At 41.5% G+C, this 144,179-nt stretch overlaps 4 protein-coding genes and 2 long non-coding RNA genes across 19 annotated transcripts; 2 read left to right on the top strand and 4 right to left on the bottom strand.

Moving 5' to 3' along the window:
• Window positions 1-38,975: 38,975 nt before the first annotated feature.
• Window positions 38,976-44,591, top strand: LOC104594292 (small ribosomal subunit protein mS81 (rPPR8)-like). 5 transcript variants are annotated; one of them, XM_088896496.1, is made up of 3 exons: window positions 38,977-41,018; window positions 42,039-42,060; window positions 43,721-43,737. In XM_088896496.1, coding segments are annotated over exons 1-3 (1,941 nt in total). In that variant the 5' UTR covers window positions 38,977-39,101; the 3' UTR covers window positions 43,723-43,737. The 5 variants fall into 5 exon arrangements, with proteins under 5 accessions (XP_088752615.1, XP_088752612.1, XP_088752622.1 ...); XM_088896489.1 differs by lacking the exons at window positions 42,039-42,060; window positions 43,721-43,737 and adding an exon at window positions 42,873-43,700 and having other exon boundaries at window positions 38,976-41,018; XM_088896486.1 differs by lacking the exon at window positions 43,721-43,737 and having other exon boundaries at window positions 38,976-41,018; window positions 42,039-42,849.
• A 21,254-nt stretch (window positions 44,592-65,845) lies between these two features.
• On the bottom strand, window positions 65,846-67,238 carry LOC104594293 (uncharacterized). The gene is made up of 2 exons (XR_734709.3): window positions 66,392-67,238; window positions 65,846-66,298 (listed from the first exon to the last, which is right to left on the bottom strand). It is a non-coding gene; the product is annotated as an uncharacterized LOC104594293 (long non-coding RNA).
• A 4,736-nt stretch (window positions 67,239-71,974) lies between these two features.
• On the top strand, window positions 71,975-75,785 carry XERICO (RING/U-box superfamily protein). 3 transcript variants are annotated; one of them, XR_016081236.1, is made up of 3 exons: window positions 71,975-72,185; window positions 73,295-74,789; window positions 75,404-75,785. XR_016081236.1 is itself a non-coding variant. In XM_010254533.3 (3 exons), exon 3 carries the CDS (start codon window positions 73,613-73,615, stop codon window positions 74,096-74,098), a length of 486 nt encoding a protein of 161 aa, XP_010252835.1. In that variant the 5' UTR covers window positions 72,017-72,185; window positions 72,776-73,036; window positions 73,295-73,612; the 3' UTR covers window positions 74,099-74,491. The 3 variants fall into 3 exon arrangements, 2 of the variants coding, with proteins under 2 accessions (XP_010252835.1, XP_010252834.1); XM_010254533.3 differs by lacking the exon at window positions 75,404-75,785 and adding an exon at window positions 72,776-73,036 and having other exon boundaries at window positions 72,017-72,185; window positions 73,295-74,491; XM_010254532.3 differs by lacking the exon at window positions 75,404-75,785 and having other exon boundaries at window positions 72,018-72,185; window positions 73,295-74,491.
• Window positions 74,877-81,817, bottom strand: LOC104594296 (BTB/POZ domain-containing protein At5g47800-like). Of its 8 annotated transcripts, none has more exons than XM_088896359.1 (7): window positions 81,643-81,817; window positions 81,392-81,511; window positions 78,363-78,502; window positions 78,178-78,247; window positions 76,875-77,276; window positions 76,012-76,746; window positions 74,877-75,642 (listed from the first exon to the last, which is right to left on the bottom strand). In XM_088896359.1, exons 3-7 carry the CDS (start codon window positions 78,419-78,421, stop codon window positions 75,211-75,213), a joined length of 1,698 nt encoding a protein of 565 aa, XP_088752485.1. In that variant the 5' UTR covers window positions 78,422-78,502; window positions 81,392-81,511; window positions 81,643-81,817; the 3' UTR covers window positions 74,877-75,210. The 8 variants fall into 8 exon arrangements, with proteins under 8 accessions (XP_088752485.1, XP_088752479.1, XP_088752489.1 ...); XM_088896353.1 differs by having other exon boundaries at window positions 78,363-78,530; window positions 81,643-81,793; XM_088896363.1 differs by having other exon boundaries at window positions 78,363-78,460; window positions 81,643-81,793.
• Window positions 81,818-114,675: 32,858 nt separating this feature from the next.
• On the bottom strand, window positions 114,676-119,495 carry LOC148803343 (uncharacterized). The gene is made up of 3 exons (XR_016076295.1): window positions 116,130-119,495; window positions 115,535-116,055; window positions 114,676-115,461 (listed from the first exon to the last, which is right to left on the bottom strand). It is a non-coding gene; the product is annotated as an uncharacterized LOC148803343 (long non-coding RNA).
• Window positions 119,496-131,204: 11,709 nt separating this feature from the next.
• On the bottom strand, window positions 131,205-134,228 carry LOC104594298 (protein phosphatase 1 regulatory inhibitor subunit PPP1R8 homolog). Its single transcript, XM_010254537.3, has 3 exons — window positions 134,088-134,228; window positions 132,965-133,675; window positions 131,205-132,320 (listed from the first exon to the last, which is right to left on the bottom strand). The coding sequence occupies exons 2-3, from the start codon at window positions 133,438-133,440 to the stop codon at window positions 131,483-131,485; spliced, it is 1,314 nt and encodes a 437-aa protein (XP_010252839.1). The 5' UTR covers window positions 133,441-133,675; window positions 134,088-134,228; the 3' UTR covers window positions 131,205-131,482.
• Between the last annotated feature and the right edge of the window lie 9,951 nt (window positions 134,229-144,179).

Raw genomic sequence — 144,179 nt, 5'->3', positions numbered from 1 at the left:
ATGAGATCCAAGTCAAGAGGAAACAAGAAAGGACTCAAGTGTTGGAATTGTGGTAAGAAGGGGCACCTTCGAAAAGATTGTTGGCAACCCAAAGTAGAGCAAAATCGGCCCAACTCTGACAAAGATCCGACTTCAAATAATTCCCAAGGAAACATTGCAGAAGGAAGTGATTCATCAGAAGATGGTGAGGTACTGTCTATTCATTCTTGTGAAAATTTAAAGCATAACTGGATATTAGATTCCGGTGCTTCTTTCCATATGACGCCATGCAGAGATTGGTTCTACACATACCAATCGTGCAATGGTGGGACTATTTACATGGGCGATAATAGCACATGCAAAATAGTGGGAATTGGAGACGTTAGAATTACTATGTTTGGCGGCATCACTCGCACAATCTCTGGTGTACGGTATGTTCCTAAACTGCGAAAGAGTCTCCTGTCACTGGGAAAGTTTGATAAAGACGGTTACAAGTTTTTTAGAGAAAAGGGTCAATTGAAGATCAATAAAGGAGCTATGGTAATTGCAAAAGGCAAATTACAAGGGAAGCTATACCACTTGATCGGGGATACCATGGTCGACGATGCCATCGTTGCAAATGTTGTGATCGATTCTGTTATGATTTGGCACAGACGTCTAGGTCATATGAGCAAGCAAGGACTTAAGGTACTTCTTGATCAAAATCTACTTCTTGGTTTAAAATCTATTGATTTGAATTTCTGTGAAGATTGTTTATTTGGGAAACACCATAGAGCTAGTTTTCACAAGTCCAAAGCTTGGAGTAGAGAGGTATTAGATCTAATACTCTGATGCGTGGGAAGCTACTACGGAATCTCTTGGAGGTTCATTATACTTTGTCTCTTTTATTGATGATTTCTCCAGAAACGTATGGGTATATTTACTCCAACGGAAGAGTGATACTTTTTCCTATTTCAAGAAGTTCAAAGCTCTAGTTGAAAATCAAAAGGGGAAAAGAATTAAGTGTCTGAGAACCGACAATGGGAAAGAATATACCTCAAAAGAATTTGAAGGATTTTGCAATGAGGACGGCATTTTGAGACAATATACGGTTCCACGAACTCCACAACAAAACGGAGTTGCTGAACGGATGAATCATACACTTATGGATCGAGGTAGAAGCATGTTGAGTATAGCTGGGCTGGAGCAGTATTTTTGGGCAGAAGCAGTCAATACGACATGTTACCTAGTAAATCACTCTCCCACTGCGGCACTTGATTGCAAAATTCTAGAAGAGGTATGGTCAGGAAACCCTGTTGATTATTCTTTCCTACGTACATTTGGTTGTGATGCTTATGTTTGGATTCCTAAGGAACAAAGGACCAAGCTAGAGGCAAGGTCCAAAAAGTATATTTTTCTTGGCTATGCAGAAGGTACAAAGGGATACAGATTATGGGATCCTACTGCTCACAAGACAGTTATTAGCCGAGATATTGTCTTCAATATAGATTCGGTGCAGAAAGAATCAAGCTCTAAGACAACAGAGAAAATTGAAGTGGAATCTTTTCAAAAGATTCAAGAGCAACAAATTAATACAATTGTTGATGTACCTGAAGAGCACATTGACAATTTTGAAGGAGAGACTCACGGTGATCATGGTCGATCGAGGAGAGCTACAAGACCTCCTGTCTGACTTCAGGATTATGTAACAGCTTATACTTGCATTACAGAAGAACATAAGCCTTGTTCATACCAGGAAGCATGCAAATGTCCAAATGCTCGTAATTGGCAAATGGCAATGGAGGAAGAAATGGAAGCTCTGAAGAAAAATAAAACTTGGGACTTAGTCAAACTACCTAAGAATCGAAAGGCCATTGGTTGTAGATGGGTGTACAAACCCAAAAAGGATACTAGCAGGAATATCGAAAGATATAAAGCTCGACTAGTTGTAAAAGGATATGCTCAGAGATCAGGTATCGACTTCAACGAAATATTTTCTCCTGTTGTTCGATTAAGTACTATTCGTATTCTATTGAGTATGGCTGCAGTACTTGACTTGGAGCTGGAGCAGTTAGATGTTAAAACTGTATTCTTGCATGGTAATCTTGAAGAAGAGACTTATATGACTCAACTTGAAGGTTTTGTCGAGAACGACAAAAAGGATCTATTTTGTCAGCTGACCAAATCACTTTACGGTCTAAAACAGACGCCAAGGTGTTGGTATAAGCGATTTGATTCCTTCATTGTGAGCTTGGGCTTTAGCAAATGCGAAGCAGATCATTGTGCTTACACATACTTTGGTAATGATCACTTCATCATTTTGTTGTTATATGTTGATGACATGCTAATTGCAGGTACTGCTAAATGAAGTATCTCAACACTGAAAGCTCGTTTAGCTAGGGAGTTTGACATGAAGGATCTGGGGGTGGTTAATCAGATTCTTGGGATGACGGTATATAGGGACAGAAAGAACAGGAAAGTTTGGATAACTCAAAAGAGTTATGTTCAAAGGGTCTTGCAGCGTTTCAACATGCAAGATTCCAAACCAGTTAATATCCCATTAGCACTGAAGCTGAGAAGACAGAGATGTCCCACATACCATATTCATCAGCAGTAGGGAGCTTTATGTTTGCCATGGTGTGCACCAAACCAGACATTGCACAAGCAGTGGGAGCAGTCAGTAAGTTTATGGCAAATCCAAGAAGAGATCATTGGACCGCGGTGAAGAGAGTCCTTCGATATTTGAAGGGTACTTCTAAAATCTCTATTTGTTATAGTGGCCAAAGCTTAAAACTAGTTGGTTATGTGGATGCAGACTATGCAGGAGATCGCGATAATAGAAAATCAACTACTGGTTATGTGTTTTCTTTAGCTAATGGTGTAGTAAGCTAGGCATCAAATGTGCAATCTGTAGTAGCTTTATCTATAACAGAAGCAGAATATATGTCAGCTACACAAGCATGCAAAGAAAGTATTTGGCTAAAGAGGTTGTTTGAAGAATTCCACATCAAGAAAGAAGTGGTGACTATTCATTGTGACAATCAAAGCGCATTACACTTAGCAAGAAATCCTGTCTTTCATGCACGGACTAAACACATTGATGTACAGTACCACTTTGTTCGTGAGGTAGTTGAAGATGGGCAGATCTCATTACAAAAAATCCACACTTACAACAATGTTGCTAATATATTGACATAGCCGGTGATGAGAGAGAAGTTCATCTGGTGTAGAACTTTTCTAGGACTTGAAGCCACATAGCAAGAGATGATCGGTAGCTATTCTCGAACAAGTTTTTTCACTATGACAATTGTCTTCAAGTGGGAGAATGTTGAAAAGTAAAAAAAAGAAAAGGTGGGCCAGTCGGTGGCTCACCGAATTTACAATCAGTGGCCCACCAAGCTGAGCCCACCATATTGAACGATGGCACACCATTTTGTTGTTTACTTAACATTGAAGAAATTTTTTTAAAAACCCCATTATACCCTTCAACTCAAGTATAAATAGGGGTCCCCCTATGTTATTTAATACATACTCCATTTCATTTTGTATACAATGTGTTGAGAGGGGTATTGTGTTTGAGTGTATTGAGTGTCGGGTATGGGTGTGATTCTGGTAAGGCCATGTTTGTATTTTCTCTTGTTTATAGTAAGAAAGAAGTTCGGAATTACTGCCGGTAGACGTAGGCATTTTGGCCGAACCACGAAAATCTGATGTTCTCTCTTCTTTCTTTCTTTATTGTTATGTGCTGTTATTTTGTTTGGCTAGGTTTGGTTTATACCGAGGTATTATTATTTCTCTTGGAATCCCCTTGCATGGAGGATTACTACGATGCTTCCGTTTGCGAGCTGGGGCTTGTTTTTCCAACAATCGAAGAACAGAATAGCGAGTAGTGAAGATCATTTATTGTAATTCTCGGGAGGTAACAGCTTCTTTACCTCTGATAATTAATTATGGGACTTTCTTTCATAATGTTAATTAATACCTAAGCTTAGTATCAAAATCTTACCATTTCATTTCCTGTTTATTCGTTCCTACTTGAGAGAGTAAATGGGCAAATGGTCGGAGACAAAGAATAAAAAGGAAAAGTGTCCTTGTCGGTTCATCTAAAATAACTAGTTATGATAAGGTGGCGTTTGGAAGCGTTTTCATCTCGTGAATGGATCTATGCCATGGGATAAATACAGAGTTCGGTTTGGTGTGAACCGAATTGGTTCACTATATATCATGGATTGGCCTCATCATTTTTTACCCTACAGCATTTCACTCGCATTTTACCGTTGAGCACCGGAGCTCTCCTTGCTGCTGTGCTCCGCCGCAAAAGGAGGAAGACGATCTTCCCCAGCTGCAGCTTGAACTATCACTTCTCTGTTGAATCTCTCCTCTCGGAATTGTGCTTTTTTTTTATTTTTTTTCATTTGAATGTGTTCTGTTTCGTTCTAACCTTCGTTCTTCCCTTAAACGTCCACTGCTGCAAGAGCTAAAACCCACGAACAGAACACTTTTCAGTGATTACTGTTTGAATGTGTTTTCTCCTCGACCATTTGCATCCATTGCTTGAACCTGCGTGTTAAGAAAATGTTAATCTCATCAGAACAAATAAAGAACCAAAAGATATAACAACACAAAATGAGTGTAAAGAAATTGAGCAAGGCAACAGAGGGTACAAATGTGCAGAAGAAGATAGAAAGTCCCCCAATTTTCCCCCAACCTGAGAAGCATAAATGAGCAACTGAGCAACTGAAACAATTTATATTAATGTTTAAAGCACAAGAATAAAATCACCCTGATAAAAGTAAGAAAATATAATAGAATTTTTAACTGGTATGGCTAGGATAAGCCACAACATTTACAGATACCAAGAAGAAATCAACAAATCACTTGTATAAATAGCTCAACTGCACAGATTATATCATGCCTAATTGCCTATTAAGCTTGTGCACTGTGTAAGAAGCTTAAACAGATCACAAAAAATGGTTGTATTCCATAGTTTCACAAAGTACCCATGGCCAGACCGACTAATCCATGCATAAGCTACAAATAAGAATAAGGGAATTAATCCCAAAAGTAAAAGGCACCAGTCAGCTTTTCTCTTGATAGAAGCCATGAAATGATGAAAATACAAGTGAAGACTATCATATGTAAATTTCTTACCAAAATTGTAAATTTCTTATCAAAGCTCTTAACATTTGAACCAGCCATACTATAGGTTAGAAATACTCAAGTGACAGACTAAGAAATGGAATTGGACTTAGAAATGATCAGAAAAGCCTTTGCTTATGGGCACCTAATCCCTCAACCTATTCAAATTGATACTACAGTATAAATCGACAATGGCTAGCCAATTTGAAAACATATAAATGCTGCCAATGGCCATAGACTCCACCAGTCCCATTGTTATTGCAAATGTTAAAGAACTTCAAACATATAAATGAGCAGGGTTTGAAAACATATGACAGCAACAAGAAAATTAAATTTATACCATTTTTATTGGTGTTTTCCTGAATCTGGTGGCTTCCTGAAAATTTATACCATATTATTGAAAACATATGATAGCTACAAGAAAAGTAAAATTTATATCATATTATTGGTGTTTTCCTAAATATTAAAATTTATACCATTTTTTTTGGGTTTGAAAATAGATTCTGTAGCTTCTCATCCAGAATTTGGTGGTGCATACTTAAAGTTTACAACATATTATTGGTGCTTTCCTGAATCTGTTAAAGACTTATAACTGAGTGGCACGTTACTGATTTGAAGAAGAAAATTAAATGCTTCTAGTCAGCTGTGCCTTTGGCAATAGTTTGGAAGAAATTCCAATATTTTTGAGCAAAAAAGGAACCCAAGTTATAGTAAGAATGACTTTTCTCTTTTGTCAGCGCACTTTATGATCCTATCAAAGAGTTCAGGAAACCAGTGGACCAATCTGTTTGTCTTACAATATTTGTTTTTGTTATTTCTATTTAAATACTAGTTGTAATGTAGGTGGTTTTTTCACCAGCTAGTACGGGATCCAATGGATTATTATTTTGCATAAATAGTTTGATGCTATGCTTGTTTTGTAATAGTTTGATATTTCGTTTGTTTAAATATTATTTTTTTAATATTTTTATTAATAAAATAATAATTTATATTTTAAATGATTTTATTATCAATTATGTTTGAAATTAATATTTTTTAAGTTAAAATTCAATTGATAATGCCTTTTTTCAATTTATTTATCATATAAATTCTAAAAATTAAACATTTATGATTGACTGTATAGATTACTTCATAAATTGTATATAAGATATATAGAATAAATAAGTGTAGTGTAGATTGGTCCACACCACGCCTACAGGATGCCGATATGGGTGTAGTTAGAACAATCTACATAGTTTGTCCACAATTCAGAACAACTTTGGACATTAGTATGATGTAGATCGGTCCCTGCTAGTGCAATGTGGATCATTCCACACCCACCAACTTCTCATCCACACTATAAAACATAGCATTGAATCACCCGCCAATTTATACAATTGGACTCACCACTAGCTCCCACAACAACTCATCAAAAATGTCAAAGTAAAACTTGCAACAGTTCTGATATATACAGATGGACCCACATGGGACCCGAAGTGAATATTGGCGTGTTCACTCATAATAGATAGTCCGTTCCCGTGTGTAAAATTGTGACAAACTTCTTTAACTTGGTAGAGAAGATATGAACTCATCAATTTTCTCCTCTCCACCATAGCATAAAGTGTATATGCTTGGCCCACAATTGCTCAATCTCTCAATCGCATTTATGCATGGTTCGGAGCAAAACGATTGATACCATAGCCATTAAAACTATGGTTTTTAAAAACGAACCGGTGACCAAACTGGTCAGGGGTCCGATTACCGGTTCGAATGGCCAGTCCGTTCTGATAAAAAAAATTAAAAAAATTAAAAGATTAGAAAATGGTCAAAACCGTTCGAACGATTAACTGGCCGGTTCAGCGGTTTGCTGACCAAAATCAATGGTTTTGGGGGAAAAAGCGGTTTTGGAGGAAAATGAAACCGATCAGGTGACCGGTTCTCAGTTTTCTGGTCCGACCATCCGGTCTGGTCCGGTTTTGAAAATGGTGATTAAAATAGCTATCAACTTTAGGTAATCCCCTTGATGATTGGCATTGCAATCAAAATCAAGGTTGTGTTTGGTAACATTAATTGTCCCTTCCAGTGGTAATGCTTTAAGTTGGTCAATACTACTTTTTTACAATATAGATGATTTGAGATATCAATACAACATTTGGCATCATTTCCATTTCTATGTTCTCACTATATATGCCCACACCCAATCCAATGCTTATATTTTTTTTGGTGGAAATGGTTATCTTGATGTGATATGACAAGACAATCTCTCAAAATTTTGTATTGATAAAGTTCAAACATTTCTTGTAGAAACATCAATGACACCAAACACAACCTAATTTTCCTAAGTTAGGGATGGCAATGAGACAGGTTCAAGGAGGGTTTTGTAAATTCTAGACCCTATCTACCTCTCTACACCTCCCAACTTATACCCTATCTAGAAATCATTAGCGGGTTGGATTTTTAGAATCCAAACCCTCCTCGACCTTACTTTCCTTGCATTGAAGGGTGGGGTGGTCAAATTGGTGGGTTGGGTCTAAAACCTACATCTTGCTATTATTTCTAATTATATATAAACAATAAACAAGTAAAATTGCACAAACAAATATAAAATTTCTAATAATTTGATTAAAATATGTAAAAACACACATAAAATATCGATTATTCTTCATGTTAAATTCAAAGTATTATTACATTGGATCATTTACTAAAACACCCCTATAATTTGTAACCTATTTACTTAATCAACCTTTCACTAAAGATATTCAAGAGAATGGGCCCATGATTGTTTATTCCAGAATTACCTCTTACACTTTTTGTACAGAAAACAAAATTGACCAAGTGGAGCCAACTAAAGTGGTTACTCGTGTCTTATTAGGGGCAAAAATGATATTTCCATTTTTATTCTCTTTTGATTATTTTTTTTTTCAAATGGACATTAAGGTCAAAGTTATCATTTTCTACTATCATATAATGGAAGGCCGATTAAGTAAATTGATTGTGAACTATTAAGGGCATTTTAGTAAAATATAAACTATATGGTAGATTTTAGTAAATCCAAAGTAAAAGGGGTGTTTTAGTAAATGTGCCTATTACATTCAACACTTTCTACATAATTTCATATGCCTTCTACCAATATGTTAGTTGAGGAGTATTGGGTTTACCATAATATTGCATTCATCTTGTACCTGTACAAGTTATAAAATCCCAAAACCCGTCTTTGATAAAAGATCCATTTTTCAAGCAAAAAGTCAGACATGATGAAGTGAAAGATTGAGTTGTTGTGGGCCATATATATATATACTTGATGGCTATTGTGGGGCATTTTGACCAATTGCACAATCCCTAACACAGCCATCAAGCTCAGCTAATCCTGACTCAATTGATGAAGGGAATGACATTTGGAAAACTGTTGAGCTTGAATCTTGCAACCAAATGATTGTGCAACTAGTAATAATGCCCCCACAATAGCCGTCAATTTTCTTATGGGGTGCTGAGTTATATAACGTTTTTTGATTTACTGTCTATAATAAAAAATTATATTAAGTGAAATACATTATATAGATTTGTAACATACACAACACAAAAATTGTTACAGAAACTCAGAAATGCATAAATGATATGAAGGTTCAGAGGAATGTCATATCTTTGGCTTATAGGCTTTTCGGCAACTCCCAAATCCTACAAATACAACTCAATTCTCAAGAGATGAGAGACGGAGATAACTCATTCGATTACTTTTCCCATTATCTTTCTTCTTGGCAAAAGCAAGAAAATAAGAAAGAAAGTAATGATTAAGGTTTGTGATGTAAATATAAAAGGAAAGGGGAGAATGGAAGCCATCGTTTTTGTGCTTTCTAAACCTGTGGAAAGGTGCAAAAATCACTACAGCGCTTATAGATCTGATGTGTGAAATTGCAAATTGAAGTGTGACAGTGGTGCTAAATCGCTTTTGATGTGAATTGTGAATTGCGAAATGGCAAACCAAACTTTGATCTCTGTACAAATCCGATGGGGAAACCAGATTCCATTAGTGGAGGTGGTGCAGGGGTTGTGGACGATGGGGAGGGCTGTATGGGGGAGGTGGTCTATGGCCTCCTACAGAAAGGCAAAATTGAAACCGAAATCACTTATGGTGAGAAGCAAAGAGGGAGTGACAAGGGATTGAAAAGGGCACGGGGGTGTAGAAAATCAACCCACATGCTTAGATGGGGTTAAGCATGTAATTAGACCTGATAAAAAGTTGACCCAATTCATAAACTCGATCCAATCCAACTCGAAAAAACAGAATTAGGGACTCACATTTAGTTACATGAATTAATTGAGAATGACCTGACCCGACCTGATCCGGAAAAAATTTGGATTGGGTTGGGTCATGGGTCAACCTGCCGACCTGATTGTCAGGTCTAATTGGGACAATTTATGTATTGTTAGAATTTTCCACTCTTTAATTTTTTACTATTCAGTCTTTACTCTTTATTGTTTATTCTTTGAATTGTTAAATGTTTAGGTTTTTATTTTATTTTTGGTATTTTAAGGTTTTTTTTTTTAATTTTAGAATTTTCATGTATTTTTTCTTTATTTTTTTAAACTTCAGTTATCTTTTGGGATGACCTGAATTGACCCATGGGTCAATTGTAAACTGACCATTTAAGATTAGGGTCCAGCATTTAGCAACCTAATCCGAAATCATCCCGAAATGTCTTGACCCAACCTGAACCTGACCCACCCAACCCAATTGCCAGGTCTACATGTAATTCTATTTCCTAATTTCGCACACTTATCTTAGGCTAAATTCATCATTTGAGATTATTTATGTGTGAGAGGCTGTTTCTAGAAATTGATGTTTCTAGCTCTAACGAGTAAAGTCTAATTATTTTAGCTGAAATAATTCCTTATATATGATTTGGCAACATACATCCCAAACATTAGGAAACCAACCGAGGGCTGGCTGGTTGGTGTATTAGCTGATTTGTTTCAGTGTTGACGTTTCCGCAACCAATAAGTTAGAAAAAAAAAGGGGTCGAGGAGAAAAACATTAAGTAGGTATGAATTTCATTTAGGCTAACGTTGCTCTTAAACATTAGGTAGGTAGCAAAAGGTTCACTTCACACTTCCCATGTGCTTACAGTGTTGGCGCTCTCCACTCTGGATGGGTGGATGTTGGATTGAAGACCACAAAATTTTGCACGCAAAAGAAAAAAAAAAAAAAACTGTCTGAAATTCTCTTTCTAATTCACACTCACCGGTCACCCCACAGTTAGGCTAGCTGATTTCATTTAGTCTAAGTTGATTTCAAACGTTAGGTAAGTAGAAAAAGGTTTACTTCAGACTCCCCATGTGTTTACTATATTGGCTCTGTGGATGGGTGAATGAATCGGATTAGAAACCACAAGTTCCTTCTTTTTACTTTCAGAAATTCTAATGGGCTCCTCCAAACCTGAAAATCTTTGTCCCTTTTGGATTAAAACGGGCCCCGCTTTCTATTAAGTTTCACTTTTTTCTCTTCCAGTTATCACATAATTTTGGGAGGTGCTTGACATTTTCTTCATGTAGGCTAGCTGATTTCTTTGTTTGTTAAATGAAGAATGTGGTGGTGGGCAAAATCATATTGTAAAATTGTGATGCTGTGTTTGGACATTTTCCTATTAATGCTGTGGAAACAATGCAAATAAGTGTGAAGCAAATATGTAGAGTGTAAAACGGTTCATATAAATTGTAAAATTGGGTTAATTTTGCACTCACAAATTTACTTTCTTATCAAATAGATTTTTAGCTACAATGGATGCAAACATGAATTCCAATAAACCATATTTTTTTTTTATCAAAAGCCCACTTGAATGTAAATTTATTTATTTATTTTATTGATGTACTCTTATATCTTATTATCAATATAAATATGCATTGGTCTGTCATTTATCAATGCATAAATGTAATGTTGCCAAACACAGGCAAAAGTGAACCAGAGTGCAAATTTACCCTGAACTTAGCACATTTTGAGATTTTACCATTACTTTAACCTTTTCCCCTTTCTAAATTTGTTTGTTTGTTTTTGACTCCACAAGGCTACACAAAGGGTCTCATGGGGGCAAATTTGTAAAAACAAACTGAACGGTGGACTAGGCTTACCGGTCTGGCTTCAAGCTATGAAAATATCTCCAAGTCGAGTACGGATCGAGCTCTTACCGGTCTGGCTTCAAGCTATGAAAATATCTGATGCGGCAGAAGTTTCCCGAACTGAACCTCGGAATTGTTTCTATGTCTGACCTCACTCCCGAGGTGGCAAAGGTGGCCAACGAAGAACCCAACTCCTCCGAAAAGGAAAGCGATGATGAAGTCCCCGAGGCGGGCCCGTCAGGTCGAGAGGACGCGGAGGAGGATCGCATGGAGACTGACCTGCCCGGTAGTTCGGATACATGATTCTTGTCTTTTTTCTTGGGTCTTTATGATGTATACCCTGAGCCTCTGAGCTCGGTTCATAGTGAAAGTTTCTCCTTTTTTTTCTTCTTCTTTCTGTACTCAAAACTTTACTTCAATGAAATACAAGTATTTTGGCTCTCTTTATGCACAAATTTTCTAAGTGTAAATAACTCCCGAATTGGTGAACTAAACCAAGTAGGAGATTTTTTTCTAAGTGTTGGTTACCCCGAACCGTCGAGCTAACGAGCTGGACTACGAGTAGGGATAACTGAAGAAGAATTTTTTCTAAGTGTTGGTTACCCTGAATCGTTGAGTTAACGAGATGGACTCCAGGTAGGGGTAACTTCACATTATTGTACGCCGAGGTGGGCAGACATAGTAGGGTATATACCCGACTTGTTTGCGTGCGGGCTACTCACTTAGGTGTCAATTATCTCTCAATGTCGAGCCATCAGGCTTGAGTTCAAATGGGATTCACCTGTTGTTATATGCCGAGGTGGGTTAGACATAGTAGGGTTTGTACCCGAACTATCTATGCCTTAGGCATGAGAACTGATTTGCTTATGCCGAAGAGGCGAATAAGACTTGTCTGCCTATGCCGAAGAGGAGACTAGGACTTGTCTGCCCATGCCGAAGAGGTGATTGGGACTTATCGTAGTGCCGTGGTCTTATGTCAGCTCAGCATCATAGCCTGTGGGCTTCTGGGAGTGACTCGCAGTCCTCTCTCCAATTCGGTGATCACAAGCAATATCCTTTTAGGTTGCCGATGTTCCATGCTCGAGGTACTTGCTTCCCTTCTAGAGTCTCGAGCTCGTACGTACCTTCCCCATATACTCGTCTTACTAGGTATGAACCTTTCCAATTCAGTCCGAGTTTACCGACACCGGGCTCAGGTACCATAACCTTCCGAAGAACCAGGTCGCCGACACGGAAGTGCCACTTCTTGACCCGAGCATTATAGTACCGAGCTACTCTTTGTTTGTAAGCTACAGTCCGGATGTATGCCAGGTCTCGTACTTCTTCCACCAGGTCTAGGTTGGTATGAAGCTCGTCATCATTTGTCTCTTCATCGTAGGCCTCCAAGCGTAGTGTAGGCACATCGATTTCTGCTGGGATCACCGCTTCTGTGCCGTAAGTGAGGTTAAAAGGATTCTCACCTGTGGCAGTCTTGATGGTAGTCCGGTAGCCCCACTATGCGAAGGGCCACAGGTTAGTGAGGTATTTCAGATCGACATCAGGTCGGTGGTGGATGTTAGCATGCCTCTGACACTTACCGCACTTCTTGACGAGCTCGAGTGCGTTTGCCTTCATTGTGGGCCAATAATAGCCCTACCATAATGCCTTCTATGCGAGAGCCCTGCCCCCCAAGTGTTCGCCGCACAAGCCTTCATGGGTGTCACAGAGTACGTACTCGGCCTCTAAGGGTCGCAAGCAGTGCAAGTAGGGGAGCATGAAGGACCTTCCATACAACTGTCCGTCTATAATGGCGTACTTAGCTGACTAGCGCTCTACCCTCGGGCCGCATTGCGTTCTGCAGGGAGGGTCCTGTAAAGCAGGTAACTCGCGAGTGGGTCAATCCAGCTTGGTTCTGCTTGTGCTACAGGAGCGACCTCTTCTGCCCCCCCCCCCCTTGAGAATGCTAGGCCGAGGTAAGTTCTCTGTATACACGGTCCGCATGGTGTTGTTGCTTGTGCTGGCTAATCGGGACAAGGCGTCGGCCTCAGCGTTCTCGGACCTCGGATCTGCTTTATGAAGTAAGAAATGAAGCCGCACAGGATCTCCCTAGCTTTGGCCAAGTAAGCAGCCATGATGGGGTCGCGGGCTTCATACTCGCCACCTATAACTTTGTGTCCTTGGGAGAAGCTTAGAGGTTAAGCTTGCCCATAACTGAGTTCCAACAAACCCAAAGACGTCAATGAGTTCCTCAAGCTCGGTGCCGCAGAATCAATAGCATTTCCCTCCGTGACGCGCTTGTCCTCCACCATGTTGGGGTCCAGCAATTTTAGTTGTACCAGCTGCAAGTCCTCCACCATGTTTATCAGCAGTAGTACCAGCAGCAGTTCCCTCCGTTGCCGCAGAATCAACAACCGGTTCCACCTCGGCATCTGACTATACAACAAGTTAAGCCTCACCGCCATTGTGAGTGCTCCTCGCCGGGGAGAGACCTCCCAAGCCCAGAACCCTCTCGGGAGCCAGGCCTCGTCCCGCGGCAGGAAGGAGAGGCAGGTCACTCTGCCCACCTCCCAACAGGTGAACAGATCGAGAGATACCCAGCCTGCCAGGGCCGTCTCACCTCGGCCCTCCTAGTTCAAAGTTTCGCTTGCGGAGAACCGATTCGGGGTTCGGGCCACGGATTCCAGACCAGGCCCATCAGTTCGCAGTAGCCGCCACCAACATTCTGAGCAGTTCCCCGCGAGGACCGTGCCTGATAACACCGAGGCCAATAGCACTAACGCAGAGCTAGCGAAGAAGCAGCAGAAGCGGCGTCGCAAGGCTCGCCGATCTGCAGTCCAAAGCCAACCCGACTAGCCTAAAGGAAAAGAAGAGGCGAGCTCAGGAACAATAAAGACTGCTCCACTCCTCTCTGTACCATCTCCCTTATCTCCCGAGCTCCTGGCAGTTCCGATGCCCAAAGATTTCATGGTACCTCCCTTGGACAAGTATGACGAGTTGTTCGATCTGAATGACCACGTCGATTCATTCCAATCTCAGATGCACCTGGACGGAGCAGATGAATCTTGCATGTGTGTTGCTTTCTCCACAACTTTCAAGGGGGTAGCTCGCACATGGTATAGAAACCTTGCGCCCAGGACAATCAAGAGTTGGGCGCAGTTCGTGCAGATCGTCACCTCGCACTTCATCACTAGTAAGAGGTGCCTGAGGTCATAGGAGAGCCTACTCGGAATAGTCCAGAGGGAGGGAGGATCTTTCCGTCGCTACATCAAGAGATTCAATGATGCATGCTTGTAGATTCTCGATCTAGATCCCGCTGTAAGGCTTACAGCTGTAAAGAGAGGAATCACCCACAAGGAATTCAAGTGCCACATGGTTGCCAACAAAGCCAAAGACGTCACTGAGTTCCTCAAGCTCGTCGACTAGTTAATCGGAACAGAGGAAGAGATGAACTAGAAGAGCATGAATTCACCAGAGAAGAGGAAAAGAGAAGGAGAGGCCTCAACTAACGGGGACAACAAGAGAAAGAAGGACAAGCCAGTTTGAGGAGGAAAACCGGATTAGCCTTTCCGAGTTCCTCAAGATGAAAGAAAAATTACACTCCCTTGAACTCGAAGCGAGCAGAAATCCTCATGGCGATCAAGAACGCTTCTTACGTGAAGTGGCCACCTCGAATGAGAGGAGACCCAAACACAAGGAACAGAAATGTATACTACCACTTTCATAGAGATCACGGTCATAGCACTGAAAATTGTAAGAACCTCTGCGATGAGATAGAATAACTCATTCGTCATGGATATTTGAAAAACTTTGTATTAAATGATAATAAAAATCAAACAGCTCGACAGGGGGAGCAAAGTAGAGATGCTCCCAAATCCAGCAACAGACAGAATGAGCGACCACAGAGACAACTGCCTGAAGAAAGACCAATTCGAAGAGTAATACACATGATCAACGGCGGATCGATTGTCGCAGGTTGCACTTCAGCCGCGGCGAAGACATCAGCTCGTGAAGACCACAAAATTTTGCACCCAAAAGAAGAAAAAAAGAAAAAAAAAAAACTGTCTGAAATTCTCTTTCTAATTCACACTCACCGCTCACCCCACAGTTAGGCCAGCTGATTTCATTTAGTCTAAGTTGATTTCAAACGTTAGGTAAGTAGAAAAAGGTTTACTTCAGACTCCCCATGTGCTTACTATATTGGCTCTGTGGATGGGTGAATGAATCGGATTAGAAACCACAAGTTCTCTCTTTCTACTTTCAGAAATTCTAATGGGCTCCTCCAAACCTGAAAATCTTTGTCCCTTTTGGATTAAAACGGGTCCCGCTTTCTATTAAGTTTAACTTTTTTCTCTTCCAGTTATCACATAATTTTGGGAGGTGCTTGACATTTTCTTCATGTAGGCTAGCTGATTTCTTTGTTTGTTAAATGAAGAATGTGGTGGTGGGCAAAATCATATTGTTTTGTTCGTAGGTTTTGGATGGGAGGTTTTCCTTTTAATGCTGTGTTTGGAAACAATGCAAATAAGTAGAGTGTAAAACAGTTCATATAAATTGTAAAATTGGGTTAATTTTTATTGATGTACTCTTACATCTTATTTTCAATGTAAATATGCATTGGTTTGTCATTTGTCAAGCATAAATGTAATGTTGCCAAACATAGGCAAAAATGAACCAGAGTGCAAATTTACCCTGAACTTAGCACATTTTAAGATTTTACCATTCCTTTAACCTTTTCCCATTTCTGGATTTGTTTGTTTGTTTTTGGCTCCACAAGGCTGCACAAAGGGTCTCATGGGGGCAAATTTGTAAAAACAAACTGAAAGGTGGACTAGGCTTTAGAGACCCACAAACTTTCAACCTAGCTCTACTAGCTAAACGGGCTTAGAGACCGTGTCATGACTCACAGAGCTATGGGCTAAGGTAATGAAAGCCAAATATTTTCCAAATTCCCATTTCCTTGACTCAAAAGAGAGGAGCAATCAGTCTTGGGGATGGACAGATATTATTGAAAGGGAAAAAAAGTTCTGAAAAAAGGTTTGTTGTGGAAGGTTGGATATGGAGATCAAATAAAAATATGGGATGACCCTTGAATCCCAGGCATTGATACCTTAAAACCTTTTGGCCCTAACACAAGAACAGCTCAAAACCAAAAAATCTCTTCTCTAATAAACTCTGATACTTGATCTTGGAACCTCCGAGCAATCAAGGAGCTTTTCCTTGATATCAAATTAGTCTTCCTTTGGTAATTCCCATCATAAACCATGGACCATTTTTCAATATGTAATCATAGCCTTCTTTAGCCAAGAAGGTTAAGAGGAAGAAACCATTACCAAGGACTTGATGGAGAGCCTACTAGTGATGTTCCAAGATAACTTTGCTCTATGAGTGATAACATTGATCAATACTATTTCACCCATGACTATTGCATGAAGGCAAAGCGCCCACTTGCTGAAGTTATTTGTAGTCTTTCTAGCATCCAAATCGACTTTATCAATGCTCATTTCATTAGCATTCATGTTGTTGATGAACGTCTCTTCTTGTTTTCTAGAATGAAAATATTCATAGGAGATTCCTAGAAGCTTCCACCAAAGGAGGTAAAATGTGTGGTTGTAATAAGGAGGTGGAAATATGTGGTTGTGGTGAGGAGGTGCTACCCAACGGTCCAAGAAGAGGGACAAGTTGAGGTACCTTCTTTCAGCCTTGGAGGCTAGGCTTGCCAAGATGGAGCTAGTTGTGGTTGACATGAGAGACAAAGTTGATGAGGTTAGCTCAAGCATGGAAGGTATTGCAGACGACTTCAGAGACCTCAAGAGTAGTGTTCTTGCCACTCTCAATGAGTTGGTGTATGAGGAGACTCTGAAGCAAGACGCCTTGGAAGTTAAGGTCATGGACGAGATGGAAACACTCAAGGTGTAGCTGGAGGTGATGAAGGGTGACTTAGCCTTGTGCAAGAAGGCCATGGCAACGGGGGAGTATTCAGCTCCTAAGGAGGTAGTACGGGTGAAGGAACCTAAGCCACCACAGTTCAATGGAGCTAGAGACGCCAAGGCCTTGGAGAAGGGGCAATGCTCCATCAGCATCTGGGCAGACTTCATGGCCAAGATTAAGTGCCAATTCTATCCTGAGAATGTGGAATATCTAGCCTAGAAGAACCTTAAGAGGATCAAGCACACAATCTCCATTCGAGACTATGTGAAGGACTTCTCATCCTTGATGATGGAGATTCTTGACATGGCTAATAAGGAGTTCTTCTTCAACTTCATGGATGGCCTACAACCATAGGCAAAATAGGAGCTACATAGGCGGAATGTACAAGATCATGCTACAGCCATGACCATGGCCAAGCAACTGGTGGAGTTCAAGAAGTCTAACCAGCCTAAGCAGAAGTCTTCTAAGCCTATACAGGGTAAAGGTGGGGGAGAAAGGTCATCCACCCATAAGGAAGACAAAGGAAAGGCTACTGCCTATAAGGAGGGGAACAAGCCACCAAGCTATAAGGGTGAACCGACCTCTACTTCACTAATGTCCCAAGGGTCTAAGGATCAAGCTTCGGTGTACGAAGGTGTTAGGCACCCCATACACACATGGTTAAACTGACCTCTACTTCTCCAATGTTCCAAGGAAGATATAATAATTTTTGGATATTAAAAGAAAGAAATTTCTAAGGAGCAGTAATTCAAACTAACGAACACATCACAAGTAAGAGCAAAAGATCTAGACTAACATCAAAAAGATTTATGAATAAACAAATAAGGAAAAGAAACTATAATAATGAAAAATTAGGAGATTGGAAATATTGTGAATCAAATATTTGCAAAAAAAGAAAACTCAAAATGGAAAGATGTTATTGGTTGGAAAACTGGATGACTAACAAACTAGAAGCACAAACCTAGCTACCAAAATATCCTACTCGTAACAAGATGATTATGCAAATTTTCTAAATGCAACCATAAGAATGTGATCTATCAAATCCTAATGCAAATTTCTTAAAGAGATTTCCTACTTTGTGTGTTGAAAATAACACGGGAGAAAAGGAGGTTGTCTATAGCTCCAATCATATTGGTGTACAAATACATTTATTGTAAATGAATAAAAGTACATTATTGTTTCATGTTAATATTGGTATATTTCTGTGAAATTACTCCTTAAACTGAACACTTATGAGACACGTGTTAGTTTAGAATATTCTCAGTCATTTAATAGACTTGGGGAGTTAATCCTGCCAAGGCTGATATTGATGTGCTACCAAAGAAGTTGGGGCAACTTGTCTCAACTTCTAGGGTTAGACCTGAAGCACATGTAGTGTGTGTTTGGATGAAACACTGAAATCGGACTATTTTCTAGTTATGCCCTGGACCTTTGAGATTAATGAGCAAAATTGGAAAGTTACACATGACCCATAGACTTGATTATGGTGTTGCACTAGGTGTTGGATTGGGCTATCTTTGATATACCAATCAGTGAAGTCCATCAAGGGTCAAAACCTAGGTATGTTGGGGCAGTTTGAGAATTCACTTGAGTTGGTGACCATGGTGATAGGATCGGCCCCTTTGTCGGACAAAGTGAATGATAGGGCTTACATTCTCTTTGATGGAAACCTTAACTGTCGGTAATGGATTTCAATTGTGTTTGAGATTTGGTTTTGCAAAATATATTTATATGACATATATATATGTATATATTAATATTTTATAAAAAAATTGCAAAATGTTTTAATTCCTGGGATCCATCTAAGTAGAGATTGTGACACTGCACCTTGTAGCCAGGGAAGAGGTCCTTCCCTGTCGGGCAGTGTTTGATCATTATGGGCCAAGATGTTAAGTGTAAGAGACCATTACAGGGCTGATTACCTGATGACCTTTACCTTATTTAAGTCCATTATCCTTGGATCTTCATAGGATGGTTGAATTCAATGGTCATTTAGGTGTTAATGATGGGTTCATATTGAGCCCATAGTGATGTGCTCAAGGGTTCATTATGTTTAGCAGTGAATTTGGCCAAGCCTTTTCATAGAGGTTGGGCTGAACCCATGTTGACTTATTTGAGGTCATTGTGGGGTCCTACACCATACAAATCAGACCTAAGTTGGCCATGCAAGATCCTGGGGTCGTGAGCCTTATAGATGATGGGCCATAGGCCTATAATTAATATGATTAATTAAGTTGTCGCATGACAACTTAAGTTATCACATAACATGGGGTGAATTTGGGTTTGGATCTGGGTATGGAGCACTTGGCTTTATAAGATGATAAGGTATATCTCTAATTAGAGCCCAATTTGACATCAGCTATCTAGTACTGATATAGATCAATTTTTTCTTTGATTTTTCCAAGAAAAATTTAGGGGATATCAGGGTCACCTTCCCCAATTCGATCCAAGCCGTTGGGTTGTAGTTTTGTTGAAAACTTTGTTGCTAAATCAACTTCACCTATACTCTATGCCATATTCAGTGATGACTGGTTTTAGGACTGATTTGGGTGTGAATTTCCACCTTGGGGTTTACATTTGTGGTATCTATATCAGGTACACATCTCCCTCTTCATTTGGTTTCAAAGTCGGTTTGGTTCAATGCAAGACCGATCTTGAAAAATACAATTTTTTAAAACACAAGGAATTCGATCCCTAGAAGGATTAGGAAATTTTTGAAATTTCACCCAACCATCTAGTATGTTTCAGCCATCCATATGATGGATCCTAACCCTTCCAACAGTGGTATCAGAGCATTAGGTTCAGCCCTTGGACTGAACTAAACCATATTTGAACCAAAACTCAAATTTGCAAGAACTAGACTAGACAATTTGGTTTTTCTGATATAAGCAATAGAAATTAGGGTTTTTCTATTTTTTATATCAAATAAATTGTCAGAACTTGAAGAGAAGATAGAGATTGCAGATGGAGATCAATCTACAGATTGCGGTTTCGCAGGGATGCAATTTTCGTCCAAATTGGATTTTGACCATCACACTATCAGCTTTAGCCTTTTGTTCTTAATTATCTTCTATTTATTTTTTGATTTAATTGTAAATCATAATTGAGAATTTCAGATCATTATCTATGTGAATTGATGCATGTTTTGGACACCAAACCCTTGGTCAATCTGACCTAGCTTTGGTCCAATCTTGTTGGGCCGAGCCTATGTTTCTTTGGAGTTTAATCACAACCCCTTAGATCATTGTTTAAGTGACCCAAAATCAATCTAGGCTAGGGGTTTGATGCCTATTGCATGTACCAACTCGGCCCATACTTGAAAACCCTTATATGTTAGATTAAAGCAATATTGACCTATTTTAGCATAGACTATTATACTGCTATATGGGTCGAACTGCTTTTTATAGTTTAGCCCATATACCAAGACAAAATTATTAGATAATTTAGCCTATTGATGGATTGATCATGTGTTAATTTAAATGGATATGGGTTTTACAAGTTTTAAATTGATATAGATCAATTATGTATATGTATGTGAGGTGCTGAATGAATGCGATTCGTTCATGGGCCATAAGTTTTAAGCCCATGTATTGATTTATGTGGCTCTCCACGATCCTCATGGCTGAATGCACATCATTCATTTAGCCATGATGCCCATGGATCATTGCATGATCTCCTTTTCAAATGGACCCCCTCAATAGCTTTCTCACCAAGAGGAACCTCATGGGAACCCTAGCCCATTAACGGCCCATTTAAATTTGACTTTATGAAAGTCAGTGGGACCTATTATGTATGACCTAAACCTGACATATGGACTAATATACATGTTCCCTCATGATCAATATAAGTGCAATGGGATAGGTAATATCATAAGATGATACCTCTAAAAGCCTTCCATCATTAACATGAAAATGGGTTGAATTGGTGGATGGAGATGTACCATAAAATTGGCTATCCATTTTATTGAGATAGTCAGTGGGATTACTTTATGAGATGAGAGGGGTGTCATAAACTTGTGGGAGGAGCATATCTTAAAATGGAAGATTCTTCCATAATACCTTGGGGCTCCCGATATGATGGGTCTACACTTACTAGTTAGAAAATTTTAACCTAAAATGGCATTGCACCTTGTTTGATAGAGGCCAAAGGGAAAACTCATTGGATGCGTGGATATGTGATCCTTCAAAGAAAGTGATGGGGTTATGCAGCTAAAACAATTAGCCCCATGCGCCTATGTGATTTTCTACATTTCCAAGGACATGAATTAATATAGATAAAAGTTCATTCTATAAAAGATAACATGAAACAATATTAAGGCCATGGACTAATTAATCATGCCTTTTTGTAGAAATGGCACACAGACAATTCACTAAATTGTTAGACGATAACAAATTGAAAGGACCCAACTATGCAGACTGGTTTCGTAACCTAAACCTAGTGCTCACATCTGCAAAATTGGACAAGGTTGCCAAAAACCTAGCACCAGAATGTCTGAGTGATAGGGCTTCTAAGGAAAGAATGAGAGAATATCAAGAATGTGAAGAGAAAAATTATCTTGCCCGGTGTTATGTTATAGCATCCTTCGATAATTCTATCTATAGATAATTTGTCAAAATTGATATCTACAAAGATATCCTAGATAGTTTAAAAACCATGTATGAGAAGCATAATCGTTCTATAAGACAAAAGATCTTCAAACTGTTGATGACCACGAGGATGACCGAGAGCCAACTAGTTCATGACCATGTCATGCGGACGATAGGTTATATAAATGAATTGGAGGCTCTTGACTCCAAACTTGATGATGGCACCAAGACTTGCCGTCCTGAAATCTCTACCATCTTCCTTCAATCAATTTGTCATGAATTATATCATGAACATGTTAAAAGTTAGCTTGCAAAAGCTCAGTAATATGCTGTAAAGTGTTGAAGAACTGATTAAGAAGGATAAACCGGTGGCTATGCTTGTTGAAAGTGGAAAATCTAGAAAGAAGAAAATGAAGGGTAAGAAGAAGCCTCAGAAAAAGGGAGTCAAACTAAAGAAGTAGAAAAGAGACAAGACATCTGATGAATGTCACTTCTATAGGCGGACTAGGTAGTAGAAGAGGAATTGTCCTCAATATCTAGAATCTCGCAAGAATAAAGAAGGGATTCAAGGAAAGCAGAAGGCTAATTGATGACGAGGTTGTGTTTTACTTGGGGACAACTGCAATTGTTGTAGCTACTGTTATCATAACACATCCACAAGAATAAAAAACATATGATACAATTAATCCCATGTAACTGTGGCATTACCAACTTGGTGATATTAATATAGAACATATCACAAAAGTGGTGAAAGATGGTCCTCTAGATTTTCTCACTATGGAAGATTTACCAACTTGTGAGCCTTACCTCCATGGCAAGATGGCAAGAAGGCCATTTACAGGTAAGTCTAAAAGAATTACAAGCACATTTGACCTTATACATATTGATGTATGTGGTTCTATGAATGTATGGAACCAAAATTGTTATTTTATAACTTTCATCGATGATTATTCTCGGTATGGTTACATGTGCCTAATGGGACATAAGTCCAAATCCTTTGAAAAGTTCAACGAATTTAGACAAGAAGTTGAGAAATAGTTGGAGAAACAAATCAAAACCCTTCAATCATATCAAGGAAGTGAGTATCTCTCCGATGAATTCAAGGACTACTTAAAGGATAATGAGATTATATCACAGTTGTATCCTCATGCTACACCACTAAGGTTAGAAACTTGGGCTAGGTTGGCCCTAACCCAATTGAGTTGATGCTCTGGTTAGGGTTAGGATTAACCCCTCGGGCAACCCGACCCAACCCAAACCCAACTCTATAGTATATATCATATATAAAAATATATGTTATATATATGACATCATACAATAATTTGTTTATATGCATGATAGTTGTATAACCCCTATTACATACTATCATTTATTTCTTTTAAGATAATTGCTTCACTTAATCCTAATTGGAAATACCAAAACCTTAATAACATTTTTTATGTTTTTTGAATATTTTATTCTTTATGTCCTCTTTGTTGTTTGCCACCCATAGCTTACCACCCATAAAAGATCTGTTATAAGCTATAACTCATAATAAACTATAATAATTTCAAACACTTTTTTTTTTGAATTCTGTACTTAAAGAACCAATAAAAACATCAACAAACAAATACTAATAAAGCATAGGATTAATATGTGTAATGAAAGTTGAGTTAAGATCTGAGATTAAGAAGTTCTACAAGATTTTAAGGGATGGAAAGAAGGTTGGGTTGGGCCTAACCTGAGTCCAACCTACTTTGGGTTGGGTTGGGTTGGGTTAGGGTTGATGGAATTTTGTTAGGCTTAGGGTTAGGGTTGGGTTAGGGTCGGGGTTAGGGGTTTAGAACTTAGGGGTGGCCTCAACCCAATCTAACCCGGCCTGATTTGTAGCCCTATACACCATAATTAAATGGTCTATTGGAGAGAAGAAATCAAACTCTATTAGATATTGTCCAATCACTCCCCGTCCATTTAGAGTTACCCATATCCTTTTGGGGCATGTATTGGAGACTGTAATTTACGTACTAAACCAGATCCCAACGAAGTCGGTTCCTAAGACTCCTTACGAGCTACGGATGGACAAGAAAGTAAGTGTAAGACACTTGAAAAATATGGGATTGTCTAGCACACATCAAAAGGACATATGCGAACAAATTGGAATCCATAACCAAATGTTGCCTATTTGTAGGCTACCCCAAGGACTTCGTAGGGTATCTCTTCTATGACCTACAAGAACGAAAGGTGTTTGTTAGTTAAAATGCATACTTCTTGGAGGAGGACTATATCCTGAACAATCACCACCAAAAAGTTGTTCTTGATGAAGAGAGCTCAGGAGTAGTGGGAGATAACCCACAGATTCCAAATAACAATAACCAGCTTAGAACATCTACCTAAGATTTTAGACCTCCAGTTCGTTATGACTATGGTCAAGAAAGTTGATGAAAGTTGCAGCTAGTGAGGAAGATCTCGTGACTTATATAGAAGCTATATTGGACATAGAGTCCTTGAAATTGATGGATGCCATGAAATTCGAGATGGATTCGATGAAAATCAATGGAGTCTGACTCTCGTAGACCCGTCCCCTAGGGTGAAAGTAATCAGTTGCAAATGGATCTACAAGAGAAAGAAGGGCCCTGATGGAAAAGTTGAGACCTGTAAAAGCTTGATTTGTAGTGAAAGGGTACACAGAAAAAAGGCATCAATTATGAGGAGATTTTTTCGCTAGTGGTCATGATTAAATCCAAAAAGATACGACTATGATATTTGGCATATGGATGTCAAAACCTCGTTCTTGAATGTAGATCTAACTGAATATATCTATATGTAGTAGCCGCAAGGCTTTGTTGCTAAGGGTCAAGAACACATGGTGTGTAAGCTGAACAAATTCATTTATGGGTTAAAGCAAGCTTCTAGAAGACGAACCATCCGATTTGACTTAAAAGTCAAATAGTTTAATTTTGAATAGAATCTGAATAAATCTTGTGTTTATAGAAAGACAGTAGGAGATAAAGTTATGCTTTTGGTTTTATATATAGACGACATTCTACTCATTGGGAATGATGTAGGAATGTTGACTATGGTGAAAGTATGGCTTTCATAACAATTCTCCATGAAAGATTTTGGAGAAGTTTCTTATATCTTGGGGCTTTAACTCTATAGAGATAGATCAAAGAGGATAATTAGATTATCCCAATCTACTTATGTTGACATGGTTGTCAATAGATACATGCAAAACTCTAAGAGGGGATTCGTTCCTTTCAGGCATGGAGTCACTCTCTCCAAAGGAATGTCTCCTAAGACCCCTGAGGAGATTGAGGACATGAGAGAGGTTCCCTGTGTAAGGAGCATCATGTATGGTATGTTGTGTACTTGACTAGACATTGCTCAAGCCGTTAGTATTGTAAGTAGATACCAATCTTACCAAGGACAAAAGCATTGGACTGTTGTGAAAATCATACTAAAGTACCTATTAGAGGACTAACGACTATTATCTTATCTTCAATGGTAGTTCAATACAGATGGTTGGTTATATTAATGTCGATTTTCAGCCTAACCCAGACTTTCAGCCTGACCTAGATGATAGAAATTCTATATTTGGATACTTTGGGACCCCGTGTAGTAAAAAAAATAGTCCATGACTGAGGCTAAGCACATTGTTGTAAATGAGGCTGCCTAATAAGTAGTATGGATGAAGAAATTCGTCTTGGAATTTGGAATCCTACCATATCACCTATTCCACTGTTGTGTGACAATATTGGATCTATAGGAGATTGTTAGTAGAGGGGACAACTAGGTTCAAAAGGTAGCATCAACGGAGAATGTGTAAGACCCATTGACTAAGCCACTGTCTTAGAAAGTGTTTGAGAAACACGTGGACAGTATGAGACTGAGGCTTATACTTGATTGGACCTAAGTGCAAGTGGAAGTTGTTAGACAGTGTATGTCTTTATCTCCAATCAGATTGATGTATAAATACATTTATTGTAAATGAATAAAAGTAAATTGTTGTTTCATGTTGATATTGGTATATTTCTATGAAATTACCCCTTAAACTGAACACTTATTAGACTTGTGTTAATTTAGAGTGTTCTCAACCATTGGATAGACTTGGGGAGTTTATCTTACCAAGGCTAACACTGATGTACTACCAAAGAAGTTGGGGCAGCTTGTCTCAGCTGCTAGGGTTAGACCCAAAGCACATGTTGTATGTATTTGGATGAAACACTAAACCCGAACCATTTTTCAATTGTGCTCTAAACCATGGAGATTGATGGACAAAACTGAAAAGTTACACATAACCCCTATACTTGATTATGATGTTGCATTAGGTTTTAGATTGGATTGTCTTTGATATGCCAATCAGTGAGATCCATCAAGGGTCAAAACCTATGTATGTTGGAGCAGTCTGAGAATTCACTTGAGTGAGTGATCATAGTAACAGGATTATCCCCTTTGTCGGACAAAGTGAATGATAGGGCATATATTCTCTCTGATGGAAACCTAAATTGTTGGCAGTGGATTTCAACTATGTTTGAGATTTTGGTTTTGCAAAATTTATTTATATGATATATTATTAATGTTTTATAAAAAAATGTTTGCAAAAGGTTTTAATTCTCGGGATCAATCTGAATAAAGAGTGTGACACTACACCTTGCAACTAGGGGAGAGGTCCTTCTCTGTCAAATAGTTTTTGATTATTATGAGCCAAGAGGTTAAGTGTAAGAGACCATTATAGGGTTGATTACCTGATGGACTTTATCTTACTTAAGTCTAATATCCTTGGATCTTCATAGGAATGCTAAATTCATGGATCATTTAAGTGTAAATAATGGGCCCATAGTGATGTGCTTAGGGGTTCATTATGTTTAGTAGTGAATTCGGCCAAGTTTTTTCATAGAGGCTGGGCCAAACCCATGTGGACTTATGTGAGGTCATTGTGGGGTCCCAAGTTATACAAATCAGACCTAAGTTGGCCATGCAATATCCTTAGATCGTGAGCCTTATAGCTATTGGGTCTAAGCCCCATAATTAATATGATTAATTAAGTTATCACTTGACAGCTTAAGTTGTCATGTGGCATGGGGCAAATCTCAATTTGGATCTAGGTATGGAGTACCTAATCTTATAAGAAGATAAGGTATATCTCTAATTAGAGTCTACATCTGATTTAGATTTGGATTATCTCCTAATTAGATTAGTAGATAGCTCCATAAGAGATTATAAAAGAGGAGGGGGCAGACCAATCCAATACAACTTCATAATTTTGCAGTTTTCTAGTTCTTGCTACACTCTTTTGTCTCCTAGTTTTTTGCCAGCTTGACATTTGCTCTAGGACTGATTTAGATAACTTTTTCCTTTGATTTTTGCAAGAATAATTCAAGGGATATTAGGCTCACCTTCCCCGGTTCAACCAAAACAGTTGGGTTGTTGTTTTGCTAAATCAGTTTCACCTATAAATTGTGCCATTTTCAATGAAGGCTAGTTTTAGGACTGATTTGTGTGTAAACTTCCACTTTGGGATTTTCGTTTGTGGTATCCGTATTAGGTACACATCTCTTTCATTGTTTGGTTTCAAATCTGGTCCAGTTCAATATAAGACCGTTCTTTTAAAATGCAATTTTCAAAACATATGATATTTGATTCATACAAGGATAAGGAAATTTTTGAAATTTCATCCAACCATCTAGCATGGTTCAGCCATCCAAATAATAGATCCTAACCCTTCCAATAGAACTAATTATCTAGGATACTTAAACGAATAATCTTATCTAGAAGACAATGAGTGTTTTAAGCTAAAAGTGCTAAAGGCCATGGATTTTCTTATCATATGTAAACACACGAATAATATAAAAAGGTAATAAATGGAGTGAATGTGCCAAATGTTAACTAAGGCTAACATCTAAGGGAATGTGAACATGTATGTGTCAAACTAACAATTACAAACTCAAATTGTTTGCTAACACCTAGTGACCCTAATCAAGTGGAAGAAACTTACACTAGTGGCTTATTAAAGCATGGAGATGAAATGCTATGAAAATGAGTGGAAGCTGAAAATCTTTTGATGAAATCTAAGTAAGACTTATTAAACAAAATAATGGTTGTATATGAAATCGAACTAGCAATAATCAAAGTACTTGCACTAAATAAACTAATAACTAAGGTGTTGCTGAAAAAAAAAAAAAAAACTAAAATGAGATATAACAACTACTTGTTCAAGACAATAGGTAAAATTCGTCTTTAGTTAGTTGGAAAGCCAATACTACTTGACTACTTCAAAAATAACAAAATGATAGTAAAGAAAATCATGAAAGCATGAATACAAAATTAACTAACGTGGCAAAGGGAAGTAATTAAATGCAAGTCATATGTCCAGGTATGATGAGTCTAAAAGTAAGAAATTTTTAACAAACATGAATGATTTATTATTATGCAAAACAAAATAAAAGAAAATGGTACTCTACTAAAAATCACGAACTTATATGTGCATCTATCGAGAAAGAAGAGATGATCATTAGTACTAAAATAACTAGGTGGTTGTTAGTAAGTAATATTTTCTACCATGGGAATTGAAGAATGCCAATGGGAGTTGATCTTGTCACCTCCTACAACCTGTTCGGTTACACAGGCCGAACCATCCGCCCATAGTCTCTTGCACGTCATCAATAACCATTCATTCATTAAATCCCCTTCCAAGGTTTTCTAGATTACTCTTGAGTCATTTCTGGATGTTGTTTGTAGCCTAAGGTATAGGAAGCCTGTTGGATGCTACTAAAATTTTGTTGCATAAGACACAGGGGAGTTCTTTGGACGTGATGGAGCTTTCCTCATGATCTTGGAAGTGGGTTAGGAAGCTTGGAGATGCTTGGGACGTGAAGGGGGAGTATTTTCTAGGTTAATGGGATAGAGTTCTTGTGTGTGAGTTCCAAGATTGAATCTAGATTTTTGGGCTTTGATGGAAAAGATGCTCTAGTGGCTTTGATGGAATATTTCCATCAAGCTTACAGAAAAAGAGGAGTATTTTCTGTAACCTAACCTAGACTGTGGCTTTGATTTCTATCAAGCTTTGATGGAATATTTCCATCAAACTTTGATGGAATATTACCACAGTTTTATACTGTGGCTTTGATTTCTATAACCTAACCTAGACGTGAAGGGGAGTATTTTCCCTAAGCTTGATGGAATATTTCCTCGACATGATTTTTGTAACCCGTTAGGAAGCTAGAATGTGTGTGTGTGTGAGAAAATGGGGGTATTTATAGATTTTTGGAGAGGATTCTAGAAGGGAATGGAAGGCTGAGATATGAAGAATAAGGAGATCAATGGCTGAGGTTTAAAGGATTTTTAGAGGGAGATTGATTGAGGGAAAGGGCTGTCAAAACAACTCTGGGAGATATTCTCTCAATCAATCAAGACAATAAATGGAAAATTTCACTAATTTACCTAAACTGAAAATTTTAAGTTTAGGTGATTGGCTTGATTGATTGGAGGCTCCTTAGCTGATAAAATTTTAAATGGTTCTAGAGGCTTGGAGAAAGATTTGGTCGTGTGGGTCCCAAGGTTCAAAGTTATAGTAAAGAAAATTCCAAACGGGGGTCTAGATTGAGTCTAGCTTCGAATCTCAAGATGGAGGGGTTAATGGTGTCGGAATTGGATGATCATGGTATTGTTGGACTTGGAATTTTGAGTTATATTCATCTAAAAGGTTAGATTTTTATTTCATGTGACATATTATTCAGGATAAAAAACGATCCCAATCGGACGATTGGAATTAGTTCCAACTTCGGGTCTTAAGATGAAGGGATAAATGGTGTTGGATTGGATTGATCTTGGTATCATCGGATTTGGATTTTTGGACTCTATGTACCTAATGTGTTGAATTCTAGAGTTCAAACTTTTATTAAATTCCAAAAATACCCCTAGATCAGTTGAGAGGTTAGTTAAAGCATGGTTTAAGTTTAAAGTGTTGCAAAAAAGACTAAAGGCCATAAAAATGGGGTGTCTACACCGACAGAGGCTAGGGTGGGTTCTCTCCAACTTCTTAATGCCCTCAAGAAGCAGCCCACACATCCCAAGACCATGAGCAAGGGGCTCATGTATATTGAGGCTTGAATCAATGGGAGGATGACATGGGCCATGGTGGTCACTAGTGCCACCCATAACTTTGTGTCCTTGGGAGAAGCTTAGAGGTTAAGCCTGCCCATAATTGAGGACAAGGGCTAGCTCAAAGCTGTCAACTCTCAAGCCAAGCCTATCCATGGCACTACTAAGGGAGTTAGCATAAAGATTGGCGACTAGCGTGAGACTATTGATCTATCAGTAGTGTCCATGGACGACTTTCAAGTAGTCCTTGGGATAGACTTTCCCTAAGTCAAGTCATGATCGTGCCTATGCCATTTGTGAACACCATGTGCATCCTGGCGGAAATCTCTCTTTGCCTGGTGCCTACAATTTGAGGAGATAAGCCTACAACCAAGATGATTTCAGCCTTGTAGCTACCCAAAGGCTTGATGAAAGGCAATGACACCTACATGGCTTCCCTTGTGGAGAGCAATGATGGAGCCAGGGACAACCTACCATCTGAAGTAGAGCAAGTCTTAAAGGAGTTCTAAGACATCATGCCATTAGAACTGCCCAAGAGACTACCGCCTAAGAGGGAGGTTGATCATAAGATTGAGTTGGATACAGGGGCTAAGCCACTAGCCATGGTCTCTTATCATATGGCCCCACTAGCGCCAAAGGAGCTAAGGAGACAACTCAAATTGCTACTTGATGTTGGATTCATTCGGCCATTAAAGGCCCCATATGGAGCACTTGTCTTATTCTAGAAGAAGCACGATGGGTCTTTATGCCTATGCATAGACTACCGGGCCCTCAGCAAGGTAACTATCAAAACCAAGTATCCCATTTCATTGATTATTAACTTGTTTGATCAGCTAGAGCATGCAAGATTCTTCTCCAAACTTGACTTGCGCTTGGGATACTATCAAGTGAGGATAGTAGAAAGGGATGAGCCAAAGACTATTTGTGTGACTAGGTATGGTTCCTTTGAATCCTAGTCATTCCCTTTGGCCTTGCCAATGCCCCAACAACAAGATCCGAGCCACCCACTAAGCTAAGATCCTTGGCGTAGTTAACTACTATAGGTGTTTCATTAAGGGATACTCTGGACACTGGACGAGCAGCATTGTTCAACCTACAAAGAAGGGTCATGCTTGGGAGTGGATGACTAAGTTCAATAGGCCTTTGAAGATTTGAAGAAGGCCATCATTGAGGAGTTCGTGTTACATCTGCCAGATCACAAAACACCATATGAGGTTCACACTAACACTTCAGACTTTTCCATTGACGGGGTACTTATGCAAGAGGGACACCTCATCACCTTTGAGAGCAGAATGTTGAATGATACAGAGAGGTGGTACACTATTTAAGAGAATGAGGTAATTGCCATTGTGCACTACTTGAGGACTTGGAGGCACTATTTACTTGGGGCCAAATTCACTATGAAGACAAACAACATTGCCACTAGCCACTTTTAGTCTTAAAAGAAGCTTAGTTGTAACCAAGCAAGGTGGTAAGACTTTTTTAGCAGAGTTTGGCATGGCCTTGGAGTATAAACTGGGACGAGACAACCATATGGCTAATGCCTTATGCACAAAGTTTGAACTAGCAACAATGAAGAAAGATTACTTGGCCACTATTACTCAGCTCCAAAGTACCATGCCAACCGAAGCCAAAGAAGGCCTGGACAAGGATTCTATGGCCAAAAACATCTTGCAACTAATCAAAGAAGGTAAGACATGACAACTTTGGCTAAGGGATAGACTTGTATGCACTAAAGGTGACCGTCTATATGTGTCTAAGTGGGGGAACCTCAGGCGCCCCATTGTCTAAGAGTGTCATAATACTCTATGGGCCGAGCATCTAGGCTAACGTAGGACATTGGTCGTAGTTAAATAATCTTACTATTGGCCTTAAATGGAGGATGACATTGAGGCTTATGTGTGGACTTGCTTGGTCTGTCAACAAGACAAGATGGAGCAACATGGGCTAGGGGGCTTACTAGAGCCACTACCCATTCCAAGTAGACCCAAGGAAAGTCTCACATGGGCTTCATATTTGCCTTACCCAAGTCTGAAGGGTATGGCTCTATCATGGTGATCTTGGATCAATTCTCCAAGTATGGCACCTTCATATGTGCCCCTACTGACCGCACTACAGATGAGGTAGTCTGATTGTTCCTAAAACATGTTGTCAAGTATTGGGGGTTGTCATAAACCACCGTTAATGATAGAGACCCTATTCACGAGTCATTTCTATACAAAGTTATTCAAGCTTATGGGGTCAAAGCTCAATCCTTCCACTAGTTTTCATCCCCAAATTAATAGGCAAATAGAATGGGTTAATGCCCTATTAGAGCTATATCTTAAGCACTTTGTTAGTGCCAACCAGCGAGACTGGGCCAAGTTGCTTGATGTGGCTTAGTTCTTTTACAATTTTTAAGGGAGTGTGTCTACTAATCATAGTCCATTCAAGCTGGCAATGGGAAAATAGTCACTCACACCACATACTCTTGTAGCTGGCTACATAAGGTGGAGCCCTAGAAGAAGTGGGTAGATAAGAAGCAACGACCAGTTGAATGCCAAGTAGAGGACTTGGTGATGGTCAAGTTACTGCCCCAACAATTCAAGTCTTTATGAAAGGGACATAAGAGCTTAATGCGACGGTATGAGAGGCCCTTCCCCATAATCAAGAGGATCAATCGAGTAGCCTACAAGGTGTAACTACCATTGCAGTTGAAGATCCATAACGTCTTCCGTGCTAGCATGCTCAAGCCATACCATCAAGATATGGAAGACCCTTCGAGGAGTGTCTTAACAAGGGCACCTATAGCCGTCACCACCTCCTTCGACAAAGAAGCTGAGTATATCTTGGTTGATCGAGTTATACATTGCGAGGAGTCCCATCATATACTAAATACTTGGTAAAGTGGAAGCATTTTCCTGACAATGAGGCTAGATGGGAGCATGCCAATACTTTATGGCAATTCGAGGACCAAATACAACAATACTTGCAAGGGACATTAAGAAGGACGCCGCCACCTTAAGTGGGGGAGAATGTAATGAACTGCCTAGTCTTTTCCCTCCCTAAGGGCCTTTCCAGTGGATTTTGTAATAAGGAGGTGGAAATATGTGATTGTAGTGAGGAGGTTCTATCCAACGGTCCACACAAGGAGGTCATATAATGGAGGGTCATGAATTCATGATTGCACCCCCAAAGGAGGTGGAGAGCCCTATAAATAGGAGTGACCTCCCCCCATTGGTATCATCATAAAGCTTTGAGTTCAATTAGCCTTCACCTTCCTAAAGAGTTCTCTCCTTGCTTTACACCTTTCCTTTCCTTTGTTCCTTTGTTCTCTTATCAGTTATTATCTTTCCTTAGCCAACTTTGGGTCCTAATCACTTAGCTTTCACTTAGCTTGAGGAAGCTAAGTCCACTGGGGTGTTTACCTTACTCTTTCTAGGAGCCAAGAGTGCCACACGACTTGGTCTCTGAAGAGTCAGATTGTGATATAAAGCTTCCATTCGTTCTAGACTTTTTCTTAACATTATAGTTATGATAGGATGGGTTTTTAAATGACTTAGTATCTTTGACCATCTCATCATACTAGGTTAATGCAAGAGTTGTTCCTTAGTTTAAACAACTAGTCATTATTTGCTTTGGAGAGTTGTCAATGATGCCTTTCTCCTAAAGATCTTTATTGTTACCATTTATGCTTTCATTTCTCATTTTTTAATTCAATTCACTGTAGCACTTGGAATTTGAAGCTGAGTTAAGTTAGCCCGAGTTCTCCAATTGTTTGGCTTAACATCCTTCTTCGTACGTGATGATTTTCTTTATTGTGTTTTCTTGTGGATAAGTGATCACCACACAAGTCTACTATCTAGCCTTTTCTTATCATTGCTTCTTTTAGCAAAATAGCCCCTCGTTAATAGATCAATTTTTGCAAATTTTCCAAAGGTTTGGCAGAAGGCTGAATTGCTTTGCTAATGCTTCCTTTCCATTTAGGATTTTGTTCATACTAGGGGTTGTCTTTCTTAGCCTAGACAAGCCTATCATGTTACTATCTTTATACAGACCAGCCCCCGAAGAGGTGGTTATTTCTATAGTCAAAATAATTTGTGACTTTTAGCTTGTTCTTCATTTTAAGTTGGCGTTCGCTTAAGGTGGTTTCCTATTTTTTCCACCCTTGTATTTTGAATATTGTTCATATCTTTTGTGTCCCCAAATCTCTAAGAGTTATTACCCGCTTGGGGCCTTGATCATTTTTGTGGTCACTCTTACACCATCATTTTCCATCATAACCTTTCATCTCTAATTTTTATAACCATTAAAAGAAGGCTCTATCAATCCAAGAAAGCCTTGGTAGTATTAAAGAGAACTACTCAACTTTAATTTCTCTCTCTTCCTTTTAACATTATTTTAATGTATCTAGAGTTGTTGAGAGGGGAGATGTTGTTATACGGAGGAAGAAAAAAAACAACGCTTAAGGATTATCAAGTCATAGTTACTACCACTAAGAAGAATAGACACCACTAAGAGCATATTAAAAGACAACAAAAGAAAGGAAGGGAAAGAAAGAATAAAGCTAAAAAACTATCCAACTTGGAGTTGCGGGGTAGGGAAAACGTGGACACGACCTAACTAATAAGATGACAGCTCAGCTCGATGTGCCAAATCCGCAACAGATTGAGTTCGGATAGTCCAACCACCTCGGGACGAGTTCACCTCAGTGTAAGGTTGCATTAGAACCACCTCGGTCTCAAGGCACTTCGGCGTTCACTTCAGGTCGGATCTAAAGAGCACTAGCTCAGGTAATACTGGCAGACCACTACATGGCAACCCCGAAGATCTTGCCATCCGATTCTGAGCCCCGCGGGATCATGCCTCATAACGGTAAGCCTTATCTCCTCTCCGCCCGGTTTGAGCGGGATTGATAAGCCCTATCTGTTATCCCCCATTAACGCGGAAACGGATCTCATCGTGACAAGGATCCCGGAACCGCTCCGCGAAACCCACGATGACTCTACTATATAAAGGCTCTACACCCGGAGGCCCATGGTATGCGTGATTTTCCTACTCTCAAGCTCTCTACTTTCAAAAGCAATTTCAGCTAGCTACTAGCTTACTAACTTAAGCATTAGAGCGACCTCACCGGGTTAGCATCCCCGGGTTCTCTGATATCCTTGCAGGTTCAGTCCGTCGTCCGTCTGGAAGCTAGATCACCTCCAACTGGGAGCAGCCAGATCGCGCTCCATCAATTGGCGTTGTTTGTGGGAAGCGCTACTTGAAGCCTCTTTCCACCAAGAATCACAAACCTAGAATCCATGGCATCCTCCCGCAACGCCGGACAAAATAATGAGATGAATGTCTTCGGGGGGCAACCTTAGATCTCGACCGTGTGCATTGGTCAGTTCACCATACTGCTCTCTGCGGTTGGGGTCCCGACGTTGATCGTACCTCAAGCAATTATGCTAGTGAATGCCCCACTCCCTCTTGTAGTGGGTGAAACTTTTGTTGAACCATCTGTGATTCCTCCTGGAGTCGGACAGCATCAGCTTGATGACCTGGTACACTGCGTGCGGGCTATTCAAACACAAATGCAACAGGTCCAACAATTTCAGCACTACCAACAACAGGTTTTACACCATTTATACTAGCAGCAATTCCCACCGTTGCAGCAGAATCAACAGTCGATTCCACCTCGGCATCCGACAACACAATAGAGTAAGTCCCATCGTCAGAACACTCACCCTCCTCGCCGGGGAGAGAGTTCCCAGATTCAGCATCCCCTTGGGAGCCAGGTCTTGTCCCGCGGCAGGAGGGAAAGGCAAGTTACTCCTCCCGCTTCGCAGAACGTGAACAGGTCGGAAGACACTTAGCCCGCTAGAGCTACTTCACCTCGGCCCTCGCATCATGAAGGTTCGCTTGCAGGGAACCGGTTCGGGGTTCTGGCCGCGAACTCCAGGCGAGGCCCCTCCGTTCACAGCAGCCAGCATCAGCAGTCCGAAGCACTCCGTGTCAGGACATTACCCGACCACACTGAGGTCAGCAGCACCTCGTAACGATAAGCCTTATCTCCTCCCCGCCCAGTTCGAGTGGGATTGATAAGTCCTATCTGTTATCCCCCATTAACGCGGAAACGGATCTCATCGTGACGAGGATCCTTGAACTGCTCCGCAAAACCCGCGAGGACTCCACTATATAAAGGCTCTACACCCGGAGGCCCATGGTATGTGTGATTTTCCTTCTCTCAAGCTCTCTACTTTCAAAAGTAATTTCAACTCACTACTAGCCTACTAAATTAAGCATCGGAGCGACGTCACCGGATTAGCATCCCCGAGTTTTCTAATATCCTTGCAGGTTCAATCCACCATCCGTCTGGAAGTCAGATCACCTCCCGTTGGGAGCAGCCAAATCATGCTACATCAGAGGGTGTGAGGGATTCTTGAGAACCAAATTCTTGACTTCTGCTAGAAAACATTTTAAACTATGCAATGATTCAATCATAATTTGAGAGAAAAGTGGCAAGAGACAGAATAAAAAGGAAAAATATCCTTATCGGCTTATACTAAGAGCTATGAGCTAAGGTGCACTAAATCACATGCCAAGACATATGACTGGACCCACCACTAGCTCCAACAACAGTTTAGCAAAGATGTCCTGCATTTTAGAAAATGGACTCAAACTTATCCTACGGTTTGAAAAATCACTTATAAAGTACCTCTAATTTTTTTTTGACAATTTACAAAATCCTCCCCTACGGCTAGTGCACTGTTACAATGTGTTCATATGTAATGTCACATTATTTGTATATATTTTCTTAATTCCAAAGTTACCCTTTTTACAATTGATTTTGACCTTCATTGTTCTTCACATTTTCAAAATAAAATCCAATGACAATTCGTCTTTTTTATCTTCCTTGTCTCTCCATTGCTTTAACCAATAGTGGGAAAGCTTTGAGTGCTTAGGAACTAATAATGATAACAAAGAGTGTCTTAAATCCTTTTACAATGGTTTGGCATCAAACATACTCCTAAAGACTTTAAAATCTCTACTCAAACAACATTTTGTTCCTAAATAGAAGTTGGAAAAAATAACCTTGGAAAAAAAAATAATAGAAACAAAAATTGTTGTGTCATCCTATTATAGTCAAACAATTTCTCTAGCACCTGCATTTTCAATATACCGATAGAATACCAATTTCCTTCTTCTTTTGTACTGCATCATCTTAGTAATTGTCATATTCGGTAGCTTCTAGACTTTCAATCCTCAAAAATCTCAAAAGAAAAAACAGAATTTTGTACTTCATAAAGAAATGTATCTTGGACTTCATAAAGAAATGTATCTTGTACTTCATAAAGAAATGTAATTGTCATATCCAAATAAATGCAAATTCAAATCAAATTCCAAAATGTATCTTGGACTTCATAAAGAAAAAACAGAATTTTGTACACACAATTCTGATCCTAATTGAGTGTTAAAAATCACTTGGAAGGTTGTGAACTTCAAAGTTATATTCAGTTGAGGTTATGCTTTTGAATAAATACACTTGGGCCCCGTTCGTTTTTCGGTAAGTTAATTATTTGGGTAAATACAATCATCTGGGTAAGTTTTTTCTAGGAAACACTTAACTAAGTAAGTGCATTTACCCATGTTCTTTTATTTCTCAGATAAATAAGACAATGACCATTTTAGTCATAGAAATCTATTATTAAAATTGGCATTTTTGTCCTATTCAAGTGTTGGCAACTTTCTGGGAAAGTTATTTACCCACCTAGGAGATGGGTATCACTTTCTTGAGTAAGTGATACACAGGAAAATAAACTTTCCCTGATCCCTACAAAAAGCTGAAAAAAGAAAATGAGATTCTTTGTCAATGGGAACCAAAACCCCATTGACCAACTTTCTCCCCTCTCTAAATCCAAAAAAAGAATGACCCCTTAGAGTTTGAGTATATATAGGAATTTGTTACAAATAAGATAAGTGATAAGAAAAACAGATTTGGATGAGAAATGGCATCCATGCATGAATTTGCAGCCTTTGGCCCTCTTTTAACCTCTATTAAAGCTTTCTACAATCATTTCCCTTTTTCTTCCTCATTTTTCTCAAGTCATTCATCACCTATTAGATAGACCCTTACCATTACCTTACTTCCCCATTTACATAAAGAATTCAATGGTGAAATAGTGAAAATAGTAAAAGAAAGGAGAGACTAAGAAGTTTTGGACATTAATAATAAAGTGAAAGAAGGTTTTAAATAAAAATATCGATATTATTTTCTTATCAAAAACAAACTACAATCATTCACCAGTTTCCTTAGGAATTCATCTTGATCTTTATTTATTTATTTTGATAAGTAGGCATTCGGCTTGATTGAGAGCCAAATGGGCGAGTATATGACTACAAATGAACTCATCCACCAACCTTTCTAGACGGAATAGTGTTGAGGTGATATTTGGCATTGATGTGATTTTTTCTTGCCAATTTTTAAAAAATCTATAAATTTTGTTATTTGGCATCATTTTGTGAATCTGTTTGGTGCTAGTTCTCAAGGGTTGATTATTTTGTATTAAAATTATTATTCAATGCCATGTCATCTTCAAAAAAATTCAAATAAGCTAAAAATAAAAAAATCACCAAAAAATAGTGATCTTTAAAAAAAGGCTGATTTCAATAGTTGATTTTTGGTCAATTTCCCAAAAATCATTAACGTGTTCGTTTCATCTTTTCTCTTATGTTTTAAGAGGAATTTTTTAATTTTAAAAGAAAAGAGAAAAATGGTTGTTCATTTCCTCTTACCTCTTATCTCTTAAAGTGCAATCATACAACTTTTTGTTTTCCAATGATACCCCCGAAAAGATAAATAAAAACTCTAATATATGGGGTCAAAATGAATACTTGATAATTTTCAGAATTCATAATAACGTTCTCTACATTTAGAGTTCGAAGGAAAGAAAAGTGTACCAATACCGATATACCTTTTAATATAATTATTACACTTTCAAATGTTAGACTTTAGAGCAAACGAACAGACACAAAATTGGCCCAGCCAAACAGAAATTTAAACACCATTCCTTTGTGCTGTCATAAAATGATTTTTAAGAAATTATCATTCATGCCAAACATCACCCTAATTGTGGGAGCAAACGGCCACGTGGTGGGGCTTAACCCTTGACGCGTGTGATGACTGATAACGGGGCAAAGGTGAGGCTAAACGCCTTAACCCCTTTTAAAACTCCTACCTAAAATGAAAAGAAGGAAAAACCCTTTAAACCCTAATTTATACAAAGCAAGCAATCTTCGCTTCAAAGTTTGAAGTTTAAACACCAAGAAGAAAGGAAGAGCCCTAACTTCTCCCCACAGGCTTTCCCGAGCAAGAGCATGAGAAATCAATCGCGATTGCTCCTCCGTAGTTTCTCTCGTTCCCTAGTCCGTAGCTCGACGATCGAGACTCAGTGTTCCCAGGTTAGGAAGCTCAATCCTCAAATAGCTCGTTATTTCTCTGGATATTCTCATCAAAATGTTTCTCCACTTGCCTTTTATTTGGAATCAAGAAACATTACAAGTCGTAGGCTTTCGTCTCAACCGGCTTTGGAGCAGAAGGATTCTGACCACATTCTGGTCGCCCAGATATTTTCCAAGGACTGCAGTTCTGATAAGATCAAGGATGAACTAGAGTCAAATAATATATCCATAAACCACGATCTGGTCTTGTCGGTCTTGCAGAATCTCGATGGGAGCCCGGAGATTGCTCGAAGGTTTTTTGATTGGGTTTCAGAGACTGAAAATGAGAAGCTCAGTTCGAAGATTTATAATTTGATGTTGCGGATATTGGGTAAGAAAGATTGCGTCAAAGAATTTTGGGCTTTGGTTGAGATTATGAAGAAGAAAGGGTATGGTATTTCTAAGAGCACGTATACTGAGGTTTCGCAGAATTTTGAGAAGGAAGAAATGACAGGAGATCTAGATAAGTTGAAGGAGGTGTTCACATCTAAGTCTGCGCCAGTGGAGAAGGTGTGTTCTCGGGTTTGCAACATTATTATTAGAGAAGAAGCGTGGAATGAAGATGTTGAAAAGAGATTGCGAGATTTGGATGTTAGTTTTTCTAGTGATTTAGTTGCTATGGTACTGAAAAATCTTAGCCCGTATCCGATGAAAGCATTGATGTTCTTTTGGTGGCTAGAAGAAGGTCCATATTTTAAACACAACCAACAGACTTACAATGCTATGATTAAGGTTTTGGGACGGGAAGATTGCATTGATAGATTCTGGGCTGTCCTCGATAAAATGAGGGACTCTGGATATGAACTGGAGATGGAGACGTATTTTAAGGTTTTGGGGCGCTTTTATAAGAGAAAGCTGATTAAGGAAGCTGTTGATTTGTATGAAGTGGCAATGGCTGGCGCATATAAGCCTCCAGTTCATGACTGTACTTTTCTTCTTCATAAAATCTTGGTGAGTAAAGATCTAGATATGGATCTGTTTTCTAGAGTTCTCAAGATTTTTACAGAGGGTGGGAATGTTTTGACTAAGTCTATCTTTGATGGAGTTGTCAAGTCTTTGACCAGTGTTGATAGATTGGGTGAATGCAAGAAAATCTTGAAAATCATGGAGAATAGTGGATTTGTAGTTAGTGATGCTGTGCAAAGTAAAATCATCTACAGGCTTAGTAGTTCTCGGAGATTGGATGAGGCTTATGAAATCATGGATGAGTTTGAAGCATCCGGAAAAAATCCAACTTTTGAAGCGTGGTCATCTTTAATCCATGGGTACTGTGCAGTTGGTGATGTAGACAAGGCATCTTCTTGTTTCCAAAAGATGGTGGAAAAGAAGGGTATTGCAGGTCCTGGTTATGTTTTTGAAGTATTAGTTAAAGGGTTATGTGACAACAGCAGAGCAGAGGATGCATCCAAGTTGCTATCTGAGATGGTTAGTGGAAAGCAGCTACGGCCTTTGCATACTACATACAAAATCTTAATTAAAAATTTATTGGAACGAGGGAGTCTTAAAGAAGCTTCGAGTCTTCTGGGGTTGATGAAGAATGATGGCTTTCCGCCATTCTTGGACCCTTATATCAGCTATATCTCCAAATCAGGGACAGGGGATGATGCCATTACATTTTTAAAAGCAATGACAACGAAGAGGTTCCCATCTACATCTGTGTTTATCCATGTTTTTGAAGCATTTTTCAGGGCTGGAAGGCATAATGAGGCACACAATTTTCTTGCTAAGTGCCCAGGCTACATCCGAAGCCATGCTGATGTTCTTGATCTGTTTTACTCTATGAAGAATGGAGAGGTTGCTGCTTCTACTGCTTTAGTTGTGTAGGCTTCACTCATCTCTTGTAGTATTTTGTGATATTCAAATAGGATGAGTCTTTGGGTTTTGGTATGCAATTCAGCCTCACTCCTTTAAATTTTTTAATCTGGAGCATGGTTAAAATTTTTTATTGCAAATAAAATTCATGCTTTCAAGACTTTCTCCAGTCTCCACCGGTTCAATGGTCCACGTCTCAAATAAGTGGGCAGGTCTGTTCTTCCATTTAATAGTATCTTCTATTCATTTCTTTTGTGTTCTTCAGGTGTTTAAAAAGACTCTGGAATGGAATATGGAATCTTTTTCAATAGCATTAGTATTTGTTTAGTTGGTCTTTGTTCTGTGATCTTATTAACTGAGGTTTCTGATATATAAAAGTACGAGTTTAGGTCACACTCAACTCAGGTTAGATCAAGTTATGATTGGTCATTGAGTTCTTGCTTCTTAAGTTTTGTCTTGGGTTGCTCCTTGGTTCATTCTCCAGTTGCATCCCTATGTGATACCTTCTTTATTCTGTGCATGGCATAAACTTTATGCTAAGACCAAATGTCACTAGACTTTGTGCTGACATTTAGATTCTAGACAAGGTTCGTTAAAGTTCAATGAAGAAAGTGAAGAAAACAAAGAGAGTTGCAAGAAGAGGTAGAGAGGTTCTTATTTAAGATCAGAGAAGATAAGCATTGGTGCCAAGCATCTTTATGGTTCAGTTGATTGGCTGTACTTTTCTCTTAATGGGATTTTTGGTTTCTTTGTGGGGTTTGATTTTTCTGTCTTTGGATGGATTAGTAATGTTTCATTTGAGTTTGTTGGTTGGAAGTGGAAATCTGCATAGGGTATTTTGGTTTTTGAATTTTTGTACGAGTTTGGACGAAATTTAGCAATATCTCTTGGTTTGGAGAGTTTGTGTGTTGTGATTGTTTCTTTTGTTTACATGGGTTTCTTGGTTGGAGTTGTGATTGGGAGTAATGTTATTTATTTTTCTTTGTTTTCTTTTTCTCGCAGGTGACTTTGGGCCACCTTCATTGTAATTTTCTTTTTCCTTTTAATAAATTTTATTTTATCATAAAAAAAGCTTTTAGATGCTAGATGAGTTATTTATAGAGGACATTAAATAACGCAGGACTTAGACAAGTGCAGTAGACAGAGCTTCATGTGTTCTCCCTTGCTCATGCGATCATGCCCCATGGACATTCCCCAACTTCAGATTGAAAATCAAAGCTTTCAAAAATTCTTATAAGTTGTATTAATAAAAAATGCATAATTTGATAAAAAGACAAATATGGAGCTGATGCCGACTGAGGGTTTCACATCTGGACAATCCAGAGAGCCCCTACTTGAAGAAATGTTTTGGTTGACTATATGAGCTCTTGACATGGTTGAAATAGTTGTCAAGAGAAGCCAAATGACCCATTATGTATTACCTGTCTGTGAAATTGAGCGTTGGTATTTGAGAGGGTTTCTAATTTCCTTTTCCCTTGGGCTATGTTTGGTTTGAAGGAAAAAGTAGAGAAAAGAAAGGAAAGGTAGGAAAACCTTTACAAACCTTGTATATATTTCCTTACCTTTCCTTTCCTTTCCTTACCTTTTCCTTCAAACCAAACATGGCCTTATTGTCCCTTTAGTATCAGGGGATATCATAATTCCCTTATTTACTACCAAAAAAATTTATACCTTTTATGCAATTAATGATAGCTGCTATTTTTGCATTTTACTCTGTCCATCTGCTTTTCACTTTGTTCTCTAGGATGGTTTCTTCTCAGGAATTCAATTGTTTATGCAATTCTGGTGTTGTATGCAATTAAAATTTTGATCTTATTAACATTGAAATGATAACAGGTTCGACACTTCAAATTGCTAGCTTTATGGCCTGTTGTTTTGCACTCAAGTCTCAACATCTGAATGCCTTTGAAACTATAATTACGTGTAGATGTAGAGGTGCATTGGTCTTGGGGATTTTTTCTTGGTTTTGAAGTTTGAATGTAGAGATTGTTGCTCTGAAGTGCTGAGTTCTGAAAATGTTTGTAAATGGAATGCTAGGTCGAATTTGCATTGCATGATGGATCGCTTTCATTGATTATGTCTTGTAACTCTGGTATATTGTAATCAATAATGCAGCCACCAGCCAGGGACTACAGAGAAGCCTGTATTCTCCTTTCCAATGATTGAGACCCATGAATATTTCAGTGCACATATGTTTCTTCATTCACTGTAATGAAGTAACCTGATCCTGGTGATCCAAATTATGCTCTTGAAAAGATCCAATAAATAGCCACAAAATTGTCATCCCAAGAACTGTGGGCCACATCATAGATAAGGTTATACATGTAAAGTCAACTTCCACACCATTCGCCCAAAATTTTATCGATGAATTATAGTTGTAGAGGTGTTTAAACTTTAGGGTAAAAGACTTAAACCTCCCCTGATATTCACGCTAAATACTAAGACCTCCCTTTTTAAGTTGCATTAGCTGTCATACATGACGCAGTTAAAACGTCTAATATGCCCTTGTATATATCTCCCTTCTCTCATGTTACCTCAAGATAACCTGTTTTTCTCTTATTGTGCATTAACTGCCCTTTTTATCACAATAATGTTCAATATTGTTCTTCATATGATCCCTTTTCTTATTTATTTATTTATTTCTTTTGGGTTTTGTCTTTTGGTTTCCACTGGATCACCTCAAGAGGATTAATCTTCCTTCAGAAGATCTGTGCGTGAACTTATCCTAGCAATCAAAACACAAACAGACTTGCTCAAGGATAAATGTCATCTTCTCTGGTTTTGCCGGTGCTCCAAATGTTTTCGCAGAAATTTCTTGCATCAAATTACTGAATTAGCAGCCTCGACACTAAATCCCTGTTCTGAATTTTTGAAAGCTTATTGTTCAACCGTACTCTCTCTATTTCTACATGTATCTTCCCAGCAAACGGAATGGGAATCTTACGAACACAGACAAGCTATTTATTTACTGTTCGTTTTGATGTGTTCGCTGTTTCAATATCAGGAGTCTCATCAATATATTGCCGTCACATGTTGACAGAAGAACGATCTGGTCGTTGAGCATTTTACATTGTTGAGCTTGAAAGCAAAGTTCCAGGTTGTAAAAAACGCTTGCTTTGTTCTAGCAACATTTCCATCAACTCTCATCTGTTTCTCCACGTTCAATGAGACCCTATAGAGGTATCGCCATTACCTCTTCCTTCCATTGCTTCAGTCAAATTCAGACCAAAGAAAGTGAGATTTGGAGCTCAACTCGAATGAGCGATTTTAAGCTCCGCTAGAAAGGATTGGGTACCTTGATTATTTATCATTGTTTGCCTTCTTTCTAAAGGTCGATTACTCCAAAAATATATAAAAAAAAATCATGCTTTTGAGCTTTCTTTGTGGATTTTCTACCGAGTTTAGAATGTAAAGAGAATGGTTTTCAAAACCGGATCGGACCAGACGGTTGGACCGGAAAAACCAGGAACTGGTCACCTGATCGATTCTATTTTTCCCAAAAACCGGATTTCCTCCAAAACCATTGATTTTGGTTAGAGAACTGCTGAACCGGCCGGGCAGTTAACTGTTTGAATCATTCGAATGGTTTTGACCGTTTTTTATTTTTCTGTCAGAACGGGCCAAGTGTTCGGTTTAAACGATCGGACTGTTCGACCTCATAACCAGACCCCTGACCAATTCGATCACCGGGTCGGTTTTAAAGGGTTTTGGAGATAGTTACCGAGTTCTAAATCATCTCTGTGCTATCTGAATATTTTTGCTCTCGGGAGAACGAGTGGATGTTGGATTTTATTAGTTTTCCCTTGTTTGTAATGATTGTGTAATATATGAATTTAATGGAGTCTTGATATGTTTACTTTTGGCTTTAACTGAGTTTGTCTATATTCTATTTTTCTTATTTTCTTCATTTGTTTTCCATTGTCTCTTGCATTGGCAATACTACGAGTCTACAAACACCAATTCAGAAGAATGGCAAACGCTAACTAAAACATCATTTGTGAGGGGAGGTCTTTGTCCATTGAAATTAGGGGTAATATTGGATTTTTTATTAAATATTTAACGGCATATGAAGTAACATACAATTAGGGGTGGATTCTAGTCGAGCCGAATAGTACCAAGTTCGAGCTCAGTTCGAGCCAGAACCTTGGGCTCGAGCTTGGCTCGTTTCGAGCTCGATTTTGAAAAAAAATATTTTATAAAAATAAAAAATTATATATAAAAATATTTTTTATTTGATATTTAAAAATTAAGAATTATAATATTTTTATTATATATATATTATTTTATAATTTTATTATATATTACTATATATTATATATATTCAAGCCGGCTTGCGAGCCTCACGAGCCGAGTTCTAGTAGGCTCGAGCTCGGTTGAAACCGAGCCGAGCCGAGCTTTTCACGAGCCAAGCTTGAGCAGCTCGTGAAAAGCTCGGCTTATCGCCACCTCTAATACAACTAGATCTTAATGGATTTCTTATATAGGGGAGGTTTATGTCCAATGACATCACTTATAAGGGAGATCTTAGTCTATTTTGAAAAGAGAGGGGAGGTCTTAGTATTTTGCATGAATCTCAAGAGTGGTTTGAGTCTTTTACCCTAAACTTTAAAGACGGCCATTACTGGTAAGGTGCCAACTAGCTGGTTGGTAAGGTCTCCTGCTGATCGTAGTAGAGACTTGGGATGGAATCCTGCATGCACATGTGAACTAAGAAACATTATTACATTTTTCTGCTTGAAAAGCATTGGTTTTGCCAAAACTGAGGCTGTGTTTGGTTTGAAGGAAAAGGTAGGAAAACCTGTACAAAGTTTACATTAGATTTTCTTGGGATGAGCCATTGAGAAGCGTGGGAAACCTGTACAAACTATATACCTTTTCCTTCAAACCAAACACAGAAAAGACCCACAATTTGAATTTTAAGCCACTCGACAATTTGGTGCAAATGGCATGGTCCATTCATTTGCTGAATCAAAATTTCAAAGTTCAATCATCATCACAATAGCCATCAAATGTAAATGGAATTCCATCAATGATCCATGCCATCTTCCATAGTTGTCTCCTGTAATTGCTTCAAAAATAAACGAAATGAAATACAATGGAGAAAATAAAACATTTGTGGACCTGAGGTTCACATTTCATCCTAATTGAGTTCTTATTTAGCATTCTTAACAGAATCCTCATTACGAATTAAGCTGGTTTGGAGATTTTTGAATGAACACGATTGCTTATGGGCTCAGGTGTTAAAGTAACAAGTACATGAAATGAAATGGGATGATCAGTCCTTTTGGACGGTTAAAAAGAGGGGGAACGTTTCAGCCACTTGGTCAAGTATGTTAGTCTGTAGAGGTGATGCTTTAAACTTTAAAGGGTGCATTGTGGTTGGTAGATTCGGGTTGGAGAGTCAATATCTGTCACGACCCTTGGATTAACGGTTGCAGTCCTGAACTTCTTCAATCCAAGGGGGTCAGCGTGTTCATTGGAGGATTGCCCCAGCTTATTGATCCTTTATCGGGCAGCTGGAGGAGGAATTTAATTTAATTAGTGAATTATTTCCCTATGATATTGCTGGTGCAACATAGTTTTAAAAAACGATCCATAAATGGAACTATTATGGCCACTGGTTTTTGGGTTGATGGTTTGACCGTTTGGTTCAAACAGATGGCCCATTCTGATAAAAAAATTAAAAAAGGGCAAAAATCATTGAACGGGTTGATGGATCGACAATTCGACCACCTGAATTAAAGGATCATTGACTGATTCAATGCTTTTTGGTCAGAGACCGGGTTTAATGTAAAACAGAATCGATTGCTTAAACAATTCCCGGGCTGAACGGTCCGACCATCTGGGTCAATGGTGGCTTGTAAACTCTTACAACGTGATGGTCCTCAATCTTCCGGCCATCAATTGGCATTTGGTAATGTTAGTTAAAGAGCCTTTTGGAGATTCAAACTCATTCCCCCCCACATTCAGATTGACCTTCAAAGGAAACATGCAAGAGTTGACACTTTGTGTGCTTTTATGCAAGGATCATGAAGAAACCTTGGAGCATTTACTCTTTCACTGCCATTATATATGCAGCATTAGTTTGGCCTGTTGGTCTCACATCATGTTATCATCAGGATTGGAATTTGCATCAGTGGCTATCATATTGGGTTGAGATGGACAATCCCTTCCAGCCTCACCATATTTCATTGTTTGCGGTTTGTGCTTTATTTCTTTGGAATATCTGGAAGCCTAGATGCATATTTATCTTCTCTGGAAATCTTTTTGACCCTGTTCATGTTGTTGGCTCCATCAAGCTCAACTCTGAGATCTCTTTCGGCCTCTTAGGCTGCTGCGTTTGGAAACATGCAAATGGAGTGTAAATTCCGGTTCGGGGTAAATTTGTATTTTAGTTTACTTTTGTCTGTATTTGGCAACATTACATTTATGCATTGACAAATGACAGAAAACACATTTTCTAATGCATATTTACATTGATAATAAGATGTAAAAGTATATCAATAAAAAAGAAGTAAATTTGTATTCAAATGGGCTTTTGATAAAAAAATGCATATGCTTTATTAGAATTCGTCTTTGTATATCCATTACAACTAAAAGTCTGTTTGATAAGAAGTAACCCAACTTTATAACTTATACGAACCTTTTTACACTCTACATATTTTTATTCACACTTATTTGCATAGTTTCTAAACACAGCCTTAAGGAGGAAATCTCTTCTACTATCAGGGATCTGCACTACTACTCCTCCCCATTGCCATCGGTTGCTCTTCGTTGGGCTGCACCACCACAGGGTTTTATAAAAATGAATTTTGATGGGGTATTCAATGGCTATGTTGCTGGTGCGTGTTGTGTTCTTTTGAGACCATCATGAGCGAGCTTCCAACATCCATGCAGACTCGCCATTACTAGCTGAGGCTCTTTCTCTTTTTGAAGCTTTAAAATTATCCCTTCACCTTGAGCTCCACCATTTAATTATGGAAGGTGATAAGAAAGTTTTCATTTATTCTTTGTTAGAAGGTGATAAGAAATTATCCCTAGCAGATTCCTCAAGTTATCGTTGACTATAGTCTATAGAAACATCTTTTTTCGCATTCCCCATTGCTCTATTCCAAGGTTTTTAAAAATAAATCGGAAACAGAACTGGTCAGGGGACCAGTTTCCGGTTAAGCGGTTCAATCATCCGGATCGAATGGTTTGGCTCGTGATGTCATAAATAAATTAAAATAAAAATATATTTAGAAATAATAAAAAATAGCATAAAATTAAATAAAAACAGAAATATAGGAAAATATAGAAAAAAATAAAAATAAATAAAATTATCTAAATACAAAAGTAACAAATAGAAAATAATAAAAGTACAAAATTGTCCTCTCTGTTCTAAAGACGGAGAAAGTTAAAAAAACAATAAAATGAATAAATTAATAAAATAAAACCAAGAGTATGAGGGAGAATGGGATTGAGAACAAGAATCAAGTAAAACAGATGGAGAGATTGAAAGGGGAGGAGTAGCGACACTGTTCTCACTGCTCGTGAAGCAGAGTAGATGTGCTCCTTCGAAAACAAAAGCAATAGTTTTGAGAGAACTTATGTAAAAGTGTAGGTCGTCGCTGCAAAATTGTCGACCGCCACTACTCCATATTGCTCCTTGTTGCTATTGATTACAAGAGGAAGGAAATCCGCCACTGCAAAATTGCTGGCTGCCATTGCTCTTGTTGCTGTTGATTACAAGAAGAAGGAAATCCATCGCTACTCCTTGTTGCTCACCACCGTAGATGAAGCCCTTTTGAAGAAGGAAATTCGGACAACAGTCGTTGGTCGTCGTGATTCACCATTGGTCGACGTTGGTTGTGTTGTCGTAGGTCGTTAGTTGACGTCGATCATGGCTATTGCAGGTCGTCGGTCACGCTGTCGGATGAGAAGGAAGGCTGAAACTTGGAAGGGTTAGAAGTTGGAACGAAAATGAACTTTTGTTCTAACCCTAACTCGTAAGGGAGAATCGTGGGATATGAATGGAATTTTTTTTTAAATCGGACAAAAATAAATTTCGCCTACCCGCAAACCGCTGCCCGGGTCGAATAGTTTAGCAGTTCAATCACCCGGGTCAACAACTTTTTGACTTTTTCAACAGTTATTACTAAATAATGATTTACAGTATAACCGAACCCGGGGCTGAATGGTTACCGGTTTTCCGGTCCAACCATCTGGTCCGATCCGGTTTTAAAAACCATGCTCTATTCAGTTTTCCTCTTGATCCTCCAATTCTATCACTCATTTGTTAGCGTCTCCAGCTCTCCTTGTCCCGGCCACTACATGGGACATGGGAGAGGGCTCCTGACTTTCTTCTTGGGCATTTAGATTCTATTGAGATTCTATTGAGCAATGAATGATAAAAAAATAAAAAACATATTGAAATATTATTAACTGGCTCATCAACATGTACAAACATAGAACAAGCCCTTTATTTATTACTTTTATTATTTAGCCTTTCAGGATATAAGCAATATATATATATATATAAGGCAAAGAAACAATTGTTCAAACTGACCACACAACTGTCAAAAAAAATGACATTTGGGCAAAATGGACGTAATTTATGTTTAGACCTTAGCATTCAGATCTCACAATAATTTTTTTTTGAGAAAAGGTAAAATATAATTATATTAATAAAAGGTCCTATGTGTCCAATGATTAGCTTAGCTGTACAAAAAAGAATGACCATATTTGTCTATTTAATCCTCAGGACCCTGGTCTTGGCCAATTGGCCCGAGGTGACCAAGGTGACTTGGCCTGCTGAAATGTTTGGAAATGCTGAGATGTCTCCTAATTGACAGGTCGCTCCACGTGACATGTTAACGGGACATGCCAAATTACCCCTCATCAAAACTATTTTACTATTTGACAAAGATCAATAGTTCAACTTTTGGGTCAAATGTGTTAATATTTAATGTCATAAATAAATAATAAAAATTAATAAAATATAAATATACAAAAATAAAAAAATACATAAATTTGCAAAAAATCATTCATGGAGATGTATAATATTATATAATTATCATATTAAACAACAGGTAAGTGTGACATATCATAATTATTTTTATACATAGAAATACAAAAATTATAGAAAAATTGAACACATTTGTAATTCTATATTTACACTATTATTAAAAATATGAATAAGATTGTGGAACTTTCTTTTAACTAAAATACTCATTTTTTGAGTTTAATTCCTATTTAATTGTGAGGTTTAAATTGTAGATTGAACTACTATTTTTCACTTCATTTAATTTCCTTTTATTTAAATCTTACATTTCTTTAATAAATGAACAAAAAAGATACACCAAAAAGATAAAACATTACAAAAAGAAGAATTTAGCCAAGCAGATAGGTCTATCAATCATACTTGAAGTGTCCCAACTTGACCCGATTATCACATATTTGAGTGAGGTGTTTATATAATCAGATTTGGATTTTACAATCTACAACTGACTAATAATAAAAGAAGTAAAAATAAAAAAAAATACATATTTATAGAAAATTTTGGATACATTATTACTTCGCACATACTTACTAGTTTCATAAAATAATCAATTGCATTCCCACTTTAGAATTTCTTTCAACTGTGGTGCTCAATTTTTTTTTTTGGGGGGTCTTTTAAGCAAACAAAATGTAGAACTAGAAAATTGTAACTACTATCTTGACTATATGGTGGGAGAATTTGGATGGGAGGTATAAATCCTCCTTGAGTCTAGGGTGCCAACATATCGAATTCAAATAGAATTGGAATATCCAAATTTGATTTGATATCCAATAGACATTGAAAATCAATGTTCGAATTCAAATTTGATTAAATATTTGAGTATTCCTTTCAAATTCAATTGATTAATTATTTTAAGTAATTAATAAATATATAAAATACATATTTTTTATATAAAGTATATAAATATATAAATTATTTATATAATTTAATTATTAGGTATATAAATTATATAGAATATATTAACATTATATATATTATATATAAAACTTAAATAAACAGTCAAGTTTGGATATTTATCGAATTGAATCAAGTCATATCAAAATTCGATTCGATTATATCTAATCTAGAATTCAAAATCAGATCTTTTGAATAACATTGACACTCCTATCCTCCACTACCCATATTCACATTGGAAAATTCGTGCAAAATTTTCTTCACAATTTGTAATAAATATCAGTAGTGACCATAAAAATAAGGGGAAATGCTCACCATTTGTTTTGAATCCGTTACAATTGGGAGTGCAACAAGATGATTTCCTATAATGTCATTCATGTCCAAGCATGTTTTAGTTCAGGGTACTCATATCCAATCACTCTTAACTTTTGAGTTATGATGGGATCCGATGCATTAGTGCTAGTATGATTACATCCAATTTCAGCGTTAAGAATAACTCACCAATTGAAGAAATGGTCAAAAATGATTTAGGGGGTGTTCTATAGTGTGGATGAGAAATTGTGGCAGGGACCAATCCATACCACAGTCCATAGCTGTTCTGAATTATGGACAAATTGTGTGGACTAAAGCAGTCCACACCCATAGTGGCATTCTGTAGGCATGGTGTGGTCCACACCACACTTTTTGATTCCATGTATCTCATACATTTGATCTACAACAATATTTTAAAAAACAACCCGGAAATGGAACCGTTCTGGCCACCGGTTTCCGAGTCGACAGTCCAATCGTCCGGCTCGAACGGACAACCATTTCTAACAAACAAATTAAAAACTAAAAAAAATAATTAAAAATAAAAAATGGTAAAAAACTGTTGAACGGGTCGATGGTTTGACCGCTCAGGTCAACGGGTTGTTGACTTTTTCAATGGTTTTTTAAAAAATAAATTTAAAATATAATTTTATTAATAAAACATTAAAATTTAAAAAAATTAAGTAAAATAATTAATATTTTATTGACAAAAATATTAAAATGTGAAACAAACAACAAGGTAGCCTTTCAGGGAAAGTGTGAAGTAGGGGATCAAAAATCAAGTGTGGATAGTCCCTAACCATAAGAGTCTACCGTATATGAGAAATTGGGGTGTGGACGGACTGGTCCGTCCACACCCAGCCGAATGCAACCAAATCCCGTGGGCGTTCCAGTCCACGAGATTTATGCGATTCCAAACACCCCCTTTGGTGGTTTGGGTTATGTAATGTCTAGTATTTTTTTAGAAAAGGCCAATGCATGGGGAGGTATTTGGTTGATTGCCATTTTTTGAAAAACGACACCATGTGGGAGTCATATCAACAATCATACCCAACAACGTTTTGGAAAAGCAAAAAAACGTTACAAATAATGTTTCCCAAAGTGGACCATTTTTCGAGAATTGAGTGATACATTTTTTATTATTTTCGAGAATATCTGATGTAATTTAATGTGGCACCATTTTCATAAAAATGACAATGGAACCAAATACCTCCTTAATAGCTCTATTAATTAGTCGGTAATTCACTTATCCGGGCAATAGTTAACTAGGCAATTGCGTGCCAATATTCGTTCATGTTTCAACTTGAGTAAAGATAGAGGCGAGAGATTTTAATGTTTTTGAGAAGTGGATAACTAACTTACCCACACGAAAAAAACCAGCTATCCAACACTTTAACATAATCAATTAATAATATTTTTTAATTGAGATCTATTCGGAAGACGTGAGGTCAGCGCAGCTGTGGGCCGTTGGATTGGCTTCGATCTGGACCGTCGCTTTTCGGCCGCTGTAGATATAAATAGCGGGGGGGGGGGGGGGGGGGAGGCAGTCCTTTTTACTGTACCTCTTGAGCTCGCGCCTAAGTTTCAGTCCGCGTCCAGGCTCTTCAGCTTGCGTCCCAGGTTCCTTTTGCTTGTTCGAGCTTTCGTGGTCTACTCCAGTCTTCTTCCCGGGTGAGTGCTCTTCCTGGAATCCTGTTCCATTCCCTGATGTCTAGTTCGGAGGTTTCAGACAGTTCAAGCGGGTCTGATGCAGGTTCTACGAACCAATTTGCGTCCCCCGATAGTTCAAGTGAGCCCGATGTAAGTCCTGAGGAAGAGGTTGAACCTACAGGCCGAGGTGCCTCGGGTAGGTCGGCGTCCACCTCCCGTCGTGGCCGGGCTTTAGATCAATTCGGCCCTTCGACTATGACGCCTGAGGGACTTCGATCCCTCATAGACTACTACAACTTGCCCGGGGAGTACGCCTACTTCATCCCTACGGGTAGCTTCCCTTGGGAACACGGTCCTGATGAGATCGTGACTTTCCGGGAGCAGCTCGCTGCGGGGCTGCGACTGCCTTTCCATCCTCTTCTCGTCAAGGTTCTAAACCACTTCGGTGTGACGGTCGGCCAGCTTCACCCGAACTCCATTAGGAATTTAGTGGGGACAATCTCCTTATTCTGTGACGAGAACTTTCCTTTGGATTTGGAGATTTTTTCCTCTATTTTAATGCTGAAAAAGCAAGCGGGTCCCCTTCCTGGGCGTAGGCGGGCATACTACCTGTCTCCTCGCCCAGGCTTCAAGCTCTTACACGAACTCCCTAATAAGGTCCCGACGTGGAAGCGGGACTATTTCGGGGTGCGAAGTGCGCTGGGGTGGCCGTTACAGACCGGCTGGGGGATGGCCGCTCCCGACTCCGGCATCACACTCGATAAAGAGACGGCGAAGGGCCTCCGGCAATGGGTGCGGCTTAGGTTGGAGTGTCAACGGTATCTGACGGAGGCCAAGCTTATTGCTGCTGGCCTGAGTTCGGGTAGGTTCTTCCCCTAGCGATCTTGTCTTGCTCTTCTTTTAATTGTTTTACTGATGCCGAACTCCTTTTCGCAGGTACGATGGACTCTTGAGGGACCCGAGGTGGGCACTTGTACAGGGCATGAAGAGGAGAAAATGGGTGGCTAAGCGAGCTTGCGTCGAGCCACCCCAGGGTGCAGAGCCCGAGGTACGGGACTACCCGACGGAGGATCAGCCTATGGAGCCTGAGATGGTTCCTCCTATGCAGGAGCCGGCGGGGGCTCCTTATGCCGAAACTACTCAAACAGGGGCTCCCGCTTACTCTGAGTCTGCCCATACGCGAGCTGGGCCGTCGGGCTCGGAGGCCCTAGGGGACTTCAGGAGTGTGCTGTCGCCTATTCATGCTCGTCAAAGGAGTAAGGAGGCCATGTTTCCCGAGGAAGTCGCGGCGTGGACCGAGCTCCCTCTGCACCAAGTGGCCTGCCGTGCCGTTACCCATGCCATGGTGGTAAGTGATCTCCCTTCTTTAGAGTTCTTCGGCCTTTATTCTTCTATTCGTTCCTTTGATCCCTTGTTTCCCTTTGGTAGGTGAACTTTTCTACTCACGCCTTGGCGAACCAGGTGGAGAGGTGCTCGAGGCAGGCGCGAGCTGCTGAGGAGGCTGCTCGCCTCGCGCGGTCTAGGCAGGCGAGGTCTCAGAGAGATGTTGAGGCCATGGGAGTGGTGGTGAAGCATATGGCGGAATTGAAGCGGGACTTGCAGCATCAGGTCGAGTATCTTCAGGAGGATATCAGGGAGAGGACTCAGATCTTCTCTCAAGGCATCGAAGACGCGAAGAAAAAAGTTGTCAGTGATTATATTGCTTCGTCGGATTTTGATGATCTGATGGTGGACTCCTACAGAAGGGGTTTCAAGCTAAGCCGGTGGATGATTCGGAATACGTACCCCGAGCTTGATACCAGCGCCATATCCACTTCGTGCATTACTCAAGAGATGGCCAATGCTGCAGATGCCGAATCGGACTCCGAGGGGGAGACAGGTCCTTCGGGTGTTGTCGAAGTGGCTTCTGATAATGATGAAGTACCCCCTGACTTGTAAAAGATGAAGTGAAGTGACTTTTTTTTTTTGAATGTACACCTCTTTATCTGAAATGAAATGGCTTTTTTGTTTAAGTGATGGTTGTCCTGTCTTCGAGCTGTGTTTTTTGCCGAACTGACCATTTCGGTCCTTTAGTTTGTTTTTTACCTCGGCTTCGGGGTACTTGCCTTGGTGGTTTATAGGTAGTATCTTCTTAAGTTGACGACGTTCCATGCTCGGGGTACTTGTTTTCCTTCTAGGGTTTTGAGCTCGTATGCCCCCCCCGAGTGCTTTCTTTACTCTATAGGGTCCTTCCCAATTTGGTCCAAGTTTCCCTACGCCGGGTTCGGGCACCATGACCTTACGGAGAACCAGGCCGCCGACGCGGAAGTTCCTCTTCTTTACTCTGGCGTTATAGTACCGAGCCACCTTTTGCTGGTAGGCCGCAGTTCGGATGTGCGTGAGGTCTCTCACTTCGTCTAGTAGGTCGAGGTTGGTGCATAACTCGCCCTCGTTTGTCTGTTCGTCGTATGCTTCTAGTCGCAGCGTAGGTACTTCAATTTCCGCCGGGATCACCGCCTCGGTGCCGTAGGTGAGGTTAAAGGGTGTCTCTCCTGTGGCGGTTTTTTCCGTGGTTTGGTGAGCCCTAGAACACTTGGTAGTTTGTCTGCCCACAAACCTTTGGCTCGGTTTAATCGTGCTTTCAGTCTGCGGAGGATGGCTCTGTTCATTACTTCTGTTTGGCCATTTGCCTGCGGGTGTGCGACCGACGTGAAGTTCTGACTAATTCCCATACTTTGGCACCATTCTTGGAACTTGATATCCTCGAACTGTTTGCCGTCGTCGGAGATCAGTACCCGAGGTAGCCCGAAGCGAAATACAATGTTCTACCAAAAGAAGTTCTGTATGTTTCGGGCTATAACTATTGCCAGGGGTTCAGCTTCTATCCACTTTGTGAAGTAATCTACTGCCACCACTAGGAATTTTCTCCCGCCTGTCGCTAGTGGGAATGGCCCCAGGAGGTCAATGCCCCATTGGGCGAAGGGCCATGGACTGGTGAGGTATTTGAGGTCGGCAGCGGGCTGATGGTGGATATTGGCATGCTTCTAACACTTGTCGCATTTTCTGACGAGCTCGATTGCCTCTGTCTTCATCATTGGCCAGTAGTATCCTTGTCGAAGTGCTTTTTGGGCGAGGGCTCTGCCCCCCAGGTGTCCGCCGCACAAGCCTTCATGAGTGTTGCGGAATACCAGCCCGGCTTCGGCTGGGCGCAAGCATCGCAGGTAGGGGAGCGTGTAGGATCGTCAGTACAACCGTTCGTCTATCATGACATATTTGGCTGCCTGGCGCTGCACCCTCTTGGCTGCGTTGCGGTCTGTGGGGAGGGTTCCGTCTAGCAGGAAGCTCGCGAGTGGGTCGATCCAGCTCGGCTCTGCTTTAGTGACGGGAGCGACCCCTTCTACCCCACTGAGAATGCTGGGCCGAGGTAAGACCTCTACGTACACGGTTCTCATGGCGTTGTGGCTCGTGCTAGCTAGTCGGGACAGGGCGTCGGCCTCAGCGTTCTCTGACCTCGGGATTTGCTTGATGAAGTGTGACTGAAAGTTGAGCAGAGCCTCCTTTACCTTTGCCAAGTATGCAATCATTGTGAGCTCGTGCGCTTCGTATTCGCCTGTAACTTGGTTTCTCCAACCTTGAGCGCTAGGTTTAGCCCGGCTATTAGTGCCTCGTACTCCGCCTCGTTGTTGGATGCCGCGAACTCAAAGCGTAGTGCGTATTCCAACTTTGTTCCGCTCGAGCCGCATAGCACTATTCCAGTCCCGCTACCTTGCTGGTTCGAGGAGCCATCTACGTGAAGGATCCAGGGCTCCTCATCCCAGTTCACCCTTGGTCTAACCAGGAGGGATGCTACACTGGCTGCTACTTCACGGGGTTCGGACTCGTTTGGCTTGGGAGCTCCGAGCTCGCCCGAACTGGGGATCTCAGGCTCGACCGGCTCAGGGGGCTTCGAGGCTAAACGTGCATTCTGCGATAAAATCTGCCAAGGCTTGGGCCTTAATGGCAGTTCTTGGCTTGTACTGGTGGTCGTACTCGCTGAGTTCGATGGCCCACTTCGTCAGTCGACCAGAAACCTCGGGTTTGAGTAAAACTTGTCTCAGAGGTTTGTCGGTCAGGACGATGACGGTGTGAGCCTGGAAGTACGGGCGGAGTTTCCGTGCTGCTATCACCAGTGCATACGCTAGCTTTTCTATCTGCGGGTACCTTGTCTCTGCTCCCTGCAAGATTTTACTAACATAATATATGGGCCGTTGGACTCGGTCTGCTTCCTTTACTAGTACCGAACTGACCACCTCGTCGCTAGCCGAGAGGTACAGTTCTAAGACTTCGCCTTCCTCGGGCCGAGCTAAGGTTGGCACACTGGCGAGGTAACCTTTTAGTTCGTCAAACACAAGCTGGTAGTCTTGGGTCCACTCGAATCCTTTGCCTTTGATTGCTTTGAAGAAGGGTAGGCAGCGATCTGCTGACTTGGACATGAAGCGGCTTAGAGCGGCTATGCGGCCGTTTAGCCTCTGAACTTCTTTTACTTTCCAAGGCGGTCTCATATCTAGGATGGCTTTTATCTTGTCCGGGTTAGCCTCGATATCGCGCCGATTGACAATGTAGCCTAGGAATTTGCCCGAGGTGACGCCAAAGACACATTTGTTGGGGTTCAATTTCATGCTAAACTGACGCAGGATTTGGAAGACAGAATCCAAGTCTTTTATTAGTTCTTGTGAAAACCGTATCTTGACGACCATGTCGTCTACATAACACTCTATCTTCGTGCCAATCAGGGGCCGAAACAGCCTATTTACAAGTCTTTGGAAGGTCGCCCCGACATTTTTTAATCCGAAGGGCATGACCTTGTAACAATACAGACCGAACTCGGTTATGAAGCTAGTTTTTTCCTCGTCGGACTGGTCCATCTGGATTTGGTTGTAGCCTGAGTAGCCATCCAGGAAGCTTAGCAATTCATGTCCCGAGGTTGCATCCACTAGGCGGTCGATCCTGGGGAGGGGGAAGCAGTCTTTCAGGCAAGCTCGGTTCAGGTCGGTGTAGTCGACGCACATGCGCCACTTGCCGTTCGCCTTTTTCACCAGCACAGGGTTGGCCACCCAGCTCGGGTAATGGACTTCCCTTATGAAGTCTGCCGCGAGGAGCTTCTCAACTTCCTCGTCGACCGCCTTCCAGCGTTCTGGGGCTAAGTTCCGTTTCTTCTGTCTAACGGGTCTGACTAAAGGGTCAGTGTTAAGTTTGTGAGTTATAAGGCCAGGGTCAATACCGGGCATATCGGCCGCGGACCATGCAAAAATATCTAAATTTCAAAGTAAAAAACTCACCAGTTCGGTCCGTAGGGGTTCTTTGATGGAAGCACCGATCTGGAGTGTGCGAGCTGGGTCCGTAGGCGAGGTTGGAATCGCGATTGTTTCCTTTGTGGGCGAGGCTCGTTCCTCGCCTTGTTCCGCGTGCCGCTCCAGATCGAGGTCGTCGGCTGCCTTGGTCTTTCCCTTTAGGGCAGCAACGTAACACTTGCGGGACTCGAGCTGGTCGCCCCGCGCTACCCCCACACCGAAGTCCGTAGGGAACTTCATGGCGAAATAGTAGGTGGAGACCACCGCTCGTAGGATATGCGTGATTGGCCTTCCTATTATGGCATTGTATGGGGAGGGGGTCGCGACCACCAGGAAGTCGTGGTTGAGTCTGACCACACAAGGCCACGTGCCGACTTCCACAGGTACCGTTATTTTTCCGAGGGGCCTGACTTCCTCTCCGCTGAAGCCCACCAGGGGAGTGTTCGCGGGCTTCAGTTCGCTCATCCGCAGCTGTAGCTGATCAAACGCTGATTTGAAGAGGATGTCCGCCGAGCTGCCCGAATCTACGAGTACGCGTCTGACATCGAAGTCGCTGATCCTTAGTTTAATGACAAGCGCGTCATCGTGGGGGTAGCGAACTCCTCGCGCGTCGTCTTCTGTGAAGAGGATTGGTTCTTCGGTCTTTGGCCTTTTCGGAGGGTTCTGCTCCTCGAGGACCGCTTCGCGAACTGAAGTCCGGGCTGCTGCTGAGGTACACCCTGCTACCACCGAACATCCCACAATTACATGGATGGTTCCCTGAATTGGCCTCTCTACTGGAGGCTGTCGCTGCAACGGTTCGGCAGGCCTGCTGCTAGATTCGGGGGCGTCCTTTTCGTGCTCGCCCGACCGATCTGCCTTATTGTTATTATTGTTGTGCTGTACAAAGTTTCTCAAGTATCCGTGACGGATGAGCCCCTCTATTTCGTCTCGGAGATTATTGCACTGCTTGGTACTGTGACCATGGTCCCTATGGAAACTACAATACAAATTCTTGTTTCTTTCGTTCGGATTTCCCTTTAGGCGAGGTGGCCATTTCACGTACGGGGCGTCCTTGATCGTCATTAAGATCTCGGTCCGCCTTGTGTTCAGTGGTGTGTAATCCGTCCGAACTGGTAGGGGAGCTCGGAACGACTGGTTCGGTTTTGGGTCCTGGGCCGGGTTTTTCCGGTCGACTGAGTTAGAGGGCTCGCCATTCCTCTTTCTTTTCTTGTTTCCGCCCTCGGTTCGTTGGTTGATTTCTTCCTCTGTCCTCATGAACTTGTCCGCGAGCTTGAGAAATTCGGCCACGGTCGCGGGTTGGTTAGCTACCATGTGCCATTTGAACTCTTTGTGCGTCACCCCTCTTTTCACTGCCGCGAGCTGCACCGCGGGGTCTAACTGCGGTATCTATAAGCATCCTTCATTGAATCGTTTGATGTAGCCCCATATGGGTTCTCCTTCCCTTTGGACTACCCCGAAGATGTTTTCCTCTGCTCTGGGGCACCGTTTGCTGGTGACAAAGTGTGCAGTGAAGACCTGCACGAACTAAGCCCAGCACTTTATCGACCCGGGGGCCAAATTCCTGTACCAAGTGCGGGCTACCCCCTTGAGGGTGGTGGTGAAAGCCACACACATGCATGATTCGCTGGCTCTGGCGAGGTGCATTTGGGACTGGAAAGCGTCAACGTGGTTGTTGGGGTCGAAGGACCCGTCATACTTGTCTAGAGGTGGGAGCTTGAAATCTCTGGGCAAGGGGACTGCCAGGAGTTCTGACGCGAGAGGGGAAGGAACTGAGAGAATCGGGGCAACTCCTACCTTGTCCGAGCTCGTCTCGCCTTTGCCTTTGAGCTCTGACAGGACATGGGTGGCGGTTCGTAGACTTTGCCGGCGCCTTCGCTGTTGAGTGGGCCTTGTACTGGCGCTGCTGGCCTCCGTGTTGCCGAGCTCGATGGGCCCGGAATGCTGGTAGTCCACTGCTACCAGTGCGCCGAATCGGTTTTCCGTGAGTGGGAACTCTGGTTTGGAGCCCCGAGGTGCCAATCTCGCGGGTGAGGTTCCCGACCCGCCTGCGAGCTGCGAGGTGGGGATGACTTTTCTCTCTCTTCGGCCTGGGGACGAGGCCTGGCTGTTAGGGGGGTTCTGGGGCTTGGAGGCCTTTCCTTGGTGGGGGCGCCCATCCTGCGGAGAGGCCTTGACCGGCTTCGGAGCAGGGTGGCGAGGTGGAAGTAATGGTTGGTTCGGTGGCAGTTGGGGGAATTGCTGTTGATAGTGATATTGGGAGAGGTTGTGCAACACTTGGTGCTGGTGAAGCTGGTGTTGCTGGAACTGTTGCATCTGGGCTTGCATTGCCCGCGTGCACTGCATCAGGTCGTCCAACCGGTTTTGGCTAGCTGCCAGGGGGACGGCGGTTGGTTTAGCGAAGGTAGTCTCGATGGGGGGAGGAAAGGGGATGTTTGTGGCAGGAAGGTTTACAGGCGCCACTGCTTGTGGCGTATTCAGATTGGGAATTCCGTCCACCGAGAGGGGGATGGTGAACTGCCCAACGCACACCACGAGAACTTGAGGCTGTTCCCCGGTGGTGTTTGTCTCCGTGCCGCGTCCGGCGTTGCTGGAAGAGGCCATGAGTGTTGAGTTTTTCAAAGAAGAAGAAAGGGGTATGAGAGTTTGGAGGGAGGCCTTTTGAAGCGTTCCCACAGACGACGCCAATTGATGATGCACAATCCGGCCGGTCTTAGCTGTCAACTATCTTGCCTCTGAACTGAGTGGCAGGGGACTTGAAACGGAGGGGGTGAAGAAGCTCCGGGGAGAACCCGGCATAAGGGCTCCGAAGCTCAAGTTAGAATCCTTCAAAGGCAAGATAAGCCAGATAGCGCAAAGTTAGCATACCTCGTTCTTTGGGGGTAGGGAGCCTTTTATAACCACCTCGCGCACTCTCTTCCAGGCTTCTGTCAGATCGGGCATGATTATCTCTGAGCTCCTACCAGTTCGGATGTCATCCCCTCTGGCCGGATAGAACCGCCACTGCTCCTTTTGTCGGAGCCGTCTCTGCGGCTGGTGACGACGGTGGCAGGTGGCGGTGGCAGGAGGTCGTTTGAAGTGCGGCTATCAGGCGTCAGATCCCAAATCAGTCAGGTGCGCCGCCCTTGGATATGGACGTCCTCGGTGTCAGGTACGTTTGGTCAGTCTGGTGTTTCGGAAGTGAAGTGCTGGAGTGGCGAGCGAGATGAGTCTTGAGTTCGGTTTGGGGAGTGTTCCGAGCTGCCATGGGCCAGCTCGGGTCACGGCCTTGTGAGGCTTAGGACCCGAGAGTTCGGGCTCCTTGCAGGGAGCTCGGGTTCTTAGTAGGGAGCTCAGGTTCTTAGTAGGGAGTTCGGACTCCTAGTATGGAGCTCGGGTTCTTAGCAGGGAGCTCGGGCTCCTAGTAGGGAATCCGAGAGTTCGGTGCTCGTTTTGGGCGCTCTGCTGCCCCGAGTTGCTTGCTTTTGCCATGTGTCGGGTGATTGCGAGGTCGGGCCAAATTTCCCTTCATCAAATACTCTTTGTAAACACATGGATACGGACAAAAAATATGAATACGCCAAAAAATGCATATAAATTCCATTAACATATTAGTAACATTATTTTTAAGATCAAAATAGCCATAATTAGAGTATAGATACATAGAAAATGTATATTCTAAAGGTATATGTGAAAAAATATACTATAACTAATATAATGGGATGCATAGAAATTATAAAATTTTATTGATATTGTATCAATCAAGAATCCTGGAACATATTATATAAAATTAATACATGCACAAAACTATTATTATGTTATTTTCTATTGAATTTCAAGGCACAAAACATATGCAACTATTATATGTGAATTATTATATTGATTATTTTCTATTTTACTATTTTTAATTTTTAATATTAACCGAAAGTCAACTAAAAATATAATTCTCAAATGTTTAGTTAACAATAATTTTAATTTTGTAAACAACAAACATGTTATTATAAAATGTAATTAAAATATAAATTAAAAAATTATAAAAATATATAATATTAACTTAAAATATATCAAATATATTAAATTTTCTAAGATACACATCATATGCAAATTCATAATTTTTAACTGCTAAAATAATTATTCCAATATTAATATTTTTATTTCCCTAAATTTTGAGATAAAAAAATCATTTTTGATATAAATGTAGATTAATGGATTTGACAAATTCAATTTATATTATATTCTTGAGGTTTTTGTAAATAATATTTTTATTTTTATAAATAATATATATACTTTTATTTAGTTCAAAATAAAATATTAATTAATTATTTATAAAATTTTAAGATATATGTCATGTTCAAATTTATAAATATTAAGTACTAAAATAATTATTCTATTATTAATATTTTTTTCCGTATAAATTCTTGAGATTAATCAAATTTTTGATATAAATGTGGACTTAAGAAATTATTTATTCTATTGGTTTATAAAATATTAGTTTTGAATATTATTTTTTTTATTTTGTTGGAATTGTTGAACACAAATGTAATTTTTCTGCATTACATGTGGACACCAGAATAGAAAAAAGTTATTTTATTTCATCAAAATTCATAAGATAAAAGGTGGCCTAGTGGATTAAGTGCATAGTTAAGGCTTTAACGCTAGGTGATTTGTGTTTGAATCACACTAAGCACATTTTTCTTTTGATAAATGTGTATCGGTCATAACGGTCAATACAACACGATACAGGTTGATACGAATGCGTATCACTCTGGTACGCGCGATTCAGGGGATATGGGTTTAGTTGTAGCATATCCTGTATCCCCTCTGGCCGATACTGATGTGACATGCCCCGTATCAGATGTATTGTATCGATATTTAAATCCTTGCAATTACCTTTTTCTTTTGATAAAAAACAATTAACCAATTGACCAATTTATCTCATGAGATACTAGTAAGGAACAACTATCCAAGGAAACCATTAGGGGTAAGCAAGTGGGTAGGTTTTACCTAGAATCGAATGAAATCGACCTTGATGAACTGACCCTACTCGATTTGTTATAGGGTAGCGTTTGGTTCCAATTTCTTGGAACCGACCCCACCAAGGTCAGTTCCAGAGTCTAGGGGTTTACCCTACCCGAACCGACCTTGATGGAACTGAATTTACCTTTAAATAAACCCCAAAATATTTTTAAGGATTTGAGCCCAAGCATTCATAGTTACAAAAGCCATGGTCTCACTTGACCATTGAGTTACTTAAGTTATTTGATCATTTGTTTTCATTTTAATATTTATATGTATATAAAAAATAATATTTACAAAATTTAAATCATAATAACAAATTATCAGCCGTATATTAATATATTATGATAATCTATATATTAAATTACTCAATTTAATTAATAAAGGTAATATAAGTTTTAAACTATATATTATTATTATTATTGAAAATCAAAATTTTAAAGGATACGTTTCATTTCTTTTTCTTAAAGTAGAGCATGAAAAGGAACAGATTCAATAAATAAACCCCGGAACTGACCTTCACAAGATAGGTCCTGATTTCAAAATTTTGTCATAAAACTAAACCAAACCGATTCATGCTCACCCATAAAAACTATGCAATCAGGAAGGATAGTAGGATTCAACGAGAGACGAAAATTATTGGGTTCCAACTTCCAAAGGTAAAAAGGCAACGAGTTACGAGTTATCTGAGCAGAAGAGAACTACAACAGTACAACGCGTGGGCGTGGTGTCGTTACGCAAAGAAAGTGCTGGGTAAACCGGTACATGTGTTATTATGTCAATGCCTTTGTTGATGCTGCAATAGATGACAGGCGGTTAACGTGTGAATTGGGCAATGGGTAGTTATTGAAGAGCTACGAACGAATGTGACCTACGTACGTACCAGAGGACCATGTGGACACGTGTGATGTCTAGAGTCTTCGAACTGCAGTTTGACACCTGTACAGTAGGAGATGGTGCCCATGTGAACAACATATGATATCATTCATGGCGCTTCTGATTCAGCATTCAACGTACCTGGGAGGATTCTGTATTCTGTATTCAATAATCCGTCCCCACCCCACCACCGCTTCTCTCTCTCTCTCTGTCTCTTTACAAACACTGCCTAAAAGATTCTCTCTAGGTTGAGCTGGGTGCGTAGTGATCTCTTGAACCCTGCAAAAAAAAAGATATCAGACGCTCTTGGACATTGGTCAATTCAAAATTCAAATAGACAAGAATCCCCGTAGATATGGATCTATCTGGTATCAAACAAACTGTCATAAAATTAAAAGAATTCCATAGTATTAGACGTTGATACGTTATTAACAATTGGCAGGATTGATTGATATACCTTTTCAACGGTCAGATTCTTTAAAGATTTTGTTTCTTCCCCAATATTTTGTAACGTCAAGAAAAGTATAATATTGATTCAGATGTCTCATTGATGAACTATGCGAAAGACGGGTTGGCCTCAGCTTGTCGCCTGCAGACATTGAAGTGTGAAGCAAAAGTTTTTGAACCATGATGATAAATGCATGATTAATATTTTAGTTAGTAAATCAAAAGTGTTTAATTTTTATTAGGGAAGGGAATTTTGGATTTGGTGTCAGTTGTCAGATAATACTCTTCGGGTTTTGTTACGTGTTTTATGAGATATATCAATGATGAATTTTTTTTTCGTCTAAAGATTCTCATAATATATATGTACTATTTTTTTTCGTGACCCTTTTAAACCGACATGGCGTGGATAACATCACTAATCTTGCGCGTCATCTTTAAACTTGCGAGGCATCCCGTTACGTACATTATTAGTGATGCATATGTTTCTTTTACTAGTTTCTAACATGCAATGAGCTTGCGCCCATAACAGTTGTGCAATGACTTTAAGTTCATCGCAAGTTCATATAGATTTTGAGCTCATCGTAACTCATTTCAGGTTATGAATTCATCGCATGTCTATGCGATTCCGATCTCATTATAGATATATGTCCATTTATAAAATCATCGTAGGCATTCATGTTATTAATTTAGTAACTTCATTTAATCTGTAGGCATTTAACTACATCGATCCAACATAAAGATCTACGATATGCATGCATGTCCCAAAACTTTTGGGCAATAACATGGAAAATTAAGATTTGAAGTTAATAATATGGGAATTCATTAATTAATTAAGGTATTTATCATATGCTAAGAGTATATCATCAAAACTTAAAAGGACAAGAGAAAAAAAAATGTTTTGCTTAATTAAGTCAGTGCACATACATGACAAGGGATCCAATTGTTAATTTATTACACATTGCTCTGTGCAATTAATCCCCTCTTTCTCTCTTTGTCACATTGAGAGGGCAATGAAAGTAGTGGTGGTCCATTGACTGCAACAGGCCTTTGCAAACTCTGTTGGGGTCATTGGACCTAGACAAAAACTTTATCATGTACCACTTAATTACTTATTGTCTCATATTATAGTCCTTTCTCTAGAGTTATCGGTTCTGTACCAACATTCAACAACCCATTACCCACCATGGTTCATAGTTTTATTATATTTTCTTTAATAATTTCCTTTTATTATTAATTGTTGAGTTGAGAATAATCAATGATCCTATATAAAAAAGAAAAGAAGAAAAAGCTAGCTAAGCTCAAAATAAACACGATGGGATTAGGGAAATAAAACATTATCTTCTTGTACGTGGAATAAACACATTTGAGAAAGAATCTAATGGATGTGACAGCCTTCAGCCCGCAGGCTCCACGAAAGAAGATGTCACCCAAAGTGATGGGGACATGAGTTCCATGTGCCATCTTATTGAGCATAAACATATATATATGGAACAAACACTTTACAATGCTTTGCGACTGCTAGCCACATGGACATGATGCAGGCCGTTGGAGTTTGGAGGCCCTCACCTCAACTCTGACATTTTATCAAACAACTAGTAGGCCGGACGGACCTCATCAATGCCCCTCCCCTTTACCCCCCTCTACACAGCGACACGTAACAGATATTGAGTATTCTCGACTTCGAAGCATCAAGCTCACTGACATATATAATTCATCGTCCCCAATAATATCATCGTTGTTTTCTGCACGTACGAATGCCCGCCATGCATTAGCTTTGGCTGCATACGCATAGAGAAAGAAAGAAAGAAAGAAAGAGGGGCGACGTGTGTACTCACAGAGAGACGATAGAAAATATAAAGACACGGAATCAGCCAGACACGTTGACATCTCAACAGGTGACGGGATCTGCTCCTCACAAATGGGCGCCAAGTGTGAGGAGCAGATCCGGTCTCATGGAGGGAAGCGTGGAGAAGGCCCCCGGCCGCCTGCACGCAGCACGCCTCGGCTTCCTCTCTAGCTGTTGCTGTTGGTCATGGCGAAATCAGTGGCTTTGTCGCCTTGCTTTCTCACCTGTCATTGGGTCCTGCAGCACATGTGTCGTTTATTCTTTCTTTCTTTCACGAATTGTCTTTCTTTCGTATTTAAGAATAACTGCTGAGAGAGACCGGTATTCTTTCTTTCTTTCACGAATTGTCTTTCTTTCGTATTTAAGAATAACTGCTGAGAGAGACCGGATCTGCTCTTCACACTTGAGGCGCCTCACACGCATTGGGAACATCTCCTGTGCTGTGAGGCGCCCATTTGTGAGGAGCAGATCCCGTCACTCCCTCCATCCTACCTCCATGTCTAGCTAGTAGAAGTTAAGATACCCTATATGAAAGCGACCATCTCTCTGCTGCTAGTCTTTGCTTATTTCATTCCATTATACCAAATATCAATGGCCGTTTGCCATTTTGCGGCAAAATTGTGTGTATACGATACAGAAAATTTCATGTTAACACCTAAAATTAGCTTCTCTTTTTTCTTTCTTCTTGGACTTTATGGGCCCATAAAGTTTTATGGGCCTTCCTGCCTCCTATATTTGTGTATAAGTAACGTCATCATACACATAATATTTTCTATTCGTTTATAGAAAATGGAAAAAGTAACCATATCCGAACTAATGGTGTAAGATAAGTTAAATAAAAGTGTAAAATACAAAACCTCTCCTGAAGTTTTTGAAAATCATTAAAACCTCCTCTTTAATTTCAATTTAATAAATACATTTCCTGAACTTTTAAAAAATTATACAAATACCTCCCTTCCATCACTAATCCAAAGGGAAAACGTTGAACTGAAGCATTAGTTTTTTAAATATCCATTTTACCCTTTTGCAAATTATTTTACATACATTTTTATTGAAATACCCCTATTTGAAACTCAACAAAATCCTCATTCGATCTCTTTATCCTCTTTCATATTTTTTCATGGTCCAAGGCCCTAGACCATGGCAAGAGACTAGTGTGCTCTCTATCTTTGTTCTTCTACTACTGCTTTTTACTGATTTCACTATTTCTCTAGATCCTCCTCAGATCTCCCCAGCTCTTACGCCTAACACCAAAAATCCAGCTCCCTCTTTTCCCCGCCAACAAGACTCCCTCATTTGCACCTTCTATCCTGGCTTCTTTACCGGATGTCATTTCTCTTGAACACAAACAACCAATTGAGGATACTAATTAGTATGGACCATGGTTTTCAAAATCGAACCGGACCGGACGGTCGGACCAAAAAAAATCGAGAATCGATCAGGTGATCGGTTTCGGTTTTCCCCAAAACTAGAAATTTGCCCAAAATCATTGATTTTGGTCAATAAACCGCTGACCCGGGCGGTTAATCGTTCGAATGATTTTGACCGTTTTTTTGTTTTTTATTTTTTTTTATTTTTTGTTAGAATGGGTCGACCGTTCAGGTTGAAAAGTCGAACCATTCAACCTAGGAACCAGACCCCTGACCGGTTCGGTCTCCGGCTCGTTTTTGGAAACCACGGTATGCACTATGGAATACTAATAGTATACATGTGAACTGCTCTTCACTTTGGGCATATCAACTCTAGCCTCTAGGACTGAAGAAATAGAGGACCGGTTTGGATAATTTGGCATCCTGATTATAGAAATCATTCTAAACAAAAGAGCTCAATTAATTACCACTTCTTTTAAATATTGAGAGCATGTCCATCTTTGCTCGGAGATTCGATGCCTTGCTGAAATAGTCGTGCTCATTGAGGTCAGAGCAAACACCATATGTTTTCCATGTATTTTTTCATTGGTGGCAACTGTCACTGCTTGGGTATTTGATGCTAGGCCAGTAGCTATACAAGCTCTTCAAGTCCGAGATCTACATTGGATCAACAGGAGAATATAATCATGGTGAGAACTTTAAATGTGTACAATCTAGTAAGAAATTCCTTGAAAAGGATGCTACTGGCTACAACGAACTAGATCAACTTTGCTAATTAGTTCCATTAATGATCCAGTCATGAGATCATATATAAGCGTAGTTTGAACTTCAAGAGCATGTGATATGTAAAGTGTAAACCAACCTCATCAAGATAGAATGGGCTCATATTGCATTATGTAAAAGCTTTCCCGTCATTAGAGTAAGGCAGTTGGAGGCCTTTCACAAGGAAGTCAAGTTCAGGTTGGCCGGTCTTGGGAAGGCAACACCCTGCATGCACTAAGAACCACGCCACTGCAAATTATTACCATGCTACACCCATGTTAGATATATCAAACTAAGGATAAAACCAGTCACACTCGTCTCCGTGGGAGGTGCGAGTACAAGAACAACAACAATGCTAGAAAAGCTATAAGGACGTAAGAAGCCATGCTGTGTTTCGATGAGAGAGGAGTGGTTGAGAGCCCAAATCCCAACCACAGGCCAAAGATTAACTAGGACTAGGAGAGGGGATGGTTTGTTGAGGAGAAGATTCATGACCCACTCATTAACACCTTTTTATAGTCATTCATGCAGCTGCAGCTGGAAAATTAAAACAAGGCCAGAACAGCCATCAGATTCATCATTGGCGCTTGTATATTAGCTTCTTAGGTTTTGTTTACAAGAAACACAAAGATAACATCTGCAAGTACGAGTACGCCTCGAGGAGAGAACTTCTTTGAGTCTAAGATTGTTACAATGTTCTTTTTAGAGATGAGATCTTGATGATGTTGAAAAGATGATAATTCGTTCAATATATTCTTTTAGCATACGTACTTGATGATGGACGATTTGCTTCTGAAAAATTGGGATTTGAATTTCTTTAACTGAGAGCGTCGATTCTTCCTTTGTTAGTTAGTTTAGTTCTTTGAACTTTATTTTGCATGTAATATGATGTTATTGCTAAAGACTAGTAGTGTTACAACTTTTTCATCGATCGCTCTGTGTTCGTCCAAATTCCGAATCTCGCTCTCCATCTCTCCCACCTTCCTTTTGTCCATACCTCATCTTTTTGTTTCAATATCACTAAGTATTAGTTTTAGACCATACATGTGGATGAGTGATGTCGATCCATAACTCCAAAGGATCCAATGCAAGAAGCTTAAAAAATGCCCTAACGATTTAGTTAGGGATAATTTTATAACTTTACACATTTTCTGTTGGGATTAATGACGGAAGGGAGGTTTTTGTTGACTTTTTCAAAAATTTAGGGGAGGTTTTTGTTAAATTGAAATTAAAGGGGAGGTTTTTGTATTTTACCCTAAAAAAATTGGTAAACCTATCTTATGGACTCTTTTCCACATTGCTTGCTTGTTAGTCGAATAGCGCACCTCAAACCATATATTGCCCCAATTAGGGGTGTCATTGGCATTTAAAAATCCAATTTCGAATTCAAGATTCAACATCATTGAATCGAATTCGGATATGATCTAATTCAATTAGATAAATATCCAAATTCAATTAATTATTTAAATCTTATATATTTATATGACGTACATATAATAATAAGTAAATTATTTAAATAATTCATCTATTTGTATACTTTATATAAATTAAATATTTATTAATTACCTAAAATAATTAATTGGTTGAATTTGAATTGAACCAAATGTTGTTTGATTATTCAAATTTGATTTGTTTACACACGTACCCCCAACTTGAATGAAGACAAGACTCAATCATAGGTCTTTGCTATAACCAAGGTGTCGTTTGGCAAGTATTTCTTAAAAGATCTTTTGGTAGACCTGACACAGAAAAGATGATGTGAGATTTTGCATTAAGATCTTAGTAGCCTAAAGAATATTTGGTTAAGTCACGTCTTTCCGTGCGAAGACAAAATGAAAAAAGTCGAAAAACTTCATTTAGAGCTTCCCAAAGATAGCCCAAAATGGGCTTCGCGTGTCTTTTCAAGGCAGCATCTTTTGACAGTTAAATCTTTTCCCAACTAAACAAAAAAAGGACCAAAAAGCAGGCTATCGAGCTTCTAAATAGTTGACAACCTGAATGAAAAAACGCACCAAATGAGGTCCAAGACTAGAAAGCTAGTTGGTACCTTATCACTTCACAAATTTATATTAAGACATTATATTTAAATGAATATCACTTTATAACCTTTAAATAGAAAGCATATTAAAATTACTTATTGATCATTTTATACAAAAGATATATGCATAGGAAATTGTCCACTTTCACTTTGGGTATAATTTGGATTGCAATTCAACTTAGGAATGCCCACAATTTATTAATCATGGGTACATTTTTTTCAAAGTTTAGCTTTTCGGTTTGGTTATACATACATACATACTAACCAATTTAGTTATCACAATTTTCTTTCCTAGATTAACTGAAATCAAATCGAAAACGAAACCTATGTGTTGGATTAATCGATTTTTTTTATTTGAATTACCTATTTCAGTTCTATTTTTTGGTTTCTCGGTTTTTCATGAGCACCCTTAGATTAGGATTGGACCAGCTTGGCCGAATTAAAAAAAAAAGGAAAATTCCCGATTAGTACCCTAATCTCAAGTCAGTGCTCGAACTTCAAAACGTGTCTATGTAGTGCCCATACTTTTAGAATGTGTCTAATAGGTCCCTGTTGTTAACTGTTCGTTAGTTAATTTTGGAAATGTCAAAACTACCCATCAAGTATCATTTAATTTTCCTTATCTACCACTTCCACATAAACCAATTTGAACAAAACTCCTTCCATTTAAATCTTGATTCCAATAAACTATGTTGTCGTTCCATCTTTAAACAGTGTCCTCTTGTTTCAAGGTAGAAAGAACTGTGAAGTAGCGAAATTAGGAGGAAACAGAGAAAGAACTGGTTTAGTTTGAAGGTAGAAGACAATGAATAGTATCTTCTTTCAAAGGGTAGTTTTGATATTTTCAAAAATTTTAAGTGGCTCATGTGATACAAATAACTAACCTACTAGATATATTCTGAAAGTTGGAATACTGCATAAATACATTTTAAAGTTGGGGAATTGACTTAAAACAGTCTTAGGCTATGTTTGGTTTGAAGAAAAATATAGGGAAAGGAAAGAAAAGGTAAATAGACATTTACAAATCTTATATTGGTTATCCTACCTTTTCCTTCAAACCAAACATAACCTTAAAGTTAATGGTAATCACAGGAATTTTCCTAAAAAAATACCATAAGGCTTATTTCACTTAACAGAGTAAAGGAGTAGCTGATATATAAACACAATTGACAAAACAGAGGGAGAGAATAGTTTACTTTATTTTTAACATAAAAGAAAGAGAATAGTTTCCAGCCTCAGCCTCAGCCCAGCAATAGGCAAGTACGAATGAAGAAAGTATGGTTAAAAGCAAGCTTATGATACAAAGTAACCATGGTTAAAGAGTAACCAGAAGCTGGAAACTGACCTGACCATGGTTAAGGAACAAGAGTCAAGTGCAGAAGAAACTGCCCATAATCGGTTGTTGGTGGCCTCTTTCCTAACCTCTATATAATAGGTGAGAATTAGAAAGCCCATCCTCGACTGTCCAATCCACATCTCGGATCCGATGAATCTCCAACTTCCTCTTTCCTTTTTTCTTACTTCCATTACTTGAAGAAAACTGGACCTGAGAAAACAAGCAAAAATTAAATCTCACTCCAGACGCAAGGCTCGATCTTGAAAAAACTCACGATGTAAGTTTCTCTTTCTGTTCATTCCTCAGTGTATGTGATGTTTTTCTTCTTTCCGTTTCCGTTTCCGTTTCAAGTGTTCAATTCATTTTGTTCTTGACAAACGGTAGATCTGTATCCGAAAACCCTCGTGTCTTCTGTTGTGTGCATTCTGATTTATTCTAATGTAGAAACCTTGAGTTTTCTCTCAAGGCTGATCTTGTGATACGGCAATCTTAATTTCTTGGTTAGGATTTTTGTTTTTGTTTTTGCAGTTTTTTTGTTGGAAAATATAGATCTTATCCTTTCCCTCTTCTTCTTGTGCATTTTTCTCTATCTATGTTGACGATCTCTTTTCCTCCTCGGTATAGTCCATAGATGTTAATGTCTACTCTGTCTCTTAAATTTAATATCCCTCCCTTCATTTTCTTTCTGATTTGGTTCTTTAAACCCTCTCCACTGTGCTTTCCCTCTTAGCTGTTGAAAGATGTCAGATCTTTCTCTATTGTACGAATAGTAAGGAGCTCATTTTATGTCTCGAGTCTATTATTCACTTTATGTTATTCGATTTTTTTTAAAAAAAAACCTGAACAGCCGATCTTTTGTTTTTTCAGATATGTTCTTGATGCATCCATCCGGTTTGTTTTCTCTTCTGTGGAATTTGATTGAGCTGTTTATCTCCGTCTTGACTGTTGAGTTTTTTCACCATCCATCTGGTTTGTTTTTAACGATGTCGTAATATTTTTTCCTGAGTTTCTTACCTGTCGAGGATATATTTGGTTTTTCCTTCACTGTGATTCAGCAACGGATGGGTTGCTTAGCGTTTCTGGAGGCTTATAATTTAATTGAGTGGCTTTGTGGAATGTCTTACTTTGGTAATCGAATTTGATCCTTTTCGTTGAATTTTTGGATTTTTTCTAATTGAATGTATGCTGTGATCCTTCGTTCCTCTTTTCCATTTAATTCCAACCATAATTTATTTAATATCTTTTCATCGTAGAAATGATTTTACATTGACTGTCAATTCGCTAATTCTGCTTCTAAGTCATTTCATTTCTTCCCTCATGTTCCTGTTGACATGCAATATTCTGATTTGTTTTTCTGTTTCTCTTTGAATGTTTCTCTTTTTCCAGATAAATATATTGGAGGATAGAAGCTCGTCCTTCTACTTCAATCGAGAAATTAAAGTTCCTGACAGTAATACCAGAAAAAAGACCGCTATTTCCTGCCCCTGTCCTTCGAAAGTTGTTGTAGAGCTCTCGTCCTCTGTTTGATCGCAGATTATAATTTTTAGCAACTTTTTTTTATAATTTCAGCTGGCTGTTGACGTTCATTCCCATTTTCATATTGCGCCCAACATCAAATTCTGCATTAGCTCTGCTCAATTTCCCCTGAAAACTAATTAATAGATAAAAAACCCTGCAATCCCCAAATTCCAGTCTTCATTCAAGATGGGCCTATCAAGCCTCCCTGCACCATCCGAAGGAGTTCTCTGCGTCCTCCTTGTAAATACAGCCCTCTCGATCTCAATTTTCAAAGGCATCCTCCGGTCCATCCTTCACATTGTTGGAATCCGTTTATCATTATTATCGTCGCCATCAGATTCCTTTGAGACGGCACCACCAGAGCCTTTTGAGTTTCGTGTAACACCATCAAGTACTTTCATGGAGGAGTTCCGGTGTCGGATTCCAGCCATTCGCTTCAGCTCCATTTTTGACGATAATTGCTCTGACCATGAGTGTTCTGTCTGCTTGACACGGTTTGAACCGGATTCCGAGATAAATCACCTGTGCTGTGGTCATTTCTTCCACAAGGTTTGTTTGGAGAAGTGGTTGGATTATTGGAACATAACGTGTCCTCTGTGCAGAACGCCTCTGATGCAAGAAGAAGAACATGGAGAAGAAGAAGAAGAAGAAGCATCTTCTTGCATTTGGTAGACGAGTACCGGAGACTCACTGGTTCGTATTGGGTGGGGGGTACTGCTGAATGCGATGGCACTCATCTCATCTGGATTAGTGTGTACATAGCTGTCTGTATACAGTCCTAGGGCTAGAGGGGGCTGTTGTGTACGTGGGTGAGGAGGGCGTATTTTTAAATACGTGTCTTGTACGCTAATGTTTTGCGTGAGGATGATGACAGCTTTTTGTCACAGAAAGTTGTTAGTTAGTGTACAGATTTTGTAAATTACTGCAACCTTCTTGGTTGCTTTGTTTTCTACCTTAACCTTAGGTTGTCTGCTTGCTTGTGTGTGGACTGTGGAGGTTCAGCTAGCATTACCACCAATTCTTTTTAGGTTAATAAAGTGGCAGTTTTTTCTTTTTCCGTATAAATGTGCAGCAAAGCCCAGGAAGTTCACGATAAAGGTAACCGGAAGAGTCTGAACTAATATCATGGGCCCGAAATCTCTCTCTCTCTCTCTCTGCGAAAAAGCAACAACAATTGGATAACTTGTTGAAATTTGAATTTGATTTTCTTCCTGGCATTTTAAAAGTTGGGATTCTTGATTCCCCAGTTTTGGGTTAAGGAATCCGCTGCCATTATAGATGCTTCATGCAGAGCACCCGTCACGGTTGATGTTTCCAGTAGCAGGACCGGGTCTAAACAGTCCTTAGAATTACAGAGCTAAAGGTGAATATACAGTAATGGACAGGCATATTCATGAAAGAGAAGAGAGTAAAGATCAGAAAGTGATCTAACAATCATAGATAAGCCAAGTAATCAATTAAACAATTAAATGTGAATTACAGTAATGAACCTTATTTAACACTGAATCTCGGATTGCAAGTTATTTCTGCGTTGCTAGTTTTCTATGGATTGGATAAGGTCATTATGAAAGCTACAGAGAACAAAAGAAATATGGGCAGCAGCGAGCTCCGCAAGATATGTATCCTTATGAGGCAGATTACATACACCTTTGTAGCCACCTCATAAGGTCTTATCTGTCGGCTCCTTATGAGGCAGATTAGCATCTCCAAAAGGAGATGCAGATTACATACACAGCCGGAAGATCTTCTCTGTCGGCTCCTTTATTATGGCTATGGCTATGGTGTTACTTGCTTTTCCTTTCTATTATCTTAGACCCCATCTTGCTTCCAGAAACTCCTTCCTCCTTAATATCCTGTCCAACTTCCTTCTTGACTACTCTTTTTTCCAACTCCATTGCTTGTTTTGCATCTGTTTTCACTTTTTTTTCAGATATATTTTGAACTGTAACTTTCCCTGCACTCTCTACACCTTTGTAGCTCTCGCCTCCAGCACCTGGTATCTGATGTCCACCTCCATGAATGATCTCATTTTGTGGGGGCTTGCGAGTATTTGACCTGGCACCTCTCTCCTGATCGAAGAAAAGGACTTGTACTACTGTTCTCAAAGGAAGACGCTCATTCCTTACGGCATGTGCGCATACCTCTGGAGATAATTTCTTGCAGTCTAGGATTCGACAAAGGCGCTTCTTCTCTGCTTTGCTTAAATCTGGGTGCTCCTATCATCATCAATAAAGGCAAGTTTAGTGGTTAATTATATGCTGCACAATTCAAATTTGCACATGATGTTTTTTTGCACTCCACATATTTGTACTTGTACTCCTTCCAAACTGAACCTATATATCTTGCGTGTCCATTGCAAGATTGCTAGATAGAATGCATAATTGGTGGACACAATAATGACACAGAACTACCTCCGTGTGTATGTGTGTAAGCAACAATTTCTCTGTAACAAAGACAGATTGTATGCCACAACTCATCCATGTCAAGGCCTACTACTTGTGCATCCATGGCATGACACCTTAACAAGTTTGAATTCCTAAGCAAAAACATTCTTTTTTATCTTCTTTCAAATCTAAATGCTTTACCTTGAGATAGATGTTGATTGCCTTGTAAAGATCATCGTGTTCTGTCCGGGCAATTCCTGGCAAGGATTCTGCAAGAGTTACTATCTTCAACGAAGGCATGTTGACATCCCTCGCCACAACTTGGAGATATGAATCAACAAGCTGTGCCACTTTCCTTATCACTCTTACAGACTCGCTGTCATCTGGGGAGGCCTGTCTTCGCCATTGAACCAGGAAACTTTCTAGAACTGCCCCCACTAAGTCAATATCATAAAAGTGTCGATCTGTAGAAGAGTGTGAAGGAAAGAGCAAGTCTCTCACTGTTGTTTCCTCTAGTTGTCTGCCTGCTCTCTTTATGAGCTCAGCCTTAGTCGAATGGGACACCCCAAGAAAGTTTGCCTCGCTGAGTAGTCTCAACAAGAACCCAATAGAAACTGATCCCCTGTCACTAGGAATCATACTCACAATGATCTCAAGAACCTGTTGATGTTTCTCCTTGGTTTGTTCAGTTGGAAACACTGAACACTCTGTGATCCTGCGCTGTGCTGTTTCTGGTAGCCATCTACATGCATAAACATGCAATGCTTCCCCAATCAGCTGCGGTGGTAGCATCTTTGTTGACCCGATGGCAGTGATTATACATCTAAAAAGGTTTATGTCGAGATTGGATATATCCTCTGTCCACCAATCCTTGGGGACGGAATGGTGGCGCTTTTCTGTGTATCCTGGCCTAGTGTAAGTGAAGGACCATGTGACCTACAAAGATTAAAAGTAATTAGTCTTGGGGGGGGGGAGAGAATGTTTAAATTTTGCCTTGTTTTACTCCTTTACTCTGTATTTTGGTTGCAATTCAGAATACTAATCACTTTCAGTTTCTAACTAACCTTGGATGGGTGTGTGAGAATTCTCTCCACAATTGAGTCCATGCACCGCCTGACGATTCCAAGATTTTCAGACCACTCTGGTAGCTCTGCTGTGGTTTGTAGAGTGACAATCGAATCTTTCCAACCTTCGAGTATGCACGAGTTGAAGAAGGTTTCAAGTTTCATGACAAAATTTCCCTTCTCAACAGATTCACTCATCCTAAGAAACTTTGCAGCACACAAAGCGGGCACAATGTTGTGAGCACTGAGACTAATGGTAATTCCATAGCAGAACTTTGCACAAAGCTCAAAAGCTGCTTCTCCTCCAGGAGCATCATGGAGTCCTACTACCGGTATCTCACTATGGTTTCCAGCATCAGAACAGAGTCGTTGTAAGAGGCCGCACTTTGGAAGAAGTGGAAACTACATTTAAGAATATAAAAAATTAAGAAACATCCAATTGATTTTGAGTCGTAAAGAAATTATTATGAAAACTAAGAAAAGAAAATGTGATTGCTGATGTTTATTTTCTCCATTTCGTGTGCTCATGGACTCTTCACTGGTATTCTCACAACCACCTTTCACTTGGAAAAGAAAAGGATTAGATCTTGGGATTAGTACGAGATTAGGTCTGGATGGGTGATTATTTGTTCGTTTGTAGGCTTAAGGTATTGGAGTCTTCAAATGTTTAAGAGACTCCATAACTTTAACACTAGTTAATTTCTTCCTGTCCACGTGTTTACTGCAATTGCTTTTGGATAACCTGCTAAAATTTTCACCATGTTTTTTTGGTCTTGGTTCCTGTATGTGCTTTGCCATGATAATACCTTCAATGATGATTTCTTATTGATTTTTTTGTGGATCCTGGTGCTTTATCACTTCGAATTAGTATCTGTTTAGGCAATTTAGGTCGGGGCAGTGAAGTCTTAGTAAAACTGCAGGAAGAAGTGATCCACCCTGCCTGCTATCGGTATATTGCAGATGTAATTGGGATCTAGAGATTGCTGTTTGGTGACAACCAGAAGATTTTGTATATTCACTGACATAATCAGTTTTCATAACAATCTAATTTGAAGGAACTTTCTTCAACATATGCAATTCTTCCCCCACTTGCGCTCCAAATTAGCCTGCAATATGCCAAATGCATATGATGATAAAATTGGATTGTTTTTGTCCCAGGAGATCTCCTAGGTTAATCCAGCAAGTTTTGGGCTATTCTCTCTCTTTTCTATGTGTCTATTGAGGATGCTGAGTGGTGACCGATCCTTATGAAGCTCTTCATCAATCAAATTTTCATGAGAAATGTAACTGAAGTAGGACTTACCTTATGAAGCAGATATTTTATGTTGTTAATTTGTATGATGAGGTCACTAGGCACATCTGAAGACACAGATCTGCATGGTTGAAACAAATTTCCTTCCAGACATTAATTTTCTTTCTTAGTTTTTTGATAGAAGGGTGACATTGACTCTGATCAGCAATGCCTAAGGTGATTATAAAACATCATACCTGGTAGCCTCTTCTGTGTAGAAAGTATCGGGCCTAGTCCCTAGTTTCATAAACTTCATCTTTGTTTTGGCTTCTAATTAAACTCATATGATATGCTCCTGAGTAGTGCGGACTTTATAAAATTAATCCATGTTCCTTGCCTGCCATAGACATTACTTTGAAGGAAACCTAAAGAAACATTCCATTCATTTTCACGGAAACAACTAAAGAAACCACTAACAGAACATTGAATTAGAGAAAAACATTAATTCATAAAAAATATTGCTATCACCATGTATAGACAGTAATGCAAACCTACAATTGTGAAATTGTGCCGTACATTTTGATTGTGAGATGTAATTAGCAACCCTAAAATGGCCATTACCCAATGTGGGTCTTTTCTGGGTCTTGAGAGTAGACTAGATACAGTCCTAACTTTTGGCATTTTTTTTGCACAAAGTGGCTAAAATCGGATTTGATCATCACAAAACCGTCCTCACAGCCCCTTGCAGTTGTGTATTAGGAATATCTCGCCATAAATAAAAACCTACAAATATGGAGATGTTCCTAACGCATGCTGCAAAAGGCTGTGGGGACGGTGTGAGGAAGATTCTGTGACGATCAAATCTGAACTCAAAGTGGCCACTCTCATATTGGAAACCATGTTCTCACACTTGCCAGCCCAAGATTTTACCATTGCACCGAGTAAGCATGTCAATGCTATAGAGTAAAGACTAACTACTCTTTTATAATCCAACTATCCAAGTAATTTATCACTTTTCCTCCATATAAAATTTACAAAAATTAGACCTAAGGTGTATTTTTTTTTATAGATAGGAGTATATGAATTCTGTCTTTCATTGTATTCTATATATCAAGAGCTCATGCTTTCTATCAAATTGTAAGTAATCCTCAACTCAAAAGCCACTTGAATCCACTTGTCTCTTTTAGAGGTAGCCTTTTACTTGCATCAATTACTCCACATAGATACAGTCATTAGTAGAGCATAGCATATGAGAATATAAACTAAAAATTGGTAGAACCATCTATCTAATGAGATGATAACAATTGCCACTAAGAAAGAAATAAATAACCAAAAGCTTCAGCATTGGTATGAACATGTTTTCTTGAAGGAATTGATTATATGTCCCAAACAAAGGCATAAAAGGCCAAAAAATATGTTGATGGAAGGAGAAAAAGAAGAAGAAAGGAGAAACAGGGATGGAAATTCGAAAATGAAAGAGGTTGAGCTATAGAATGCCGTAGTCCTTGGCTAGCGGTGGTATTGATAAGTTCAGTAGCACACATGCACCTGCCATTCACCAACGCATGCAACTTAGGAAGTAGTACTGTATTACATACCTCTGGTCCAACAAAGATTCCCATAATTTGCTGCCCACTACTGTAACAAGGCCTGATCCCTATGAGACAGAAGAGAGCTAGCTTTTCTTTGGGGCGGTTGATGTTGGGAAGGGTTGGGTAAGGGCGTGGGAGAAGAGGAAACAGGCTCAGTAGTCAGTACTACACCCACAACTAATGAACCAAAGCTTTTCAGTATGCATGGCTTTTGATTGTAGCTATAAGCTTAAATTTCACAATATAAAATGAAGAGATAAACCACTACAATATAATCTTGGCTGAACTTCCATCTTTACGTCTGTTTGTTGAGTCGATTAGTCGAATCAGTGGTCTCGCCACACGTATCAACAAGGCCATAATAGACAAGTTTTGGTCCTGACTCCTGAGTAGAGCCTATCAAAGGCCACAAACTTTTACCAGTATACATAGACTTTAACAGGAAAAACAATCGGTTTTGTCTCACCTGTTTACACCTAATGGGGGACCTCTCTATTTTCCATGCATATATTCTATGAGAGAATGAGTGACATCCCATAAAATCTCAGGCAATTTGAAGGCCAGATTATGCTCTCTGTCACTTTCTTTTTGGACACTATGTGCTGCAGCATAGTGTCTAAATCTTAATTCGTCGTCATTTATTCATTGAGGCCACAAGTGGTGCTGCGTGCTCTACACACTGGTGGTGATAAAAGGAGCCACGGTGGGTTCATGGCACAGTTTATAGATTGGGCTCTGATCTGAGAAGAGTATAGGAGGAGAGACGCCGATCGAGACGCCCATGTTTTTCAAAGTGGGCAAACGTCAAGTTTGCATCGATCATGGCCGGCTCCAACGCAATCTTTACGTTATCACTAGATGTTACAGGATCGACCCTAACAGAAGACTACAGAGGGACCATTAATTTGCTACCTTTTTTTCGTGCTTATTAATGAATCCAGCAACCCCAATAAACTCCTAAAACGTGTTTACTTTATTTATTTATTGTTCCTATCCACTGGAATTTTCTTTTCTTTCGACTATGTGGTGATTGGTGAGGTTCATTTTTTATTCAAAATTTTTTAACAGGATTATATATGACATTAATGAGTACCTTTATTAAAGGTTATCCAGATCTTCTTTTGACAAAGGTTTGAGAATCTCTTCTTTTGTAACAAAAAAGATAAAGCGCATTCATTCGTGGGTGAGAGCGATGATTTCATGATGGGGAAGAAAGAAAACCATGACAAGTCTACCATCTGTAACATTATTTGCCTCCAAAATTCAAACACCAAAATGAGATTGTAAACTGACTTTAGCTTCAACCCAATGAATGATAAACACGTTAGGGTTCTTTTATGGAGAGTTACTCAATTAGAGAGTAATCTCCTACTATGATCTCCACCCCTAGTTGTGAAAATCATGGGTATCTGAGTTTTTTCTTTTCCTTTTTTTTTTTTAACTAGTAGCAGGAAATACGAAATACGGACAATAAAGAAAGACCCATTTGAAGCAAGTTTCCGTCAATCAATTCATATATACTGGAATAAATAAAACACCACCACCAAGTACCAACCCTCTCTGTACTGGTTGGGTGACGGAACTGAGGAGCCAAAGAAGATGAATATAAATAATAAGCTGTTAATTAGCATGCTCGATAATGCCACGGGGAACATTGGCAGAGTAGTTTTTAAGAAGGAAACAAAAATGAATACCAGAAAATATCACAAAACTCCGCTGAATCTCACTTGAACCTGATCGACCTCTGCCGCTGTAAGCCTGTAAGTTGTGCTTAGAACTCGGCTACGAAAATTGCTCAAGCTTCGCTTCAAAGCCTGACGATCGGAAAAACAAATCCAAATGATACATCTATACATAGACATGCATATAAATAACGCAAGACATCTTTGTAGAGAATGAAACGGAGAAATTAGAGAGAGGGGGGATCCGGAGGAGATAATTTTACCTATCAAATAGAGAGAGAGAGAGAGAGAGAGAGAGAGAGATGGCTCAAAGGACTGAAAGTAGGGGGAGGAGGGGTTCATGGGTTTCTGTCCTACTTCTATTCACCATTAATAAAATACGGAAGCTAATGAAAAAGGAAGCCCAGAGGACATGATGTTTGAATAATAGAGGTGGTTTGGTTGGTGTAGTCAACATAGTAATGTAACCATTACATGGTGCACACATGATGATAAGCTGCTTGAATAGAACAGAAAAGAGAAAAGAGAAAAAGAGTTGAGAGAGAGAGGGTTAGAGGTTTATGTTGGGTTTGGTGCGTAATAGTATTGATTGAAATTGAAAAGAAAGCAAAGTGGGTTCTACCTCTTAAAGGTGGGGAAGGAGTAGAAAGATGTTCTGTGCATCTCCATGATTGTTCCCCCCACTATGTAGGTATATTCTTGTTCCTAGAGAGCTCCTGATCTTACTGTCGGCCACGTGGCTAATAAGACATCTCTTGTCCTTAGAATTGGATGATGGAAATGGAATGAATCTCCACTCCATCGTCTAATAAGCTACCATTAGCCGACTGATTTGTATATATAGCTTGTTTGGATGGAAACCAACACGCCATGCATCCATCTTCCATAGTCCTAAGTGGACAGGTGCTCCTCTCTCCCTCTGTGTGTGTCCGGTGTCCCCACTCGTATGACACGTGTATTATGCATTGACATTTTGGGGTGCACCGTGCACGATTGGACTGCATTGGGCAGCCAGGGTCATCTGTATTGACTATTGAATGATAACCATTAAATGACCGGCCCTAGCTGTTTCCAAACCTCCCTGAGACCATGGTTCTTATTCTTAATTAGGGTGAGGGCGGGAGGAGTACTCTGTACTGGCTACCAACTGAGGTCCCACTTGGTTGAATTTGAAGCAATGGCCAATGGGATTTGGACACGTGGATGGATAGTACAATTATACAAATGCATGAGCGCAAACATGATTAACTGGAGGGGATTCCAGTACAAAAATTGTCGGGCCATATTTCAAAACATGCCGGGCCCCGGGTCCGGTCATGCCCTCTACCCATATATGTAGTTGCTTCAGACTTCACGATGGCAATCGTGACTGGAAGGACTCTCCAGGGAGTGTGAGTGGAATGGGATCCCAGTACATCTTGCTAAATTTGGCTCTTACCCTCTTTCTTTAGTTGGAACAGACCACTGTGTGCAATTTTATTTCTATTTCTATTAAATTAAAAATCTTGTAAATTACAATTATAATAGAACCTAGGTTGTGTTTGTGTAATTTTGTATGCAAAGTTTAAAATATCTATACACTATACACACTGATATATGTATATGTCGATATAGTTGATGTTTTTTAATTTTATAATAATGAGAGGATCCTAGAAGAGATCTGCGACTTTTAAAAAGTTTTTAAAATGTTTGTATATCAATATGTTTCGAACATATTGAATATATCCTGATGTTGTTAAGGGTGTCAATGGACCGGTTTTGGAATTAGACCCCGTCCAGTCCAAAATCAATTTAGACGGATTGGACGGACCGACAAAACATATTGGATTGGATTAATCCGGCCCAAAATGTTTATTAGATTGGATTGGACTTGATCCATCCATAACAAATTTATACTGGATTGGATTGGATTAAGCCAATATCTGATCCACTGATACAAGATAAGCATATATGTGTCAGTGTCAATGGACCGGGTTTGGGTTGAAACCAATCTAAATCTAAATGAATTTGAACAGATTGGATGGTCCACATTGATCCAAAACATTTATTGGATTGGATTGGACCCGATCCATTTATAATGGACTCACATTGGACTGGATCGGATTGGACCAAATCCAGTCCAATTGACACCCCTAGATGTATCGATATTCTAATCTTTAATTGTGCATGTGCCTGCATTTTCTAATATTTTTTTGGAGAAATTTCCATACTTTGGGCCTAGTGCCACTTTGGTCATCGAACTTTAAAATGCAACAATTCAGTATTTGAACTTTCAAAATATGTCAATCTAGTACCTACCATTAACCCATCCGTTAACCAGCAGTTATGTGGCATTTGAAAAAAGACACAAATGCCCTTCGAGTGTCATCTAATTTTCTTTATCAACCATTCAAACTTTGATAAAAAAATTAGCAATCCCAAATCTTTGCCTCTTTTATTCAAAAAAGTTGGAATCTAAAATGTCCACGTAACTCCAACTTTCTTGAATAGAAAAAGCAAGGATTTGGGATTGTTATTTTTATGTCAATGTTTATTTGAGTGATTGATAAAGAAAATTAGATGACACTTGAAAGACATTTATATCGTTTTGAAATGATACTTAATGGCTGATTAATATATGGTTAACGGTAGGTACTGGGTTAACACCTTTTAAACTTTTTTTTTTTTTCATTTTCACAAGATAAAAACCATTCACAGGATTCAAATCAAAGGTTAGGAGCGCAATTGAAGTGTTTGATTGTCAATTTTTTCGGAATTTTTAATTAGTACAATTCATTGGATACCCACCACCACCAAACCAAATGGCTGAGGATCTGATTCTGACCGATCCTCTACTCATCAGACTATGATATTAATTAATATTGTATTGCATATAACCCTCTATCCGAACCTTCTTTTTGTGGGCCCCATCATAAAATATACCTGATGCGTGGTGTTTGATTCATACATGATGGGAACTCCAAGCTTGACCAACTCGTAGCCTTGGAAACCTAGGAAAAGCTTTCTTGTAAGTGGACGTGGTCGTGGTGCACGAGGAAATTAAAAGTTGTGATGGGTGTCTGTTGGAGCTCCCACAAGGAGACGGAAGCTCGGTGTTAAGAAAAGTGGGTGGGTGAGTTAAATCTCAAATTCATGGACCGACCGCCATGTATTGATTTAATCCTAATTACCAACTTTGTTAGGAGGCGTTTCACATCCCTTAATGGAACATAGAGCACCTAATTAATGCCTAAAGCAGACTTTGCTTTGCCCCATAAAAAGAAGAAGAGGGTGGTGCATTTTTCTAACGTTTCAAAATCATTCAATTGGTAGGTCATGTGTATAAGCCATCAAGAAGCTCAAATATAATTGTGCAATTCATTGTTCTTAACTTTTTTTTCTTTCTCCTCTTCTTCTTAATTCTTTCTATCTTGGTAATCCGTCAATTCACCGGAAAGTTGGAGTTAGGGGGGGGGGGGGGGGGTCTATAACAGAAAACGTGTATAATAGACCATGAAACGAATAAGGATTCGGCTATGATACCAAAAGGATATAATTTCTGAAAAAACTTACAGCCAATCAATCTATAGGTGGTTTTCATCAAAATTCGCAGGGGTGCTTTGATTGATGAAAGCTCTTTTAATACCATGTCTTTTCGATATCATAGATTTTCCCAATAAGAAAGAATGATAAAGAGTATGGATTGTAACGTATTTACATTGGTTTTCACAAATCACGAGCTTCATTTGTGTATCTGCTACTAAGACATCCAAAGGAGTTGTGGGGGGGAGGGGTCTATAACAAAAAACATGTATGCTGGAGCAAGGTTTAGCTGAATGCTTTAACTATTCAATAGGCTTTACTTGGGGCCTGCATCTTCTATAATGGGGTCATGAATTTATTATTTGTGTAGAACTTCATCATTGGTTTTACAGCCTGCTAAACAGCTGAAGTGTCCGAATTCCTATAATAGACTATGAAACAAATAATAATAACCCCCTTATTATCCATCAAATTTGTATGCCACACAACCAATCCAATCCTTCACCCTATGTGGTGACTGATATTGGGCATTATTATTGGTTAAATTATAACTAACACAACCATCCAATACAGCTAATCTAAGAGTATGGACAAATGCAGATTAGCTGATTGCAAATGGCTGTATGACCGACTGTGGAACCAGTGATAATACCCCATGGTAGTCATAAATGATAAGTGAGAGATGGAATGGTTGTGGGCCTTGCGTATTTTATGACCAGTGTTGTGATATTATCATTTGTTCCACTGCCTGGTATAGTCATTGCATTCAGTTAATTCGATCTTACAGCAAATATGCTCCAAAACATAACCTTCGGGTGATTTAATAGTTTATAGCCTGAGTTTCATGTGTATTGGCCTCGACGAGTTAGTGACCAAATAATTTTATTATAATCATGAGAAAATATCTGGAATTTTAGGCTGTATTTTGTTTGAAGGAAAAGACAGGGAAAGGTAGGGAATACTTTACAAACCTTGTATAGGTTTCCCTACCTTTTCTTTCAAACCAAACATAGCCTTAGTTTCCAAAATTTCACGAGCAATATCACTATCGAAAGCTGAGTTGATGAGATTGCAATTCCAAAATCTTGAATTATCAAGAAGCATGGCCACCTTATTATAGGGTTGTGACCAAGAAGCTGATTTTTTTATCAATTTGCAATTGATCCAATGATCATTTAATACATGGGTGTTCCAACCAAGGTTCAAAAAATCGCTATATATACATATCGTATGGGCCCCTTTCGGATATGCCCTTACATTGTATCGGGTGAGGGCCTGGTTCAGAGGGTAGCCAAGACTTAAATCAATCCCTTTGAACTGATTTTGAAAAAAAAAATAAAACTTAAAAGAGAAAAAGGATCAATACAGGCTGATACGCCCTAATGACGTATCACTCGATAACCTTGGTTCCAACCATTTTAGATAATCCATTTACACCTAGCTAAGAGGTATGTCCAGTAGTTCAGTAAACTTGACCAAAGAGGAGAATCACCAGGTTTCTTCTTTAAGCATCAAAAAGAACTTTTTCACGTATTCTTGGCATTCATCAACAGCCGGGCCCATAAAGAAATTTCTTCTCGGATGAACCTCCGGGCCAATTTTAAACGGACTTTGTTCATGAGACTAGGAGATCTTAAACCCAAACCACCTTTGTCCAAAGGACGGAGAAAACTGTTCGACCCTTTAAGATAAAGGTTTATTTTATTTTATTTTGGGTCCATCGCCGCCAAAAATCTCTATCTATAGATTGAGTTCAGCTCTTTACAAATAGAGGTAGGAATGTTGAAACCCGCCATGTGATAAAGAGGGATGGAAGAAAGAGTGGTCTTAATTAATGAGGGGGCACTTTCCAGCATGAGATAAAACCCAGACTTCCATCCTTTAAGTTTGGATCTAACATTCTCTACTACGAACTTTCAACACGAAAATATCCTCGAGGCGTCAAGAAGCGGGCCTCCAAGGTATGAATAATTGAGTTTCTCACCAAAGAGGTTATATGTTAAGGTTCAAAGTATCCATACGTCGTGTCAATGGCTTTTCAATACACCCCTTCAGGGATTTTATCGGGTCAGGCACTGATTTAGAGGATAGTCGAGCCTTAAATCGATCTTTCTGAACCGGTTTTAAAAAAAATAAATAAAACTTAAAAAAAATTACCGATACAGTGCGATACCCTTCTACAGCATATTGAGCATATTGATATTTTGAACCTGTCGTATACTAGTATGTTTACTAAAATAAATGGCAAACTTCTCAAAGTTAACTTGTTGGCCCGACCAGGAGCAAAATCTTTCTAACACTGAACCTCATCAAGGTCATCAACACCAAAAATGAGCAGATTGTCTGCAAACAACAAATATTCATCTGAAGACTAGAGTTGTCCACTTTGAAACCTTTGACATTAATACCAACTACCAGGAGAGGACTTCGGAGAGCATTCTTGACAGCAGCTCAAAATACATTAGAAAAAGGTACGGGAAAGGGAATACATAAAAAGTGGAAGATAAAAAATTAAGGAATTTTTAGGAAAATTCATAAGGAATTTCACAAAATTTGTTAGGAATTCTTCCTCGAATTTTTGTTTCTCTCTTATTTTCTGTAAAACCAAACATAAGCTTCTTAGAGAAATAGGAAGTCCAAGAGGCAAAGTTTGACTGCTTAGAAGAAACAATATGGGCTGCTTTGAAGAGCTTGGATATCCTACAAGTCAAAATTCTATGCATATTGGGATGGCAATTTTCCCTATTTCCCCAATCCCTGTGGGGACCCGTTTCGAATGGGGCAGGGATGGGGATTATTTTTCCTCCATGGATACGAGGATGGAGAAAGTTTCATCCCTGTTGGTGGGAACGGGAAGAGCACTCTCTGCCCTGTGGGGACTCCGATCTCCACCCCATGGGGATCCTGCTAACATATATGTACATGCATGCCTATATATATGTATGTATGTATATTAACATTTTTAAGAATGTGATTGAATTAATATGATTGAATATATTTGAATCATTTTTAATAAATTTGTATATTTTAACTAATTTACTTTTAATTTTCAAATAAAAAAAAAACAAAAACAGAATAGTTGACATTATAAAAAATCACGGACAATTGAGATCTCCATGGGGATGGGGATGGGGATGGGGAGTTTCATAATATGTAATTGAAATTGCATAATAAACAAAAACAAAATGATTTTAATATGCAATTGCATGGTATTGCTTTCAAAGTGTGTGCAACGTTTTTGCCTAGGGCTTAGTTTGGAAGGAATACAAATACATACAGAATAATACAAAATATAAAGTTTTGCACTCTATATATTTGCATTTCTACTCCTTCCAAATTGAGCTTACATGTTTTGAGGCTTCCTACCTTACCCTATACGGAACTTCAAAACAGCCGAGGCTGTATTTTTTGAACAGTCAAAATTTCCCCTGTGGCCAATTACAATGGAAAATACTTGACTCCTACCTGGTTTGGTAGAAACTAGATTCAGTAGTGACACCATTGTGAGCACATTCAGTAAGAACATATAACATATATTCTGACGGGTGCCTCAGAATTTTGTTTAAATCATTTCAAGGTCAAGGGTAGGGTGGAAATATTTTATGGAGCAGATCTCACAAATTTTCCTGAATTACTCAATGTGCTCATCTTGTGTGCCTATCTGATCCGAACTCGAGATGCAAACCACACAATGCAATTTATATATTAATTTTAGGATTTAGACTTTGTTCACTTTTCGGTAAGTTATTTATCCAGGTAAATGCAATTACCCAGGTAAGTGCATTTATTCATGTTCTTTTATTTCTCAGGTAAATAAGGCAATGGCCATTTTGGCCATAGAAATCAATTATTAAAGGGGACATTTTTGTCCCATTCGAGTGTTGGCAACTTTCCCCTATGTGAGAAAGTTATTTACCCACATAGGAGATGGGTATCACTTTCCTGGGTAAGTGATACATAAGAAAATAAACTTTCCCTAATCTCTACATAAAGCTGAAAAAAGAACATGGGACTCTTGGTCAATGGAAACCAAAATCCCATTAAACCAACTTTCCTCTCTCTCCAAATCCAAAAAAAAGAACACCCCTTTGAAGAATTAAAGGTTTAAAGTTATAAGGGTTTAGAATCTAGGTTTTTTAATGTGAAAATTGAGAGATGATTGGGTGCTATTATTACCGTGGACAACCACGATCTACAAAGTCACACATCATCTAGCCATAGATGTATTGCCCTAGCCCACCACAGTCACTTCATCTAATTCAAGGTGTGGCAGAATCTACATTTTGAGAGGAAGAAAGATGCAAAATGACAACGTGTTCTTCAAAAATGCATTCACGTTCAATCTAATTCAAATATAATCACTAACAAAAAAATGCTTTCAAAGTAAAGTTTTTGTGAAGCCTAAGTTTAATGTTTTATTTTATGCACTTAAGTTTGGACTGGACGGTCAAGCCGGAAAAATCAGGAATCAGTCAGGTGATCGGTTTTGGTTATCTCTAAAACCGGAAATTCGTCCAAAATCGTTGATTTTGATTAATAAATCGCTGACTCAGGTGATTAACCGTTTGAACCGTTCAAATGGTTTTGACCATTTTTAATTTTTTTGTCAGAACGGTCCAACCATCCGTTCGACTCGGTAACCAGACCCCTGACCAGTTTGGTCTCCGAATTGTTTTTAAAAACTATGATTTCAACCCTTCCGCTCCAATGATCTAATCTAGGTTTAACAACATTAGTTCAGGCTAATATCTCAGAATTCAAAAGTAATAGTGCAATTTTGTGGATTAGGATTGGGATTTTGTTAAAATTTCAATGGCCCAAGAAGGTGATAAAACCACAATTGACCTGATTGATCAACGGGAGGATAACTAGATATAAGCCAGAAATTCACAATCAGGTCGCTAGATTTTATAAATACAAGGAAAATACATCCATGTAAATTGATTTTGATGTAATAAGACTTTCAACAACCAAATGGATATGGACGACAATAATTAATTCACTTGCATTGAATATTTAGCTGAAAGGGTAGGAAACAGTCCGAGTTCTCCGATCAAGCTTTACTCACTCGACTGAGACCTCTTTGCTTGTCACCATAACGCTCAAAGTGGCTTGTTTTAATTATATTGGGTTTTAAACTACTTCACATTTTATTCAACCGTTCAGTTGTGGTGAGGTGTGGTTTGAATCCCATCATATCATATTGTAGTATGGTTTTTATCATATTCAAAATGTTGGCTACAGGTTTTTTGTAGCCTCAACTATGCCACAGGATAATATAACCCCAGTGTTGGTTATGGTGCTTTGTAGGCTCAGTTTTAGTTAATCAATTTTATTTTATTATTAGTTATTATTTTATTAGTTTTCTTATGTGTGTAAATGCAGTGGTTAGACTATGGGAGAGCGGTCTTCTTGAAAGACGAAGGAAGACCCGAGGCAAGAAGTAGGTTTGAAGGCTACGGTCAATGGAAGTGATAATGTGGCAGGATAAAATGATTGAGTGAATGATTTCGTTATGAGGAGGATCCCCATTTATAAGGAGGGATCCAGAGGTCCCGAAAGGAAAGAGTCAAAAATGTTTGATTTCCACTAGGAAAGTGAGTATTAGATTCGTTGTCGGACATTAAGGAGCACTGCTAGGGTTTCGCCATGTGTCATATGAGATTTCTCAATGACGAACTTTCTTTTCGTTCAAGGATTCTCATAATCCGCATGTACTACTTCCTTTCACGACCTACTTAACCAACGTGGCGTTGGTGACGTCACTGTTTGGTGGGCACATCTTTACTAAACTTACGTGGTGCCTTATCACGCACATAACTTAAAGTTGCACGTGTAGCCGATATTTAACTCCAATTCACAGTGACCCGTGGTTCCATAATAGTCCGAAGTTCATCATAAAACCGCGTGCATCCAAAGTTCATCTCAAAATTGCGTGTACCCGAGGTTATCGCAAAACCACATGCGTCCAAGGTTTATCGCATAACCGTGTGCATCTAAACCTCGCCATGGGTTTTACATTGGCTAAAGTTTATCCTGACTTGTGTCGGGTACAAATTTATCGCAAACATGTGGTGAGTCATATGTTCATCACATACGTTCGATGAGTTATAAGCTCATCATAAGTAACCGATGAGTTATGGGCTCATCGCAAGCGTTCATGTAGTATCAATTTGGTATCTTCTATACTTTGATGGTCTGAGCGATCACTATGTATTTACAATCTATGTATTTTATATTTTTATATTACTTTTAATTTTTTGGATAAATTTCTTAAAATACCACTATTGTTTAGTTAATTAAAAAACTGTACTCTTACCGTTTAATTATCAAATAAACGGTTGTTGCAAATCCAATGTGCATAAATGACACCAAGCACCTCAAGAGACCGAGTCATCTAACCACGGATCTCATTAATGGTAGGTAGGTATCGTATCATCTGGTGTTGTGCTTTGCCCACCACCGGCCATCTCTAATGACCACTGGTAACATTAAATAGGTGTGCGTTTTTCTCACATCAGATGTTGGAATTAACTCAAAATAAAATTAGTTACAGAAAGTGGCTATTAATGCTATTAGTGCATGGTAACCATAAAGTAGTTATAGAAAGTGGCTATTAGTTCATGGTAACCATAAAGTAGTAATAGAAAGTGGCTATTAGTTCATGGTAACTATAAAGTAGTTACAGAAAGTGGCTATTAGTGCTTGGTAACCACAAAGTCAGATATAAAATGAGTGGTTATATTGTATCTAAATCTCCTTCTTCTTCTTCTTCTACAATTTTAATGAAAGATCTCTCTTTGGAGTGTGTTCTCTTCCCATGGATGTAGGAGGATTTTCTTTGAACCACGTAAATTCTTGTGTCTCCATACCCATTTGCTTGATTTTTTTTTGTTTACTTTGTCATTTTGTGTGTTATCCATTTTTCTTCGCGAGTTGATTTGGGATACGTGATCCAACGCTTCTACACCAACAAATGGTATCGGAGTCAAGTTATTAAATCTGTGAAGTACTTACGATGGCGAAGATGTCGACTATAAATTTTGAGGTGGAAAAATTTGACGACAAGATGAATTTTGGGTTGTGGAAAAAAAGGGTGAAGGTAGTTCTGGTACAACAAGGTCTTCACAAAGCTCTCCTTGGAAAGGAGAAGGCAGAGAAGATGAGAAGTGATGAGTGGGCTGAATTAGATCTGAAAGCATTGAACATGATTTAGTTATACTTGGCAGATGAAGTGATGTACAACATACTCAATGAGGAAACCACCATTGGCTTGTGGACAAAGTTGGAGAAATTGTATATGACAAAATCCTCTCACTAATAAGTTGTACCTGAAGAGGCAATTATATAGTTTGCATATGGCCAATGGAACAAATTTATTGGATCATTTGAATACATTCAATTGGCGGTTGATTGCACAACTTCTCAATGTAGATGTAAAGATTGATGAAGAAGATAAGGTGATTCTTCTCCTCTCATCTCTCACAAAATCGTACGATCATTTGGTGACGACCATCTTGTATGGGAATGATACATTGGTGATGGATGAGGTCACAAGTACTTTGTCGTCAAATGAGATGCGGAAAAAGCCTACCTTTAGTGATAGTGAAAGTTTGATTGCAAATGATTCGGGTTATGAACAGGGCATATCTAAAGAAATGGGAGATAAGAAGAATAAAGGCATGTCAAAATTCAAATTGAAGAAAACACAATGCAATGGTGCAAGAAAGATGGTCACTGGCTAAGGGATTGCAAGAAATTTGTAGAGGTAAGTGTTGCTTCTGATATAGAGAGTGATGGAGATCTTCTTACGGTCTCCTTAGGTATGGATCCCTTGGATACTTGGATACTTGATTTTCGATGTTCTTATCATATGTGCCCTTATAGAGATTGGTTTTCTACATATGAGTCACAAATTGGCGGCACAGTTCTTATGGGAAATAATGCCGAGTGTAAAATTGATGGGATTGGAATAATTAAAATCAAGATGTTTAATGAGATTGTTAGAACATTAACAAATGTTAGACATGTCCCAGATCTTAAGAAAAGTTTAGTCTCACTTGGTGCTTTAGATGATCTTGGGTGTACATATAGTGGGGCTGATGGAGTCATAAAAGTTAAAAGGGGTGCCATGGTTGTCATAAAAGGAGAGAAAAATGATCATTATATAGGTTAATTGGAAAAACTATCATTAGGAATGCAGCTGTCACATCCACTTTACATGATGATTATAGTCTGTTATGGCACTTGAGATTGGCACACATTAGCGAGAGAGGCATGATAGAACTACACAAAAGGAAATTACTTGATGGTGTTAAATGTTGCAAATTAGATTTCTACAAATACTGTATTTTTGGAAAGCAATGCAAGGTCAGTTTTACAACATCTACTAAAAGAAGCAAAGAGATTCTTGAGTATGTGCATGCAGATACATGGGGTTCATTGCTAGTGACTTCTAGGTGGAGCACGATATTTTGTTAGCTTTGTTGATGATTATTCTAGAAAGGTTTTGGTGTACTTCATGAAGCATAAATCTGAAGTTTTTGAGAAGTTCAAGATTTGGAAGGCAAAAGTGGATAAACAAACCGGAAAGCAGATAAAATATCTACGGACAGATAATGGTGGAGAGTTTACCTCTACATAGTTTCAGAAATTTTGTGTAACAAAAGGGATTACTCGACACCTTACTACTCCAGGCACACCACAACAGAACGGGATAGCAAAACGAATGAACAGGACACTACTAGAGAAGACAAGGTGCATGAGAATCTTTGCAGATTTACCAAAGTAGTTTTGGGCCGAGGTAGTTAATATGGCCTGTTATGTGGCAAACAGATCACCTTCCAAAGCATTGGGACTCAAGACAGTAGAAGAGGTATGGACTGGTAATTCTATTGATTACTCAAATTTGAGAATTTTTTGATGCCCTTGTTATGTCTTGTTGTAGGATAGAGAGAGGACAAAGCTTAATACTAAGTCAGAACCTTGCATTTTTCTAGGATACAATGAAGGGGTGAAAGGATTCTAACTTTGGAATCCTAACACCAAGAAGGTTGAGATAAGCAAAGATGTTGTATTTGATGAAGCTTTTATGTTGAAGAAAAATCAACAACAAATCCAAGATGGAGAGAAGAGCAGTACCTCAATTCAAGTGGAACTAAATGAGGAAGAGAAAATGGGTAGTGAACCAGTCACTACAGATTCTTCTCATCAAAGCCAAAAGTTGCACAATCCCAAGAGGAACCACCATATTCCATTGCTGCAGGTAGGGCTAAAAGGAACATTAAGAGACCAGTCATATTTGATGATACAGTTGCATATGCATTAATAGCTAATTGTGATGATCCAATGACATACAAGGAGGCAATGAAAGATAAAGACAACTCAGTATGGATGGGTGCTATGAAAGATGAGATTGCTTCTCTTTGGAAGAATGAAACTTGGAACTTAGTAGAATTGCCTAAGGGTAAGAAGGTTATTGGGTGCAAGTGGGTGTACAGAACGAAAGAGGCTTCATTTGCAAGCAAACCAGTTAGATACAAGGCAAGGTTAGTTGCAAAAGGATATGCACAAAAGGAAGGAGTGGACTTCAATGAGATTTTTTCTCCAATAGTGAAGCACTATTCCATTAGAATCATGTTGGCGATGGTAGCTATGTGGGATATGGAGTTGGAGCAGCTTGATGTAAAAACAACTTTCCTCCATGGGAGTTTAGAAGAAAAAATTTACATGGTGCAGCTCAATGGGTTTGTTGAGAAACGAAAAGCACAATTGGTACACAAGTTGAATAGGTCGCTCTATGTCCTTAAGCAAGCATTGAGGCAATGGTACAAGCACTTTGACACTTTTATGACTTCACATGGCTACATCAGAAGTAAGTACAACAGTTGTGTTTATTTTTGCTTCCTTCATGATGATTCCATTATACTATTGATGCTTTATGTTGATGACATGCTTATTACTTGTAAGAGTTTGCATGAGATTGATAAGTTAAAGCAGGAGTTGAGCATAGAAATTGAGATGAAAGATTTAGGTGGAGCAAAGAAAATCTTGGGTATGGAAATTCATAGAGACAAGCGCAATGGGAAGATGTGGTTGACCCAAAAAGGGTATATTGAGAAGATATTGACCAAATTCAATATGAAGGAGGCTAAGGCAGTGAGCACACCACTAGTTCACCACTTTGAACTATCTCTTCAACATTGTCCAAAGACAGAGGAAGAACATGAGGAGATGATACATATACCATATGCCAATGCAGTTGGATGTCTTATGTATCCTATGGTATGCACCAGACCGGACTTATCTCAAGCAATTAGTATTGTGAGCAGATTTATGGCTAATCCGGGGAAGGAGCATTGGAATGCTGTAAAGTGGATTCTGCACTACTTGAATGGTACCCAAGATACAGGTTTACTATTTCAGAATGGTTTGAAAGGAAACAAAGTGGTTGGGTATGTAGATTCAAATTTTGTAGGTAACCTTGACAAAAGAAAGTCTACTATGAGATATATTTTCACTCTTGGTCAAGGTCCTATTAGTTGGAGATCTACATTAAAAGATACAGTGGTTCTATCTATTACAGAAGCAGAGTACATGGCGGCAGTAGAGGCAGCCAATTGGTTCAAGAGCTTGGAATTGATCAGAAGAACATTTGTGATCACTGTGACAGTCAGAGTGCTATATGTGTTGCAAAGGATCCAGTATACCATGCAAAGACTAAGCACATAGATGTGCGGTATCACAAGCTCAAAGATTTTGTAGCAGAAGGTGACATTCAGTTGGAGAAGATTTCTTCCCAAATGAACATTGCAGACATGATGACCAAGCCATTGCCAAGGGAGAGGTTCAAGCATTGCCTGAATCTTTCAAACATACAACAATGTTAAATTGTGAAGGTCCGAGGAAGAGGGGGTAATCTAGATAGAGAAATGGAGCAGGGTGAAGAAGAGAGTTGAAGATTTTTTTTTTTTTAGTCAATGTGGAGATTGTTGGAATTGACTCAAAATAAAATCAGTTACAGAAAGTGGCTATTAATGATATTAGTAAATGGTAATCATAAAGTAGTTACAGAAAGTGGCTATTAGTGCATGGTAACCTCAAAGTTAGATATAAAATGAGTGACTATCTTGTATCTACATCTCCCTCTTCTTCTTTTTCTACAATTTTAATGAAAGATCTCTCTCTCTGGAGTGTGTGCTCTTCCCGTGGATATAAAAGGATTTTCTCCGAACCACCTAAATTCTTGTGTCTTCATCTCTATTTGTTTGAACTTTTTTTATTTACTTTGCCATTTTGTGTGTTCTCCCTTTTTCTTCATGGGTTGATTTAGGATATGTGATCCAACGCTTTTACACCCACAATGGCCTCTCTTCCCCATTCTCTGGTTCTATCTCTTTCTCTTCACTTTCTCGTATTCTTCTTCTAACTCACTCTCACCTCCTTTGTCTTCCTTTCTTTCCATAACTGCCGCTGCAACTCTCAGCAGCGGCGATAGGTTTCTCTAATCCCCCTTCTTTCTCTTTCTCTCCATATCCGTTGTTTTTTTAATCATTTTCCCATAGCAAACCCAAAAACGTCTCCCTTCCTGCATCTCCATTACTGCCGCTAAAACTTCTAGCAACGACGGGTCCTCTACAACTCTCTTCTCTCATTCTTTTTCCTCCCCATTCTCTCTCTCTTCAATTTCTCTCTCCTTCTCCCTTGTCACCGCTGGTTCGCCGCTGCTGCAACAAAAATGGGTGCAACGCCATTGATATACAACGATTCCAGAATCCTCCTTCTCCATCTCTGGAACCAAGAAATTTCAATTGCTTAGCGACGGCACCAGTGGCAATGATAATGAAATCCGATAAAAATGGCCTTCGAATCAGTGAAAACCTTGAATTAGATCCACATTTGACAAGTGGGTCCCCTCTCACAGCAACAAAATGGATGATTTAAATATGAACCTTCTGATCAGATCAACTACGAGCTTTTATTATTAATGGATGCCAAAAAAACTGCAACAGTGCCTTTATAGACTTGGGTGACTGGGTGGTTGTATATTTGAGGTAGGTCTGTCATGTTTTTCCGGTTGTTTTTGTAAGGAGAACTAAACGGTCTATCTCGATAATTCAAAATTCCCAAAAAGAAAAGGAGAAAGAAAAAAAGATAAATAAGAAGAAATCGTCGTCATTTTTATTCAAACGTCCCCTGTTTTCTCTCTCTGATTCTCCCTGACCACTCCACAACGCCCCTGTTTTCTCTCTCAGAAATGTGCCGATTTCGTTCATGCCTTCATGCTTGGCTTCGAAATCAATGATGCGCTCGCTTTACTATGTGTGGATGAACTCTATGTGATGACACTGGAGGAGAGGGATTTCTCGCCGTCTTTGTTCAATGTCGAGAGGAAGGAGATGAGTGAACAGTAGATGAGATGAAAATAATGAATAACGTTTTTAAAATAAAAAAAGTACAAGAAACACTATTTCTCACTGTCGCTGGTCGGAAGCTGCAGCAACAACCCTTGAAGGCGGTGGTGATGGTGCTCCAATACTATCGAGCGCTCTATTCACCTGAACTCAGAAGATTAACCTTTATTTGACCTAAAGGGCAAAATGGATATTTTATCTTTTGTTATGATTTAAATGGTAATTTTCAAAAACAATAAGGGTAGCGCAAGACAATAATTAAATAGTAGGGGTATAGTTAGTCAATTAGCTAAACTGTAAGGGTAATTTAAAAAATTTGCCCTATTTTTTTCTATCAACAACCATTGTAGGCGGTAGTGATGATGCTCCTCTACCATCGAGTGTTCTATTCATCTGAACTTAGAAGGGTAAAGATTTTCACGTGTTTATTTGACTTAAGGGCAATATGGACATTTTATCCCTTTTGTTATGATTTAACAATGATGGTAATTTCAAAAACAATTAGGGTAGCGCAAGACAATAATTAAATAGTAGGGGTATAGTTAGTCAATTAGTTAAACCATAAGGGTAGTTTAAGAAATTTGTCCTATTTTTTTCTATCAATATTAGTTTTCTTAAATTTATTATTAGTAGTATTGGTTTTTTTAATTATTATTTTATTAATTTTATTATTGTTAGTGTTTTTAATTTTTTTAGTCAATATTTATTTTCAGTGTTTTCAACTTGTTGACCCAACTAGTTGAACCATCACTCGATTACAATTTCAGGTTTGGTTTTAGTAAAACCTGGTGGATTGTTAAAAATCATTAACTTGGTAAAAAACCGTTCGACCCAAACAGTTGGACTGTTGACCCGTTTGACCAAGTCACTAGTTGCACACTAATTGTGTATGCAAAATTCGAGAGACCATAACTTTGCACTTCGATGCCTAGTTGAGATGATTTTTTATTTTGGATAAATTTTTGAGATCTATGCATCTCAAGGGGCTGTAGGTGCCTTGCCCCACTATTCTTGCCAAAAAAATCCCTTTTTTGGCCTCAAATTAAACTTTAATATTTTTTCAAATAAAAAATTTTAAATAGAATTAGAAAAACATAAATTAAATATAAAATAATACATATATTACATATGGAACATAATTATATATTATTTATTGATAAAATACATGTTTATACATACATATACAAATATATACATACATATATATATATGTATGTATATGTATGTATGTATGTATGTATGTATGTATGTATGTATGTATGTATGTATGTATAAATTAACGTATTGTTGAAGTGGCACTATATGACCTGTTTGACCCGAATGATCAAACCAGTGGCCCGTGACCCAGAGGCAAAAATGGTTTGGCCTCTGAGTCAGTTTTTAAAACATTGTTAATTTTTTATTTTTTATTTTTTATTTTTATCACAAGTTAAATGAATTCATACTAACTATTGATTTGCATTTTGCTTTAAATACACCAAAAAAATATTACTCTCAATTAGACCTATTCATGGGCCAAACCGAGCTAGGTTCAGGCTGGGCTTTGTCTATATATCAATAGAATACATTTAGGCATGAGCCTAAGCTTGGCCTGGCCATCGGGCCTAGGCCTTGAGCTTGAGCCCGGCTAGAAATTTGAAAACATGTTTTTTTTTATTCAATAAAAATGTGTTTTATTTATATTAAAAGCCCTCAAAACTCAAAAATAACAGAAGATCTCACTATTACTTGAAAAAAGAGAAGAGGAATAAAGAAAAAACTATTGTATACATAATTTTTATTAATAAAATTTGTTTCATTATATAATATATATTATCAAATCAAGCTCAGGATCAGATTGGGCTTTTTTTAGAAAGCTCGAACCCAACCTGTAAAAGGTCGGACCTGGTGTTTTAGGCCCGATATGGGTAAAGACTACTGAAGTTCATATTCAGTCAAGCATGTGCAAGCATATTGAAATTCTCACTGATAGGGCTGGCGGCATCCTTAGTGCTATGTTTTCTAGTGTTCAATATAGAGAGCGGCCAGCGGAATGCTTACAACCCATCAAAGGAAGTTGGAGGCAGTGCCATACCTAGGGTTTACATTGATGAATCTGCCAGATCATTTGAGACAGACGCATTCTGTGGTGAACCCTCTTTGCCTGATTCTTGAATGCCCATCTATGTTTGCATTATTATCTATAGTTTGAAATTTCAACACTTCCTAGGCAAATCATATATACCATTCTATAAATTTGTACAGGTATTTATTTCTCCTGATTGTGCCCACATTGGTCACCTACATATATTGTAAATTGAACACTAATTGATAAAAAAAAGTTTCATATTTGAAAAACAAAGTCTCATCTATTAAGTATATTGGAGGGCAAAATAGGATTTTACAAATTTTATATAAGTTAAAAATCAATGAAGGGTTCGTTTTAGTCTAGTGGGGTCGGTTCACAAGGTATATTTAAGTTCATTTTAAAAGGCTAGGGTATGTTTAAGTCAATTAAGTCCATTGTAAATGGAACACTAATTGTATAAGTCTTTTACCCTAAAAATAATGAAAAATATAATAAAAAACCACAACAACAATAAGAAGAAGAAGAAGAAGAAAATTTTTAGAAAATAAAGAGATAAATTCCATAAAACAAATAAACAAATAGGGTTTTATAAGAAAATAAAAATATATATAATAAATGATTAATACAATTAAATAAAAAAGGAAAAGATAAAAATAAAAAAATAAAAAATAAACAAAGTAAGACTACATAAAAATATTTAGAGAGGATTTTTCTTTTATATTGATATGTTCTTTCTTTGATACTAGTAATTAAGCACAAACGTTGCACGTGAGAAATTTTCTTCATAATAACTACTTGAATTTTAGATATATCATAGTTAAGATAGAAATTGAAAATTAACAAAAGTAACAATATGATTAAAAAGAAACTTAAATGCTTGTAGCAAATAAAAATTATTATTATTATTATTATTATTAAATTTTGTATTCAGTTTCTGTCATAAATAAAAATAACTTTTATTTTAACAATTATTTTTATTTAATATGATGAATATATAACATTAGAAATGTTCTCAAATGTTTTCGACAAAACTTTGTACATTTTCATTTTTGGTGTTCTATCTTTTTTAAATATTTAATATTCAATTACGACATCATGGGTTTCTTTGAAAAGTTGGATCATTGACCCACAATATAGATAAGAAATTATCTTTGCTTTCGGATTAATTTTAAATTAGGGAAATTATAGTCAGTGTCGGTTGTACATTTAAAATAAGGCTAATGTTGGTCCAAAAATCAACAAAACTCTAACAACTGGCTCTACATTTGAAATTATAAAAACCCCCGCCATGTCATCGAAGGCTTATGTAGTTGAGGCCAACATGGAACTTAATCCATGTTGAATACAATAAAAAGCTTATACCAAAATTGCCCTTTAATGTTAGGTGATTAGAAAATAAAAATGGTTTTTGGTTTATCTCACTCTCTCTCTCTCTCTCTCTCTCTCTCTCTCTTACACACACACACACACACACACATAGAGTCCTCTCTCACTCTCTCTCCCACTCTCTCATTCTCACAGTTGTCTCTCTCTGCTCAACGGTTGTGTGATTTAAATATAAATAAAATTGGTTTTCTTGTTTTTGTATTTACGTTATTTCTATCAATTTCTCTTATTCTCTCTCTACATATCATTCTTCCTCAATCTCTCTTATTCTCTTTCTCTCATTCTCCCTCTCTCATTCTTTTTTTATTTTTCTTACATACTTATATGATATTAATAAGATCATATAAAAGAACATGAGACCAATTTGGTATGGTTCAAAAATCATTACATCAATTTGATAAAAATTTACAAGAAACTCTTGGCTATGAAATTTGCACCAACTTAATAGAAATTTATAACTTGATTGTAGAAATGGTTTGTCCCTTTAGTTATTTTATACGGTCTTATTAGTATTGTATAAGTTTGTAAGAAAAATAAAAAAAGAATGAAAGAGAGAGTGGGAAAAAAACTAAGGGAGAACGATAGATTGAGAGAGAGAGAGAGAGAGAGAGAGGTTCTGATTTGGCAACAAATCAAAGATGAGAGAGTGGGAAAGATAAAGGGAGCGGGAGATCGAGAGATGACTATGAGAGTGAGAAAGAAAGGAAGGAGATCAGGAGACAAAGGGAGTGGGAGAGAAACTAAAAACCTATTTTCAGTATAGGCCTTTTGCTTTGTCCAACATGGATTAAGAGTCCATTGTGGGCAATAGCCACATAAGCATTCGATGACACAATGATAGTTTTTATAATTTGAAACATAGAGCCGATTGTCAAAGTTTTGTTGGTTTCTGGACCAACCTGCAACCTAATTTAAAATGCACGATTGACTTTGACTATAATTTTCCCTTTAAATTATATATTTCATTTATATTATATAAAATAATTTTTACTTATCACACTTGATTTTTGTTTGTCTATGATATCATTTGACCCAAACCACTAATCCACCACCCAAAAAGAAAAATAGTTTGATTTTTAAGTTGACATTAAATTTTGCATTACATTTCCATTATTGATAAAATTATTTCTTATGTATAATACTTGTCTTTATTCAATATAATGAATGCATAATATTAGAGATGTATCCAATATTTTATTTTTTTATAAATATATAACATTAGATATGTGCACAAATTTTTCTCTATCTTTTTTTATGATTCTTTGTATTTTCTATTTTTACAAATTTTAGTATTTGACTATGGCACCATTTCATTTCTAGGTAGATTTTAAAATTGGCATCCATTTTCATCATTAATAAAAACACTTCTTATATTTCATACTTATTTATTTTATTTTTTCTTATTTAGTTATGAAATTATTTATTAATCCTTTTGATCCCAAATGGTTGAATTGCTTGCCCACCACTGGGAGGGAAGAAAATGGTTTTGTTTTCAAATTACTTTTTAATATATTTATTTTTATACTATTTAAATTAATATTGTGGATTTAATTACAAGAATTTATCAATGAGAAAAAATATATTTTAAATATAGGTTTTAATGAAAGAGAATAAGAAAATATTTTTATTTCCAATTGGTTTTAAATTTTACATTCCATTTCCATCATTAATAAAAACATTTCTCATTTATCATACTTATTATTGTTTACTATGTATTTTATTCTTTATCCATTTTTGAATTTTATTGTTTAATCGTGGCAACAACATTCCATTTCCTTCATTAATAAAAACATTTCTTATTTATCAAACTTATTATTGTTTAGTATGTATGTTAAAAATGTTTCAAATTATTTTTAATTTTTTTTTTCATTTTATCTATTTTTGAATTTCATTATTTAATCATGGCAACAAGGATTGACCCATTTGACCCAAAATGGTTTAATTTCTTACCACCACCTAGATGAAAACACTATTTTTTCTAGGTAGATTTTAAAAGTATAAACTTTTATGTTATTAAAATTATTAATTTATTAAGTATGGGTTTAATTAATAGAACTTAATGATGAGAAGAAACAAAAATGGCTTAAATATATGATTCAATGAACATGAATGCAAGTTAATAACTTAAATGTTGGATTTAATGAGAGGGAATTGAATGGATTGAATATCTTAAAACTACATATTTTCAACTCATTTAATATCAATAACCAACTATCCTATTTTCCCTCATTTTTATTAATGAATTTAAATATAGAGGGGTAAATTTTGCCCTCAAAAAAATCCAGAAATATTCTTAAGGCCATTTGTGCTTTTTAAAGTAGTATAGATTAGTATTTTTTATGGATTAAATTTTTGTATTTTGTATTTATGCTTGTTTGAGAATTCCATATGGGCCCCATCTATTGGACCCGGGAGAGGGGTGCCTAACCCCTTATCTCTCCCATCTGAGTCTTACTTAGACTGATGTGGTTAGTGCCTTGGGTCTTCGAGTCACTATGGATGAAAAACAAGTTTCGATGCAATTCTCAGAAATCCCATCACCTCTATTTCACTTGACTATTGAGTAACAACTCCAAATCAGCCCAAGTGAGTGGTTTTCCAACGATCACAACAAGTTTGGGGATAAAGTAGTGATACACCACATTCAGCTACCCTCAAACTAAAAGCTTGGCTAAGGTCACCAATAAAACAATCCTTGCAGCATGAAGACCAAACTAGATAGAGCCAAAAGACTATTGGCAAATGAACTCCCCAATATATTATGGGCTTACAGAACCACACCTCGAACAACCATAGGAGAAACCCCTTTTAATCTTGCCTTTCACAAAGAGATAGTATTCCTAATAGAGATCAATTGACCGACACTTTAGACTGAAGCCTATGATGAAGCCAAGAACAATGAAAAACTTCGTGGTAACCTTGATTTACTGCAAGGTGTATGAGAACAAGCCTAAATTAGAGTTAGAACCTATTAACAGAAGGTCGCGAGATACTACAACTCCCAAGTTAAAAAATGCCAATTCAAAGAAAGTCACCTCGTCCTAGGGATCGTTTACCAAACCAACCGATATAATACTATTTATTATACATACTATAATTTATATACATTTAAATTTAAAAGTAGATGTACTATTTGTTAATTCCCGCCCAAGATTTGGGTACTTGTGTTTAGGAAAGAAAAAAAGTAAATACCATTTATGACCTATGTCTCTAGCTCCAGTTGTAGGTTATCACCCTAAACAGTAATCCTAAAACGTAGAAGAAATTAATGCAAGGACTTTCAACGGGTCATTTTCTTTAATGCAAGCACTTTCGACTTGGGCTGCCACTGAATGGGTTTCTTGGAGTCGTCTTTGCTAGAGCCATAGTCAGCTACATCCTCGTCTTCATCATTAACAGGAGGCAGATCAATGTCGTCAATGTAAGAGGAAAGTCTGGAAGATGCCTTAGGCTTGGGCTTCACAGTAGAGGAGGAAAGTTTCTTGGGCTTATCAGATTTCTAGTCCATTTTGGTGAGCATGGCGGAGATGGAGAGCTTCTCTTTCTTACCATCTTTTCCGGTGAAAGAGTTTGCTGGGATTGCCCTTCAGTGGTATATCAGAATCATCGGGATTCTTCTTTCCCATATACAGAACTCAGAGAGAACTACAGTATATCAAAATGGATCAGACTAAGAACTTCTACTTTTTTAGTTACAGGTTATTTTCTTTTCATTTTTTTTTGTTAATCAACTTTATTGTGTGTATGTATTTCTTTCTTTTTTTTCATTCTTTTTCTATAACTAAACCAGTATAACTCAAGAACCATGGAAACTTTATTTATAAAATATATTATAAATGTAAAAAAACCAAAAAAATCGAACCGATCAAAAACCGAAACTGGTTAATCAGTTAACCAATTATTTTGGTTCGATTTTAGTTCAAGATATTTTAAAAATCAAAGGACAGGTTCAGTTTGAAAAAAAGCCCTGGTTCGATTAACCGAACTATGAGCACCCCTACCTCGTCCTCAGAAAAGTCACTGTTCTAGAGCCTGGCATGGAAAAGCTCAGCCCCAAATGGAAAGGGCCTTATAGAGTCAGACAGGTGGTGCGACCAAGAACCTATCGGCTTGAACACCCCGGTGTAAGATCAGTTCCTTACACTTGGAATTCAAAGGTCCCCCAAATGTATTTCTATTGATGTAAGCCGATGTACTCAAGTGTAATGCAAAAGCAACTGTTCCTCTTCACCATTCTTTTATATTTGTACTTTCAATTACTTGGTGCAATTTTGTGTAACTTCCTGTGAGTCCTACCTGACCTCAGTCGTGGCTTAAGGCATACAGCCTTAAGTGGTTAAATGCCTAATGGGTCACCTCGGGACCTTGTTATTTACTAAGGTGTTAATATTCACCAAGACTTAAACAGCCCTCGGCCACCACGAGTCAAACACCTCGGCCACTCGCGGGGACTAAGCAAGTAGGAAAGGGGATCAGGAAGCCAACGCCCTACACTCCTATAAGCATTACAAGTCTAAGTACCAATGCATTTAGCAAAACTATATTACACAGTTACACTTGGCAAAAAATTTTTAAAGCACCTTGGCCCCTTACAAAAAGAAGAAGAAAGAAAAGAACTAAAAGTCAAAAGGGCATGCAGGCCCAACCATCACAACTTTAAAGAAAGTTAAATTTGGGCATCCCTAGTCTGCACCTTGGCCATGATCGTCGTTGTCTTTGGAAGGGTGTTGTCTAGGAGTGATCATTCTTGGCTTGGCCCAAAAACCGGGCCCGGCCTAGCTTGTAAATTTCTAGGTTTGAACCCAAGTTTTTGTGTGCAATCCTGACCTGGCTTGGGCACGCATCAAGCCCGAAAAATTTTAGGTCGAGCTTGGGCCCAACACTTTAAGTCCAACCTAGCCCCAACTCGGCCTGCAATATAATATAATATATATTTTTAAATACATATTATAACATTATATTATATATTTTATATATATACAAGTATGTTTTATTTTATACTAAATATTTATTATTTTATATAAGATATAAAAATTTTAAGTTTTAACAAATAGATAAATATTAATTAATTAACACATGTCAATACATGTGTGAACACTCGAGCCAATTCAAGTATGTAAATTGTCCTTCTAGGCAAGGCCTTCATTCTCATTGCCTAAGAAATGTGGGACTTGGAAAAACACTTAATGGTAAAATTTATTATTTATGTTCAAAGTCCCACATTGCTCAATAATAAGAATGGAAACCTTGCTTTCATCTATAAAAGGATAGGTAAGTCAAGCCAAACCAATTTTAAGAATTAAATGAGACCCATGCCATTTTTTTTGTGCATAGGCCCAAAGCTTAACCAAGCCTAATTTATGTTGGGCTTGTGCCATATTTTTTGTATATATTATATTTTCTTTAATTTAATTTAAAATTAAAATTTTAAATAATTAAATTTTTATTATTAGATGTCATAGGCTTGGAAAGCCTGTAAGCCCCCAACCCATGCTCATGTAAGGTTGGATAAAGCACTTATCATTAGTTCTAAACCCGATCCGACCTAACCCATGATCACATCTAGTGTTTCCGCCTTGAACCATTTGACACGGCCTCCTGCTTGTCCTCGGTTGTCTTTAAGCCTCTCTCTTCTTGTCCGACCTCAGCGAAAGGGTCCAGAATGCCGACACAACAACCAGCACCTGCCCCTTCTACAATTCGAACCCATCCAAGTAAGACAGGCCTCCGAACTCAGCCAAGTCCTTATGCTCATTCGAAGCCTTGTAAGCCTCGACAGGCTTGGTCATTGCTTCTTCCAACTTTTGCTCCATGGATCATAGTGCTGTCTTCAAGTCCTTCACAAGGTTTTTCTTTTATGCAACCTCGACCTTGGCCCTCTAGCATCTCCCCTTGACTTCCTTGAGTTTTGCCTTCAACTTTTGGTTCTCACCCTTTGCCTCAACAACTCTCACTTGAAGCGCTCAGTGTCGGCCCTCGCTTCGACGACTGGGCTTGGACACTGGATTTGTCGCAAAGCTCAACAAACACCAAAACTAGCAATAACACGAACAATTCAGCATGCAACAACAGATCATAATAGGATAACTAGCCAACGCAGGTAAAGTTAAACACTCACCTAGGCCGTTTTGTCCAACAACATCCACTAATAGTTGAAGATGACTGCTGAGCCCAAGATTGACAGTCGTCAGAAAGTACTGTCACCATTGTGAGTTGTTGGCCGATACCTTCCTTCGAGATTGTATCGTCCTCCTTCACATTCCAAGTGGGGTGGAAAGGAGTCCATCAAATCAGCAACTCATTATCCTTGTCCTTTGGCGACACGGTTGGGATTGCAGGAAGCGCCATTTACTAATGGGTTGGAGTTACAAAAGGGCCCTCATCTCGGTGCAAAGCCCCATGAGCCGTAAGCTTCACGGATATTCTCTTTTGGGGCATATCATCACTTCCCCTTGGAAAGGCCTCTTCATTGCCGCCACCTTTTGGAAAACTTAGACCTTGGCCTTCCTCCTAGAAGCTTTAGATCCCTTCTTCTTGGCAGCCTTGGCCTTAGATCCTTTCTTAGTAGCCTTAGTGATGGAGGGTGATTTGGCCCAAACTCGTAGCACGGGTATACGTGGACATGACCTTGCTCAAGTGATGACTTAGCGTGACAGCACAGCAAGTGCAACCGAAACTCGGTGGGAAGGGCTCACCGAGTTCAGCTTGGCAACTCGGTGGGCTAGGCTACTCGTCGAGAGCCGCCTGGCTTGCACCTCCTCCTCGAGGCTGAGGCGCTCCGAGCTACCTCCGAGCTCGGAGCCCCCTGACCTTTCCTAATGCCCGGGCTCCTCCCAGTGGATTTTAGGCCACTCCCAAACAGGAACACCCCGATCCGCCTCTAGATACCCCAAGGTAGACACCTCGGGCCAGACAACTCGGTGTACCTTGCCACAGGTAGCTCGCCACTTGCAGGATAGCTCGGTACAAGGTAGCTCGCGAAAGAGCAGTTCGGCATATCGCAGGAAGGTCTCCTGGCCGACCACCGTACCTAACAAACCTGGAGACTGCAACCACGTCTCTCGTCAGACAGTGTTGTGCCTGCCACCTTTGGAGGGTGTCTTACATCTGACAGGTACGTACCCTGCAACGACGGCCCCGTGCGTGCCACCTCAGCCCTGGCTGTAACGACTGCGACAGGACGACAGTGGCGGTTATACCTGCCCTGTCAGAGGCTAGTGGGCCTGATTCAACAGAGTTCTGTTATAAGTAGCCCAATCCCAAAGAACAGAGGTAACTTTCTGATACTCGTGCTATCTGCACTCTTAGCTTTCCTCCTCTCTTTGCATTTTTCACAGAACTCTAACTTAAGCGTCGGAGTGTTCCCGCCAGGCAAGCCCCCGGGGATTCCTCATCTTCTCCATCTCAGGTACCTTCCAGAAGCCACGCAAGTGCCAGCTAGGAGTGATCGGATTGCACACCATCATTTGGCGCCGTCTGTGGGAAACGCTTCTAAAAGCTTTCCTCTAAGCTTTCACCGTTCCTTCTTTTCTGAAAACTCAGCATTCATGGCTTCTTCAAGCAATGCCGGACGTAGCATGGAGATGAACATCGTCGGGGAACAACTCCAAGTCCCCGTGGTATGCATTGGGCAGTTCACCATTCCCCTTTCGGTGGACGGAGTCCCTAGCCTGAACGTACATGAGTAGTGGCACCCGTGAGTGTTCCCCTTCCCCCCTCTGTTGAGACAACCTTTGCTGAACCAACTGTTGTCCCTCCGACGACAAGCCAGAGCCAACTCGACAACCTGATGCAGTCCATGCGGGCCATGCAAGCCCAGATGCAGCAGTTTCAGCAGTTCCAGCTCTACCAGTAGCAGGTGTTGCACCAAGTCTCTCAATATCACTATCAGCAGCAGTTCCCTCAGCTGCCTCAGCCTCAACCTCAGCTCCCTCCTCGGCACCCAGCCTCACGGCAAGCTAGGTCTCGCTGTCAAGATGAACGCCCTTCTCGCCAAGGAGAGGCTTCCCAGAACCCCCCTAAGAGCCAAGCCTCCTCCCGCAGTAGAAAGGAAAGACCAGCCACTCCGGTCTCACCGCGGGCAATCAGGTCGGGAGGACCCCAACTTGCCAGGTCTACATCACACCAGCAATCAAAGTTCGAAGCCCCACTTCTAGAGAACTGGTTCGAGATCCAAGTTACAGACTCTAAGCAGAACCTCTGTTCGCAGCCATCACCAGCAGCCCGAGCTGCTTCCTGCGCAAACTATTCCTGACAGTATGGAGGTGAGCTGCACCAATGCGGAGCTCGCCAAGAAGCAAAGACGTCGCTGTCGAGCTCGTCGAACTACCATCCACCCTACCCGAGCTCAGAGGCAGGGAAGAGGTAAGCTCGGGTGAAGTTAAAACTCCCCTCCTTTCTGTTTCTTCCCCCCTGTCTCCCGAGCTCCTGGCTGTTCCAATGCCTAAAGACTTCAAGCTCCCCCCTCTCGACATGTATGACGGGTCGTTCGACCCGAATGATCATGTAGATGCTTTCCAGTCACAGATGCACCTAAAGAGGGCCAGTGACTCTTGCATGTGCGTGGCTTTCTCCACCACTTTCAGAGGAGTGGCCCGCACGTGGTATCGAAACCTTGCACCCGGATCAATAAGAAGCTGGGTGCAGTTCGCACAAGCCTTCACGTCCCACTTCGTCACCAGCAAGTGGTGCCCGCGAACTGAGGAAAGCCTCCTCAGTATAGTTTAGAGAGAGGGAGAGTCCATCCGAGGCTATATCAAGCGGTTCAACGATGCATGCATGCAGATACCACGCCTAGACCCTGCAATGCGCCTTGCAGCAGCCAAGAAAGGCGTGCCGCACAAAGAATTCAAGTGGCACATGGTTGTCAACCAGTCAGCGACCATAACTGAATTCCTCAAGCTCACGGACAAGTTCATAGCCACGAAAGAAGAGATCAACCAAAAGGGTGAGAGCACATCCGAGAAGAGAAAGAGAGAAGGAGAACCTTCCAGCCAAGGAGACAACCGAAAGAAGAAGGATGTAGCTCGGGGGGCAAAGTCGGGTCAGCCGTTCTGAGCCCCTGTAGCGGACCGAACCGACTACACCCCACTAAACACTAAGCGGGCTGAAATCCTAATGGCAATCAAGGACACCCCATGCGTGAAGTGGCCACCCCGCCTGAGGGGGAATCCTAATGAAAGGAATAAAAATTTGTATTGTAGTTTTCACAAAGACCACGGTCATAGTACCGAGAACTGTAAGAATCTCTGCGACGAGATAGAGGAACTCATTCGTCGCGAATATGTAAGGAATTTTGTACAGAATAACAACAATAATAATAATAAAGCAGGTCGACAAGGGGAGCAAAGTAAGGATGCTCCCGAGTCCAGCAGCAGGCCGGCAGAGCAGTCACAGAGGCAGCCTTCGGAAGAGAGGCCAGTTCGGGGCACCATCCACATGATAGTTGGAGGCTCGATTGTTGCAAGCTGTACCTCGGCGGCAGCTCGGGCGTCAATTCGCGAAGCTGCCAAGGAAGAACAAAATCCTTCGAAGCGACCGAAGACAGAGGAACCGATCTTCTTCACGGAGGACGATGCGCGTGGGGTTCACTACCCCCACGATGACGCGCTCATCATAAAAGTAAGGATCAATGATTTCGAGGTCAGGCGTGTCCTCGTTGACTCAGGTAGCTCGACAGATATCCTCTTCAAAGCCGCTTTTGACCAGCTTTAGTTGCAGGGAAGTGACTTGAGGCCCGCTAATACTCCTTTGGTGGGCTTCAGCGGAGAAGAAGTCAGGCCCCTCGGAAAAATAACAGTACCTGTGGAAGTCGGCGCATGGCCCAGCATAGTCAGACTCAACCATGACTTCTTGGTGGTTGCGACCCCCTCCCCGTACAACGCCATAATAGGCCAGCCGAGCACCCATGTCCTACGGGTGGTGGTCTCCACTTATCATTTGGCAATGAAGTTCCCTACAAACTTCAAAGTGGGGGTAGCACGGGGTGACCAGCTTGAGTCTCGCAAGTGCTATGTCGCCACCCTCAAGGGAAAGACCAAGGTGGTCGACAACCTCGAACTGGAGCGACCTACGGAGCAAGGCGAAGAATGAGCTGCACCCACGGAAGAAACAGTTGCTATTCCGACTTCAGCAGAAGACTCAGCTTGGACACTTCAGATCGGTGCTTCAGTCCAAGAACCCTTGCGATCCGAACTAGTAAGTTTCCTACTTCAAAACTTAGATATTTTTGTATGGTCTGCGGCAGAGATGCCCGGTATAGACCCTAATCTTATAACTCACAAGCTCAATACTGATCCTGTAGTTAGGCCCGTTAGACAGAAGAAACGCAACCTAGCCCCGAAACGATGGAAAGCAGTCGACGAGGAGGTCGCGAAGCTCCTCGCAGCCGACTTCATAAGAGAAGTCCATTACCTGAGCTGGGTAGCCAACCCCGTTCTGGTAAAGAAGGCTAACGGCAAGTGGCGCATGTGCATCGACTACACCGACCTAAACCGAGCCTGCCCAAAAGACTGCTTCCCACTCCCCAGAACAGGCCGCCTGGTGGATGTGACCTCAGGGCACGAGTTGCTGAGTTTCTTAGACGCCTATTTGGGCTATAACCAAATCAGGATGGACCCGATAGATGAAGAAAAAATTGCCTTCATCACAGAGTTCGGTCTATATTGTTACAAGGTTATTCCCTTCGGGTTGAAAAATGTTAGGGCAACCTTTCAAAGGCTTGTAAATAAATTATTTGAGCCGCTAATTGGCAGAAAAATAGAGTGTTATGTAGACGACATGGTTGTCAAAACTCAATTCTCGCACGAATTAATACAAGACTTGCATTCTGTCTTTCAAATTCTGAGACGATTTAATATAAAGTTGAATCCAAACAAGTGTGTCTTCGGTGTCACCTCGGGCAAATTCCTAGGATACATCGTTAACCGGCGCGGCATTGAGGCCAACCCGGATAAGGTTAAGGCCATCTTAGATATGAGACCACCTCGGAAGTTGAAGGAGGTTCAGAGGTTGAATGGTCGCATAGCCGCCCTGAGCCACTTTATGTCCAAGTCAGCCGACCGCTGTCTACCTTTCTTTAAGGCAATTAAAAGCAAAGGGTTCGAATGGACCCAAGACTGCCAGCTCGCGTTTGACGAGCTCAAGAAATACCCCGCTAGCGTGCCGATCTTAACCCGACCCAAAGAGGGCGATGTTTTGGAGTTGTACCTCTCGGCAAGTGACAAAGTGGTCAGCTCGATACTAATAAAGGAAGTAGATCGGGTCCAACGACGCATCTATTATGTTAGTAAAGTATTGTAGGAAGCAAAGATGAGATATCCAGAGATAGAAAAGCTAGCCTACGCACTGGTCATCGCAGCTCAGAAGCTTCGTCCGTACTTCCAGGCTCATACTGTTATCGTCCTCACTAACAAACCTCTGAGGCAAGTCTTACTTAAGACCGAGGTCTCTGGTCGATTGACGAAGTGGGCCGTTGAGCTCAGCGAGTACGACCTCTAATACAAGCCGCGAACTGTTATTACGGCCCAAGCCTTAGCAGATTTCATTGTCGAGTGCACTTTCAACTCCGAAGTCTCCAGGCCGGTTGAGCACAAGGCCCCCAGTCCGGGTGAGCCTGGAGCTCTCAGGCCAGTTGAGTCTGGGCCCCATGAGGTAGAAGCCAGTGTGGCATCTCTCCTAGTTAGGCCAAGCGCGAGCTGGGATGAGGAGCCCAGGATCCTTCACGTAGATGGCTCCTTGAACCAGCAGGGCAGCGGAGCCGGATAGTTCTGCATGGACCAAGTGGCACGAAATTAGAGTACGCACTACGCTTCGAGTTCATGACATCCAACAATGAAGCGGAATACGAAGCATTGATAGTTGGACTAGCTTTAGCCAGAGAAGTAAAAGCCAAGCACATCGTCATCTACAGCAATTCTCAGCTCGTAGTTAACCAAGTCACAGGAGACTATGAAGCTCGCGAACCAACCATGGTTGCTTACTTAGCCAAAGTAAGAGAGGCTCTGCTCAACTTCTAGTCACACTTCATCAGGCAAATCCTGAGGTCGGAGAACGCTAAGGCTGACGCCCTGTCCCGGTTAGCTAGCACTAGCGATATCACCATGAGAACCATGTAATAGAGGACCTGCCTCGGCCTAGCATTCTCGAGGGGGGCAGAGGAGGTCGCTTCCGTCGTCCAAGCAGAGCCGAGTTAGATTGACCCGCTCGCGCGCTTCTTGCTACATGGGACCCTCCCTGTAGATCGCAATACGACCAGAAGGGTAGAGCGCCAGGCAACCAAATACATCATAATAGACGAACGGCTATACCGAAGATCCTACACGCTCCCCTACCTGCGTTGCTTGCGACCTACCGAAGCCGAGTTCGTACTCCGCGACACTCATGAGGGTCTGTGCAGCGAACACTTGGGGGGCAGGGCCCTCGCCCAGAAAGCACTACGACAGGGGTACTATTGGCAAACAATGAAGGCAGATACCATCGAGCTCGTCAGAAAATGTGACAAATGCCAGAAGCATGCCAATATTCACCATCAACCTGCGGCCGACCTTAAGTATCTCACCAGCCCGTGGCTTTTCACACAATGGGGCATCGACATACTTGGACTGTTCCCGCCAGCGGCAGGCCAGAGGAAGTTCTTAGTTGTAGCAGTGGATTACTTCACCAAGTGGGTAGAAGCTGAACCTTTTGTAACGATCACAGCCCGGAACATCCAAAACTTCTTCTAGAAGAACATTGTGTGCCGCTTCAGGCATTTGCACACCCTCAAGCAAACGGTGCCAAGACATGGGGATCCAACAGAATTTCACTTCAGTTGCACACCCTCAAGCAAACGGTCAAGCAGAAGTCACAAACAGAGTCATCCTCCGCGGACTGAAGGCACGTTTGGACCGAGCTAAAGGACTATGGGCAGATGAGCTACCCAGTGTTTTATGGGCTTACCGAATCACGGAGAAGACTGCCACAGGAGAGACTCCCTTCAACCTCACCTACGGCACCGAAGCAGTTATCCCCGCAGAGATCGAAGTACCTACACTGCGACTGGAAGCATATAGTGACCAGACGAACGAAGTTGAGCTACGTACCAACCTCGATCTACTCGACGAAGAAAGGGACCTCGCATACATCAGGACCGCAGCTTACCAGCAAAGAGTAGCTCGTTACTATAACGCCAGGGTCAAGAAGCGGAACCTCCGCGTCGGTGACCTGGTCCTTCGCAAAGTTATGGTACCTGAGCCCGGCACTGGCAAGCTCGGGTCCAACTGGGAAGGACCTTATCGAGTGAAACGAGTGCTCGGGGAGGGAACACACGAGCTTGAGACCCTCGAAGGGAAACAGGTACCTCGAGCATGGAATATTGTCAACTTAAGACAATACTACTTGTAGCAATTGAGTAGGCTACGAGCCACTCCCAGAGCCTAAGGGACAAAATGCCGAGCTAACATGACCTCGGCACTATAAGACCCTGTCGCCTCTTCGGCACAGGTGAACTCTAGGAGAACGGACTATAAGCCGCTTCCCCAGCCTAAGGCCTAAAATGCCGAGCTAATGAAAGACCTCAGCACCATATAAGACCTAGTCGCCCCATCGGCATAGGCTAAGTATTTGTAGTGCCCAAGGCACAGGCAGCTTGGGTACGAACCTTGTGATGCATAGCCTGCCCCTGCATGCAACAGGTTGAACCCGTTAGGGACAACCGATGTCAACTTAACCTGGGTGCAGACAGGTCGGGCATATACCCTACTATGTTGCTCACCTCGATGTACATAAGGTTACCCCCACTAAGTACTGGGAGAGAGTTCGGGGTGATGACAATTGAGAAACCCCCACTTCGGGTACTTAGCTTGATAGCTTAACAGTTCAGGGTAAAATAATCACTTCAGCAAATAAAGTAAATTGCATAACACTTAGCAAAATGTATTTTCATTACAAATATTTCATTACAAAAAGTTTGTTACAAGAGAAGAAAAAAGATCAAGCTCGCAAGTACAGGGACCGAACTACTTTGGAGGCTCATCGCCTTTGCCAGGGACCTCCTCAGGGGCATTAACCAGATCAATGGCCTCTGCATCATCATCGGTGCCTTCGTCCTCAGAGTCCGGATCACCCGCTGACTGACGCACTATGTCATCAGTGATCCGCGAAGTAGTGATGGCGCTTGTATCAAGACCGGGGTAGATGTGCCTAATTAACCACCGGCTGAGCTTGAAGCCCTTGCGGTAGGCCTCAGTCATCACATCGTCAAACTTTGAAGACTGGACATAGTCGATGACAGCTTGAACCTTGGTCTCCTTGAGGGCATCCTCGAAGATCTCGGTCTTCTCTTTGATGTCGCCTCAGAGGTACACCTCGTGCTCCAACTTCCCTTTTTCTTCCAAGAGGCCCTGCACCTCGAGCTTTAGGGCATCCTGGTCTGCCTTGAGACTGTCCACCTCGAGCCTCAAGGCCTCTTCGCCAACCTTGAACCCATTCACCTCGGTCCTCAATCTGTCCTTGTCTCGGGCCAGCTCACTCTTCTCTACTAGCAGCACCTCGATGAAGCTCTTCTGAGCTGAGGCATCATTCTGCAAGCGGTGGATCTGACCATGGGCTGCCCTCAGTTCGGTATGGACTGCGCGGGATTACTTCTCAGCTTCCAAAGCCCGTCTCAGATGCCGATCGGATTGAAGGGTCAGGGTGCGCACGACTGAGTTCACCTACAAAAAGGAGACCAGTCAAAAAAAAAAAAGAAAGAAAGAAAGAGAAGATAATCTTTCACAAGGAACTCACCACCATAGTATGAGTAGCAGCTCGGGCACCGAGCTGACCAGGAGTGTGATCAGCCCAAGCTGTGACCTCCTCCAGGTACGTAGCCTCCTTACTCTTCTGGAGGCTGCACTAGGGGTTCAGGATAGTTTGGCTCTCCTGACTCTCCGAGCTGGATACAGTCATCTCTGCCACATGGGTGGACTCCTCGGAAGCCTCAGCGGTGACATCAACAGGACAAGCCCCGGCTGTAGCCTCTGCAGGGCGAGCCTCAGCGGTAGCTTTAGTGGCGTCCCCAGCAACAGTCTCGGCAGGCTCGGTGGTGGGCTCTGCCACCATCTCGAGCCCCTGAGGCGCCATGTCTCCCTCCAAGTCGATGACAGGTTGAGCACCGGGGAGCTCGGGCTCCGGAGCCGGGGCCTGTGGAGGCTGAGCCTCGGCAGAGGCATGCGGGGATTCGACGCACGCTTTCTTGGCTATGCGCTTCTTCCTCTTCATCTAGCAGAAGAGCCTCTGACTGTCTATCTTTTCCACCTCCATGGGACCTGCAGTGAAGCTCGGCGTTAGTAACCCTGAAGTAAGTATGCGAACAAAAAAGCCGAAGTAAAGACAAACCTACCCGGGCTCAAGTCGGCCTGGATGAGCTTCTCCTCGGTTGTGAAGTCCTTGTAATTCAACCTGAGCTGAGCCCACGACTGAAGTGACTTCCTAGTCTTCCCATCAATGATAACACTAGGGTCTTGAACGGCCACCCTCTAGTCGGTGGGGAAAGACCACTCCGTGCTGCTCCGAACTACGAAGTAGTCCCGCTTCCAGGCTGGGACTTTACTCGGGAGCTTATGCATTAATTAAAACCCGGGCGGGGAGACAGGTAATAAGCCCGCTTGTGCCCGGGGAGAGCGCCCAAAGCGCTCTTCTTTATTGCCAAGATAGAATAGAGGATATCTAGGTCAATGGGGAAGGCGCGGTCGAAGCAGAGGGAAATGGTCCCAACCACATTCCGTATGGAATTCGGGTGAAGCTGGTCCAAGGTAATGTTAAAGTGCACCAACACCTCAACAATCAGGGGGTGAAGAGGGAGACAGAGTCCGACATCTAGTTGCTCCCTGAAGACCACGATCTCATCAGGACCGTGCTCCCATGGAAAACTGCCGATAGGAAGGCTGTAAGAGTACTCCCTAGGAAAGTGGAACCTCTGTATGAGATCCTGAAGTCTCTTTAGAGTCATGGTAGAAGGGCCGAACTGATCTGGCACCCGACCTCGGTGGGAGGTGGATGCTAGATTACTCGAAGCCACCCGTACATTGGACAGCTGGGCAGCAGAAGAGCCACCCTGAGCCGAGGTACCCACCTCGGGCTTGTCGATAAGGCTATCTACACTAGACGACATGAAAGCATGAAAGGAAAGAAAGTTTAGAAAAGAAAAGGAAGCTCGGGGACTCACTGCAGAAAACACGAACCAAACTAGGGAAACAACTGAACTAGAAAACCCGAGCTAGGAACCTCAAACGTGAGCTCAATACTAACGCTGAAGACTTTGTGGCGAAGAAACGACCAAGGGTCCCCCACTATTTATAGCCACCGCATCCGGGCATTAACGGTCAAGATTAAGATGATCCAACGGCTCTCAAAGAAACCGGCTACGGGTTTCCTCGAGGCGAAATCAGTTTAGCACGTTTTTTGGCGTCCACGAAGTCCAAATCGTGTGATGTCCGCGCGTAAACCGAACGCGACCCGGGTTTCTCTTGATCAAGCCGGGCACTAGACCGATCCAGCTAGGCGAAGCGCACGCCGGAGTGGCATGAGTACCGAAGCCAAATCCACCCGGCGCATCATGAACTCCCCGCACTGGGTCAACACCGCCAGCACAGGGAATGGGGGGCAATTGATGGAGGGTGATTTGGCCCGACCTCGTAGCACGGGTACACGTGGGCATGACCTTGCTCAAGCGATGACTCAGCGTGACAGCACAGCAAGCGCAACCGCAACTCGGTGGGAAGGGCTCACCGAGTTCAGCCTGGCAACTCGGTGGGTTAGGCTACTCGCCGAGAGCCGCCTGGCCTACACCTCCTCCCCGAGGCTGAGGCGCTTCGAGCTACCTCCGAGCTCGGGGCCCCCTGACCTTTCCTAATGCCCGAGCTCCTCCCAGTGGATTTTGGGCCACTCCCAAACAGGAACACCCTGATCCGCCTCTAGATACCCCGAGGTAAAGACACCTCGGGCCAAACAGCTCAGTGTAGCTTGCCACGGGCAGCTCTTCAATTGTAGGATAGCTCGGTACAGGGTAGATCGCAAAAGAGCAGTTCGGCATATCGTAGGAAGGTCTCCTGTCCGACCACCGTACCTAACAAACCTGGAGACTACAACCACGTCTCTCATCAGACAGTGTTGTGCCCGCCACCTTTGAAGGGTGTCTTACATCTGACAAGTACGTACCCTGCAACGACGGCCCCGCGCGTGCCACCTCAGCCTTGGCTGTAATGGCTGCGGCAGGTCGACAATGGTGGTTATACCTGCCCTGTCAGAGGCTAGTGGACCTGATTCAACAGAGTTCTGTTATAAGTAGCCCAATCACAAAGAATAGAGGTAACTTTCTGATAATCGTGCTATCTGCACTCTTAGCTTTCCTCCTCTCCTTGCATTTTTCACAGAACTCTAACTTAAGTGTCAGAGTGTTCCCGTCGGGCAAGCCCCCGGGGATTCATCATCTTCTCCATCTCAGGTACCTTCCAGGAGCCATGCAAGTGCCAAATAGGAGTGACCGGATTGCGCACCGACAACTATTTTCTTGACAACCTTAACGAGCATTTTCTTTTGGGATGAATCCATATCTACACAAGGAAAGCACCGAGTTAGTTAACAAATCAAGCAAGATTTCACTCAACAATAGGTAATGGAAATGTCACCAGGGGCTCGGCCTTGATTTTCTCGCCTAGCTTGAGGCGGTTGAATAGCACCTCACCTTCTTTGGAACAAGGCGGCTTTTCCTTGGAAGTACCACTGTCCCTCACCAGTAGGATATTTCCTCAATGTGAATAGGTTTTTAAAGAGATTCAGCATCAATGAAACTCCTCGGCAGTGTGCTACTACGAGGACGGAGATGCAAAGGAAACCGAAACCCAACACAGATAATGCTCGTTAACACAACATCGCCTCCCTAGTTGACCAAGGCTATAACCCACATGAGGAATCCTAACCCTATATCCGTCGGGGACATGATATTTGTCACAAAGTCTCTCTATATCCACATGACGGAGGGTGCTATCCAACTCTTAATGTATGGCTTTAACGCCCTCACCCTCAGTTTCATCCCCCTTACCCTCGGCTTGATTCCCCTCGGTCTGGATATCCTTAGCTTCAGTCAATCCCTCTTCTTCCTCACCCTCCAGGTTCACTACCGGAGTTCCACTAGGAGTGCCACCCCTTGGATCCCTCGGCCTCATCAACCTTGTACTATCCTCTACTGATGAGTCGAAAGTTTGGTCACGCTCGGCCCCGCGAGTAGCAACCCTCCTCTATATGATCTTCCCCTATGGAGTTTGGACTCATAGAATGTGGAATAAGATTGGTTAGGTGGGATCATGTCAAGAAGATCATAAGCCTCTCGATTGGAGTCTAAAGTAGACATGATTGAGGATGAAGTCTTACCTAAGCAAAGATAAGGAACGGTGTGTTCAAGAAAACAGATGCAAGAAAGCTGGTCGAGGTGATTTGGAAGCTCCCAAGCAACAACGCGAATGCAAATGGCAGGCTTCGAACCCATCCTCCACCCTTTTTATAGGAAAACGGGCAGTCCAGATCTTCTGCATCCAATAATCGCCACTATTTCAACTCAACTACTTCGTCGATGATCACCACGTGGCACTAGCCTTGAAAACCGAAACGATGCCAAGAGGTCTGACCTGGTTCGTCTCCACCCATCGGGTCAGACCCCCTCAAACCGGCACCTCCATGCGTCCCGAGTTGTGACCTTCACCGACAGACGAAATTCGGTTCCAAACCACACCCTTTACAAACGAATGAAGACTGGAGTGACATCAAGCACAACCACCAAGCTTCATCTCTCTACTCCCTTCGCCCAAAGCCAAGGTCAATACGCCTAACATGGCATTGACCTTGGCTTTGGCATGGGAGTAGGGGCAATTGATATGGGTATTATTGGTCACTCCGTCAACGGATGACAAGTGACATTCCCCAAGTGCAATTTCATTATCTTAGCCAGTTAGCCTCATACAAAGGGCACTACCATCCTTTCTCACTGTCATCAATGCAAAGGCGTTCATTGCAGACGTTACGGCCCCAACCGAGCCCTCCCCGCGCATTTATGGCAGGGTAACGCTCGGCTACGCGGATCACTCTCCCATTAACTCCCGCAATCACGATGCTTGGCATGTGAGGTCATTACACTGCACACACCATGTTGACTCTTAGGCGACACCTACCATATAAGAGACGCATGGCCTTAGGCATCTCTCTTATGCACACTTGCACTCTCAAACTGTTCTTGCTTATTGAGACCTCGGCCCCCTTTGAGCCCTCGGTTAACTTGACTGTCAGAGTCCTCGCTCTTGGGACCATATCTTGGGGACTCTAATGTCTTTTGACTATTTCCAATGAGACCCTCGGCCTCTTCACCTTGGGAGTGATGAAACTGCCTTCATCTCCATATTTGGCAGTAATAAAAAACATGTTCTTGAACTCTCTTTTTATTTTTAAATGTCAAAAAAGTTGGTTTTGTTTCAAAAAAACAATAGATGTTTTTGGAACCATCAAAATAATGGTTTTTAAAACAAAAACAAATTTTATAGTGTAGAAATTTTATGATTTATGGAACATGATATTAAATAAAGAGATGAAAACATGCTTTTGAAACAAAAAATTTAAGAACATGTTTTTTGTTTTACATATACAGCCAAAAAACATATGTTTGTGTTTTTGTTTAAGAAACAATCCTTTTACAAACCAAATGGTTTTTATTTGTTTTTGGAACCAATAATAAGAAAAATAATTCACATTGTAGAACACTCGCAAAGATGATATTCTTTTGATGACTTCAGGGATGAAGTTTTTTGACGTACAACTAACAAAGTGGTCTACTTAGGCCCACTTTCCCATTTACCTAGATAACTGAATTTACCCAAATAAATGCATTTACCCATATTCTTTTGTTTCTCAGGTAAATAAGATAATGATCATTTTAGTCATAATTTTACTTAATCCCCACATGAATCTAAAAACAAATATGAATATCTCAGTCAATGAAAACCAAAATCAAAATCCCATTGATCAGTTCCCCCTCTCAAAATCCAAACATCAAATAGGGCCTAATAGCAAATGAGGCCCGGGAAATCCATAATGCGTTCCATTAAATAAAAAAAAAAAACAATGTTTACAAGATAAATTTGCAAGGTTAGTTATCTCCCTGTTATCGATTGAGGACAAAAATATATATTTACAGGAGATGACGAATCAGTATACTAATATACTATTGACATTTCCAACATAACTAAATCATATTATCTCAAATTATAGCTCCTGATTATTCAGTACAAAAGGATAAGGCAGTAACATCAACAATTCAAGGTTCAAAGTATTGATACGTATCGGCCTGTATCGATTGATATGTATCGTTTTGGGACCTCTTGGATACGCCCCTACAGTGGGTGTATCGGGGGTCTAATCGATTCAAGGTGTGAAGGAGGCCTAAACTGGTTCCCTTGAATCATTTGCGAAAAAAAAAACCAAAAACTGTATCGATTCGCCCGATACGCCCATACCGGCGTATCAGATGTATCGATGATTTGAACCTTGCAACAATTAAAAAAAACAATAATCATTTGCAATTGCAAAAAGACTGGTGGCTTGCAAGTATAGGACAACTCAACTCAAAATCGATTGGGATGATTGATGCCAAGTGGTATAAATAACGTCGTTTAGAAAGACAACAGACAACCTCTGAAACCATAACACAAATACACAGTAAGTTTGGCAGCCAAGGCACTGATTCAACCGGTGCAATGCCCCCTTTTGGTGGCAGCACGTTTATGCTGCATGCCGAATACCAACCAGGGAAGAGAAAGAGGAGGGTGGAAGGATAAGAAGGCGAGAAGAGTCGCATGACTAAGACACATCCCACCGTCAACACCCCCCACAATCCACAAAACATAACCATTTTTATAACCTAAACTAAGTGAAATGTAAACTGCCGGACAGTACAAGGGGGCATCCGTTTTTTGGATTTTGAGAATGGGAGAGTTGGTCAATGAGATTATGAATCTTTTTTTTAGACTTGTGTAAAGACTAGGAAAATTTTATTTTCTTAGGTATCACTTACATACCCATATGTAAATAACTTTGCCTCGAGGAGAGAAAATTGTTGATGATGCACGATCTAGGCACTCTTACCTGGCTACTGGCTCCTTGTTGGCAATGGACGACACCTGAGAAGATGGAAAGAAGGATTCCCGGGGATTTACCTGGTGGGAATACTCCGAAGCTTAAGTCAGAACGTTGGGGAAAGAGAAAAAAGAGAGTGCGGAAGCTAAGAGTGTAGGTCGCGCTTTATCACTACGCTCAAGAGATGAGCTCGCGAGCAAGTAAAGACTCAGGTTGAGGATATGAGAATGCAGAAGTATTCAAAAGTCTCAGTGAGAGCCCTTCTCCTTTGCCTCAGAGGCTTTTATAGGGGAGCTACTGTCAAATCGGGTGTAACCGCCACTGGGTCCTTGCTGCAGCCGTTACCTGCCAGGGCTGTGCAGGTGATTGTTACATCGTACCTCTTGCTCGGATGAGTGACACGTCTTAAAGGGGCAGGCACGCTTCTGCCTGTTGAGAGACGTGGGTACAGTCCATGTCGAAAGGACAGGGACTGCGTCGTCAGTTAAGAGATGTGGCGCAGACTGATCGGGTACGGTTTGTCAGATAGAAGCTTCCTGAGAAACGTCCACGCCGCTCGCTCGCGAGCTACTTTGTAGCGAGCTTGAGAATACTTTGGGGTTCCCTTTGTTAAGGTCGGTCACTGGAGTGATTCTTCCGTTTAAAGGTTGGAGCGGGCGGGTTTCTCTAACGAGCTGAAATAGCAGGAGTATTCCCTTCTCAGTAGCTCGGGGAATCTAGAGCTCGTATTGTAGCGAGCTCTCTCCACAGCGAGCTATGTCGTAGCAAGCTTTTATATAGGCTCATTACTTAGTCGCTATTAGGCTATGATGCTAAGTTGTGGTCCGCGCTGAGTCAGGTCCATGTGTCATCATTTCATAGGTCGGGTCAAATCATCCTCCATCAATTGCCCCCACTCCTTAGCACAAGGAGTTTATGAAGTATGATGGACTGATTTGACCGAAATTCAAACTTTATTGACTGCTTACATTAAATGCGTTCGCGGGAATTGGGGGATTTTCTGACCTTTCGTATTCCGAAAACGTGCTAAGGTGGCTTTTAACTCCGGATATCGTGTAGCCGTCGTTACCTCAATCATGGAAGAAGTGCAGCCAATCGCTTTTCGGTTTCAGAAGGCGTGCGGTCACCATGCTTGCGAACCGTCAGATCTGCCTTGATCTGGGCCGTTGATTCGGAGGCACAGAGTCTATAAACAGGAGGGCCCTCTGGGTCTCACTCTCTCACGCCATCTTGCTGTCTTCGTATTCTGAGGTCGCGCATCTGTCAAGTCTACTCGAGTTCCTCACTTTACTTTGTCCCGTCCTTTTCGGTGAGTCTCGATCGCTATCAGTCATGTTTGGGAACCCGTACCATAGTCGCCATCGGGGCGGTGGCCAGGATGATGATGCTCCCTCGAGTTCGGGTGGAGCCTGGGAACAGGGCCTGGGGGCTCGGGAGACCTCCGGCGACGGAGCCTCCACTTCCCGGGGAAGGGAGCCCAATACTTTCGGCCCCTCTTCTATGACAGTGGGGAGGCTTAGGTCTTTAATCAGCTATTTCCACCTTGCCAGGGACCTTGTCTACTGCCTTCCCACTAGTAACTTCCCGTGGGAGCACGGTCCCAACGAGATAGTTATCTACCAGGAGCAGCTCGAGGCTGGCCTGCGTCTCCCTCTGCACCCCTTGATAGTGGAGGTGCTGAACCATTTTAACGTCACTATCAATCAGCTTCATCCCAACACCATTCGGAACATGGTTGGGACTATATCCTTGTGCTGTGAATACTGTCTTCCTTTGAACCTCGACATTTTTTCTGCTATCCTCTATATAAAAAATGCCTCCCGGGGCTCCACCGGAGAGGCATCTCTACTACTTCTCTCCCCGCCGTGGCTACAAGCTCTTACACGAGCTACTGAATAAAATTCCTGCCTGGAAGCGGGATTATTTTTTGGTTCAAAACCCTGAGGGGTGGCCCTTCCCTACTTCTTGGAGGGGCACCATCCAGGACTCCAGGGTCGAGCACCCTAAAACTCAAAGAACGATGCTGTCCTAGGCATTAGTAGGCTTCCTCTGTTCAGACTACTTGACCGAGGAGAAGCTCGTGCAGGCCGGTTTCAGCCCGGGTAGGTTGCCTCTTTAAGTCGCGTAGTACCTTGTCACAGTATTGCGTATATACATATACTTTGTTCTTACCGAACTAATACCTTCTGGTTTCTTCTTGGCAGTCGTCATGTCTGGTGTTGACTCGCGCCGTCTCCTTTCAAGCAACCAGAGGCACAAAGTGAAGAGGTCGCGCCCCGACCAGACTCCCCCTCCAGGGGTATCGAGTTTGGGTCTGCTGAGCCAGGCTTCACCTCTCTACCGCCCGAATTTCCGCCACCCCCATCCGAAGGAGGTGCTAGTAGGGCCACCCTCGAGGAGGGCGAGCTCCCGCAGCAAGAGGTAGCCCCCCCGGGGTCTTCTCTGTTGTTTCCCTACCCGCAACTCCCAGTGGGGAACTGAGAGGGGGTAAATGACTTCGTCGTAGCTCGTCGGAGGAGCCGAAGAGCGATCTACAACAAAGAGGTGGCCAAGTGGGGAGCGATGGAGCCTGGGGATCTTGCCGTGCTTGCCGCCTCTCACTGTATGGTGGTAAGTGGTCCTTTTCTTATCCTTTGTCTTTCCTTCCCTTTTTGCTGTCCTTTGACTCCGGTCTCTTTTTTGGCAAGTCAACACTGCCATACATGCCATGGCCCTCCAGACGCACGTCCACTCCTGCGACGCTCGTAACCAGAAGGTCAACATTCAGAAGCTCCAGGGCGAGCTCGACCGGACTTGGGGCGAACTCCTTCACACCCGCAAAGGGAGCGAGTCCCAGGAGCTGCTTGTCCGAGACTAGGAGGCGTAGATTGCCAGGCTTTCTGAAGAGAGCGTGCGCTATAGGGAGGAGTTGTCAAGGGTGGTAGCAGAGAGGGAGCTCCTTCGCCAACAGGTTCGGGACTTGGAGTCCACTCTTTTGAAGAACTCGGAACTTCGACAACATGGTGGAGGTCGAGAGAGAGAAGGCGGTCTGGGACTTCAAAGACTCCCAAGAATATCATGACCTCCAGGTAGAGTATGGCTCAAGTTCGTACCGGTCCGGGTTCAAGCTCTGCCGGTGGTTGGTGATGCTGCACGATCCGGGCACTCCTAGCTAGCTGTTGGTTGGCTCCTTGTTGGCAACGGACGACACCTGAGAAGATGGAAAGAAGGATTCCCAGGGATTTACCCAGTGGGAATACTCTGAAGCTTAAATTAGAACGTTGGGGAAAGAGAAAAAAGAGAGTGCGGAAGCTAAGAGTGTAGGTCGCGCTTTATCACTACGCTCGAGAGATGAGCTCGCGAGCAAGTAAAGACTCAGGTTGAGGATATGAGAATGCGGAAGTATTCAAAAGTCTCAGCGAGAGCCCTTCTCCTTTGCCTCAGAGGCTTTTATAGGAGAGCTACTGTCAAATCGAGTGTAACCGCCACTGGGTCCCTGCCGCAGCCGTTACCTGCCAGGGCTGCGCAGGTGATCGCCTTAAGTTGACAATATCCCATGCCCGAGGTACTTGTTTCCCTTCGAGGGTCTCGAGTTCGTATGTTTCTTCCCTAAGAACTCGTTTCACTTGGTAAGGTCCTTCCCAATTCGGTCCGAGCTTGCCAACACCGGGTTTAGGTACCATAACCTTCCGAAGGACCAGTTCGCCAACGTGGAGGTTCCGCTTCTTGACCCTGGCGTTATAGTACCGGGCTACTCGTTGTTTCTAAGCTGCAGTCCTGATATACGCGAGGTCCCTTAATTCGTCGAGAAGGTCGAGGTTGGTACGTAGCTCGTCTCCATTTGCCTTATCATCGTAGGCTTCTAGTCATAATGAGGGAATCTCAATTTCAACTGGGATGACTGCTTCGGTGCCATAGGTGAGGTTGAAGGGAGTTTCTCCTATGTCTATCTTCTCTGTGGTTCGGTAGGCCCATAAAACGTTGGGTAGCTCGTCTGCCCATAGTCCTTTAGCTCGATCTAGGCGCACTTTTAGTCTGCGAAGAATAGCTCTGTTCGTAACCTCCGCTTGACCGTTCGCTTGAGGATGTGCGACCGAAGTGAAGTTCTGTCGTATCCCCATGTCTTGGCACCAGTTATGGAATTTTATGTCCTCGAATTGCTTGCCGTTGTCAGAGATTATCACCCGAGGTAAACCAAAGCGGCACACTATGTTCTTCTAGAAGAAGTTCTGGACGTTTCGGGCTGTAATTGATACAAGAGGTTCAACTTCTACCCACTTGGTGAAATAATCCACTGCTACCACTAAGAACTTCCTCTGGCCTGTCGCTGGTGGGAACAACCCAAGTATGTCGACCCCCATTATGCAAAAGGCCATAGGCAGGTGAGGTATTTTAGGTCGGTAGTGGGTTGATGATGGATGTTGGCGTGCTTCTGGCACTTGTCACATTTCTTGACGAGTTCGGTGACATCTTCTTTCATTGTTGGCCAGTAGTACCCTTGTCGTAGTGCTTTTTGGGCGAGGGCTCTACCCCCCAAGTGTCCGCCGCACAGGCCTTCATGAGTGTCGCGGAGTACAAGCTCAGCTTCGGAAGGTCACATGCAGCGCAGGTAGGGGAGCGTGTAGGATCTTCAGTACAGCCATTCGTCTATTATGACGTATTTGGTCGCCTAATGCTCTACCCTTCTAGCGGCGTTGCGGTCTACAGGGAGGGTCCCGTGTAGCAGGAAGCTCGCGAGCGGATCAATCCAGCTCGGCTCTGCTTGAACGACGGGAGCGACCTCCTCTGCCCCCCCGAGAATGCTAGGCCGAGGCAGGTCCTCTATGTACACGGTCCACATGGTGTTATCACTGGTGCTGGCCAACCGGGACAGGGCGTTGACCTCAGCATTCTTTGACCTTGGGATTTGCCTGATGAAATATGACTGGAAGTTGAGCAGGGCCTCCTGTACTTTGGCTAAGTAAGCAATCATGGTCAGTTCGCAAGTTTCGTATTCTCCTGTGACCTGATTGACCACGAGTTGGGAGTCGTTGCAGATGATAATGTGCTTGGCTTCCATTTCTTTGTCTAGAGCTAGCCTGACTATCAACTCTTCGTACTTTGCTTCATTGTTGGATGCCGCAAACTTGAAACGTAGTGCGTACTCCAACTTTGTGCTGCTTTAATTTACGCAATATACTCTAAGAACTTACCCGAAGCGACTCCAAAAACACACTTGTTCGGGTTCAACTTCATATTGAATTTACGCAGAATTTCCAAAACCAAGTTCAAGTCTTGTATTAAATCACAAGAAAGCTGGGTTTTGACAACCATGTCGTCTACATAACATTCCACCTTTTGGCCAATTAATGGCTCGAACAGTTTATTTACAAGTCTTTGGAAGGTTGCCTCGGCATTTTTTAACTCGAAGGGCATGACCTTGTAACAGTACAGGCCGAGCTCGGTTATGAAAGTAGTTTTCTCCTCGTCTGCTGGGTCCATCCTGATTTGATTATAGCCTGAGTAGGCGTCTAGAAAGCTCAACAACTCATGCCCCGAGGTCGCGTCCACTAGGCGGTCAATCCTGGGGAGTGGGAAGCAGTCTTTTGGGCAAGCTTGGTTTAGGTCGGTGTAGTCGACGCACATGCGCCATTTATTGTTAACCTTTTTCACCAGAACGGGGTTGGCCACCCAGCTCGGGTAATGGACTTCCTTGATAAAATCGACTGCAAGGAGCTTCCCGACCTCCTCGTCGACTGCCCTCCACCACTCTAGGGCTAGGTTACGTTTCTTTTGCTTAACGGGCCTAACTATAGGATCAGTATTAAGCTTATGAGTTATAATGTCGGGATCTATACCGGGCATTTCTACTGCGGACCAAGCAAAAATATCTAAATTCTTAAGTAAAAAGCGTACTAGTTCAGACCGCAGGGGCTCCTCGACGGATGCGCCGATTTGAAGCGTTCAGGTAGGGTCCTCTGCCGAGGTCGGAATGGAGACAGTCTCCTCCGTGGGCGCAGCTCGTTCCTCGCTCTGCTCCGAGGGTCACTCTAGCTCGAGGTCGTCGGCCACCTTGGCTTTTCCCTTGAGGGCGGCAACATAGCACTTGCGGGACTCAAGTTGGTCACCTGGCGCTACCCCAATACCAAAGTCTGTGGGGAACTTCATGGCCAAGTAGTAGGTGGGCACCATAGCCCGTAAGGCGTGGGTAATCGGTCGGCCTACTATGCCAGGTGCCGACTTCCAAAGGTACCGTTACTCTTCCTAGGGGCCGAACTTCCTCTCCGCTGAAGCCAACCAGAGGAGTGTTTGCGGGCTTTAGGTCGCTCTCCCGGAGTTGGAGTTTGTCGAAGGCCGCTTTGAAGATGATATCCGCCGAACTGCCTGAATCAACGAGGACTCGCTTGACTTTGAAGTCGTTGACCTTCATCTTTATGACGAGCGCGTCGTCATGAGGGTAGTGGACCCTGCGCGCATCGTCCTTTGTGAAGAAGATGGGGTCTTCTGTCCTTGGCCGTTTTGGAGGGTTCTGCGCTTCCTTGCTGGATTCACGGGCTGATGTGCGAGCTGCTGCTAAAGTGCAACCCGCCACAATCGATCCCCCGATTATGACGTGGATGATTCCCCGAACTGGTCTCTCTTTCGAGGGGCTGCTTCTACGGTTGCTCCGCTTGTCGGCTGGATTCGGGGGCGTCTTTGCCTTGCTCCCCCTATCGACCTGCTTTATTGTTATTATTACTCTTATTATTTTGTACAAAATTTCGTAAATATCCACGACGGATGAACTCTTCTATCTCATCGCGGAGGTTTTTACAACTCTCGGTACTATGATTGTGGTCTCTATGAAAACTGCAATACAAATTTTTATTCCGGGTGCTAGGGTCGGCCTTCAGCCGAGGTGGCCACTTCACATACGGAGCGTCCTTTATCACCATGAGGATCTCGGCCCGTTTTGTATTGAGGGGCGTGTAGTCCCTTCCTGCTGTCGCCTTGAGATGGGGGTTTTGGTTCCCTTTTTCTTTTTTCTGGGGCCTGTTCGCCCTTCTGGTTGATCTCTTCCTCAGTTCCAATAAACCTATCCGCGAGCTTAAGGAACTCGGCCACGATTTTGGATTGGTTGACAACTACGTGCCACTTGAACTCTTTTTGAGTGATACCTTGCTTAGCTACTGTGAGGCGTACCGCGGGATCCAGGTCGGGTATCTGCAAGCAAGCATCATTGAACTGCTTGATGTAGCTTCGGATGGACTCCCCTTCCTTTTGCACTATGCTGAGGAGGCTTTCCTGAGTTCGCGGGCATCTCTTGTTGGTGACGAAGTGGGAGGTGAAGACCTGCGCCCGGCTTCTTATTGACTCTGGTGCGAGGTTTCGGTACCAGGTGCGGGTCACTCCTTTGAAAGTAGTGGAAAAGGCCACGCACATGCAGGACTCGCTAGCCTGTGCCTGGTGCATTTGGGACTGGAAGGCGTCCACATGGTCATTTGGATTGAAAGACCCATCATACTTGTCCAGAGGAGGGAGCTTGAAATCCTTTGGCATGGGAACGACAAGGAGTTCTAGAGATAACGGGGAAGGAACTGAGAGGAGGGGGTAGCTTTCACTTCAGCCGAGCACACCTCCTCCTTTCCTTTGAGCTCGGGAGAGGCTCTAGAAGCGGTTCGGTGAGCTCGCCGGCGCCTTCGCTGCTGCTTTGTTGGTTCGGCGTTGGTGCTCGATGCCTCAGTGTTGCCGAGCTCGATAGGCTCGGACTGCTGGTGACGGCTCTAGACCGAAGGGCCCTATCTGTAGCCTGCTACTAGGACATCGAACGGGTTGTCCGCCAACGGGAGCTGGGGGCGCAACTGAGGGTTCAGCAGGGATCGCTCCTACAATAGAAGGGAGAGGAGCAATGGCAGGTGCCAATGTAAGAGGCACATTCAGACTGGGGACTCCGTCCACGATGAGGGGGACGATAAACTGCCCAATGCAGATAGTAGGAAGCCGGAGCTGCGCTTCCCACTGGCGTCCTAGTTGTTGCCACGTCTGGTATTGCTGGAAGAAGCCATGAAGAATACTAAATTTTTTGGAAGAGAAGTGTTGTAAAAGCTTGGAGGAAGGCTTTTAGAAGCGGTTCCCACAGACGGCGCCAAATGATGTTGCACGATCCGGGCACTCCTAGCTGGCTGCTGGCTGGCTGGTTGGCTCCTTGTTGGCAACGGACGACACCTGAGAAGATGGAAAGAAGGATTCCCAGGGATTTACCCGGTGGGAATACTCCAAAGCTTAAGTCATAACGTTGGGGAAAGAGAAAAAAGAGAGTGCGGAAGCTAAGAGGCCGGGTTGGCCTCAATGCCATGCCGGTTCACAATATACCCTAAGAACTTACTCGAAGCGACTCCAAAAACACACTTGTTCGGGTTCAACTTCATATTGAATTTACGCAGAATTTCAAAAACCAAGTTCAAGTCTTGTATTAAATCACAAGAAAGTTGGGTTTTGACGACCATGTCGTCTACATAACATTCCACATTTTAGCCAATTAAGGTGGAATGTATGACCCGCATGCATTGCACCAAGTCCTCCAGTTGGTTCGGGTTGGCCACTGGAGGTGCAACTAAGGGTTCAGCAATGATCGCTCCTACAATAGAAGGGAGCGGAGCAATGGCAGGTGCCACTATAAGAGACACATTCAGACTGGGGACTCTGTCCACGGTGAGGGGGACGATAAACTGTCCAATGCAGACAGTAGGAAGCTGGAGCTACTCCCCACTAGCGTCCTAGTTGTTGCCACGTCCGATATTCCATCAATTGTCAACACTTAGATGAAATAAAAATGATTATTTTAATAATAGCTTTTTTATCTTTTATAGATAAAAAGGTCATTGTCTTATTTACCTGAAAAATAAAAGAACATAGGTATATACATTTATTCGAGTAACTTACCAAAAAACGAATGAGCCTAAAATTTAAGAATTGTGAAATGTGGACTTGTCATTAACAACAGCAAATCTAAAGCGGAAGCCAAATATATATACACACGTGGCTCTTATTAATTCAGAAAAAAAAAACATTTCGTAAGTGATTTACTCCCATTTTTAAATAGAACTCAAATCACTAAAAAAATTGAGTGTCAAACCACTCTTTCAAAAGCGCGGATAATTAAATAAAAAGCTAAATAACCGTTTATCATTTCTATAAAAATAAAACTTAATTTAATCTTTTAAATTAAATGATAAAAAATGGGTGTTAAATAAAAATGATAAGCATACATATGTAAAAAAATATATCAAAATACTAGTGCATACTTGATACGGGGTCATGCCTAGTTTAACTTCAATCAAAAAGTGCACTAAGGGCCACATTAGAACAGTATCAAAGATATACCACATTTCCTTTTGCTATTCTCTTTTTTATGGAAACAAGACAAGAGATCGAACCCGCAGCTCTAAGTTGAATGAGTTACAGGGTCATCTCCAGTTTTGGGTTGCACATCTTTCATTAACAAGGTCAAAAAATAGTCGGTAACTACAACAAAATTTCCAATGTACAGAGTAGGAAACTACTAGGAAACAAGCTCCTATAGTCATGCAATTCCAATCATGTCATCAGAGTAGGAAACCACCCAGAAGCTTCTTGTGCTTAGTCCTCCAACGAATCACCAAATAAATCATCATCATCATCATAACCAAACTTTGTTCCCCGCTTTCCACTTGCATTACCAACAGAATTTGCCTGAGCACCTTTAGATACAGCAGTTTGTCCATCACCACTACCGCCTGAAGCATAAGCCCAGGATGAACCCACTTTACCAGAAAATGAGTCTCCATAAAGGTCATCATAAATTCCACCACTCTTTGGAGCAGCTCTGACCTTGTTCAATACTTGCTGTAGTTTATCAGTCACGCCTTTTGAGGCGAAGTTTTCCTCTTTTGATGAGGCTTGCTCCTTCCCTTTCGGTATAACAGTGATCTGTACTAGGGATTCATACTTTCCAACAAGACTACCTTCTTTGACACCAACTGGACCAGGTTCAGTTTCAACATCTGCCCCATCAGAAATTCCAACAACTTCAATCAACTCTCCTCCAACTTGATCTCTGAAAGCAACTTTTGCTTTCCTAATTCTTTTAGAGGCTCTTTCCAGCGGCTTGCCATTATCAGTCCCACCCAAAAAGTTCCCTGAACCCTTGCCAGATTTAGACAAGTCTGATTTGCTCAGACCATAACGATTCAAGACTGTGTTGTAGGCTAAAACAGCTTCTTCATCAGAAGGATCTGGAGAGGGTGGCAGATTGATTTCTGAGGGTAGAAGAGGAGGAGGAAAAAGAGCTGCATTGTTCTTTCTCAAAATATAGCTTCTTGTTGATGCAGCAAATCGCAAGGATTGTCCCACTTCGAGCTCAACAGGGCTGTCCTTGGTCAGTCTCTCATTTGCAACAAATGTACCATGGGCAGACCCCAAATCGATTACATATATGCTGCAGGGGAAATACAAGAAGTCCATAAATGATAGTTGCCAAAATCATACAACTTAAAATGCAATCTATGATTTGAAACATAAATTCCAAGGGTTTTGGTTTAAATCTTGCCACCGAATTCCTTTTCTGAAAATCTATCTATTATTAGTTAAATGCCATGATTTGTCCAAGTTGTTAGATTAAAAACACGTCGATATAAACCTTTTTTTTTATCAGCACATTGATATAGACCCATTGCTACACCGTTTTCTTTTTCTTTTTCTTTTTCTTCAGGGGGCTTTTATAAGCCCTTAAATAGAATAAACACTTGTTTGGGGATTTGAACTTATTTAAAGAACTTTTTGAGTGTATTTTCCATCAATAAGTGGGTTAATTAACTTTGAATTTGAATTTGGTAATACCATTTCCCTCCTGCTGTTTCCAAGTGACAAGCTCGGTGGTAGGAAAATGGGGGCACTTAGTAAGCAAGGTAAGTACTCAGTAGGCAGTATGCATGAACCAAAGTTAAACTTGTAAGAAACTATAGATTTTGAACAAGTTACATATGCAATACTGATTTAAGAAAAACATGTCAAAGAATTGAAATAGAAGAGTCGCCAAAGAAACTGAAGAAATGAAAAGGGAGAGCATATAGAATATCTAACCTGCCATTCTTGTGTGGAACGACAGCAGCATGTTGGCGTGACACAGATTGATGATCCAGCACGAAATCGCACATGGGAAATTGCCTCCCGAAAATGTGCCTCCTTTTATCCAGATTAATTCGACCGATGACTTCTCCATCCTTCAAAACATCAAGATAAAAAACACCCGGTCGGGGTTCTATTGCCCAATCGGGAGGCTGCCAAGTCGATTGCCCGCCACCAACCTGAGTAACTGGCTGAGCTGCTACTGCTGACACTGTCTGTTCATGTCCAACGGGTCTTTGAGGTTGATGGTGTTGGTGCTGGAATTGGGTTTGCAGGTCCGACGGTTGAGGTTGGAAAGATGAAATTGAAGAATGTGTAGATGTTTTTGCAGCAGATTGGGTAGATGTTTTAGGAGCTGAGTTAAGAGTCACAGAGAATGGCTCTATTGATTGCGCTTTCTTAAATCTATCGAGACCCGCTCTCCCATACATTTTACCTTTCTACTCAAAGTTAAAGGCACCCTCTTCAACAGTTTACAGGAACTTCACATGAAACTATAGTGGATGCTACTTTTGCTCAATGGAGCAGGCACTTACACAACTGCAGTCATCTGTGACCTATCACCACATATATGATTTCAACTTGACAGAAGCGCCAACTGGATGCCGCAAGTAAAACAACACTCACTAAAACCCTAACTTTAGGACCAAAGTTCCATCAAATGGCCTGAGGAGAAAAACAACAGAAAGGGGAGAAACCAAGGAATCAGAAACACTGAGAGACGTAAGTTCCGTTAGCTCCATCAGTCACCAACAATCTCAAAAGAAGAGACAGAGAGAAAAAGAAAAGAAAAACCTACTATAAATCAAAGAAAATTAACCGTCATGCATAAATTATTGTTAGTTATAAAAATGTATATATATCTAACAATATATAGGACCCAAAGAGGAGAGAAGGGGGAAAACCTAATTTTTCACCCAAATCATGAACATTTGCAGGTTCTTGTAATCAAATCGAATAAACAAAAATGAACCAATCAAAGTTCATAAATAGTAAGAAAAAGATAAACAGATAACAAAATAAAGATCCGAAGGAAAAAGCAAAAAAAAAAAGAAGTCTGGAGGAGTACAAGTGATACCTCAATACGAAGCGGATTTGAATGTTTCGATGTTGGGTGGAAGAAATTGCGGAGGCCGAGAACGGAGGCAAGAGGAAGATTAGAAGAGGGAAGGTAAAGCCATACCCATACAGCGCAACGCAAAAGAGGGCTCCCGAAACAACGACTGCTCCGTCACTCTGTTTTTATATTCTGAGTTTTGCTGGAACAGTGGCATGATGGAATCGGAATTCGCATCACCTGCCAATATGACGTTCCAACACCCTCCAAACATCATCCGACACCCACACATCTTCACCATGAGTTCGAGAGGAGCCAGGATCAGCTCCTCACATATGGGCGCCTCACAGACACATCTACCGTGTGTTGGGAACATCTCCCGTGAATAATAACTAATAAATATCGGAGATGTTCCCAATGCATAGGGTGTGTGTGTGAAGTGCCTGTGAGGCGCCAAGTGTGAGAGCAGACACACATGGGGAATTCACGGCAATTCTATCCACCCTTATTATCCACATAACATCACAGACACACATGAAGAATATCTCATTCTCTTACACGTTATTATGCACAGGGAGTCCAATGCACATGAGATCGGCTTTAGTCAATGCAGAGCTCATTCGAACACATTCGAACAGCCCTTTACAGTCTTGCATTGGAAATATCTATATATCTATACACTTTATTTCATGGGGAGATATTCCCAATATAAAGGCCATAATGACTGTTCCAACAAGCTTTACAGTAACTGAAACTGATTTTAATATGCATTCTGGAATCTAGATGGGCATAAATAAGAGAGAAAGAGGCAAAGGCCAAGAAGGGGATGATCATGGGCCAGGCTTAGCATCTATAATAATGGTTTTAAGCCGGACCTGGCCTGATTCCGAGCCTATGACTTTTATTCACAATATTCAACATATAATATTTTATATTTATGTCATGGAATATGTGTTTAAAATTTATTTTGTTACATGTTTTAATATAATAGATTATATATAATATGTATTATAGGTTTCATAATATTTATATAAAATGAAATAGCATATATAAAGATGCATAGATAATATTTATGTAATATGTGCGAGTCTTGGCCGAGCCTAAACACAAAACTTAAGCATAGGCCTAAAATTTTCAAGCTGGGATTTTCCAGCTCCAGCTGAAAACGATTACCCCTAGGCCCTGGTTCCATTTGTTTCAACTTGAATGGGATAAAAAATTTTATTTTCTTTTTCATTTACTCTTATCTCATGTAATTCAAAGTATTTAACCATTAATCCGTTTGATAAGCTCAGTGATCATGGGTCAAACATCAACTCCACTTTTCTATATCTTTGTGTTTTTAATTATTTTTATCATTAAGTAGCGGGAAAGCTCCTACTTCACAGGGTAAAATAAAAAAAAAATGACATTTGGAGATGCAATAAATTAGGAGTTTACATCTCCGCCCCACAGCACATCCCTGTGGTATATTGGAAACATCTCCCGATGATAGTACTAGTCTCGATGATGTCAGCATCGGGAGATGTTTTCAATACACGGCGGGGATGTGCTGTGGGGCGACTTCTTGTGGGGCGGAAATGTGATCTCATAAATTAATTTACTTTTTTGTTAAACAAAATTACTATAACTATATTACTATGGTTAATAAAAAAACTATAGTGGACCCCATTTTGGTTTAGGACTGTCAACGGGTCAAATGGGCCTCCCAGCCCCAAATGGGCTGAGTTGGGTCACCCCACATCACTTGCCCCCCACTCCCGAGGCCAAGAGAAAAATTCAGCTTCGACTGATGGGAGTAGTAATGGTGAGCGCCAGTGGGCCCAGTAGCCGAGGTGTAACCTGCAGTGGCATCCTCTTTCTCGTCTTTGCCTGGTTCATCTTTATAAGTTGGGTCGAAGCTGCGAGTGGTCTATAGCACTGTTGCTTCGGACAAGTGACCTGGGAGGTGCGCTCAGTGCGGATGCTCTGGTGCCATCATTTGGGTTGAGGACCTATGGAGACGAAGGCTATTTAGGCCGAGGGCTTGTGAAGCCGAAGGCTGTTTAGGCCGGGGACCTGTGAAGCCGAAGGCCATTTAAGCCAAGGGCCTATGAAGCCGAAGGCTGTTTAGGCTGATAGCCTATAGGGCTCGAGGATCCATGCACAGGATGATCTTTCGGTTGAACCGATGTGCGTACTCGTGGGAACGGGTTGCCCAGATCGGCGGGTCGCTGTGGGCAGATGCGCTGGTCTGTCTTGAGTGTCGTTTCATCTTCCGTTAGATTTGAGATGATCCGAGCCGTTATCAGCGTGTCGCTTCGCCTTCTGAGGCTGAGCGTCACGTGGCACGCCATGATTGGGTTGTGGAGGCAGTGGCTTCTCAGCCATTGGATCTCGAGAAATCTGGGCCATTCATTCCTCTTTAAATAGGGGCTTCGACAATAGAATTCTTGTCATTTTGCCTCCAAGTGCTTTCACCTTCTAGTGAACTCAGCTCCCAGATTCTCTAGTCTTCAACACTCTACCTTCACTTCTTTTCCTTTAACTCCCCCTTTTAGGTAATTTCCAACAACGTCTTTCTCAGATTTTGAACCTGAGTGCTATGAACTAACTTCTAAATGTATCGGAGGGGAGCTCCATTCGAACCCCTTCTCCCCTTTCCACTTTAAGCCCTTTTGTTTCCGTTCCCCTTCGGTGCGAGGTGGAGGTGCTCCGGGAGAGGGTAACCTCCGGGGCAGCCAAAGGCATCTGCCGAGGCAATGACCCTCCTTGTGAGAGTGCTCCATCTGTGACGCCGAGGGAGGCTGAGGGGTCCTCCCAAGCCAAGGGGGAGCAGGACCCGAACCTTGTCATTGGGATGAGGGTTGAGAGTGTTGTCGGGGTGGCGGCCGAGACTGATCCTTCTCACCCAAAATTTGAAGGTTCTTTGGATTGAGATAAGGTTAAGGCCCTGATGAGGTAGTACATCATCCCTTCATCCTATGGAGTGAGGGCACCCGAGGCGGGTGATCGGCCGTGGACTCCTAAGGAGGGGGAGATTTGCGTTTATCAACACTTCCTCCAATTCGGTCCGATTCCCCCTTCATCCGTTGATCTCTAACCTGCTAAGGGTGTAAGGGATTACCCTTAGCCAACTAGTGCCCAATGCAATAGGAACCATTATGGCGATGCTGGTGGCGGCCCGACTCCAGGGTGTGGAGCTGACGTCGAAGCTCTTTAGGGCGGTCTTCGCACTGAGGAAGCACACTTCCGAAGCCGGTGTCTTCTAATTCCAACCCTGCAAGTCCAAGCCCGTAGATAGCCCCTCTTCCGTGCACAACTGGAAGAGTAAATACTTCTTTTTGTCTTGTCCCGAGGGCTGGTCCTTCAAGTCGTTGTGGGGAGAAGCCAACTTGTCTGCGGAGAAAAGTGTCCCCTTGCTTATGAGTGAGGAGAGCGATGATCTCGCGCGGCTACTCAACCTGGGGAGAGTCCGAGCCCAGCCCTTGGTGGAGGAGGAGGTCCCACTGGTTTTCGTGGGGCTCAACTCTACCCCCCCCCCCCTCGGTAGGATAGGCCATGCAATCCCTTTCCACATTTTCCTCATCTTCGTCTTTGTGTAGTGGTACTAACTACTGTTTTGTTTGCAGAGGTGCCGATGGACGCTCGGAAGGCTATACTTGATCGTGCCCGCGTGATACAGAAGGAGCGGGCAAAGGCTGGCGGACAGACGCCTTAGAGGCCCACCAGGGGCACACCAGCCCAGAAGGAGAAGGCACCAGCCCCTGCAAACAAGGGGACGAGAGCATAGGTCCCTGCCAAAGGGACTTCTTCAACAGCTCCCCCGAAGGGAGCCACTCCACAGATCCCTGTGAAGGGGAAGGGACCCATCGAGGAGGGCCAGCCAGGGCACGAGGAGCAAGCACCGCAGCAGCCGACCGAGGTGTAGAGAGAACCTACCGACGAGGTCGAGGCAGGGAGGAAGAGGCCAGCCGAGGGGGCCGTAGGGGGTCAACCGCAACAGAAGGTGGCCCGCATCGGGATTTCTATCGGTGACGCCCCGAGGAGGCCCCACAAGGAGTAAATGAGGTCATTTTCCGCTCCCACGCCGTTTTAGGAGCTCGCCCAGCGGTCTGACCAAATCTTCCACCCTGAGTGGGAGATCCGCGAGGGGGGCTCTATCCGCAACGTGAGAGTTGGCTCGGCGTTGGTGAGTGGGGCTCTCTTGGCACGGAACCGCTTCCAAATGCTGGGGATGGCCCCGAATAGGTTGTATGAGAAGGGGCTGCAGAGCTTGGCCGAGGTAACAAGCCTGGCCGAGGTAACAACTTGCTCCCCTTTCCTTTCCTTCTTTTCTTCGTTTATCTGTTGGGTGCTAACTGTTTTCTCGTTGCAGGTTTCTCTTCACTTTGTTGGGCTAGGGGATCGGTTGAAATTGACCCTAGCCAACATGGACAAGCTGGAGGCTGAGAAAGACAAGCTTCAGCAAGTCACCACCACTGCCGTGGAGAAGCGCCGCGAGTTCCAACGATACTTCAGCGACGAACAAAAGCTTCGCATGGAGGCCGAAGAAAAGCTAAAGAAGACACAAGATCTCCTCTCCCAAGAGCAGATGGAGAGGACTCGTGTAGAGAACCTCATTTTTGAGGCTGAACGATGTCTCCAACAGGCCGAGGTAGACATCGCCGAGGTGAATAAGCGGGCGGCCGAGGCAGCTAAGAGGGCTGCAGAGGCCGAACAAAAGGCAGTCGAGGCTGAGAAGAGGGCCCAAGAGGCAGGGAAACGAACCGATGAGTTGGTTGGTATCGCTTCCCAGGCTTACTTGGACGGGATCGAGGACACCAAGAAGGCACTTGCGGCGATGCTTCCAGACTTTGATGTCGAATCTTTGAAGGTGATCCCTAACTCTCCCAAAGAGGATGTTGGTTCTGCACTTCCTCCTTCGGCTGGTGGTGAGGCTTAGGCTAGGATTTTTCTCTCTTTTTTTTTGACATTGTACATATGTTCGGCCTGAGGGGCCATGAGACAATTTTGTAAAGCCAAAAATTTTGTACATAATGAAAATTGGTGGCATTTTTTATCTTTGCCTCAAATGTTGTACTTGTGCTTTGCTGTGTTGTTTTTCCTTGTATTTTTTGCACTGTTTTTGCACTAATGCTTTTGTTGCCGAAGGGTCCTTGCCCCTCCAAGAGAAAAATCACAGCATGAGACAAGTATAGTTCTCTTTGGTTTACTTTACTTTGCACATCAGGAGCATGGCGGAGGGGTGGCTGAGGCGAGGCCTCTACAGCTAGGCCGGGGCTTGCCTAGTCTACCACTCTTCATAAGCGCTCACTTAGGCAAGGACGAAGAGGCCTGTGATGGGGGGAGGCCGAAGTGGAGCATGAGGCTCGCTTGGCTCTCCTCCCTTCCAGTAAATAGCAAGATGACCTGTCGATGTGAGAGTAGGGCCGAGGCTGAGCTGAGGCTCGCCTATCTCACACTCTTCTAAGTATTGGTTTCGGCGAGGCCGAAGTGGCCTGTCGTACTGGCGGGTGGCCGAGACAGAGCTAAGGCCCATCTAGCTCTGTGGGGCCTTGGTAGAGCTGAGGCTCGCCTGGCTCCCGTATTCCCATGCATTAGCTTCGGTGAGGCCGAGATGGCCTGCCCTATTGGGGGTGGCTGAGATAGAGCTAAGGCCCGTCTAGTTCCATGGGGCCTACACAGAGTCGAGGATCTCCTAGCTCCCGTATCCCTGCGCGTATGTTTCAACGAGGTCGAGCGCAAAGCTCCGAGGAGGCTGGCTTCCTTTGCTGGTAGCACTAAGTGTGAAAGTTCAGGAGCCTAGCCGCCGCCGAGGTGGGGCGCTGAGGTACATGAGGCCTTTGGCCATCCTGGTGTATTCTGATGCATTAAGTCACAGTTAGGGTGTTCGCTACTTATTCGTTAAGTCTTGGCGTCGATCTAGCGAGGGGTACAGTCCTCGGAGGAGGCCATGCGCCCCTGTTAGTCGCAAGGTCGAAGAGTTGTAAGAATAGTAGGTACACGCATAGAACATTGAGCCGAAGAGGAACTTTGCTTCATTCATCAATAGTTTCAAAAAGATATTACAATCACCTGTAATACATCTAGAGGTTCTTCGAATTCCATATCCAAGGTATAGGTCTTCCATCTAGGTGTTCCAGGTGAAAAGTGTCAGGGCCGACGACTTGCTTGATTCTATAGGGGCCTTCCCAATTGGGGCCCAGCTTCCCTACTCCGGGTTCGGGGACCATGACTTTTCTGAGGACAAGGTCTCCCTCTTGATAGTCTTTCTTTTACCCTGGAGTTGTAGTAGCGGGCCACTCGCTGCTGGTAAGTAGCTACCCTTATCTGTGCTTGCTCTCAAGCTTCTTCCAGTAGGTCTAAGTTTGCTCTGAGGGCTTTATCATTCTCGGCCTCATTGTATGCCTTAACTCGGAGTGTCAGCTGGCTGATCTCTGTTGAGATTACTGCTTCTGTGCCATAGGTTAAGCCGAAGGGAGTTTCTCCCGTGACTTCCTGAGGCGTAGTTCGGTAAGCCCAGAGTACACTGTTTAGTTCTTCATCCCATATGCCTTTAGCTCGGCCCAATGTAGTCTTCAACCCATCCAGTATTGTCTTGTTCGTGACCTTGGCTAGGCCATTGGTTTGAGGATAGTTTATCGAGGTGTATTGTTGCCTGATACCGAAGGAGGCGCACCACTCCCAGAACTTGGTGTCATCAAAATGCTTCCTGTTGTCGGTGACCAGCTTGTAGGGTAGGCCGAAGCGGTAGAAAATGTTTTTCCAAAAGAAATTTTGGATGTCTCGCGCCGTGATGGCGGCCAAAGGCTCAACTTCTACCCACTTGGTTAATTAGTTTATTGCAACAACGAGGTACTTTCTGCCCCCCGTGGCCGGAGGAAAGGGGCCAAGGAGGTCCATGCCCCATTTGGTAAAGGGCCATGGGCTGCTGAGGGTTGAGAGAGTGGTGGCCGATCGGTGGCATAAGTTGGCATACCTCTGACATGGGTCACACTTTTGCACCAATCTAGCTGCATCCTTGTGGAGGGTAGGCTAGAAGTAGCCCTTCCTTAGGGCTTTTTGGGCTAGGGCTCTCTCGCCGAGATGATTACCGCAGATGCCTTCATGTATTTCACGTAGCACATAGTTGCCCTCTTTCCGACGAAGGCATCGGAGGTAAGGCAAAGTGAAGGATCTTCGGTATAGTTTCCCCTACAGCAGGGTGTAGTGGGCTGCCTGTCGTCTGAGTCGTTTTACCTCATTTCTGTCTTCGTGCAGTCGTCCAGTTGATAGGAAGTTGACGATGGGATCCATCCATAAAGGTTCGGCCTCTATGGGGTGTACTTGGACTTCTTCAATGGAGGACTGAAGTAGCTTCTCGACGTGCACGGCCCAACCAGGAGTTCCGCTCGAGGTACTTGCCATCTTGGAGAGGGCGTTGGCACGTGCATTCTCGGCTCGCAGGACCCATTGCAAGGAGAAGCGTTGGAAGTGGTGGGCTAAATCTCGGACTTTGGCGAGGTACTTGGACATACTTTGTTCCTTGGCCTCGTACTCGCCGTTCACCTAATTCACCACCAGTTGGGAGTCGTTGAAGGCCTCAACATATGAGGAGCCGAGGTCCTTAGCAAGCTGCAGACCAACGAAGAGGGCCTCATACTCAGCTTCATTGTTTAATGCTGGAAAGTCGAACCTTAGCGCATACTCCAGGGCAACATCATCTGGGGTGAGGAAGATGAGGCCCGCTCCGCTTCTTTTAGCATTGGAGGAGCCGTCAACAAAAAGCTTCCGTCGAGGTTGAACCTCGTCGCCCACATTATCCCCCTCAGCATTTTCTATGGGCTAGCAAAGGGCTCGACTGAAGGTGCACTCTACTATGAAATCTGCTAGAGCTTGTGCTTTGGTCGTGGGCCTTGGTTGGTACTGAATGTCAAACTCAGATAGCTCGATGGCCCACTTCGTCAGGCGTCCCGAGACCTCGGGTTTGGCAAGGAAAACCTTAAGGGGCTGGTTCATCAGGACCACTACAGTGTGGGCCTAAAAGTACGATCGAAGTTTCCTTGTTGAAACCACGAGGGCGAAAGCCAACTTCTCTACCTCGGGGTACCTGGTTTTGGCGTTGTAGAGGACCTTGTTGGCATAGTAAACTGGCTTCTGCACGCCATCATCCTTGATGAGGACTGAACTAACTGCTTCATCTCCAACCGAGAGGTATAGGTATAAGGTTTCCCCTTCAGCTGGCCGAGCTAGGAGGGGAGTGAAGTAAGGTACGCTTTGAGCTCGTCAAAGGCGCGCTGGCATTCCTCCGTCCATTGGAACTCTTTTAGCTTCTTGATGGCACAGAAAAAGGGTAGGCAACAGTCGACTGACTTTGACATGAAGTGATTGAGAGCTACTATTCGGCCAGTGAGTTTTTGGGTTTCTTTCACCGCCCGCGGGGGTGCCATGTCTAGTATGACCTGTATCTTCTCAGGATTAGCCTCAGTGCCTTACTGAGTGATGACGAAACTAAGAATTTGCTTGATGTGATGCCGAAGGCACACTTGCTAGGGTTGAGCTTCATATTGTACTGCCACAAGGTGTTGAAGGTCTCGGCTAGGTCCAAGATGTGGGTTCCGACCTTCAGGCTCTTCACTACCATGTCATCCACATAGGCTTCGATGCTCCTCCCCATCAGCTTTTTGAACACCTTGTTGATAAGGCACTGGTAGGTGGCCCCAGCATTCTTGAGGCTGAAGGGCATCACACGGTAGCAATATGTGTCATGTTCAATGATGAACGAGGTCTTCTCTTCATCATCAGGGTGCATCTTTATTTGATTGTATCCGAAGAAGGCGTCCATGAAGCTAAGTAGCTCGTACCCTGTAGTGGCGTCAACGAGGTGGTCTATCCTTGTCAAAGGAAAATTTTCCTTGGGGCAGGCTCGGTTAAGGTATGTGAAATCAATACAGATCCGCCATTTCCCATTAGCTTTCTTTACCATAACCACATTTGACAACTAGTTAGGGTAGTGTACCTCTCAGATGAAGTCGGCGTCAAGTAACTTTTCAACTTCCTCCTGTATGGCCTTCCAACACTCCGGTGCAAAGTTCCTCTTCTTCTATCGAACTGGCCTAGAGCTCGGGTTCACACTCAGCCTGTGTGTAATGACCGAGAGGTCAATTACGGGCATGTTAGCGGCGGACCAAGCAAAGACGTCGTCATTGAGTCTGAGGAATCTTACCAGTTCGGATAGGCTCTTGTGGGGAAGGTTGGACCCAACGCAGACTGCCTTGTTAGGCTCATCCTCGTCTAGGGGGACTGAGACGAAGTCCTCGGCCGGCTGGCCTCGGCTCGCTTGCTCCTCCCTGAGGTCGAGACCCTCTAATGGCAGAGCTTCTTTATTCTTTCCCTTCAACACTGCCACATAGCACTAACGGGCGGCATGCTGGTCCCCGCAAACAACTCCGACGCCGCACTCGGTGGAGAACTTCAAGGCGAGGTGGTAGGAGGAGATGGCTGCCCGGAGTGCATGAAGAGTTGGTCTCCCCATGATGGCGTTATAGGGGGAGCCAATCTTCACGACCAGGAACTCTGTCATCTTTGTCACTTGCTGGGGCTCCGTCCCTACTGTGACTGGTAGGGAAATCTTGCCCTCTAGTTTGACGATGCTGCCAGAGAAGCCGACTAGTGGGGCATCTACTGGTTGGAGGCGCTCCAAAGCTATCTTCATCTTTTCAAAGGCTTCGTAGAAAAGGATGTCGGCTGAGGAGCCATTGTCTATAAGGATGCTTTTGACTACGAAGTTTGCAATGACGACCGAAACCACCAATGCATCGTCATGGGGGACTGCTACCCCCTTCAAGTCCTCGTCCGTGAAGGAGAGGGGTTCTTGCTTCTGCTTCTTGAGGGATGGCCCCTGGATGTTCAGCTGCCTGGCGTAGGCTTTGCAAGCCGAGGCCGAGGCTCCACCCGAGGCCGTGCCTCCTACTATGACGTCGATGACGCCTGCTGCTTGTTGGTGCTGCTGTTGTTGCTGCTAGGAGGATGAGGTATAGGCCTCGCCTCCGACGTACTGCTTGAGGTGACCCCGACGAATGAGGGACTCTATCTCATTTTTGAGATCATAGCAATCCTCGATGTCGTGGCCGGTACCTCAGTGGAACTTGC

The sequence above is a fragment of the Nelumbo nucifera genome, chromosome 1 (genome assembly GCF_055504915.1).
Source record: "Nelumbo nucifera cultivar China Antique chromosome 1, China Antique-T2T, whole genome shotgun sequence".
Classification (NCBI taxonomy): Eukaryota; Viridiplantae; Streptophyta; class Magnoliopsida; order Proteales; family Nelumbonaceae; genus Nelumbo; species Nelumbo nucifera.
This window is presented reverse-complemented; position numbering and strand designations above follow the sequence as displayed.

Coding starts and splice junctions, on each gene's coding strand:
- LOC104594292 (XM_088896486.1), top strand. CDS start 39,102: ATGAGAAATCAATCGCGATTGCTCCTCCGTAGTTTCTCTCGTTCCCTA. Junction 41,019..42,038: donor ACTCTATGAAGAATGGAGAG/GTTGCTGCTTCT, acceptor TTTTTCTCGCAG/GTGACTTTGGGCCACCTTCA.
- XERICO (XM_010254533.3), top strand. CDS start 73,613: ATGGGCCTATCAAGCCTCCCTGCACCATCCGAAGGAGTTCTCTGCGTC.
- LOC104594296 (XM_088896359.1), bottom strand. CDS start 78,421: ATGAAGTTTATGAAACTAGGGACTAGGCCCGATACTTTCTACACAGAA. Junction 78,248..78,362: donor TACACAGAAGAGGCTACCAG/GTATGATGTTTT, acceptor TCAACCATGCAG/ATCTGTGTCTTCAGATGTGC. Junction 75,643..76,011: donor CAATCAACATCTATCTCAAG/GTAAAGCATTTA, acceptor TGATGATGATAG/GAGCACCCAGATTTAAGCAA.
- LOC104594298 (XM_010254537.3), bottom strand. CDS start 133,440: ATGTATGGGAGAGCGGGTCTCGATAGATTTAAGAAAGCGCAATCAATA. Junction 132,321..132,964: donor GTTCCACACAAGAATGGCAG/GTTAGATATTCT, acceptor TTTCCCCTGCAG/CATATATGTAATCGATTTGG.